This window comes from Centropristis striata, chromosome 13, assembly GCF_030273125.1.
Source record: "Centropristis striata isolate RG_2023a ecotype Rhode Island chromosome 13, C.striata_1.0, whole genome shotgun sequence".
In the NCBI taxonomy this organism is placed as follows: domain Eukaryota; kingdom Metazoa; phylum Chordata; class Actinopteri; order Perciformes; family Serranidae; genus Centropristis; species Centropristis striata.
In genome coordinates, this window is record NC_081529.1 from 28,735,138 (window position 1) to 28,879,316 (window position 144,179).

The 144,179-nt window shown below is 41.4% G+C and overlaps 1 protein-coding gene and 1 long non-coding RNA gene across 3 annotated transcripts; one reads left to right on the forward strand and one right to left on the reverse strand.

Moving 5' to 3' along the window:
- Positions 1-655: 655 nt before the first annotated feature.
- sdk2a (sidekick cell adhesion molecule 2a) lies at positions 656-108,327 on the reverse strand. The gene is made up of 45 exons (XM_059348428.1): positions 108,171-108,327; positions 49,810-49,972; positions 46,106-46,212; positions 45,669-45,816; positions 41,869-42,002; positions 37,828-37,939; positions 37,187-37,377; positions 36,836-36,919; positions 36,507-36,701; positions 35,930-36,046; positions 35,492-35,659; positions 34,935-35,037; positions 32,641-32,817; positions 32,206-32,342; positions 31,373-31,520; positions 30,021-30,161; positions 29,447-29,628; positions 24,874-24,989; positions 23,906-24,101; positions 23,717-23,815; positions 23,416-23,607; positions 22,866-22,987; positions 22,595-22,704; positions 21,664-21,814; positions 20,063-20,300; positions 18,733-18,848; positions 18,397-18,586; positions 17,699-17,797; positions 17,346-17,540; positions 17,051-17,252; positions 16,858-16,961; positions 16,501-16,571; positions 15,786-15,921; positions 15,495-15,551; positions 14,953-15,054; positions 14,158-14,273; positions 13,857-14,043; positions 11,594-11,731; positions 10,763-10,945; positions 10,529-10,654; positions 9,993-10,157; positions 9,765-9,905; positions 7,120-7,264; positions 3,429-3,558; positions 656-1,546 (listed from the first exon to the last, which is right to left on the reverse strand). Exons 1-45 carry the CDS (start codon positions 108,325-108,327, stop codon positions 1,136-1,138), a joined length of 6,702 nt encoding a protein of 2,233 aa, XP_059204411.1. The 3' UTR covers positions 656-1,135.
- A 21,477-nt stretch (positions 108,328-129,804) lies between these two features.
- Positions 129,805-138,282, forward strand: LOC131982664 (uncharacterized). Of its 2 annotated transcripts, none has more exons than XR_009395413.1 (5): positions 129,805-129,895; positions 131,835-131,871; positions 133,901-134,174; positions 134,273-134,345; positions 138,039-138,282. It is a non-coding gene; the product is annotated as an uncharacterized LOC131982664 (long non-coding RNA). The 2 variants fall into 2 exon arrangements; XR_009395414.1 differs by lacking the exon at positions 129,805-129,895 and adding an exon at positions 130,183-130,202.
- Positions 138,283-144,179: the final 5,897 nt, after the last annotated feature.

Consider the following 144,179-nt stretch of genomic DNA (forward strand, 5'->3'; position numbering starts at 1 on the left):
AAGCTGGCCTCTTCTCCAGCCTCGTGAATAAATACATAAGTTTCTTATTTAGATTGTTTCACTGACTGCAAGTTGCACGTTATCTTATTAGTGTTGTCAAGAAAACACATTCTTGAAAAAAAAGTTGAACTTTTAAAAGTTTAATTTTCAGTTTGGTCTCAGTAATCTGTTCAAAGACAGTTATTCTTGCATTTCTCTCATAGCTTTTAATAGCATAAAGTTTGATAAGGTTGTTGTGATATTATAAAATCTTTTGAACCAAGAAGATTTGTGCTTTTGGTCCTCAGTCATATTCTATGATAACATAAAAGCAAACAGATGCACATTAAGAAAGTTGTCTTGTATATTTACTGACATGAGTACCAGCACACAATCAACACATTCCCCAGACTACTATAAAGGTGCCACAATGCTTTAATGTGATTCATAACATTGTCACTAGTGGTGTTCTGAAAATGTTTAGCTTGAAGCTGATTGATATAAATATCTGGTAAACAATATGAGACAAGTACATATAGTAAACACATAATGCAGTTCCAACAATGATTAGGCAGAGTGAGAAAGCCAAAGGCAGCCAAGGGCCACAGTGACCATTAGTGCCTCTCTCCAAAGTCAGAGTCCATTTCTCACTATCACTTTGTCCTTTGTCCAAACATCACATTATTCCATCAGAGTTGGTTTTTTCCATTGTCCAGTCTCAGCAAGCCAAGTGGTCCATACTCTATGGTTCTAAGGTGGTTGTTTTTCCATAAAGCTCTCATAATAAACAATATTACAGTGTTTTTAAAACAAGGTTTTCTTTTTTCAGAACCTCAGGTTCTCCCTTGTTTACATGGTTGTACCTTCAAATAAATTTACTGAAGCAACGCATAAAAACTTTCAAATGATTGTCTTTTCATAAAATACATATCACATGGATTAACCAATCATACGCTCTACACACAATCATACACACGCACTCTTCACAGAGGAGAAAACGCTATTCAAGATGCCTGCAATGCTTAATATTGAGCAACAACTCTGTCAAATAGACAGAAAAAAAAGAGAAAAAGAGCAAAATACAAATAAAACCAACAACAACAAAATCAAAGACTCGTCCTCAGGGTCCTGTTGTTATTGGAAGGAGAGCTGTGTGTCAAACAAAAGAGGAGAAGCCCGCGGTAGGTGCCTGAGCGGCACAGCCCAGGCTGCTGGGGGGCCGGTAGAGGGTGCTGTGCTGGCTGGGGGGTTCGGAGGACAGCAGGGAGGGGGTGGGAGTCCGGCTTCCCTTAGACCTGAACAGAGTGCCCTGGCCCTGGCACTGGGGCTGTGGGGACGGGGCGCTCTGGGGGAGGAGAGGTGGCAAAGGGGGCACGGGTGGAGGGTGCTGTCGTGACTCCTGCTCCACCAGGGGCTCGGGCTGTGAGTAGCCGTACGCTGGTGGACGAGAGACGCCCTTCTGCTGCCGCCGCCAGGAGTTGTAGTAGGTGGGGTCGCTGATGTAGTGGTTGACAAAGGAGTGGGTCTTCTGCCGGCTCTGATCCATCTCATATTCGCTGTCGCTGCCCTGTGAGTTAATCACGGAAAAAGACTGTGAGATTTCCAAAAAGACATATGTATATGATGTTCACTACAGAGCAGTGGCGGTTCTACACAGGGTTGTGTTAAGAAGCCCTTGGCCCCTGCTGTGGCCCCTGTGTCAAATTAATAATAAAATGATCAATTTGTAAAGATGAGAGATGGAACAATTCTTGCCTATTTTTTTGTTCAAACAATATCTCATTGTACACAAAAGGAACCCAGAATGTGTATATTGTATAATAGTTTAATTGTGCAATAAAAGCTTGTGAATATATAAAAAAAGATAATTCTCACTTTACTGCGCTTTCAAAATAAAAAAGTAATTGTGCATAAAAATGAGAAATGTAATTGTCTAACAAAAATAGTTGTTATTGTTGGTAAGTCTCATTGTTTCAATCAATGTATTTGTGTCTTTTTAAATATAATTAAATGATTACGTTAATTTAAAAAAAAAAGCTAAAATAAAGGTTTTGAATGCTTAAATATTATCTTTGCTGTTTTTTAATGTGCCCCTCTGATTAAACACTGGCCCCTGCTTGGCCCCCACAGTAAAACTGGTCTAGAACCGCCACTGCTACAGAGACAGTCCCATGCTCTCACTTTCAAACTCTACAATACTGGGTCATTACACAGCAGGCTATGTATATATACACTCAGACAGGAAACTATTAATACATGTGCAACTCTACGGGACACATAATCACTTCTATTGGGCATCTTTCACACTCAGTAGCTCACCCATAGCTCTGTGGAGCACAGAAGTGATAAGTGTACACAAGTGTGTCCTAGAATTGGACAGAGACAATGTTTACAAGTTTCATTTTGTCGTTACATGAAGCCATCAGTCCTGTAAATTACAATGTTTGCGTGAGTGAGTCCTTTCGCAGCTCCAGCACACTGACTGACTGAACTGGCTGAGAAATGCAAACAGTTAAGAAAAAAAGAGGGGAACTTACACTCACTGAAAGCATTACAAACTTGGCACATTTGTGAGCCTAACAAGTGCCTGCCCATCTACTACTCTGTGGAGACACAGCAGCTTAACAGATGTTGAAGGACCATTTATTTGCACAAGTGGCAGGTAAACAGTGAGAGGCTAGGCGGAGGAAAAAAGGAATAACACCAGTTTGTGTCTCCCACGAGAGCAGTGTTTGTTCAAACCGGGTTGAACAATGTTTTGACTGTGCAGGTACCAGATAAATTAGCCTGGGGGACGCGGCGTAAGTGTGGGAAGACAGATGTTCAGGATCTGCTCCCATCAGCTTCTTTGCCTTTTGTATCCTTCACCACATCTAACCTCCCAGTCCCTTCACTGGACCTCCCGATTCCAACACACACACACTGAGCTGTTCGGATAATCACATGACAAGCAGAGACTCTGCAGCACAGATTAATACAGCATTTCCTGTTTGAGGGAAATTAATTAGTTGTGAAGACGTTTCAAAACACATGAGACATGAGAATTGGCCCCGTGCTTCCTTCCCATGGGAGAAATCAGTATTAAGAGTCAGATCCAGAGATGTCAGCCATGACTAACGGAGGATATTTAATTTTGAGGTTATCCACTTGAGGCAAATGTCTTGCTGACTGTCATTTTTAGAAATTCTGTTTTAGAAGTAAGGCGCCGTAGAGTTTTTGCATCTAGAAAAGCAGTGGATATGGGAGAAAGAAGTTGGTGAATGTGACAAAAGTAAAAGAAAGTGGAATTGGAAAAGTCATTTTTTCACTTTGGAAAGGTTATGACCGTGCCCTGGAGGACGTTGTCACTTTGAGAAATTCAAACAGTTGAATTTTACTTTCTAATTTAAGTTCATTGCCTATTCCAGACGTGGAATGGACATGGGCTGTGAGCCAGGGTCAGTGCTTACCTGAGAATCGGATATCTCAGAGGGTTTCTCGGTCAGACTGCTGCTCTCTGCCGGGATCAGGTCATTGTATTTAGTGCTGACATCCTCATCTGAGTAGTGCAGGCTTCCAGGACTGGGTCTAGGTGGAGACCTGATTGAAAGATTGAAAGAATTATACAGAGAAATATTGTCTGTGAGAGATAGAAAGCAAAATTAAGAGAGAGCTAATGGTTATATAACGAACAGTTTCGTATAATCATCATCTTTTTGAATTTTTAATCATTTTTCTCTGTATGAGACTCAAACAGATTTTCAAGAGCTCTTCTTTCTTTGAGAAGCTGTTTGAACAAACATGAAAAGCCTTGTCATTCCTGTGACTGATACCACTCAGATGACTAATGAAAGGCGGCAAGCTCTCTCCAATAGCTCTAACTACAACTATGTTGTTATGTTGGTGTACATCAGCAAGTCATGTTGCAGTTTATATACAGTTTATGTATTTTCAGATTCATATAAAGCCCTGACAGTAGACAAAGAAGCTACAATTAAAAAAAGCTACACAGTATCTGATAGCCAAATGTGAAATATGGTCACGATCTCCCCTTTCTGTTCATGAGTTATTAAATAACAGCCAGATAACTGTTCTTGCAGAATATTAAAATGGGAAAACAAAGCTGACCTCTGACCTTTTGAATATGAAATGCCATCACTTCATTATTATATCTTATTTGTGCGAGATTCTGTCATAATTAGTGTATGAGTTCTTGAATTATGGCCAAAAAATTGTGAGGTCACAGTGACCTTTGTCTACCATCCTTGAGTCCAAGTTACGTTACATTACATTACATTACATTACATGTCATTTAGCTGACGCTTTTGTCCAAAGCAACTTACAATAAGTGGATATTTGTGCCAAATTGGTAGAACTTCCCTCATGGTTTTCCTAATATATCTAATTTATGAGAATTGGATGAACGTGACCAAAATAAATTAAGTTCACCCTTGAGTCCAGGAGGATTTTTTTGCCAAATGTTAAGAAATACCAACCAGGCTTTCCTGAGACATCGTGTTCATCAGAATAGGACATACATGAGCTTACAGTGACCTTTGAACTTTAATGTCCAAAATAAAATCCCTTCATCCTTGAGTCCAAGTGGACATTTGTGTTTAATATGAAAAAATGTGATACAGATGTTTGACATAAAGTGTTCATGAGAATGGGATAGATCAGAGGTCACTGTAACCTTTGACAAACAAAATCAAATCAGTTCATCCTTGAGTCCAAGTGGACGTTTGTGCTATATATAAATATGAAGAAATGCGAAACAGATGTCTCTGGGATAAAGTGTTCATGAGAATGGGATAGATGAGAGGTCACTGTAACCTTTGACAAACAAAATCAAATCAGTTCATCCTTGAGTCCAAATGGATGTTTGTATCAAAAAGAAGAAATCCCAAGGCGTTCCTGAGATAAGTTCAGGAGAATGGGATGGACAGACAGATGCATTAAAACCAGAAAAATGGGCATGGCTGCCGCTTGCCCGGAGGCATACAAATTAAGAACCGTCACATGCTGCAGAGGCTTCAGTGGAATCCTCTTGCACAGATTCAGAGCAGAGTCATTGATTATGAAAATTAAATTGATAGCTTAGTTCAGACAAACACAGAATGGGTTATTTGTTTTTCTTTGAAGCCACTATCACATGAAGCAGGGAAGAGATTATAATTGGTCTTATTCTCTTGCCATTTCCTTCTTACAAATTGCCTGTTAGGAGCTTTGGCTGGGGGTTGAGTTCTGCATGAGTTCAGCTCACCTCAACCGTCATGTATTGCACAAACAGGATCCTGTATAAAAACATACAAGCATCACCATGAAAGGATTCTTTGTGGTGATTAGAGCTGTATGGCTGTACAAATTCAGCCAGAGATTTAGACCTCCTGCCGAAAAGCTGCGTAACTAAGCGTGGCCCTGAGTTCTTTTATGAGTGCAGGTCAAGTAAAAGACTCCTCGCTTCTTTTATCTCCAGTCATTAAGTTCTTAAAGTGAAACAGAGAGAAACATCTTTGCAGACAATTATTTCTCTTCTTCTGCAGTAATGACTCATGCTGCGTTCAAGGTCTACTGGGATTGAATTGGATGGTCAAAGGCCAAAAACTGGACCACTACCTTCACATCACTGAGCTACATCAGTGGGCTCAGTATAAACTCAGGCTAACGCAGCATTACGAGAAGACGTTGCTTGGTTGGTTTCAGGAAAAGACCAAAAGAATTATATAAACTAGGAATGGCATGAAAGTAAATGTTTAAATGATCTGAAATGGAGAACGTTGTATGCGGGGGCAGAATAGACAGGCATAAAATGCTGTGATGTCAAGTGTAATATTAAGGCATAAAGCAGACAACCTTGACGGCCTCTCAAATAAAAATTAATATGTACTGAGATATATGCAGGAGCTAAATCACTGGAGTGCCAGGAACAGGAAGCTTAGAAAACACAACATGACAACGGCCATGAAAGGGTTGACACAACAAAGAGACAGCTCCTCTGGGTTAAAGGGGATGACGTGAGGGGGCGGACTGTGAAAAAAAAAAAACTACTTAGAATTCAAACAAGGTTGAGTTAGACATAAAAAGGAAGGAGCTATGTGAGCGTAGGGGAGGAGTGATGGATCCTGCTACCGATCACACTCCAAAAAGCTGCCAGTGAGCTTTATTAATTATTTAGGAGTACTGTATTTTTCCCAATGCCTTATCCGTCTAATTCATTACTCTTTCCCTCACCCTTTCAAATATCCCGTAGGGCGCCCTCCCACTCTTCCTCCTCAGTCCACAGATCATTAGCAGAGAGTATGGTACCAGATCTCTTCAAAAGAGATAGAGCAACTCAAGGCCCTTTGATCCCCTTCTTGGCCTCCTTGGTCAAGGAGAAAACAGCAGATTCCCTTACCCTTAATGCACTGCTTCTAGCACATTCCACCATAATGTGCAAAAAACCAACATCTTTTTTTTTTTTTTTTTTTTTACTATGACAGGAAGCAGACTCTGGACTCCCATCCCCCCAACAAAACCATGTGACTCTCCGTCCAGTCACTGATTATGTGTGACCCATGTCAAAATCCCTTTGCTTCTTGTATCAGTGTTTGTGAAATTCCTCTTATCTAATATTTACCTACACATTACCAAATAGCCAGCCTGCCAAAGTCCTGCTGACGGCTAGAAGGACATGTACTCATACCGACGGTGTTGTACTTTACATTGAGACAGCTCTCACAGCACTGCACTCGAGAGAAACTCTGGGCTGGAGGCCAAAAGAAAGTGGCCGGCTCTGACCCATAAGGACTCTTTGTCTAAAGCGGTGATGGACAGACAAAGAGCAATGCAAAAGCTCATGAATGCTAATTAGCTGGTATTGTGCTGGTCCCTTATATAAATTGTTGCTTCACACAAACACTGAATATCAACGAGGTGGAGCGGAAGGAGGCTCGAATCAGCAGCTTGGCTCCTTGAGGCTCGGTTTGTTCTCTCCAGACTGACAGACTATTGTAAGAGGAACGTACACATTATTAATTCTTGTCTGTATCATAAGCAACGCTGAAATGGAAGAGAAAAACGAGACGGAACTGAATGAACAATATGTTTGAGAAGTGGAAAATATGAGAAAATGGATGCATCAGTCAGCTGAGCACAGTGGTTGTTTGTTTAGTGACTGACCGCGTGTAGATGCCGTTCTTGCGACAAAAGGAGTTCTTCACGGAAAGGCGTCTGTTGTTGAGCTCCAGGGCCGGGAAGCGTCCCTCATCCAGACGCACCATCTCTCCGTGGGTCAAGGGCAGGGCCGTGCAGTTGGAGTGGTTGCCTGGACAGGGGGATGAGGACGACACTGTGTGGGTTGTGGAATAAAATAAGTGATATGTGGTCTTCAGTCACATTTAGAATCAACTTCAGCCTTTAGGGTTAGTTGGACATATTGCAACATATCCCAGGTATACAGCTCAAATATTTTCTTTTTTAACCCTTTATCGGGCGAATAACTATATTTGGGAACTTCAGTGGATATCAAAAATGGGTCTCCATCTCTCTCTGTGAGGTCGTAGAACCACATGGATTTCTTCCAGCTAATCAGCAAAGATCAGGCTACGTCACAGACGGTGACACCATGACATCTGACCAATCAGTATGATCATAATATAATAATATAAACTTTATTGACCTTGACCTCCAATGTAAAAAATGAAAAATTTAGACTGCAAACAGTCGTGTTATTCTTCAATGACTTGTACGAGGAGATCTTGACTATGACGGCATATTAGGGCCAAGTACGAATAAAAATAAAAATACAAACTCTGGGGGTTGCAAATTTACTAGATTAAATCGGCAAATCTACGAGAAAAAATGTGGCAGATTTAAGACATTTAAAGTGACAAATCTACGCGAAAAAAGTTGCAGATTTACGAGAAAAAAGTGGGAAAAAAGGAACTTTTTTTCTTGCTGATTCACCACTTTCAATTTTTCTCTCTCAAAATATAACCCCCCTCCACTCCTCTGCTTGTAACATCCTCCAATATTCTCTAGGGTTGAAATTTTCAAGTATTTCAATGAGTGCCCTATTATGGGTTTAAAAGGTGCAATGTGAAAGAAATGTTAATGTTTAAACATTAAAAAAAGAGAGTTGTAGGTCTCTTTGTAGTTTAGACTGTTTGCTTTACATTTTTGAGGACATAAGTTGTGTTTCCATCAACTAATTTCTAGGTGAATTTTTAGGATTTGCAGGACAAAAAGCTTTTGAAAAGACACATAAACGTTTTTACACTTGCTTGAGGTAGATTTTGTCTCTTTTTTAAAAAAAAGTTACTGTGCTAAACAGGAGATGGAAACACTTTTTGCGAATAAGTTCTGACCTAGCGGACATTTAACAGCTGTTTCCGCTCTGCTGGTCAAGACGAGCTAATATGAAAGAATAATTATAAGTTACCCAACTGAATCCAATTTCTGAAGACTTCTCCATTTTCTCTCATGGGTGGCCAACGTTGTCAGATTAGCAACCTCTATTTTGTTGTTGTTTTTTTGTCTCTCGCGAAATCTGTTCTTCTTCTAGTGTTTACTGACAGATAAGCCTACAGCAATACATTACACTGCCATCTTCTGACCAAAGTACATTCATGCAGCTTTGTTTATTCACTCTAAACCAGTTAATGGAAACATCCCTAATTCACAATTTCTTTAATGCAACATTTCATAATTTTGCTTTGAATTTAATAAAAGCACGACTGTTGCAAGGTTTATTGCACGTCTAACTGTTACAGTGTCATTGCTTAAACTAGTAAATCATGAAATCCTTGCACAAGGTCATCACATCCTCCTCAATTTGCATATATTTACAGAACAAGTATAAACGCTGCTTTATGATTACATCAGTAGCCCACCATGTTAGTCATTCAGGCCCTCTGTCCAGTCATGACCTCAAGTAAAACAAACAGACAGATCAGCTTCATGGCTGAAATAATCGGGGAGGGGATGAGAGGGGCTAAGAAGCCGTCTTTATGTCCCCCATACAAACACAGTGGTTGTCTGAGCTGGTCTCGCCGAGCCCTGTTTACTGACCCTGTAACCCTGGCACCATGCTAAATGCTGACTAAGCTAAAAAGTCACTGGTACAAGGCTTAAGGAGGGCTTAACCTGACCCTTCACTCTGCCCCCCTGGCGTCCCTCCTTCCTGTCTCACCACTCTAACATGTGCACCATGCTGCTGGGTGACTGGAACAAAGATTAGCCCTCTCTGTGATAGCTTGCCAACCAGAATGTGAAAAATGAACAATAAGTCTACTAACATTGATTGACTTCCCCTACCTTATGTTTTTCAGTTTGCACGCTGATAAAGAGTTTCTAGTCGCAGCAATGTCACCGAGGATAATTCACAATCATGGAAATCGGCTTCGTGATACAGTGGTGTGGGAGCTGCTAGTGCTGTAGTGATATAATTACTCTCAGTGTGACTAATGACCTGAGCATTAAACCACTGCCAAGCCATTTATCCCAGTATTGATTCTCGCTGCAGTTAAACATGAACAATAATGTTTATTCACCTGCCTATGTCAGCTGTTTCACCAGTAACCTCTACTCTCATCTTTCCCCTGTCAGACAAACAATGTTAAGAAAACCTGGGTAATTTGTCTAATTGTGTGAGCCTTCGCAACCCTATTTTCTAAAATAGACTCTGGATGTGCAATCGTTAAAATGCAATTCTCAGCAGAGCTGTCCAAAAGGAAGACAAATACCAGTCGATGGCTTAAGCTGCAGAAGCAGACAGAGAAACTTAGACGTTAACAGCCAGTTCAGCAGACACTTGTGTTTCCTACCTGAATCTGTTTTCTTGGTGTATTTTTTACTCTGGCCTCGGATAATGAGGATGAAAACAAGGAGGAGGATGAAGATGAGGCCCACCAGGGCGATCACCACCAGGAACCACCACTCCTCGTAGAACGGAGACACTTTCTGGGCTAAACACATAACAAATAATAGGCATAAATGACCCCCCAAAAAACAAGTATTGCTTTTTTCACACATTATTTTTCAGATTAAAGTACCTGATATTGAGGGGGAGGGGGCGCTGGGTGATCCATAGCCATAGTCGTTGACTGCAATTACTCGAAAGTCATAGGTGACCCCCTCTCGCAGCATGCCCAGATTAAGTGCATACGATGTCACTTCTTTAGGAATGTCTTTGATAAGGATATCCCACAATCCTTCATCTAAAGGCAAGATAAGAACATATGTTACTAGGGAACATTAGTTGAGGTAAATTAAATCACAATTTACTAAATGAACACCATGCTGTATTGAATAAAACTTTAAACTAGTGATTAAGACGATAAACTCATTAGGAAACAGTTTACTGAGGTAATAAATTAAGTAAGAAGTAGGGTCATTCTCTTATACACTTCTATAAAATCAGACTTCTTTTTGAGAGCCAGAGTTTGCTGCTTAGTTGTATCAGAAGTGGAGAGTATTTCTTCATCGTTGCAGAGTAAAGAACAGCACTAAAGTCTGCCAAGCACTTCAAACAGTTTCTACTGAAAGCTTGTCAGGTTACAGCTGAGTTATGTGTATGCGTGTGGCTCACCTGACGGTCTGGCCTCGATGACGTATCGTGTTATAGGTGCACGGCCTTGATCACCACTAGTCCAATGCAGTGTAAGTGCAGTGCCATACCGAGAAATAAAGGGTTCTCCGGGAGGGCCTGGGGCTCCTGAGAAGACAAAAATAGTGGAAAGTTTAGCCAAGGAGGCACTCTAAAGGATGATATTATTGGCATGGATATTAGAGAAAAATCAGTAATGTATTTAAAGAGTCCCACCTTCTCCAGGCCCAGTAGTGATGTTGGCTTCCACCTCGGGGCCATAAGTGAGCGTTTTGGCCCGGATACGAAAGTTGTAGGTGACGCCATCAGCCAGGTCTTTGATTTTCATCCACAGTGGAGCGCTGCCCTTCACATCTACTGTCACTATCTTACTGACACCTGGAGTGCGAGGAGAGGAGTCTGTACAGGAAACACTAAGACTCTAGATCCTGCTTTCTACAAGCGACAAGCAAAGCTTTTGCATATGAACAGACACAAAGTCACACAGACAAATTCCCAAAGAGTTAGAAGACTACACAGACGGACTCACAGACTATCAGACACATGCATATCTTTGCATATATAACAGAAAAGGTCTATTATCCAGCAGCCCTCTAGATATCCAGATAGGAAGAGACACCAGGACCCTTTATAATAGACCAATTGATATTCCCTGTCTTAACTGCTCTGTTCGGCTTTGCTCTGGGTCCATTAGCGAATAGCCGAGGGACCACAGCAGCCTCAGCTCTGCATTCCACCTCTGCTCCCAATTACTTGACAATCTGGTCCAGGCAACCACACTTAGCCCACTATTAGCCATGTTTCTTTCAGTGAGAGAGGAAGCTGTGCAAAGTCTCACCAGAGTATTCCAACATATTTTATCAGCCATGCCATATATTACTGCAGGGCCTACACTCACCTGTAACAGATTAGAGCATGAGCTTAAGCAGCGTGAGTTAAAAAAGAATACGGTAACTAGGCAAGAGGTTGTAAATCACAGTCTCAGAAAGCCAGCTGAGGAATGTCAAAACATGGCAGAGTTATTAGGCTCCAGGCAGAGTTTCTCACCATCCACTGGAGTGCAGGGCTCGTAAACCAGGCGGTAGCCTTCAATGATGCCGTTGGCCTGCTTGGGCTCTCCCCAGGACACGTTTACCGAAGTGGTGGTCAACTCACTGAAGTGGATGAAGCAGGGAGCACTGGGCGCTTTCGGTGAAGAGAGGGAGAAAAGAGGAGAGGACAGTTGGATCTCTTTACAGTACAAAGACAATACAATACAGGTGCATCTCAATAAATTTGAATATCATAGAAAAGTTGATTTATGTCAGTAATTCCATTCAAAAAGTGGAAATAAATTGGATTGTCCTTAGTTGTCAGTTATAATCAGCAAAATTAAAATAAATAAACACTTGAAATATATCAGTCTGTGTGGAATGAATGTATACATTATACAAGTTTCACTTTTTGAATGGAATTACTGAAATAAATCAACTTTTTCATGATATTCTAATTATATGACCATATATAATATATAGATCCATTACATACAGACTGAAACATTTCATGTCTTAATTAATTTAATTTCTTCTAATTATAATGACTATGGCTCACATTTAATTAAGACCTAAAATTCAGTTTCTCAAAAAATTTTAATATTACAAAAGACCAATTTTAAAAAGTATGTTTAATATAGAAATGTTGGCCTCTGAAAAGTATGTCCATCTATATGCAATCAATACTTGGTTGAAGCTATTTGACTTGAACTACTGGAAATTGACTTTTCCATCATATTCTGATGTATTGCGATGCACCTGTACACTGCATACTCAGCTGCAGTGGTTATGCTGCCTTGGTGTGCGAGTCATGAAAACATATGTAAATTCTCAGTGCTAAAGTTATGTAATCAATATACAAACTTAGTTATTCTACCTCTTTTAAATACACAATTTTGAAGCAATATCTGAAAACAAAACAGCATTATTGGCTCTACTAGTAGTACTAAAAAATACATTTTTCTTTCATTCTGTATATTTGTATCTTTTATTAAATTTAATTAAAAAAAAAAAAAAACTCACGATTGATTTATAACACTTTACAGCACACAGTTTTAAGTTCAGCAGTATTAATGTCATTCATTCTTGACATTAACAATTTAGTGCATTTTCAACAGCAGGTACTCATTTTCTCCAAGCTCTTAAGTTCTTTACTCAGTTAAACTGTACAACAGAGGAAAGGTATTCATAGTCTACAGCAGGCAATTTGACATGTTCAGAAAACAAAAAGAACTCTAGGAGATTGAAAATAAGAGCAGTTTCATTGTTCATTGTTCTGTGTCAGAGCATGAATAATAAAATGTTTTATGCGTGCACAAACAGGTGATGTGGTGTGCGGGAGATCAAGGAAAAAAAGAGCAAAGAATCCGATGACTGTTTAAGCAAATGCGTCACTAAAAACTAAACTGGAAGCCGACATATGAGTGAAAAATCGTTGTTTGACCTTGAAATGGAGCTGTGAGAATTCTGCCTGCTGACCCAACCCAGATCCAGCTAAGTGTCAGGATTTTGCCACAATTCTGCATAAAATTCACAAAAGCTTGTGTTGGCTGACTTCCCAGTACCCTGTGGTGCAGAGAGCCAAAATTCCTGCCTGTGTTTTTTAAGTTCTCAGCACTTTGCACCCCTCGCCAATGTCACAGCCTTTAAGGGGGCGGAAAAGACAAGAGAAATTTATACTGTAAACCATTTTTGTGCTGAAGCCGCAGAGGAGGGACTCTCGCTAGCTGGTAAACACAGACGTCTTTGTGCAGTTGCGGCCAAAAGCTAATCTACATGTGTCCCCCGCACTCTGTATTCATTGCTCCTCCGCTGTCATTAGGCTTCCGCCCTCGTGGCTTGTCCTGGATGAAGGGTCCAAGAAGAAGCTGATCTCTTCTGCTATATTTCACAGGACCAAACTAAACTCTTTAGTGAAAATGTTTTATTTTGTGGTGAAAAGGAGGAGTGGGTCTTAAAGTTGCAGTACTTCACTATCAGCTTGTGTGACTTAGTGGTAAAGTCCTCATCATCTATTCTTTTTCTGGCACCTTTTGTGACTGAAGAGAAGACTAACCTTGAGATACTACTCCACACAAGCACCAGAGGACCTTTAATAGTGAGAATGAGTATCATTGTGCAGGCGACAGAGGGAGACAGATAGAGGAAGGACAGATGGGTATAAAGAAATACACAACTGTGAAATGCTACCTGGCAGGAGATCTTAAATGCAAAATAAACGCCACTGGTCTTTTGAACATCACTATAATCTCCTCATCCACATCTGGATTCCAACTCACCTGCTTGCTGAGTGCGCCCTCTGGTGGGCAGGGAGCGGGGCCCATCCCCTGCAGCATTGAAGGCTGCCACACTGATCATGTAGGTGGTGTAGCCTGTCAGGTTCTTCAGCTTCACCCCGAGCTCCGGCAGGAACAGAGTACGAAGGCGCTCTGTCTCATTCTGGAGCTGAAACTCCCAGAAATAGATCTATACACAGAATGAATAAAAAAAAAGGTTCAATAAAAATATAAAAATAAAACCGGCATGATGTAAGCTTGGATGATTTGCTGTAACACAGAAGAAAATACACATTATTTATACCTTGTAACCCTGTATATCCCCATTCTGAGCATCCAGAGGTGGCGGGTCCCATGTGACATCCAGCTGTGTGGCAGTTGAAGACTGGACCACCACGGTTTGGGGAGGGGATGTTGGGACTAGAATGGAGCAGAATATAAATTATAATACTACCACTTTTTATATGGTGCATATAGCTTGTTTAAATGTGTAATATGTCATTTTCTGCTTGGAGCAATGCAGTCTTCTCCTCTCCAAAACAAAGCAACCGGGATATATAAACCAGTAAAAACACTAAATAAAGCAGTTGCACCTCAAAAATCAGTGTTTCTCCAATGCTCGTGGGCACATCAGCAGAGGGGCTGCTGTTCCTGCTGCTAACATTTGCTCAGCTTGTTTCACTGATAACTTAAGATCCAGATGTTCCGGAGGTTTTTACAGGGAGCTGAATTATCCACAGAGGTCTCCTCCTCTCAAAACAAATGGACCAGGTGATTTTAAGTAGTAAAATCAGTGTAACATTAAAAATCTGTGTTTCTCCAATGTTGTTTGGCTCCCGTGGCGGGGCTGCTAGCTGAGCCGCTGCTAATGTTTGCTCAGCTTGTTTCTACAAGTTAAGATCCAAAAATTTGAAGACTAAAATGCTTAATATGGTTAAAATATAGAGTTAAAAATGAGCAAAATGTAAAAAGTGTATCATAGAAACAAACTTAAGCACACATTTTTTATTTAATATGGAAATGTTACATTCTGCACTTTAAGAAATCAAGATTAAAAGGTAAGCAGCACACATATTGCACAGAGTGAGAAAAGACATACCCGCCTCTCCAACAAACACTTCCTGTGGAGCACTGCTGGGACCCTCCCCCACAGCGTTATACACACTGAGACGGATCTCGTAGCGTTTGTGTTTACTCAAATCTGCAAGGAGAGAAGCCATAGCAGCATTATAACGGAACAGTTAAGATAAAACGAGCAAAAAAGAAGTTACTCCGCAGAGACGCACAGTCGTAGTGATGCCCGTGGCAAAACAACATCACAAATTGAACAAAAAGACAGAGGGGTGGAATTGTAAGGCGAAGTGATGAAAAGATGGGGTTGTTGTGGGGACACGGGAAAGAATTGTCAGCGATTAAAAAGAAAGAAAACACACTGAAATAATGTCAGGGCAGCTTGGAGAGATTAAAGTCACATACACATCTTAAGAATCGGTGGCGGCCCCTTAGCGGCTGAGTGGGAGGATGGTGCAAAGCGCAGTTGCTGTAAATCATTATACAAATGGCATATTTTCATGTAACAGATGACATGCAAACAGATGGAGGGTGACAGAAAAGAAGCGTTAAGGGAGATATTAGACTTACTATCCAGTTCATATTGGGTGAGCGATGATTCACTCAAGTTCCTGACGCTGTAAGGAGCTGGAGTTTGGATACAGGAGAGGAAGGGTTGGGAAAACAAAGGTAGATCACAGGATAGGGAAGGAGTGGCAATATTAGCTGAGTATACTCAGAAAAAACACAGCACAGGCTTCACTGACAGCATCAAAGCAGCACTTGCATGTAAAAATAGGTACATTTAAGTATCCAGGTAGCACCAATTACTGCATATAACCAAAAATAGTTGATGGGTAAGCAGTGAAAATGTAAACTCACCAGTGAGATCAGCCCAGTTGGCAGAAGGACTGTTAACTGTGCGGACAGTGAAGCTGCGTAGCCGATCATAGTGTAACTCCCGGTACCTGACCCTGAACCCCAGCAGGACTCCGTTTATGTGATCCTCGGAGGGAGGCTATGGAAGAAGAGCGCTGATTAATGCCCGATATTTAACAGACATTCATTCAGTCTTGGCTCCTAGCTATTTAACAGACTTAATAAACTCCATACGAGCCGACCCGCATCCTTAGATCCTCGGGTCCTTCTGACCGCTCCAAAGTCGAAACTAAACAACAAAGGTGACCAAGCTTTCTCCACCAGAGCGCCCCGACTCTGGAACGAGCTGCCCGAGGAGATAAGGCGCGCAGAGTCAGTGACTTCTTTTAAATCACTCCTTAAAACCCACTTTTATAGACTTGCTTTTATGTAATGTTGTCCATCTCACCACTCCTTTTTACTTCTTCACTTTTTACTTTTGTACTCCTTTTGCCTTTTATTTTCTGTGTATCTGAGAATGTTTTGTGATTGTTCCTCCTCTGTCTCTTATTGTTTTTCTTTTAATGTAAGAATTGTTTTTAGCCTTATGGCATCATTGTCGTTGTGATTAACTGCTCTCTGTCGAAGCACTTTGTAAACTGCTGTTTTTAAAAGGTGCTATATATATATAAATAAAGTTATTATTATATTATTACTACAAAGTTATTCAAATGCGTACCTGCCAGCGGACCAGTACAGACGTGGTGGTGTGAGGTGTTACGGACAGAATTGTCGGGGCTTTGTCTGGAGCTGGAGAAGATAAGAGAAAAAAGAGATTTTTGGTGTTAGCGAACCAACTCAGCTGAGCAGAGCGATATATAATTCAAACAGTCTGCTAGGGAACAGCTTGAGAGTAAACACACACACTGTTGACGTAAAGCATTCGCTGTGAAAATCCAAAGTCAAAACACTGATGTATAGGCATGTTCACACAATTATAAAAGTGTTCTAGTTCAACTGAACAGGAAATCAACTGATAATGAGTGTGTACGGCTGCATGTTTTTGTCCAGGTTTAATTAGCTGCAGAAATCTTACCATCCTGTAGTGTAGTGATGGCCTCACTCTCCTGGCTGTATTCACTGTCTCCGATGTCATTAGTGGCTTTCACGCGGAACTGGTATGAAGTAAAAGGCTTTAACCTTTCAAGAGAGAAAAAAAGTACAATGTGTTCATAATGTACAGGATGTTCTGGCCTTGTATTTCCTGACTGAATAATGCTCAAATGTACCTGTCCACTATGTAGGAGTGTGTCTCGTGGCTGACAGACGCAGAGTGCACAGTCCAGTTGCTGTCCGGCAGCTCTCTGTACTGGACTGTGTAGTACCGGACTGGGGACAGGCCGTCGCTGCCCGGTTCCCATGACAACAGCACTCTGCGAGCCTGGACTTCCTCTTGAGGCACTACGGGACGGCTCGTGGGTTGAGGTCGGGCTGAAGGGCACACACACACACACACAAACGGTCACTCTCACACTTAATATTTAGAGGTGAATAATTTAAAAAGTGGCAGTATTTTACATTTACCTCTCTTTTCTGTTGTGACCACTAAAGCCTCGGCGGCTTCACCCCAACCCTTTCGTGTCTGAGCGGTGAGGCGGAACACATAAACCAATTCTGGTTTCAGTCCTGCCGCTGTGTACTGTCGCGCGCTGGGGCTCAACACGTCAACGGTTGCGGCATTGCTATTTGATGAGTTTCTTCTGTATGTGATCTGATAGGCTAGGAGGACAAATAATATCAATATGAAGCCAGGCAGCAAAGAGAACAATCCGGCAGCACTACAGAATAAAACAATAAAGGGAATTGTCTCTTTTTGAATACTTGTCTCATGATAATATCTAAGGTCATAGATGAGAGTCTGGATATTGCAAACTCACCCAGGATAATGCCATTGGGCTGTGCAGGAGGCTGCCAGATGAGCCTGACTGAGGTGGTTCTCACTTCTGGGAAGAGGATGCCGACTGGAGGGCCTGGTACTATCATACATACAATGATCAAATTAATAAATCAGGCACCAGTATTAAATATGACATACATCCATTAATAAAAACTGCATCAAGGAATTATATTATGCATCAAATGCATAGCCATTTTTGCAAAGATTGTGATCAAAACAAGATTAAAAAATATCCTTTATAACAAGTTTCTTCATGCAAAGACCAAAAACAAGTTTTGCATGGTGCAATTACACACAAAGTCAATGCAAAGACACTAATAGATGCAAATTCACACTGGGCAATGTGAATGATGCATGAGGCAATACAAGTGCTGTGGATGTCTATCAGCGCTGAGATTCCTCTGATGTTACTGACGTCCTGATGTTGAATTAGAAATGTAGGAAAAAAATATTGTATCCGTCTTTGAGCACCCAGAGCTCTACGATAGTACGTCATATTTGCACAGAGACCAAAAGAAAACGGAGATTTCTTTGAGAAGTTGGACTACTTGGTAAGTTTAAAAATATGTATTTTTACTTGTTTCAAGCTAACGGTTGTGCTTGCAAACAAACACAAATAATCCTGCAGTGAAACTTCAAAGATAATAATAAGATCAGACAGATAGATAATATATGTACCATCATCCAGGGTCCTCTCTAAAATAGATGGCGAGCTGCTCCTCCCGTCTCCTATACGTGTGAAGGCGAGGACCTGGATCTCATACAGGACGTACTTGCCCAAACCGTTCAGCTGGACACTGTGGGTGGTGTTGCCCTCCACTGCCCAGAAGTTGGGAGCTGTGTCTGAGTCCTTCTCCTTATACACAACCTAAAATACACGAGGAAATAAGTAACGGGTAGATGCATTTTCTTTAGTTTTTTATACTTTAACAGTCATTTAGCGAGGCATTCTATTACATATTACTCTGGAAGAGAACTCATTCTTGGATGAATGCTGTGGTGTTGATTGCTGACCTTGTACCCCAGGATGAGTCCGTTGCGGTCTGGCTCTGGGACCTCCCCCCACCGCACCAGGATGCTGCTGGAGGTGGTGGCAAAAGCTGACACATTGGTGGGGCCACTGGAGGGAACTACAGTAAGAGGTAAAAATAAGATAAGATCAGATAAGACTTGATTTATCCTGCAGTGGGGAAATGTAGTCGTTGCAACAGCTCAAGAATGAAAATAAGTACATACATTACATACACCTTATATACATAAAAACACTTTAATTACACATAAGGTTTTTTGTTCTGTTGTCTTTTGTTTATTTATTTTATATTTCACAGGTATTGCACATTGGAGAAAAATAGATTGTAGCATGTTAGACTGGTTGTTGTATGTAGTAATACTACATTTGTGTGTGTGTGTGTGTGTGTGTGTGTGTGTGTGTGTGTGTGTGTGTGTGTGTGTGGTGTGTGTGTGTGTTTGTGTGTATATACAGTCATGGAAAAAGATATTAGACCAATCTTTTCTTCAATTTCTTGTTCTTTTTATATGAATGAATTTCTAAATTTATTTTGACAAATATAATAACAACAAAAATAGCGAATGAGAGTTTAATTTAAGAGCTCATATCTAGCCATTTTCCATGATAATAACCAACATCATTATCAAGAAAACCATAGAAAATTATTAGATATCAGCTCTTAAATTAAACTCGTATGGGCTATTTTTGTTGTTATCATTATATTTGTCCAAACAAATGTAACTTTAGTTGTACCAGGCATTGAAATGATCAAGAAAGCAAGGACAAACAAGGGTGGTTGAATAATATTTTTTTTCCATGACTGTATATATATATATATGCAGAGGATATAAACAGTATAGTATAAGGGGTATAAAAGAGATATATAAAATAGGAAAATATACAGAAGTTATTCATATATAAGGTATGGTGTACAGAAAATAAGTATAAAGTGTGTCATTTAGTATGATGATATATTCACTTGAGGCTCTTTCACTGATGTTGTGATGGCTGTATTTGTATTTAACTGTTTATGTTAACTGTGTTTAAATGTTGTAACTTGTCACTTTTTATGCTGCTTTCTTGGCCAGGTGTCTCTTGGAAAAGAGATTTTTTTCATCTCAACGAGACTTTCACCCGGTCAATATATATATATATATATATATATTGACCGGGTAAAAAAAAATAAAAAATAAATAAAAAATAAAAAATATATATAATTATACAATTTAATAATATAAGGATTATATAATGATATAAGGATGGGCTTTAGCACCCCAAGCACACCTGCATGTATGTGTTTGGCATACTGTATGTATGCATAAATTTCTTCCTCACCGGACTCCCTGGTCCTGCCGTGAACCGGCTGACTCCAGGGCCCAGAGCCGATCCCATTGATAGCCTGAACTCTGACCTCGTACTCCATCCACTCCTCCAGGTCTTCGATAGTGAACTCTCTCTCCAGCCGGTCCATGATGACATGGGAAAGAACTCCCCCTTTAGTGCCAGCTTTAGAGTACTGGACCCGGTAGCCAACTAGATCTGGATTCCCATTGTACTCCCACTCTGGAAGAGGCTGAGAGGATTTTTTTTGTTTTTATTCCCCCAGTTCAAGCAAGATCAATATAAATGACATCATAACTGAGTGCATAATGAAGCAATAAGCCATGAGAGGCCGTACTTCACAGTGATTTTACAACAGCTAAGAGGCGTTGTCAGGAATGATGAGGAGCAATATGGGGAGAGAAGCTAAACTCGCTCAGCACTTAGCACTGCACTTAGTGGTTTTAATAAATGTAGTGATACTCCATTGTCTTAAAATAATAGCACATTCACTAAATCTGTAAAATCAATAATAATATAACCCTAATATGTAGCAGGTAATATAGCTCTTGAAAGGCATAGGTGCAGGTTTGAGCGATTCATTAATATTGAAATAAACTGTTGAACTAAAGTATGTGTTCAATCACTCTAAAAGTCATTCAGCCAGAATCTAAAACTAGACCATCCTGAGTTCTATGCAATATATCTTCTGGCACATGCACCAGCCTATGTATGTACTGAGCTTATTTCTATTTAAATGCAAGTGTTCTTGAAATAAATGTGGCTTTAAATAAGACTAAAACTTCTATGGTTGGGATGTGGACTGCAAACTTTGACAGTTTAACACACAGATTTTTGAAAAAGTGGCAATCATCGAGCTTTGTCATTCATTTGAAGAGTCATATCACACAGCTGACATCCATCTGCTGTTAAATCCAGGTGACATGCACTCTTTATAATCCTGCTGGAGCTGCAGGAGTATCTCTTCTCTGTCTCTCACTGCCTGGCACTGCTTTGGCACTGGCACAGTGGTGATAATGGACAGATGTAGCAAAGAATGCGTCGGCCAAATGCTGATGCAGGAAGCAGCAACAATCAGAGTGTGTGCAGCTTTCCAAAAGCATTATCAGTGCCATCGCTTGTATTCATCATATCACAGCCCAAAGAGTAAAAGAACAGATCTATCGAAGGAATGAGCAACATTTCATGAACAAAAAAAAAAACATTTTTGAAAAGGTATTCTCACAAGAGCCGTGCTTGTGAGTCAGTTGAGTGGAAGCCAACTACGATAGAGAAAGTCATCATTTAATGTCAAACCTTTCAATATATGAGTTTTTTTGTGATATGAATGGGCAAAATGAAATTGCCTAAATCAGATTTGACAAAGCTTATCTTATCACTGTTATATCCAATTAATACCACATGGGCATTCAGCCAATTCAGTCCCAACATGATTTTCCACCAACGAGGACAAAAGAGAGAAAAAAGGCAGCAATTTCAAATAGCTAATGTGCATGCTAAGACATGCCTGATTCAGTCTCGTCTGATGAGGAACAACCTAGACGTGCACATCTAAATCTAAATATAATCTATTAAAAGTCGTTTTGACAACTTACCACCCAGCGCAGCCACAGGCTGGTCTCACTGGCTGTGCGCAGGGTGACATTGGCGGGGGAGATGTCCGGAGGGGCCTGCAGGGTCTCGATCTTCCTGGAGGGCTGACTGGGAGGACTGGTGCCCACAATGTTTACCTGACGCATCCGGAACCTGGGGCAAAGGAAACCAGCTGATGATGGATAAATCATCTAAAGGTGGGTGTTTAATCAAGATATACTGGTGATATGGGAGAGGATTAGATTATTCAAAATGAGATTAGATTAAATTTAAATGATGCCCAAAAGGAAACTAGGTCATTGTAGCAGCAGAGAAGAGGATCAATTTATGAGTAGAGAGATAAAGAAGATAATTCCAACAAAGTAACATAGTCTGGATAACAGTTAATTGATACATCACGATTAAAGATAACCAGTGACATATTTCTTAGGTAAGATTATTTTTTATGAGAAGGCTGTGCAAGATGGTCTCATTATTCAATATACAGCAGCTGTTTATAGGGCTCCCTATGATATAAAAAAGATTATAATAAAATGCAGTCAACCGTAAAAACTAAATATTGTTTTGGTTATATATTTATATTTATACAATGGGGATGCTAAGTGATAAAATTTCAGCTTTCTCTCTGTATTATAAGTGCCCAAGATGAACAAGCAGGAAAAAATGATGCCTCCATGTTTTGGTTCTGCTTTTGTTCTCTCACAACTTGAAGCTCCATGGCCAAAATTGTACACTTTCTAAATAAATTGGTGATATTTTCTTAATCCACCACATGATTGGACACTTGTTCTGATAAAAAAAAATTCAGAATTTCAGAATTCAGAAAAAATGGAAATTTGGGGAAAAAAATGTATCTGGAATCTGGAAAATTAATACAATGGATTTCATAGGGCCCTATAAAATGTATGTGTGTTTGTGTGTGTGTATGCCCACCTGTAGAAAGTATAGGGGTTCAGGTCTATGACTTCCAGTGATCTTGCATCAGGTTCATTAGCCAGCTGATGAACCGTCACCCACTCTTCATTCTCTCCTATTATGCCAATCTGAAATGCACAGAGGGAATAGGTGATAATATCAGCAGCAGAACAAATTAAACAAACGAACCTGCCTCATAAAACCTGTACACTGTAACCTGTAAGACATCAAAGAAGTTGACGAAAAAAACTGTTCACATTATGTTAAAATAGATACGAAGCATTTTTACCTGTGCTTCAACGTGCCAACGGGAAATGGATGTCTTGCCGTCATAACCTGGTTTGAACTGCAGGTTGACGGAGCGAGGGCCGATGTTGGAGATGGCTAAATTGGTTGGAGGACCGGGTAACTCTGCAAGATAATAAAATAAAGATAGATACATTTCTTTTTTTTTATTATTAAAGTATTTATTTAATTTTTAATTTTTCAACATATAATACAAACACTTACAAACAGCCGAGACAGACACCAAAAACAGACAGAAAAAAATAAAATAATAATAATAATAATAATTTAAAAAAAAACACCCAGGCAGTCAACCCAAAACGAGGACAACAACATATGCTTACTGTGACAAGTCCTTAATGTATCGAATGAAATAATCCCATACTAAATGGAAATTCCCTTTAACATTGTTTTTGTTAAAGAGACAGATACATTTCTGAACATCACTGCTTTTAGAAATAGCAGAGTAGAAATCTGTTGAGTCACAGTAAGTGGATACTTGGCGTCCTTATAAATTCTCAGCTTCCAATAGTTCTGTTCATTTAAACACTTACCTGGCGGCACACCAGAAGAAATGGTGGAGGCGGAGAGCTGGCCCTGGCCCTTAGAGGTCATGGCTGCTACCTGGATGGTGTAAGTGGTGAGGGCAGTGAGCCCTGTCACCTTGTACTCCTGAGTTAGGTTGGGCAAATAATGAGTCACTCGAGTATTGGTCCTGTTGAACTCCTCCCAGGAGATACGATAGCCTGGAAGAAGAGGTGAAATAGTGTTCAATGTAAACACAGCTCAGTGACTCACACATAGAGAGAAGCAGAGAGGACATGTTTACATTAGATAGTTATCTTTAATGGTTACCTGTGAGAAGACCGTTTTTCTCTTGTGGCTCCTTCCAGCTGACTTTTAGTGAGGTGTCCAAGATGTCAGTGAAGCTAAGGTGTCCCACAGCACCAGGGGCTGTAAAAATAATAAAGCAGGCAGTAAACAAACTGAACAGCCTGGGCATGTAATTATCTGCAAATACTGTATAATATCCTGGAAACTTACTGTCCTCATGGGTGCGTAACCGCTGAGGCGGGCTGCGAGGGCCGTCTCCAGGGGTGGTGAAGCACAACACTGATGAGTAATATTCTGTGAACTTTTTCAGCCCAGATATGTAACCAACATGAACACTGTCCTGGAAGTTGGGGCGCACTGTCATCACAGTGACCTCGTTTGGGCGAATGATTTCCCACGCCAACAGCTGGAAATGATGTGAACAGGGACAAGGTGTTAACCCTTTATCGGGCGAAGAATTTATAGAATATAAATATAGAATATTTGGTAACTTCAGTGAATATCAAAATGGGGTCCCCATGTCTCTCTGTTTGGTCGTAGAACCACATGGATTTCTTCCAGCTAATCAGCAAAGATCAGGCTACGTCACAGACAGTGACACCATGACATTTGAGAATATTTCGAGAAAAAAGGTGCAAATTTACTAGATTAAAGTGGCAAATCTACAAGAAAAAAAGTTGCAGATTTAAAAGATTTAAAGTAGCAAATCTGCGCGAAAAAGTCGCAGATTTACGAGAAAAAAGTGGGGGGAAAAAAAATGTTTTTCTCGCAGATTCACCACTTTAAATCTCATAAATCTGCAAATTTTTTTCTCGTAGATTTGCCACTTTAATCTTGTATTTTTTTTTTCTCAAAATATTACCCCCCTCCCCCGGGTCCGTATGTTTTTTTTACACATTCTGGCTGTATGTAATATCCTCAAATATTCTCTAGGGTTGAAATTTGGAATTTGCAAGTATTTCAATGAGTGCCCTATTAAGGGTAAATGTGCACATTTTAAGTACAACATTTCTTCAAAGATCAATAGTAAAAGTTAAATTAATGCAGTTCACATCTCTTTAGTATATGATTTATTGAGAAAATTAGGCTTTCAAAAAACGTGATGAGACTGTGCTGACAGAGTGCTCCTCTGGCTCTGACCACTAGAGTGCACCAGTTGACAGAAAGGGCCAGCTCACCTTATATCCCTGGTTGATTCCATTGATAAACTGAGGGCTCGGGGCACTCCAGGTAAAACGCACCGTGGTGGAGTTGACAGCTTCGGCTTGTACATTTCCTGGTGGCACAGTGGGCACTGATCCAGAGGAAGGAGAAAAACCAGACAGAGGGAGGAAGAGAGAGAGAGAGAGAGAGAGAGAAAGAGAAGGAGGGGGGGAAAGGAGAGAATAGTGATGAGATAGGGAAAGAAAAAAACTTGAAAATGTACAAGAGGCAGTTTCAGAGCTGCCTCGTTTAGAGCGTGAGAATCAGGATGAAGCATTTTTTTTTTTTTTGGCTCATTTGGGGAGGTAAGAACATGCCAATCAAACCGGGTGTGAGAGCGGTTGCCTCAGGCGGCTTCCAGGTGAACCCTGCAGCAGTTTGTTTGAAGTGAGCATGCGATTCTGATGTAACACCGGAAAAACAGTCGGGGAGTCACGCACTAATGAAGCTGATTGGCCAGTATTGGTCCTTATCTCGCCATGCTATGCTCTATTCCCTTTGAATGTATTTAAATGCACATCATGATCTGCTCTTGAGCCTGTAATGGAGTGAGTGACGGAAACATCCAATTAATGAGAGTTGAGCTAAACAACATGGGCGCCTTGTTCACTGTCGCTATTCACTGACAGTGACTTGGATGATGAAATGATTATTTATTTTATGCAGGGGAAGAGGCATGCAAATAAAATAAAAACCTTCCAGGTTTCAAAGATTTGCTAATTAAACACTCGGTTTCTGTGGCTGTCTACAAAATGACGTACATTTGTTTATTTGCAGGCGCATCGCACTCTGATTTGGATCTGCTCATTAATTGATTGATTGATCAAGCATCACTCAAAATATGCAGACTTTTCCAAGGTTTTTCCTGATAAAATGCGTTCCAGGTAGAAACCATCTTTTCTGAAGCATTTGAAGTATTTTTTTTAATCATCCAGCCAAAAGAAACTGACATAAAAAGACACCATCTTTTTACACACACAAACAAGCCCACACACCTCCCCAGCACTCAAAAAAGAAACTAGAGAAAAATAAATGCCTTTATACAGCAAAGTGTGTAGAAATGTAAAGATGAGACAGCGAGACAGACGGGAGAGAGCAAACCTTAGGGAACAATTGTTAAAAGAGACAAATAAAAAGGTGGACCACGCAATTATAATGACAGCTCAGACAGTTTGTGTGTGTTTTAATGGTGTGGGGTTCAGACCTGCTGAGTTCAGGTAAGTATGGAAAATACTTTATGCTTTCCCATCTATTTTTTACTGTATTATTTTACCTCTATGAGGTCTTTTGTGTTGCTCATGACAAAAAGCTCCACAAAGAAATTACCTTAAACTTGAAAGCAGTGTAACAGACTGATATACAGCATTACAAACACCTGTAAAAACTAATGAAGTCAAAATATCTGCTGATTCTCCTTCTCTAATAAATGCGTCTGAGCAGGGAGTGGAACAGAAAAGGAAATGGAAACACACCCAATTTTCTTATGAGTGCTCTTGAAAATATTTAGTGAGTCTGGTGTAGAGGATCTCTGTCCATGGAGTGGATTTAACATGACAGGGATTCAGAGATATGTGAGTATGTTAAGCCTTTTAAAGCTTTATATACAAGTTAAAGGAATTTAAAATAAAACTGGAAGCCAGCGCAGCATATCTAAACCAAGAGCGATATCCTTTTTCTTGTGTTTGTTAAAGTCTAGCAGCAGCAGTTTGAACTTAGTGTAATCTATGAATTGACTTTTTAGGAAAGCCAGTAAAGAGAGCATTATTCAATCGTCTTGTAATGAAAACATGGATTAACCTTCCAACACTGTGATACATTAGCTATAGCTCTATACTCTGGCTATATTTAAGTCTTTGATTTGCTGCCAAAAATAATCTTAGATTTTGCTTGGTGCACTGACAAATGTGACTTTCATCCTCTGAAGATCTTGAATAGACAGGGGAAGCAAGTAACATAAGGTGATGGAACCATTGGGCGAAACGGAAATATGTAGCTGTATGACACCGGGGAAAGTTCACAATGTGTGATCTAATTATACTACTCAGCATGTAGAATGAGAAAAGAAGTCAACCGGAGCGGCTTCCTTTGGCAAACGTCAAAAGGTATGTCATAAGTCTGACGCACGTCATCACCTGGTAATTTGTGTGCAGAATCAATTAAATTTGTGATCAGAGAGGCCAGTCAACATCTCCAGGTGGTCAATATGAATATTGTTCTAGTTTGAAACCAAACCAAATTAGGTGATACAATAAAACTGTAAAAGATGAAAGCGATCTAAGCATAATAACTATAGTAAAAGCTTTACTTGAGTTATAAAAAGGGCTCAGATGAATATATTGGCTCATGTCTTATGCCATTTGTTCAACAGTACAGCAGCACTTATTGGGAAATTAACTACATAAAAATAGACAAAAACAAATAAGCAGTGCTGAAAGGAAAATAGCACTTACACAGCCATGTCTTTTAAATTTCTCTAAAAGCCCTGCTGCTGCAGTCTGTACTAAGTGCTGACTGCTGATTGAGACAGGAGTGAGAAAAAAACCAGCTGTAGTCTTCTCAACAATGTGTGTGAATCACCTTTTCAAGGTTAGCAAAGGCTTTTTTAAAAGCTGTGAAGAAAACATGGCTTTACAACTCTTAAATTGATCATTAAAAACAGATGATTGGATTAACCGTCAGTCACAGGTTTTATGCCGCAGGCTTGACATTAGCAAAGGGACTAACATGATGAGGCTGCAGGTAATAAATGGAATTTGTAGAACTAAATAAAGCCTTTGGTGCTTAGAGTAACTAAGCTGAAAAGTTTGGAATTCATAACAGACTGGCTTGTTTGGAGCGCTGGAAAGCAACTGGGAAAACTTTTTGATCTGAGGTATCACAACAACCCTGTCAGATTAACTCACAAACCCCTTATAACCATTACTAATGTATGTTCCAAAAGTGTATAATATTAATGTTTTAATACAACTGGACCGTCAATATTGAGGCTGGTTTCCTCAGCAATTGAATTGCTACTACCAGTTGGAGCTGAATGTTGTAACTGTTCATCCATTACTTTTACCTAAATATTTCAACCATTTAGATATTACTTCAAGCAGAATATTTTAACTGTTCAACAAGTCAGATGGCTACTTTTAGCTAAAATTTACCATTTCAGCCACTTCTCCACTTCTCAAATACTTCAAGCTTACCACAACTATTCCAACAATGCATTAATACTTTCAACTATTTCAATTGTTTATTATAAGCCAACTGTTTCAACCATTACTTTTAAATATTTAAACAGTTTAGACATTCCTTTTGCTGTCATCTGTCATTGCTTTAAGGTAACTATTTCAATTGTTTAAATAATAATTTTAGCAAATAACCATTCATCCATTACATATTATAAAACTGTTAATCATTAATACATTACTTTCATTTTAACCATTTAGCTAAGTATTTCAAACATCATCTGTGATGTTTAGCTGTTAACTGTTTATCTATTTTTTTAGATAACTATTTCAACCATTTCTACATTACTTTAAATCAATTAGCTGCTTATCCAATACTTGCAGCTAACAATTTCATTTTCAACTATTTATTATTACTTCTAGCTAACTATTTAAAGTGTTCATTAATACTTTAGCACAATAATTTATATAATAATGTTTAACTATTACAACCATTCAGCTAATATGTGTATATATATATATATATATATATATATATATATATATATATAGCGCTGGGATGAGGCCACCAACAGTGACCGACTCCGGTTCAATGTTGGCCAGCAGCACAGTCCAAGGTGCATCTGCGACGGAAAAGACGCACATATAAAAAAACAGCTGCAAGCAATGGCGAATGAACAGTAAATGACCTTGCGATAAAATTCTTGAGAAAAATCCATTTGGCGATTGCACATTTAATATATATATAGATATAGATATATACACACACACACACACACACACACACACACACACACACACACACACACACACAAAAGGATATACAAAGTATAAGGGGTATAAAACAGATATATAATATAGAAAAATATACAGAAGATATTCATATATAAGGTATGGTGTACAGCAAACAAGTATAAAGTGTGCTATTTAGTATGATGAAGTATATATATAATAATATAAGGATGGACTTTAGCACTCCAAGCACGCCTGCATGTATGTGTTTGGCATATGTATGCATAGATTTCCTTCCTCACCAGACTCCCTGGTCCTGCCATGGACCGACTGACTCCAGGGCCCAGAGCCAGAAAAAAAAAAAAATATTTCTACCATTCAATTTTATCTACTTTAACTAGTTTTCACACCCTCTTAATTATAACGTGTAATGTGACTTAAACTATATGTGAATATATGGATAGCCTATATTCTTTTTATCAAATCATAATTTCTGTTGGGTTTTTTTTCCCAGTGAATTAAACTACTCTACAGTCTGTCCACACAGTCTAGCCCATGGTAACAGGAGAAGAACCTCCTGGGATACAGGAACCCCTGGTCGGATTCACTGGTATATAATATAAAGCCTGCGTATTGCTCTCACCCCCTTGCAGTGTCCATTCAGTGACTTTGTGGCTGTACGTGCCCCGGCCTGCTCCATTATAGGCCGCCACCTCGATCTCATAGTTAGTCCAGATGATGAGGTCCTCCAGGAGAAGACTGGTCTGGTCTGGATTGGTAATGTTTTTCATCTGACAATCCACAGGAAGCCCCGACAGACAGTACCTGGCAGCAGAGGGAGTTATCCAGAGACAGAGGGATTGGGGGTGGGGGGGTGGGGGAAACAGACAGACAGAGACCACACAGACAGACATAAATAGAAATACATTAGAACACAAATTCTCCGGAAAAAGAGAGGGAGGACGTGTGCTAATGGAGGAGAAGCCATGCAGAACAGTTTTATAATGGTTACAAAAAGAAAGGTGACAACGTATGAATGGAGGGGAAGGTATTTAATTGGCACCAATTATTCTATTGCAGTGGTGAGCGAGAATGAAGCGAAATGGAGAGGAAGAAAAGACGCTGACATAACAGTTATTATCACATCTGAATGGCATTGGCCCTGACAGGCACCTATCCCTGGGAAGAAATAATGCAGGCTGTCATGGTCTTCTTACCTGATGATGTAGCCCTGGAGTGGCCCATTCTGATGGCTCTCCGGGGGTGGCTGCCATTGGATCATGATAGACTGATTGGTGCGGCCACTTGCAATGACTGTCTGAGGTGGGGCGCTGGGCGGCTCTTCTGGGAGAGTTAGGCTGCAGCGGGGAGGAAAAAAAAGAGGAAAAAGAGAGGTGAAAAGGGAGACAAAGAGTGAAGCCATGCATTAATTATCTTGAATTTCTGCATATTTCTATCCCATTTCATCATAGACATCAAATCATAATAAAGCCGGCTTTTCGTATTTTTTAGAACACCATAAAGGAAAGTTGGGATAAGAGTGGCTGTGTCTTTGTCCAAAACATATTCTCTATAATACTGTCCGCAGAGGGACATCTTGCTATGGTATGACAAGGATCAAAGAGGCCTTGGCGAAAATGGAGCAGCACAATAGAGAGACAGCGAGAGTGAGAGAAAGATATAAAAGAACAAGAAAGAGGGATCCAGGCAGACTTTTCCCTAAAGCCAATTTAAGATGACATCTTGATTTCTTCCCACTGCACCGGAGCACTGCTCTGGAGGAGATGAAGCAGAGTGTTTAGGATCAAAGAGGTGTGCCCGAGAGATGCCTCAGAAAAGCCCTGCACTCTCACTGACGCTCAGCCACCCTCCTGTGGTGCACTCTTGTCTGGGCACATTCACACAGAAACTCAGCTCTGTGAAAAGGTGTGTGGTGCAAAAGGTGTTTGAGGGGTAGTGATGGCTTTTAGTTTGAGGGAGTTCCCTGCTGCAGGTATAAAAGCAGCAAATGGCTTGTGTTGACGTGGACAAGGTCAGACAGTGCTGTGTATAGGTGAATCCTGATGAGCTAAGAATGTGTGTGTTTTTGTGTGTGTGTATGGGCGGGGTGTGTCTATATGATGATGACCGTTTCGTCTTGCTAGTCAAGAGAATTCACTTGAGATTTGAGTCTGTGTGAAGCTCTGCCCCTTTCAAGCTTCGCTGTCTTTTACTATGCAGTACGGCAAAGACAGTTAATAGGAGGGAGAGAGATGAAGCTGGGTCAGCGCACCCATCAAGTCTTCACAAAGCACAATTTCAGCTCATTCACAGTTTTATCTTGAAAAGGCCGATCCCCAAGTTGGCTTGTCTCACGCATTCCCACAGGAGTGAAGCCCAAAAAGTGGACTTATATGAAATAATCATTTTTATTTAACTGCCAAGACGAGGGAGAAGAACAGGTTGTTCCAGAGCTGTGAAAGCCCTCAAAGTGCAACGCTGCTCCCCCAAGCTAGACATTAATTTACACAGGCAAACAGCAACATCTTTAATATTCAATAGATGCAGAACAGCTAAGTGCAGTACCCACCGGTCAGTCTCTTTGCTGAACTGTCCTCTGCCCACGTCGTTGACGGCACACAGGCGGAACTGGTACGAGCGCGCTGGGATGAGGCCACCAACAGTGACCCCGGCAGACTCCGGTTCAATGTTGGCCAGCAGCACAGTCCAAGGTGCATCTGCGACGGAAAAGACGCACATATAAAAAAACAGCTGCGAGCAATAGCGAATGAACAGTAAATGACCTTGTGATAAAATTCTTGAGAAAAATCCATTCGGCGATTGCACATTTAAATTCAATGTTATTCCTGACTATTATTGCACATTGTTTCATTTTCAGTAATAATATTGCAGCTACTGATAAAAAACAAGTCATTTATTTTGTATACACTCTCTCCAAATATCAGATTGAAATTCAATTATCCAAAAACCAGATCCCATCTGCATCCTCGGATTCATTTTCCTCTTAATGAGTTGTCATCTTCTCAGTGAGCCTGAGCTTCTATGAGAAATGGCTGAACGATTTACTCTCTATGGGTGAAAGCATTCCCACTTCTTTGATTTTATCAAGCGAGAGGAAGACGAGAGCATTGGGCATCTTTGCAATTTGGTTCCCCTGATCATTTGCAAGGAAGCATACAGGTGAGGCAATTGAGTTATACTGATTGCAGAGGGTAAGAGAGGATGCAACTGCCAATTTTTGGGACACAATGGAAACGTAATATAATAACAGGGGTAGCAAATTAGTGCTTCCAGGGAGTATAAAGTAACAATATTGCCTTGAAGATGGCTAACAAGAAACAATACATGTTTTTGTTTTGAAGAATATGCTTTGTTAATGGTGAATTACACTGAACCACTCACTGTTTTCAGAGACCTCAAGGATGTAGCGGATCAGAGGGCTGTTGCCATCAAAAGCCTGGGCCCATGTGAGGTTGATGGCCCTTTTCTCTGTGGTACTTAGAACTGCTATTGGGTTTTCTGGAGCATGGGGTAGTTGTCTGTATGTGTGTGTGTGTGTGTGTGTGTGTGTGTGTGAGAGGGACAAAGTGATAAAGAGAAATAGAATCAGACAAGAGAGGCAGCAAATAACAGCATTAAACAGCCAAACCGAGAGCCTTGCATTGTAAATATTAGAGGATTTGATGGATTAGAGAGGAGAGCAGCGATAAACCACAACAGTGGGGAAAACATCCATCCATCATGTCCCGGTCAGACGTAAATAAGAGGCAGGAAAAAAAAAAAAAAAAGTACAGACAGCACGATAAGACAGAGGAGACATAAGGCGAACATGCAGACCTGACTCTGAGGTGGGCACTGCGGGAGTCATTGCCACCCACTGAGGTCACCCTGCAGGTGTATGTTCCGATGTCACCCGACCACGTTTGGGAGATGTGCAGGGTCCCGTCGGGATCCTGCCGCAGGCGGGGGGACGTGCTCACGTCAATCACAGAGCTGCTCTTCTCCCACACGTACCTGGAGGTATGTACATGTAAGAGTAGTACACAAGGGCACACACACTTACACTTTAACACTCTGACTCTCAGACTGTTGTGACAGTAAATCTGTTTGCTTTGCGTCACTTCATACAGCAAAACACAGAAGGCGCTGACACCGATGAAAAGCCTTGTGAGGCTGATGGGAAAGTGATTTGAATCTTAAAACCATCTCTCTCTGTCACACATACAGTACTGAACCTCTCCTCCATGCATTTCTCTACTTGTCATATACCCAACCGCACATATGGCCGCCCCCCCCTCCCCATAAACTCCCATACACACGCATGCACACACCAGGAGCTCCTGTGATTAATTGCGACTGTTCGGGCTTTCTAGCTAATCTCCTCTGTGTTGCGTTTAATTAAAGGCGCTGTCTGAAGTTATTACTCTGTTTACATATTCATCTGTTTACCCCGCAATCTGATCAATGCCGTGGGCCCACAGGTGACAGGCACTCTAATCACTGGGCTCCACAGACATCATTTCGCTCCCTCTGAGACAGATGCATGTGCACACACTCTATCATGATCAAGACTGTCTGAAGAGTGAGGAGCAACGTTGGTCTAATTCCTCAATCAGACTCTAAGAGTTTCAAAATCTTCCCATAGGAGGTCGTATAAGGGTGGATAAACACAACAAGATCTCTCACAGATTTCATAAACTAATTAAGAACAGCATCGACACCCAAGCTTGTTTTCTAGACTTGAGTTGCATTAAGAAATGGAAACAAAAAAGGAGCTGTGTGATGACTCAATTTTGTTTGGTCAATAATGGCCTTTTATGGTTTTTTATTGGCTTTTTGTGTATTTCTGGATAGCAGACCGGTGCTATGGTTAATTGGCCCTTACTAGAACACAGTTCTGTGGCCTCTCTAACACTCCATCAGAAAACATCATAGAATATGGTTCTATTTTAAAATTTCATGTATTTGGAGAGCATGAAACACTCAATTTATGGGTAATAGTGGAACTTTTCACAATAAGAAAAGAGAACGAGAGCAAGAAAAACAGCACACAAGAGAGTAAACATTGAACAGAACAGGATATGGGCTATGTCAGTCCAGGTAAAGTAAAATCAGAGATTCGTAAGAAAACATATTTTACAAGGTATAAAATAATAGCTGAAAACATAAAAAAAGACTGAAAAATATGACTGAATTTTTTGGTTTTTCCCATTTCTGTGTTCAGGATTTTTTTTAGCTTGTCTAAAATATCATAATAAGTTTCTTTACAAACAGTGGCTGATGTTGGTACATTTATTTATAATGTTGATGAACCTAAAAATAAACTGTCTACAGAAGACCTCCGTGCCAAAGACAACGGTTCTTTGTGCCACTTTTGTCAGTCAGAGACCCAACATAAGAGCAGATCTCTGCACTGCAGAACAGCCGAACAGAAACACAAGATTTATTCTCTGTAGTTTGTTTGGCATGAATATTTTGATAGAGACAGAGAGCCAGTGTCACACCAGCTGAAAGTCACCGGAAAAGTTGGATATCAGATATCCGGTTTCAGCGCCTTCAGCGGACACGCCCCCAGCGTTTCAGAGCAGCAGAGCATTTTTTACTATTTTAAAAACATTTTTTTTCTTTTACACATGGCAATTTTTTTTCTTATTCAAATTTGGCTGGGTATTTGATGACACATTTTTCTGTGGTGCAGGAAACTCAGATCACACACACACACACACACACACACACACACAGACAGACACACACACACACACACACACACACACACACACACACACATAAACAATAAGACAGACTACCAGGCAGAAAACCACAGTCCGGTGCTGTAATTGTATGCATCTGTTCAAATAATCTATGATAATCTAACAGACTGTTTTTTTCTAGTGGAAGCAATTGGTCTTTTTTTAAAACACAAAATTTATTCTAAATCAGTTTTTCTGTGTGAAATTATTGATTTCCTAAGTAAACAGCCGTGTAATGGGGGGGTAATGCACAGCGAGTGGGTCATTATTGCAAAATAAACCCTGCTAGGCTGATGCAGGACCCCAACACAAAGCAGAAATCTATGTGATGACAAAAAAGACAGAATTCCAACAGATATTGCGAGTGGATGTCATCATTACCTCACAGTGACACTGGGGTCATGGGTCACACCACAGGTCATTACAGCCTTGGTCCCTTTGATGACACTCTGGTCCTGTGGTGGTTTAGTGATGCGGGTACGTGCTGCAAACACACAGAGAGTTGTTATTCAGGGGCCGTGTTTGAACAGTGGATTGAACAGGGCTTACTGGACTTGGTCTTATCTTTCACTCAATGTCTCTACGAAAGTGAGTGAATCATACCGGATTTCCAGTGGGTGGAGTATTTTGCAAGGTTTTCAGAGACTGATAATGTGAATTTATGCGCAAAAAATGACTACATGCATGAGTCATTTGACTATATATAAAGTAAATCTTGACAGTGACCTCCAGTAAGCAATACTTACGAGTAAATAAGTAATGCATCTAAAAAAAAAAATATGGAAGGGTGTTTCCTTTTATGTCTTTATATTTTCCGCAGGTATAGTCTGGACTTTGCAGTCTTCGCAACATGTACTAGCCAAGGTAGAAAATGAGGACACATGGGGTTTGCAGGCGGTGCAAGCAATACGAATGTAGCCAATTTCTGTTATGCTTACCCCAGACCACTAGGTCAGCTGAAGCTTCATCAATGCCCCTGGAGTTACTGGCCATGCAGGTGTAGGTACCAGCATCGGACAGGTGAGAGGGACTGATTAGCAGGCTTCCCGACTCCAGCAGGGTGAACCTGGGCAGCTGGACCGAGCCACTGGCCAAGACACGTTCACCTGCAGGGAAGGGTGGAAGTGATTGATGGTGTGGGGTGGAGGACAGGGAAAAAAAGCGGGAACAGGGAGAAAGAGAGATTAGGGTATTGGAGAAATGTCAGGGAAAACAAACAGGAGGGAAAGCAAGGCAGCAAACGTGGAGAATATAAGTTTTGTTCAGAGAAAATGCATATTTTGAATCCTATCCAAGGCTCTCGTCTACATTTGACAAGTCCAAATGCGGCATAATGAACCCCCCGCCTCAGAACCTCATGCTGTTAGCCCACGCACCTTTCTGCCAGGTGATGGCTGGCCTTGGGGCTCCTGAGGTCTCACAATGCAAAATGACTGACATGCTGTCAATCACGGCGCTGTCAGAGGGGCCAGCGGTGATGTTGGGAGCGATACCTGGGAGGGGAGGGGTCAGCCACACACACAGAAAACACACGGGCAAACAAAATCAGGTAAGACAGAGGTGATAATGAGAGACATAAACAGCTTTCTCGCTAATAAAGCAGACGCCAGCTGAGAGCTTAATAGACTCGACAAAAGGGGCGGCTGTCAGGTCTCATTCGAAGGGACAGCTCTGAGAAACTGACAAAGGCGCCTCGCCTTCTCCTGCACGTTCTCTGACTCAAAAATAGCCAATAATTGCCAGAGCATCCAAGGTGACAAATCTGTCAATGTGAAGAGATATATAGATAGATGGGTGTAGGAGGCAAGACAGAAAGAGGGAGAAAAGAGGATTAGAGATGAGAACAGAAGAGCGGATTTAAGAATAAAAAAGGGAGGGAACAGAGAGGGGAAGATGAGCAGAATTAAGAAGCAGACGTGCAGATAGCTTTGAAATACTTTGAAGGGGACATACTAGTAACAGCTAGGTAGGTGTTTGTCTGGATCTCTCCTGCGAGATTGCGAGCAAAGCACTGAAACATCCCTGTGTCATCCGGCAGGAGACCGTTGATCTGCAGACTCCCTCCCACCAACACCCTGTACCTGGGGATCTTTACCGGGCTGATGGGCACTGCATCTTTATACCACACTATGTCTGGCTGTGGCGTGCCTGCAGAGGAAGGAGAGGATCATTTTTTTCCCTTGTCACTGTGACCCTTTTGTTCTTTTCATACTGTTTATTTTTCCATACTTTCTCGCTCTTTCACACATGCAACAGCATACAGAAAAACAAACACCGCTGACCTCGTGCCTGACAGGGGATATCCACCACCTTCTCCATCTCTGCACTGATGTGAGTCGGCGGCTCTTTTACAAACAGGGGATATTCTGTTTCAAAGAAGAAAAAGCATAAAACATTGGCACATTAAAGCCTTTAAAAACGACTCACAAATCATCTTTGCTTTTTATCTCGACCCTTCTCTGGTGAACTAGCATTTGCAACACTCTAGATAACAGCATCAACTCAATTACTGACGTGTAAAATGCTTACAAAATGCTCTCTCAACATGAGGGTGAGCACGCTGATGCAATATTCAGATCATTTAGGCTCATCCGCTCTGTGCAAGGTTAAAATGTAAGATGTGGGTTATTTACCTAGAACATGTAGAAAAGCCCCAGCAGTGACAGAGGCGACGCTGCTGCTGCGGAGTGACGCTTCACACTCGTAGTAGCCGCTATCACTGACTGCAGGCAAACTGATGACCAATCTACGTCCGAAATCTCGGATCCCCGTATTGACCACTACTCCATCTTTCCTCCAAGTAATACCCATTTTGACGAGAGGTCTGGTGGAGAAAAAAAGATGAAAAGGGGAAAAAGAGAGCAAGATATAGCAAGCGAAGTTTGGGTTTTTAATACAGATTTATATTCTGTTTCAAGGTTACGGAGCGCTGAGGGAGCTATGGGATACATCTGTCATTCTGATTAAGTCTTTGAATTGGAGATAATAGTCAGAATTCAGGACTGAGATTGCGCGAGATAGGGAGAACAGAGTGAAGCCTTGAATCAAAGGGAAGAATGGAGGAGAGATACAAAATGAGAGACGTACAAAATACTTTTCAATCATGTTCAAACAAAAGGTTTCAAGATTCATTTGAATCACAAAATATCCGATGTGGAGGTGAGAAGAGGTGGATGTGTTTTGATAATGTGCGCGTGCCTGTGTGTGTGTGTGCTTGTATTTGTCTTTTCATGGGTTTCCTTGTGTGTGCGTGTGTGTGTGTGGTTAAATTTACCTTGCATTAGCAACACACTCCATAATAGCCTCGTTTCTTCCCATGGTTACACTGGTGTTCTTGGGTGGGATGATGATAGAGGGGGCGATGGGGTCTGCAGGTCCTCCCACATCTATCAAACACACAGAAACACATAGACGTAGATAGAAAGAAGTGGAAAAATCTATAAAGTATGCAGACCTCACATTAAACCTGCACATCTGCCTGATATAGCCAAGTGAGCATGACTAGATCCTCAGACAGAGACCGACAGTCTGTCACTATCAGCAGCAGGTAGCCAGCATGCTATCACCCAACTATTAACACCCTGTCTTTACTTTAGATCCTTTTTCTAGTGCACACAGCATTTCCTGAGCACGGTGTTAGCCCAGGTGTTAGAAGCCATTATGTAGCATAATTGAGACAAACACAAAAGGCGATTAAATGCAGCACCATCACTCACGGGTTTCACGGAGCCTCCAGCCAACCATCGATTCACTGCCCTCAATCAGTGATCTCTCTCTGAATCTGATCTCATTTTCCCCCACCTCCCCAGAGTACGGGTATGGGCTCGTGGGCTCGTATGTGTTTGAGTGATTGCGCGTTTACTGCGTATTTACGGTGTGTGCACTGTGTGCGTGCGTGTTTGTGTTCGCCCGAGTGTGTCCGTGTGCAGTTGTGAGGGTTTTTTCAGGGCTACCCCAGGTTAATAGGGCTCCTAATCAAGTTTTTATTATCATTATTGTTATTTGGTGCCACCTCATTGTAAATCACACCCTTTCAGGGCCCGTTTCTGTGGGTTCTCAACAGCGTAATGACAAAGCTTCCTCTACAAATACTGCCTGAATGTAGGCGCAGCCCTCCTGATGGGTTATTGCTGTTTGGTTCTGCTCCCCATTTGATTGCTCCGCTTAAGTCTCTAGCTCTTCAGCTGTACAGTTTGAAATTATGATTTCAGTTGCTTTACAATTTTACAAACCAAGTTTAGTACAGGACAGTGAATAGGCCGCTATAAAAAGACAATTCACCATAAGAAATTAAATTCTTTGCTGGGCTTCCATAGCAGAAATTCTTGTCACATGCTGCATAGCTGAGGTTTAAAGGGACGGTTCAGATTTGAATAAGATGAGGTTCCTATCCAGAGTCAGTGTGTTCCCTACAATAGATGGTGGAGGCGTTCTGACTGACATCTACTGAAGGTTATAAACTGACCATGGAAAATATGACCCCACTTTATCAAATACGAACACTTATGATCAATATGATCACTTTAAGTTTTCAAACGAAGATAAAGCACAGCCTTGAGTAAAAAGGTTCACAGTAGACAATGAGATGTTAGGTGCATTTAAAAGCAGTGATTCTGGCACATCCACATATTATAAGAATGACTGTACAGCTTCGAGCACAAGCAGCGAGGCAGGAAACTAAGTACAAAGTCAAAATTAAGCCGCTGCTGACATTTTGCTGGCACATTTAAAGAATACATTTTACATTTCAAAATAAAGACATTTGAGTTAACCTCAAAGCCTACCTAAACGCAGAATGAAAGGATAATTCATTTTGGCGGCACTGAGTGTATAAAACAGTTGAGTGGTGTACCCTGAGCCTAAAATGCATTGCCATGATTTTTGGGTGACAAAAACTCAAGTTGGCTTTTTAAAGTGAGACATCTGGATGAAGTTTGTCCTTTTAAAGAGATTTAATGTGTTTATTCAAAAGATACTATCTGGAGGCAGATGATTAAGCCCTTGATTGATAAGTAAATTGATAAATAAAATTGATTCTGTGGCTGACTGAGAGGTTTAAGAATCCATCTTGAAAGTATCATCTTGAGGGCAATATTGGCATTATCATTAATTAGCATAGTGAATCTATGTAGAACAGCTTGTCAGAAAAGTAAAAAAAAAAAAAAGAAGAAGAAATTAAACAGACTGCAAAGGATTTAACAAAGTCCAAAGGATTTATGAGGAAAAATCTAGATCACTTGGGTTAGAAGTTATTGGCTAAAGTGTAGGATTACAGGCATTTGGATCTATGTAATTTTTGTTTCCTAATTAATGTGTGAGATAATGTGGAAAGTTTGATTGGTGTGGGTCTTACGGTCTCGGAGCTCCTGGTACATAGTGTTGTAGAGGAGAGGAATTAAACAGAGAGAGGAGGAGGAGAAGTGATTGATAGAGAGTGGAGTAGAGCAAGGGATGAAGATGAAGGTCACAGACACTTTATATACTGTAAGTAATACTAATATATATAATATATGCATGATTTATTAACTGTAATTGCTGATGAAGTTTTGCTGACGCTGAAATTTTCCCTGCCGAATATGATGCTGATATTACACTATCTATTTAATGTTTATCAGATGTGTTACATGTTTGTGTTAATATAAAAACTTAACAAGTTTGTTAAATTAACTTAAATTCCATAATATTCAGCCAAGAATGTTGTCTGTGTTTGCCAATGACACAATGAAAACTGGGAATCCATTAGACTAGTCAAATAACTCATTTTATTTTCCAGAGGACATGATTGGTTCCTTGGCAGAGTCTAATTAATGTATTGCAGTTCATAAACTCTCAGTGTTGAGAATACCTCAAGTGTGTAATCTTCTAATTAAATGGGAAAAGTAAACAACGTGGTGACCTGCATAGCAAATTCTTGCTACTAATGTCACCACATTGTTTACATCTGTCTGTGTCCAAAGACAATTGTTCACCCAAGTCAGCTTTAGTGAATTTCACACTCTGAAGAAGAAGACAAAAAGCAAAAATGTGTGCCCACTTTGAGTATTAGCCAGTGTTAGTTTGCTTTTTGCTATAAGACCACGCACTGTCTCATTTGTATGCTCCCTTTGGACCAACACACTCCCTCTGCTGCATATTTTTCTGTCTTTTCTCTGCAGAATAGCTAAAATGAACAAATGCAGCTGTAAAAACCTTATTGACTTTCAGATGCAAAATACGGTTGTGTGATCCGCAAGGTCAGATTCAGTGATATTCAGTGCTATCTGGTCCCCACAGATTGCTGTGTCATGCGTATTGAGCACTGAATTACAAACACTGTATTAACAAAATGATGAGCAGATGCTGGAGCGAAAGAGAGAAGTTGATATTAAAAATGTGCAGCTCCACATGAAGCAGGTTAAAATCCTCGTCTGGGAACAAAAGCTCCATTTGATAAATACTACAAATAACAATGGATCCTGTGATGTCTTTTATCAAAGGTTGTATTATATGTGGTATAAAATATTATCGTTAATATTATCTCCAGAGGTTGGCAGGTCGTGGTATGCAGAAAAAGACTTGGTTTTATCTGGATGAAAGACAGTGGGTGGGAGAAGTGGAGTGTCTTTGTTCAGATGAAAGTCACTGGGAGTAAAGGGAAGCATCAGGTTTGACCAAACACTAATTACGTGACATGTATCCACGCTTGCATGAGCAATGCCAAACTTTATTTGAAGTTGTGAGCATTTACAAGTGAGGCCGACCTTCTAATCTGATGTGTGTTTGTGTGTGTGTGCATTTTTGATCATTCCCCGTTTGCTCGGTGTCATTTTCATAAATCTGCTTTTTGCGAGGAGCGATTAAACTGAAGGTCCACTTTATGGGCCTGTACATCGAGCAAGTCAGAGAGGTGCTGCCGGAGCTCCACCAAACACAAACCTCATGATCGTAATTCACTCCTCGAGCCAGAGGTCAGAGGAGGACTGCAGAACAAGAGGACAACTATTGCAGGTAATGGGTATGATTATGTCTGTTGGAGAGAGAGAAGAAGAAAGGGCAGGAAGGAGTGATATGATGAAGGGCTGCACCAGTAGAGGGCGCTATCTCTGTTTCTATTGTCTTTGGCTGAACCACCTGTTGTGTGCCTGTTGTGTTGAATGAATATGTGAGCTGTATCATAACTTTTTTTTTTTTCAAGCTCCATTTTCATCAGCAACAACCTGTTAATGCAATCTGCTGCTGACACCAACAATCTGCTAGTGAGGTGTGGCGCAGAGTGGGCGAGGAATACTTTTGCTTCAGTGTGTGTGGATGCTCCTGCACCTGCATGTGTACTTACTCTCCACTGTGAGTGTGATGGGCTGACTGGTTTTGTTCTCCCCATTTTTGTCATTGACTGCCTGGGCGTAGTAACGTCCTGCATCTGGGGCCACAGTGGACAGGATGACCAGTGTGTTGTCCAGGGTGATGGCACTATAATGAAATATTCACACACACACACACACACACACACACACACACACACTGGTTAGTTTGACATACTTTTAAAGGGGAACTTCACCCATTTTTTTAATTCTAAATTACTAAAACAATTCAAAAATATAAGAAAAAATGAACAACTCTCCAAATTTCAAAAGCTAGATAGCTAAATTGTAATGTGTTATTTCATCTAACTATAAAGCAGATAATATACATGTGAGTATGTCCTTCATATATCTTGAGAAACATTAATTCAATCAACTCCACAGTTGGCGGGTGTATTGCTAAGGACCAAAGGGTATGCAGTTTCAAATTTGATGCAATTTGGCCAGACATTGGTGCTATAACAGTGAACTCTACATTTTGTTCTGTAACGTTTGGACTGTCAGTTTCAGAAACATTTATTTTCGTGGATTTTGTGGGTCCAGACAAATCTATCCAAAATAATCAAACTGATTAATCTATGTAGATTGTAAACAAATCTACACAAATTTGGAGCACTTGTGATCCAATTGTATCCAGAAAATCTCTGGATCAAGCCAAAAGCTTGTTTGCTTATTTTTTCTTTAGATTTTTGATGTTCCATACAGTTCTGCTGTAACTGGCCCTCAGAGACAAATCTTCTAACCGCTTTGTGCTGTTGCAACCTCCTTTTATGGACATGTGAAGCCATGATGTGACAATGACAATTTTGGTGCCATCTGACCAATGGATGGTGCTGTAGCAGCATCTTCTAACTTCAAAGGAAGTAATCTCTGTCTGTCTGTCTGTGTCTGTATGACTGTTCATCCAATCGACTTCCCAGTCAGCGGATGTATTGCTGAGGACCCAAGGGAGTGCATTGTTGAGGGTAAATTTGATCGAATGAGCAGTTCAGACTGCTGCGAGCAGCCATGGGCTACCATGGTTCTAAACAATGCTGCAAGGAGCACTGGCTAAGCAAAGAATCTTTAAACGTTTTATAGTTTTTTTGGGGGCCAAACAATTGTCCTGACAATGCTGCAAGCAGCAATACCAGGAGCCAAGCAGTCAGCCTGTTTAGAACGGCCACGAGCTCCAAACGGCCACAGATTACTTTTCAGCTATAAAGTCTGGAGCTTCTCTGTAGACAATGAATTGGGGAAGATGTTATAGATGACACTAAGAGGCCCCATGTGAATGTATATGGGTACATTTTCTGTTTCAGAGCTCAGAACAGTACACTAGAATAAAGCTCATTTGGGTAGAAAAAAGAAAACAGACAGACATTCTGTGGATTCACAAAGATCAGTATCCCATTCATTGTCTATGGAGCAGCTCCAAACTGCATATTGATGACATCAAAACGAGTTATTGCTCTGGTTTCTGGCTTTGAAAGAGAGAAGCTAATTTTCACAAATATTGATTCAACTGTTTTGTTCTGTGTAAATAACATACTGCAAATCTTAATTTAGGTAATGTTCCCTTTTAAGGATACTGCAAAACCTTACAGTCATTCCCACGATGTTCACTTAACCTTAAATATAACCTAATAACAGCCCAATCAGCTGTAGGTAGCGTTGAATGTAGTCGAATCAAATTGGGGTCACAAATTTGGCTTCCAATTAATCAGACATCCCCAGTCATCTCGTATGCGTTACAAAATTTGTCCCCAAACACATGCCAAACTTCTCACACGCACACACATTAACAAGCACACAGACACACTCATATCATTAAACTAGCGAGTAGTTGTTTCTCACAGTCAATAAATCCTGAGGGTAAACTGACACACAAATACATACACACACTTCCTCATAAATTATGTCTGAAAAGAAGCACACAAAAACAATTTTTATGAGCACTTCCATCTAGGAGGTACTGCAGTGTCTTAAATGAACAGTTCAGAATGTCTCTCGTTATTATATACTATCTGCAGCACTTAATACAAAGAAATTGTCATTTCAATCGCTGTATGAACCCACGGGGTTAAGATAAGTGAAGCTGGTCTTGTGATATACTTAATAAATACAGAAAAATTAATTGGTCCTACAACAGCTTTGAGCAGCTGATGAACTTAGATGTCGACATATTTGAAGTATATTTCTAAGATGTAAGCCAATCTTTGTGCAGCCTGCCCCAGTGGAAAAGGATGAATAACACATAAAGTCCCTAATTTAGCAATAAATACAACTATATCCCTTTAAATACTGTACACTCAAAATGATGTTTGATTTGGAATTGTGTTAGCTTGAATGAGCTGTGTCTTTTGGGCTTTAGATGGATTTTGGTTAGTCCCACATTATTTGCATTTACAGTAATTATGCTGTGCTGTGCAGAATGCAAGAAAATTTATGGGTAATTGGAAAAACTACACATTAGCAATGGGTGTGAGACATACCTAGCTATTCTTTTAAATCATTGCTGTGACTCGAGAATGTCTGAATGTTGGTTAGGCTGATGGGCTCAAATGTTTGAGAGGGGCCCATTAAATGAGAGCTGACGTTAAGCACACGGCCAGATTAGACTCTTCGTATCTGCCAGCATCTGCCCGATCGGTGCAGGATAAACAGACACACTCCTGGACAATTAGGAGCTGCGGCTCTCACCGAGTCAACAGACACTTACACAAACACACAACCACCAACATACACACACGGCTGTGAATATCAATGTGGCCTGACACAAAGCGAGCAAACAAGCGGTAAATGCAGAGTGTCCTGTCAGTGGCTCTCATTGTCACAGAGCAAAGCTTTACCGCCTCACTTTTGATAAGAGTCAGCTGCATAGAAACCAGCTCTGGAATGGGGCAAAACATTAATGGAAGGGGTTGAGATTTTTCTTACAATTTGCCTCTGTGCTAAGGCTGCATTTTTGTTTTTTTTACTCTGCAAGCAGGCACACTCACCAATCTGTTATTGAAGTGAGAGCATGCAACTCAGGGTAAAAGTCTTCATGTCAGCTTTGACATGGTAGAGAATGCAGCTGAATAATACATGAGGAGGTGGTTTCTGAGGAGTTGTGGACTGCCTACCTCTATTTGTCTGGATGGCAAAATTAATCTCAGGTGATTACCTTCACAGCAGCTCTTCAGGAAAATTGCATATCTGAACAGGGATGAATCTGAAAAGCTACCGCACACACACGCACTCAAGCTCAGAGCATAGGCCATAAAGATATATAGTCACCCGCAGAACTCCCACGGTGCACATTCAGCCTAACACAGATTCTTACCACTAGCACATATGCACACATGCACCCTCCCACACACAAATCTACCCAAGGGTGAGAGCTGTCAGTCAAATGTATCATCAATTGAGGCCTTTTGTCCAATTTTGTCTAATTGGTTCCCCTGCTGCCTGCTCTATCTCTACCCTTCAATCATTCCGCCTGCAAAGTCAATAGGGGCGATATAATAACCCGCTTTATCATTGAGAGGTGATTCAATGATGAACACAAGGCCCGCGCTAACATTCGTTCATCAACTACTCTGCTCAACTTCGCTCGTGGTGTGTGTGTGGGGGGGACTGGAGAAAATCTGTGAGCAGTATTGAACTTCTCAGAGTTCTCTGAAGTGAGAGATATTCTGCTTCAGCAACTCAGCACTCGCCAGAAACTCATACGAGTGTTCAGACACACGCAGGAACACACACACACAGGAATCACACACACTGAAGCCAAACAAACCCCAGGTAGACTTACATGCGGCTGCTGGAGGGAATCTTGCGTCCATCTCTGAACCAGGTGATCTGTGGCTTGGGGAAGCTGTGTATCCGCGGTGCATGGACGAGAGCACCCTCACCCTGGGATACTGTTTGAGACCTTTCACCCTCCACAAAACCACCCATATCTAGCAGGCATAAGAGAGAAGAATATAAGAAGGGGAGACAAAGAGAGTGGGCAAAAAAAAGAAAATTAATACTAGAGGGTTAATTCTTAGGGAAATAGGGAAATTCTTGGAAATGCATGCCGGCAAGTGAAAAAGAAGAATTGTCATTATTACCACATTATGTACCTTTTTCAAATGCTAAGCTCCTTTACTCAGAGTGACTCATCCACATACTGTGGCTGACAAGCCTTTTCACAAAAACAGCGTCCTCCCCTTACTGTCAGATGTATGGAAAGAAACCCGCACTTACAGGCAACCTGAACTTCAGTGCTGCACTGCATTATAGCACCCACTCGATTTCTCACAATGCAGCGGTAGTGGCCAGCATGCTGTCGGTCCAGCGAGGGGATCAGGTACCTAATGGGCACACAGAACACAAAGTGCCATTAGTCATCATCAGCATGACAGACAGCGACATTTGTCATCTTGGCGCTTTTATCCCCCACACTCAAGATGCTACATTAATCGAGATGTTCCATTGAGCCCCTGAAACACGGCTTAAATGGCATTCCACTTAGCCATGAAACAAAGATGTTCAGATTAAGAAATATAACAGAGCAACCTTGAAGTGTGATTTAGTGCTGATGTACAGATGGCCAATGGATGGGAAACTAAAGAAATGTGAAGAATGTAATCTTAAGTAGGGATGGGACATGATTTTTGAACAGTCATGAATTTATAGTACAGTAAAGCGGCCACCCACTGACCGGAAGGTCGGTGGTTCGGTCCTTAATAAGGGTGTTTCTACTACAGTCCAATACCCGGAATAAGGCGGGTCTCACTCGCCGAAATGCCCCTAATTTGAATATGAGCTGTCCTGAGCGGTCTTTTGACGGGACTTTTTTGGTCTTGTCGAAGAGCAGGGCGGTTTTTCTCCCCTGAAAAAATCCTGGTTGCTGATTGGATGGAACGCTAAGCAGGATGTGACCTAGTACTCGACGCCACAACAACACGCGCCATTTGTAAAAGCCGGCGAAGCAGTGTTGCCAACTGAGCAACTTTGTTGCTATATTTAGCGACTTTTCAGACCCCCTTGACGACTATTTTTTTTTAAAAAGCGACAGGCGACAAATCCAGCCACTTTTTCTGGTGTTATTGGGGACTTTTGAAGATTCGTTCTTACTCTTCTTAACGAGCAGTGGGGGCCAGCGGCTCTTCTTAATGAGCCACCGGCCTCCCAGCTGCAGTCACAGAGCCGGACGGGATGTAAACCCCTTAGTATCCAGGCTTCAAATTGCTAATAGGCTAACAGTTAGCTCTGTAGCAGTACAGTATAGTAGCACTTAGCGATCTCTGTTTGTTTACAAGCACCGGACACTCTGTGCACAGTTAGCGATGCCGGTTAATTCACGATCACAATGTTTATGATCAGCGATGACGTTGTCCATAATAAGCCATGCTGCTTTGTTTATGGTCAGCAGTGGACGTTGTGCACAGTCTGGGACGGCGGCCACAGTTGTGCCCCCCGTGTTTAATCTGTCGCGTATGTTATCACGAATCATGGTCGAAACTATCGCTAAGCCATTACGGGACGATCTCGTAAATCCCTCTAGGGGCTAATTTGTAATGGAGACACGCAGAGTGAGCGGACTTTTGAGAGGGTGTGGCCGGAGACTTTCCCGGCGGCCACTCTTCCCCCTAAAGAAAACACGGATCATGGCAGCCTACATGATAAAGTATCCCTGAGCAAGATACTGAACCCCAAATTGCTCCTGATGCTGCATTCATCAGTCTGTGACTGAATTTCCAAAGGTGGCAGGTGGCACCGTTGTAGGATAGCCTCGGCCACCAGTATGAATGTGTGTGTGAATGGGTGAATGAGCGTAGTGTGTAGTGTAAAGCACTTTGGATAAAAGCACTATATAAGTAAATATGTGACTCCATTTACCATTTAGAATAGTTTTCTTGTTTGCAGGAGGGCAATACAGTGCTGTGAGAATGGGGAGGTGCTGCTGAGATGTCTTTCTTGAACCCTACAGCCAAACATACTTGTACGAGCTGCTATACAGTCAGAAACGGAGCCTCTGATTGATTGGTTGACGGATGCAACCCAAGGCAAAAGTAAAGATGGAAGAATGTTAGCTTAAGTAGGTATGAGCATGATTTTCGAATAGTCATGAATTATAGAAAACTGTTGGGTTTTTTTGTCTGCAGAAGTGCAAGATGTTACTAAAATGTGTTTTGTGAGCCTTATACCCAAACTTGTCTGAGCTGCTCAACAGTCAGAAACAGTCTCTGGTTAATCAATAAGTCAGGAACACAGCCTCTGATTGATTGGTTGACGCACTCAATCCAAAGTTAAACTAAAGAAGGAAAAATGTGATCTTAAGTAGGAATGTTTAACATAACAGTATAGCAGGACAATGCAGACACACTTTCCAACAGGCAGCCCAGTCCTAATATGTTAATCACAGGACTAGGAGATCTGGCACGGTGAGCACATCTGGTAGGCTACCTACACCAGCTGCCAAATCTGATCTGTGCATGTGCTGGTTCCAAAAAAACCAAGATGGGGACAGCCAAAATGTCAAACGGGAGGGCTCCATGAACTTCTTTTATACAATCTATTCTTAAGGCCAGCTGTGGACCAAACAACAAAGAGAATTTCTGACAAGCAGGACTCACAAAGCTCCATTGTTATCCTGTATTTCGAGTCAGTTGAATCAAATAATATGAGCACCTCTCACCTGTTAGACCTGCACAGCCATAACTCCTTCTCTCCCGTGATGTGCATTCATGTTAAATGGTGTGTGTGAAATGCTAGGTAGATAACCCCAGAGCTGAGTCTATTTTAATTGGTTTGCTACAGGCAGTTAGGAGTGTGAAGTCCGCCCCTGCCATGTTCCCCCTGCGCTGCAATTCTGGATAGGGGTTGGGGGTGGGTGGGTGAGGGGGGGTCTGATTAAATGGATTCCAGTTCTCCTCTTTGATCAGGGCTGGTGAAGAATAACAAGCAGAGGGCTGGCCTGCAAAGCAGACCCAGAGACTAAGCCACGTGAGAGCACAGCCAAATACTGAGGAAAGAAGAGGGAAGAAGAAGAAGAAGACGAGTGGGAGAAGCGGGGAGAGGGGATGTGGAGAGGGAGTCAGACATACAGGATGGGAAAGTGAGTGCGTGTGTGTGTGTGTGTGTGTGTGTGTGTGTGTGTGTGTGTGTGTGTGTGGGGTGGTGTCTGGGGGTAGACAGTGATAGCAATCAGACAATGCCACCTGAGAGAGTATGTCCATGTCTAGGGGACTAGACAGACAGTGAGTAGAGTGAAGAAAACCAGGGCTAGAATTAGATAGAAACTGACTTTCACAGTGGACTCCAACTGTGGCTTGTGAACACACATGCAGGCACACTGGCACACAAGCCATACAGTGCATGGACAAATGGGCACCCCCGCATGCACACTGAGATGCCTTGTTAGGACAGGCTAAAGCTTTCTGCTGCCACACTCGGCACTGTTAGTAGAAAATTCTTCAGCGATGTGTTTAGAAGCTGAAGTATGTGTAATAAAAAAGTCCCCAGAACAACTCCGCGGTCAGTGAATCAGCATCTTACTGCTGACGGAGCAAAGTAGCCCACCCACACTGCACAATCTGATGAAAAATATGCATTGTAAGATTTAGTTGCGGCAATGATAGTTTCATAGCAAACAGCAAAATAGAAAAGAACAGTTATCTGCTCGCACCATCTCTGTGTGTGTTGAATACAGTGTGAGATACAAATCGGAATAAATCTGACAATCCCCTGAGCACAATATGTTATGTCTCAGGGGAGACATGCAGCCAAATCAGTCCTGAATAAATCCATAGAAATGAGTCTCGAATATGAATAAAAATGAGCTATGAGCTATTAGTTACAATTAAATGCCGCTAAAATGTCCTCATGTAGTAAGCTAATTATAGTTGATGAATGAAAAAAATGATAATAGAATCAGCTCAGGCAGGCAAGGTTGTGTTCCTCACCTGTATTCCAAGGAGAAACGTGTGAGTTCGCTGCCATTGTAGATCCATTTAAATTCCAGCGGCCAGCTGCCCTCTGCCATGCAGGTGAGGACCAGGCGGTTCCCCTCCAGGTGAACCTGGGTCTGAGGGGGCTCCATCTTAAAATAAGGTGGGACATCATCTACTGGAAAAAGAAGGAGAAGAAAAGAAGAGGAAAAAGTTCAGTGTTGAGAGGGTTACTTATCAGGTGGATTTCACAACAGATTACTGAATACACTGCCCTATAAAATTCCATTAGATTACTCCAATGAAGTAACATACACTAAATCTTGGTCTCATATCCCAATGCTAAAACACATTATCAAATCAAACTTTATTTATATAGCACTTTTCATACATAAAAATGCAACACAAAGTGCTTTACAAAAAATAAGAATAAAAACAATAAAAATGACAAAACCCACCCCTCCCTCCCCCACATACACACATTACAGATAGTGTTGTTTCTGCTGTTGTCATGCGACACACACACACACACACACACACTTTTGTACCTACCAAAAAAAAATATGTTCATGTGTAATTCGTGACTCATATGTATTTACAGTAACTTCAAACTAGAAAGGCACCAGCATAGTGCAGATCTCCATCAAGGACATTTCCAAAAGGAAAACATTATTTGTGTATCTGCACCGATTCAATTCTGCTTCAAAAATAAAAATGGTCTCCTCTGTTGCACACGCACCCTTTTAGGACTTATCAATTTGGAAAAACGATTAAATTGTGATTATTTCAACTAATATTGCAATTGCAATATGATTCACGCTATTGGAGAGAATTAGTATTTTTGCATCATTATTCTCAATTTAATTGAAAAAATAAAAGATCATGGTGTGATTTGTTTTGTGAGGATCTGTACCAAAGATCCCCCCCCCCCCCCCCCCCCCCCCAAGTCTTCGAATATAATTTTTAGTTCGGAACATCTTCCTGCACCACAATACTTCATTCAAAATGGGATTCTGACATATTTTGCCTTTAAAGCATGCGAAAAGGAACGATCATTTTGTGTTGAGTTTAGCAGTGCCTGAGGACAAAAGTGAGTGTTTCCACGAGCGCCAGACTGCTGTTAGAAAATCACTCATTTTACTGCAGCAGGGTCTGACAATCTGCCTCGTTAGACCTGGTTCTGGTTCTTCCATGCCTCCCTTCACTCCTGCAGCCCAAATAGAACAGTGAGGGCCTCTAGCAGCACGTTCTCGTTGCTGCCTCCCAGGAAGTGTATGGAGCAGCTGGCCGGGGGAAGAGGCCACTGCTGCCGGCCGCACAGCACTCCCGTCGGAGCTGATGGTCTTGTTGGCATATGTAGGTCATATAGAGGCGTTTGGATTAAAATTGGACTGTTTCGTAACCAGTTGCTTTAACAAATATTGCACTTTCTTCAAGTTGGATAATGCACTAGTCCATATCGCAATTTCAATAAAAATTCAAACTCAAATGCAAACTGAAAACACTGATGAACGAAATAAAGTAATACCTTCACATGATCTATTTTTAAAGGCAGTGGTTAAAGTGGTTAAATAGTTAAATTCAGAATACCACCGAATTAAACTATAATGGAATACAGTTATCATTTCTCATATTTTGTATTTTAAATATGTCTTCTATTACTCCCAAAGTCAGAGAGTCATATGAAGAGACACAGGGAAAGTCAGGGGAAGAAAGAAAGTGAGGCAGTCAGAGGGGGTGGCTGATAAAAAAAGGCAGTGATTCGGTGATTCAGTAACCCGTGTGAGCAGACACACAACACAATTTCAGCAATTCACAGGAAATGAGGACTCAGAACAAGCTATTTCCATTTTTCTTCTGCACTGATTGGGAACTTGAAGGTCAACGGGAAAGCCTGCCAAAAAGCACATGAAATAAGTTGTTACTGCAAAAGCAGCTTACTCTTTTATTTCAAACTGAAATGCGCTGGCAAAGAGGTAGAAGAGCAATTTGTGCAGCAGAGAAAGTGTAAATGAACTCTTCCCATACCTCTAGATCAGTAAAAGAAGATGGGGCAAGAGACGGGGAGGGAGAGGGAGATGGAGTGAGGAGGGAAGGGGGAATAGACAGAAAGCAGATGGAGAAAAATACAGCAGAGATTGTACACAAAAAAAAATGAAGCGAGTAGGAGGAAGAGAGAGTGCGAAACTAGGAAGCCATAGGGGGTGGGGGTGGTAGGGGCTGCTTTAGAAAACACAAAGTTTCCCAGCCTTAAACCCCTTTCTCTGACAGGATGAGTTATGCTCTGTGCCTCCCTTCATTTATCTTTATAGTTCCCTAATGCAGCCAGATTATACAGGCCCCATCCGCAACACTGCACACAGCCAGTGCAGCCACAGAAAGCCTTTAAGGTGATACGCAAGGTCCAGGGCTGAGCTTGGAGACAAAGTGCTTTCATTTGAGCTGATGAAAAAGGCATGATCAGACCTATTGATCTGTCTGCCTCGCCAGCCACGGGCGACACTGAGCCGATTGTGCCAGTGTTTGTGGCGAGCTAATTAAAGTCTGTATTAATAGTTGCAGTAAGCCGCCAAGGCCTGGAGCACGCCTGGTTCTAGGTCTACCACACTGGCTGACTCACTCTCATGGCAGATTGCTGGAGCCTCTTTCTCTTTACACATCTACACGGAGGTTCACGGCCAAGATTTATGGTAGCGAATGCAGGGGATGGTGTGGTGGAACTGGGTGAATGTGAGGGCAGCCTCTCCGAGCGCAGGAAGGGGATACAGAAAATTGAACGTGATTGAAACTGTAAATAAAAGAATGACTGTGCACCTGTGTGTTTCACACAGGCAGCCATGCGCACGCTGTAACGCAGATAACAGGACACACACATACACACCGGCACACACAATACCCCTGTGAAAGCTGCAGCTTACTCCCCTTTCTATTACCCTCAAAGACACCACTCATAAAAGGAGGAAAACAAACAACAGCCACCTCGACGCAGCTTTCTGTTTCCAAAACCAGTCCTTACATTTTCCCCATTTGGTAACAGCAATACTCCACTACCTGGCTAATCTGTCCTTTCTACCATCCTTGCTTTAACTTCTCCAAAACAAACACGGTCAAATCGAACAGGCCCTTGAAACTGATCCCTGTCTGAGCCCAAATGTAGGAGCCATCCCTATTTTTTTACCCTCGCACTAGCTGCTGGAGTGGTGGCTTTGCTGTAATCCCATCCACTAGTAAATGCATTCGTACTAGACAGACACACACACACACACACACACACACACACACACACACACAATCCCAAAACATTAATTTATGCTTGAACAAATGCACACAGGCATCACCTAACCACTTCCAGCTGGTTCAGGGTAGCTGGTGGCTACATGCACTTAGCAATGCGGCTCCATCAACAAGCCACCATTAGAGACCTTCACATGGCAAACCCAGACTCACACACTGATCGTCTGAGGCAAGGAATATGCGTAATACCAAGTTACTGATGTGAAATTGTGGAGCGGGGAAATTGATGCACAGTAATCACCGCTGTGTTTTCCTATTTTAGTGCTATTCATGTGTTCACTTTCGTCTTTGCCTTAAATGCCCCATTCAGTTGAGCTCTCATCATAATGCAGGTAATGACAAGATGGAACCCTGAGCACAGACATGCAGCAGGCCTCACCAACTATTAAGACGAGACACTTTGTGGTGGTTTAACCTTTTTTTGTTGTTTTTGATTTGCATTTATGTGTAATCATTATGCATCTTTTTGTGGTTTTGTGCCACCTTTGTGTCATTTTGTGTGTGGTAGAACAGAATCTTGTTATTTTTGGGTCATTTTTCTATGTCTTTGTAGCTTCTTTGTTTTTTGTGATCTCTTGTGTTGTTTTTGGTTGTTTGTGTCACTTTATAGATATTGTGGATTATTTTTTGGTCATTTTGCATTTCTTTTTATTGATTTTGTAAAATATTTTTGGTCACGTCTTTGTCATTTTGTGTTTTTGGTAGCCGTTTTGATTTTTAAAAATAGTTTTTAGGTAATTTTGCGTTTCTTTTACTGCTTTTGTACATTTTTGTCATTTTGTATTTCTTTGTGTTCTTTTTGTGTGTTTTTTTGGTAATTTTGTGTCTCTTTGTCGTCATTTAATGAAATTTCTTGTCTTTTTTTAGAAAGGTACGTGTCTTTTTTGGTTGTTTTTCGCTATTGGTTGCATTTCTTTATGGTCGGTATGAGTTTCTTTAAGTGGAATTTTTCTGGTGGAGGCCTGGTAGGCCTTTTCAGTAATCCATCCTTGGGTCTGATTATGAATTTTTGAACAGTGGCCATCGGTGGCACTGCCAAAAGTATGTATTTTCAGGAACAAAGCCAGAGAGAGAGAGAGAGAGAGAAAAGTCACTGTTTAAGTGCAGAATTGAAAAGACAGGAACAGATTGCTCCCCATGTAACACATAACTAAAGTGATCTTCTTTTTGAGACTCTGCGAGAACTTAAATGACCGCTGACCGCTAACAGTTCTCACTGCTCCAGGAAGATAGGACCAATTCCTCTGCACACTGGGCTCGGGGATCTAATGAGTTTCCGACAGAGAACCTCTTGTCTGACCCTCATTCTCCTCTTCCTCTTCATCATTGTGCTTTTGATCTTTGCAGTGAACCACTGAGGTCAAATAGCACTGTCTGTGCCTGTGGTGGACACTGCATGTGTTTTAAGTGGGATTTTTCTATTTCTTCTGTTGTCTGTTTGTGTGTGTGTGTGTGTGTGTGTGTGTGTGTGTGTATCAGCCACTGCATATACATACTGGAAACATGTGTCCGTCTTTTTCCTTTTTTATTCATCCTTTATCCTTTATCCTTTATCTGTTACGTGTGCATGGGAACATCTGTGTCTATTTTGTGCTCATGTAGATGTGAACATGCAGTCATACAAAGCTCTGTTAATATATAAGTGTGTACAGTAGAGATGGCTCACTGGACATGACTATGCTGCTAATGTGCCAGGTGGATGTGTTTGCCTTCACTGTGGTATCATCATTGCTGAGTTGATCCATAATTCGTCTCAGGTGTCATCTGATTTTATAGCACTGTGACTTCACGGAACAGAGGTGTGCTGTACATGACAAATATATAGCCTTCTGGGACCCAGAAGAAAAAATGTTTAATATTTTTTTTCCATTTAGTTTAAATAATAGAGATGCAAGGAAGATGTAACAATATTTTTTTTCTCATGCCATATTACAATATCCAAAATTGATGTGATATTTAGTCACAATATCACAAGCCTCAGTGTCACGCGCCCCCCAAAGAGGACAAATATGAATTCCCAGGTCTCAGAAGGGTAGTAAATGTTTATAGACACAAACACTGAAATGTACAAATAGAGGATTATAGAATCAACTTAATAATAGGAGGATATTAGTCCATTACCAGCTGCTCTGTGTCAAGGTAAAGCACCATCGTTCCTGGAAGCGACAGGGGTGAAGGGATGGACAAAAGGAAGAGCATTAGCCATGAAAAACTGTCGCCTCCTCTATTCCAGTGATGGACGGAGGCACGGCGACGGCTATGGCAGGTGCATGGCAGTGCCTGCTGCAGGCTTCCAATCCAGATGGAAAGCTGGAGGGCAGTCCTTCTGGACCAGGCATTCCTGCAGCACTATGAGCGCAGATAAAAGCCAACCGAAACGGGTCGGCAGATCTAGGAAAGACCAGAAACTGGCTTGGGAGGACCAGGAGGGCTTTAATGCGGCTGCTGTGCAGAGCAGCTGCCCCCGACAGTCAAGCTGTGCCGCCACAGCCCATTCACCAATGATATGAAAACACCTTATTCTAACCTGACAGCTGAGGTTGAATGGTGGCATTGCTCCAGCCGGGTCCCCTGCTGCATACACAGAATTTTAATGGCTGTGAGACAAAGACCACAGGCACTGGGGCAGCTTTATAAACCAAGGCCCATTGTGCTCCCCATTGCGCCATGCTGGCATGCAATCACACAGGCGGTGTTCACATTCAGCTTTTGTCTTGTGTTCTTTCTCTTGCTTATTTTGCGCCTCACCTCCTTACCTCTGCTCCACTCCAGCAGCAGGGAGCTCTTTCTGCCCTCTGTTTAATCCTCAGGCACCTGTGTTTGAGCCTATGTAACCACATCCTAGCTGGCACTCGGCACAACTGTATCACTGAGATGCAGCGATAAAGTGGAACCCCTGCATGTTAAAACATTTGGAGGGCTACTGTCTTGTTATTTCCCCACTCCCTCCACCTTGCAATCTCTTTCTCTTCACCTCTCGTTCTCTTCCCAGACACACATACATATGCACATAACTTCCCTGCTCCATCGACCACCTCCAGTCCACCTCATGGTGCATCATGTCATCCAGGAAAATTTAGAGCCGTCATTTAGCCTCTCCAATTGGACTTTAACATGCGAGATGGGTCATGGTTAGCCTCTCTGATGGGGGTTATGCAACAGTCATGGCAGTGACCTTGGCCTAGTAATGGGTTGGTGAAAGGGTGTGGGTTGTGTGGTTGGTGGAGGGGGGGTTAAAAGCATCTTAAATGCTGATGAAACATCTCCCTTACAGATACACACATGCACAAAAAGCACCCGACGCACACACTTTGGTGATTTGTTGCTTTACAAGTCCAGATGAGTATGTTTGGGCTGGGACATGTAGCTCTTTTAACAAACACATAAACACATAAACACACAAACACTCACACAAATAATCACACCTTACCCACCCCCTCCCCCCCATCCTGAAGGTCAGACTGATCTGTCACTCTGTCACCAGCTGCTGTCACCGTGACAACAGGCACCCCACCGATTTACACTCCATCACTTAGGTGAGTCAGAAAACAGGCGGACACGGAGGGAGGGATTAAGAAAGAGAGCGAACAAGAAAAGACAGAGTGGAGGAAGAGAGAGTGACGGCGAAACAGATGGTGAGAGAAATGCAGGGCCTTAATGATAAAGGAGAGAGATGGAGAAGTGATGTAGAGGCAGGGTGAGGTGAGGGACTGAGAGGGGGAAGAAATGAAAAGAGAGAGGAGGGTGTCCTCCAATGTTAGGCAGCAAGGTGAAGCGACCCATTACAGCTGAAGCCAAACAAGCCGGCCAGGCCTGAAAGACAGGGAGGGGAGATGGAGAGCCTCCATCTAACCCTACATTCATTTAGAGAAATGGCCCATGGATCAGCATCTGCATGCTGCATGTGAGTGCCAGTCCATCATAGCTTGATTCTCCCAACCCCCTTTTCGAATTTATAGCCCCTAGAAAATGTTTGTTCACCATTCAGTGGGTCTACACACAACCTAAGATCTCCTTTGTTTCATTGTTGTGGCAATATAGGTTTCATGGCCCAAGTGGCATGCTTTTAAGAGCTCATGCAGTCATGCTCACTGCTCAGAGGAAAGAGGTGAAGTAGGAGTATGGATTTTCAAGTTAAGCTGTCTCCAATGTTTTTCTTTTTGATGATGCGCCTGCTTTGATGTTGCAGAAAAAGTCCTCGGGTCGCCGCAGATGAAATAGCGCCTGCATCCCAGCTGTGTTTAGCAGATCGCCACGGGTTAATTGATGTGTAATTGATGTGATTAATTGAGGTGTAATGTACCGCGGTGACGTGTCTGGGATCCCACTTGCTGCGGGGCTCATGTGTGTGCGTGTGTGTCTAGGTGTGTCTATCTGATGCTACAGCATCACAATTAGAGGCACCAGCATCCAGCCAACAAATGGAGATTTAATTAGGAGCGAAGACGGAGCGGGAGGCCAGTCAATGGGCAGCAGATTGAATTATCTGGACACACACTCCAGCGGGCAGCACAGACAAATTCGCAGTCACACATACTCTCACACACACACACACACACACTTTCTGTTTGGAATTCTTCCCTGTTTGCCTCGCTGCTCCTCCGAGTGCCTCCCTCTACCTCTCTGCTATGCTCTGACTGTCTCAAACTATCTTTTTCTTTTTGATTCCCTCTTTTTTTCCCCCTCTTTCCATCTTAAGTCTTTTCCTTGCCACAATATCAGTTTCCTGCCTGTGTGTTGTGGCAGTTTCTCTTTCTTGGTGGCCTTGATCTCTCCCAATACAGTAGTTTTCATACTCTCTCTCTCCCTGCCCTCTCATCAGTTGTCATCTCTCACACTTTCTCTCCACGTCCCTTCATTCCGAGCTCCCCGTTGATCTCCATCTTTCCCTCGTCTATCTGCATCCTCCATCTTCCTTCCATCCTCTCGCCCCCTGCTCTCTCCATCTCTTTAGCACTTTTCTGAGTCACTAGCAGTATATTGTATAGCGTACCGAGGGACGTGTCTGTGATATCCAGGAGCCTAATTAGCAAGTCCAGCTCCTGGCAGAGAACACGGCACGCAGAGGAGCACAGGCACAAGGCCCGGCGTCAATTAATGAGACCTCACACACCCACAGCCACCATTACACGCCCTCTGCAGCATCAAGTCTCTAGTCAGCTCAGCCTTGTCCGATGAACAGTGGGGAAACCACAAACGAACAACTGTAGCTGTATGTAGGAAAGTTATGTCTTTAATCACCAGGGGGATGGTTCTAGCTTTGTAAAAAGACAAAGCAGGGATTCTTGTCTGACTTTGTGGCACTCAAATAAGATTTATGTCTTGTAGCAGCGAGCTGTGAACATATTCTAGGAGCCAACAGATCAATGTATCAACTTAGGAATGTAAGCCAGACACTGTGGCAATTTCTTTCTTTCTAAGGACAAGATATATGAAATTGTTTTTTCTTAAAGAAGTGAGGTTTTGGAGAGCTCTTGTGGGTAGAACACAATGGGATGTGATCCAGACTTCCCACCCGTCGTAGTGCGTATGTGACTGACATCACAGTATTATTTCCCAGGTGAGGCAGACGGCTTCTACGATTTGGAAGAAGTAAGGTTTTTGTGCGCCAGATCACACACACATCTCACTCCGACTTTCCTCTTTTGTCTTTCCACTAGGGAGAAGGAGATGGTAGCGGGTGGGGGAGAAAATAGGTACAAATTTTCACTTGATCTTTGTGAGAGCTAATTGACATTGTTTGAAAAAAAAAAAAAAACAACAAAACAAGAGAAAGCAACACAAAACAGATAAACGACAGTAAGTGGAAGAAATAGCAAATAAAAAAAAACAACGAGAGCTGCATCGGGAATAGGAGGCGGGCAGCTTTTCTCAAGGCATGAGAAGGTTGGAAATAGGCCTAAGTGAATTTAGAAAGTAGGGCAAAGACTAATGGAGGAAAATAAACAAACGCGCTGAAATGTGAATTCCACAGGGCCCCGGGTCATTAGAGTTAATACTGCGCGCTATGCCATCTGCCGCGATTGTTTACACTAGCCTGGATAATTAGATCCTAATTAGTAGTTGGTATGGTGGGGGAAACATTATTTCACACGCATTGAGGTGGAGATGATCAGATGCACCTGCAACGCTGTGCTGTGCTGCCTGTCCATCCTGGGACGTCTGTGGGCAGCTCCATGAAGATATATCAGACAGGTCTCGATTTAATTGCTTGATGCACCACACAGGATCTGGATCTTTTCCCTCCCACCATTAACATATAGATAGAGTTGTAGTTTTTTGAAGGAGGGAGTCATCTTTGCTCTTGACATTATGCAACCCTGTCTACTCCTTGTTCTCCTTTATCCCTCATACTGTATGTGTGTGTGTGCCTATGCATGAAAAACATATGTGAAAAGGTTCACCCTGTGCGTTTGCGCCTGTGTGTCTTTAAGATACAGACACCAGAATATTATCAGGCAAAATGCATGGACTCAAACTGCCATGTCCCATCCGTGCTTTTCTCCCCAGCCGATCCCTTTGAATCTCTGAATTGGAGAGATACCACTGGCATGCTAATAGTGTTTTGCTAGGTGCGAGGTATCAGGGCGCCTGCCATTGTAATATATGCGTGTGGAATGGCTGGTGATTGTGATTCTTATCAGTGTGGCAGAGTGCATGGGCGCCGCCAAGCAGTGAGTGGCAGGGGCTGGCAGTAAATGCTAATGGCAGAGAGCAGCTGACAGAGAAAAGAATTATTATCTTCCTTCATTACATTTACACGGCCTGCCTGTCTGTCTCACTTCCTTTCTCTGAGCCCAGACATGAACAGCAATCACTGTTGGCAATGCTTTATTTACATGTTTTGCAGAAGATAAACACCTTCTTTTTCTGTCAATGCATCATTCACACAGGGACCGGGATCTCAGGAGTTTCTCAGATTTACAATACGTCACACAGATTACTTGTGACATCAGGTCTGAAGGGGGAAAGAGCTGGAGATGAGTAGAGCTTAAAAGTGTGTGGATTTTCTTTTGTTTCATGCCTCAGCTCTCACTTTGGAGGGAGGTTGCCATTTTTAGTAATCCTATATTTTAAATAATTTACATATTATGGAGTTATACGTCTGCTAAGTATTGAAACTGTGCCATATAAGAATAAAAATGGCATTATTATTTGTAGTGGCAAACCTAGATCTTAATTCTAAAGCCACTCGATTTATTAGCAGTTGGCTGGTACAGCTGGCTATTACTGTTTTGTGTTCCTTAACTACTCACAAACCACCGGAGTGAGGTCGTAGTTTCATTGTTTTATTTCTCGTTGCTGAATCCAGGTATTTCCATTAATACACACATCATTCCAAGCTTCTCTTTTTTTACTTTTTGTTTACAACGGTCCGCGACATCTGGAAGTAACGGTAACATCTGAAAGTGGCGGTCAAAAAAACTTTTTTCCCTGTACCTCTTAGCACTCTGCTAATCCACGTTTTTACCTTTTAGTAAGTCCATCAGAATAATGCAATGCGCATGAGCAGCGCCTACTTCAGGTGCTGTGGTAAATTTGACAGCTATGCAATAAACACAACCAAAACCAATATAAAACACGCTGTAATCTACAATAAAAATCTCAACTTTCTTCAACATAATATTGGCTCCTACATTATTTGTAACATATCAAAGTGTGTGTTTTACATGCTTTGCAGTAGGCCAATGATTTCCAGCTCAAAAATGCCAGAATACTTCACCTCCTATGACTTGTTTTCTGTTCAAGTTCATCTGTATTTTGTGAGCTAAATCAATTTGCACATTAGTCGAACTCTTTTGCCCCACAGTCAAAGAACTTAACCCTCTGAAGCCGTTTCAGGGCGTTTTTTGCTCTTTTTTTTACATTTTTCTCACTGTGGCTTGAATTTAACTGCAACATATAAAATATCTTTTGTGCAGTATGAAACATTTATAATGACATAAATGACCTGAATCCTAAAAAAATAAAAAACACAAACATTTAAAATAATAATAGTAATAAAATAGAATTTAAATATACAACACTTTTCCAAGTGCCCAAAAGTGTCATGAAAATTGGAAGGAAAATGGGTTTCCACATGCTATACATATTGACCCATTTGCATTTTTATAACCTCTACTTGCAACCTTTCCTCTTCTGTCCTCTCCTCTCTGCTCTGTGTGAACAGCCTGCAGTTCTGTCTGATTTTGTCTAAGCAAAATCAATCTTGGCTTCACTGTCTTGCTGAGGCTCACAGAGTTTAATGTTTTCAACAGGATCTAGTTCCAAACGATTTACTTTTGGTGACGTTTTAAATGAGAAGTAGAGTGAAGTGATTTTGACAGAAATATCACAATTTTAAGCTTTGGTTTGGCTACTTTTTCTAACTGAAACTTTTGAGACCAATGATCTGTTTAAGGACTGTCATAAAATTCTGATTGGGAATATAATGACTGTTTTACAGTTTCTTTCTTTGATAAACTGGGTATTTTTGGGGAGGTTTCAGAGGTTAATTTGCATTGCTATTGTCTCTTGGCGAGGTTTTCTTTTTTTTTTCTCCTCCCCTCTCCTCATGTTATGTTGTATTTCTTTTCTTTCATCCTGTTTCCCTGTCCTGTAACCCCTTTGTCATATTGTATGTATGTTATGTATATGTTCGGACGGGTTGATGGCTAATTTCGTTGTCCTAGTACTTGTTACTCTGTGCAATGACAATAAAGGCAATTCTGATCTGATTCTGATCTTAAACAGATGCCTGTGCATGCAAAGAAATGCACCAATGCACATGCAGAATCTCAACACACACATAAATATCAGGTTCTGCTCCTGACTGTGAAAAAGTCAGGAGCAGAACCTGAAAAAAAAAAAATCACTAATGCAACAATAAAAAAAAGATTTATCTTTGGCTAAATGTTTTGCTGTTTTCTGTCCCTATTTTTTTATTGTATTTGAAAAGTAGTTGCCACTGAAAGCAACCAAAGGCCAAGAGTTGGTTGCCATTTTCTCAAAATGCAACAGTGCCTGTCGAGGCCTTATCTTTTCTAATTTTGGTGGAGGACTGGGGTTGATGTGTAGCAGAATCCTCACCTTTGTGAGCCGGCCAGCCTGTGGGAGCACAGAGTCCCTGCTCCTAATTGAGACCTCTGGAGTGTGAGAGCTGACAGAATGGAGCTTGTCACATCACTGCCTCTCTCCACCACATTACAGAGGCCCTCTGACCACTATTTTCTCCCATCATCCATGCTAGAGCACCAAGTCCTGCTCTGTGATGGTGTGAGAGCCCCCAAAATCACTTCCTTCAGATGGAACCTCAAAGCTGCCATACTCCAATCCAACATCCCACCAGGCCACATCCCTGACCTCGGAGGCATCTGACTTTTCTTTGCCGGTTCCTGTCTGTGAAGTGCACACGCCCCCCCGAGCATGGGGAAAGACAGAGGATGAACACGGCTCTGTGGCATTGTGTGAAGACAGGCAGCCAGCACTATGCCAGCAGGCAGAAAGCAGATCTGAACGCCCTGACATTATGCTAATGGGAGTGCTTGGCTGGTTCTTACATGACTTCACACCACATTGCTCATCTCAATTATCAGATACAGTAACGGTCGCTGAGTGAGAAGCATGCAACTTGAACAAAGCAGGAAAAAATTGCAGTCGGAGACACTAATTGTTGTGCTCTCTCCACATGATCCTTTAGGAGCAACACAACTTGTTAAAATCGGGTGCGCTTAATAACATCCTATGTGAATACTTAGAAATTATGCATGCACGAGAATGAAATTAATGAATAATGATGAGACTCTTATTCTGACAGTCCACAACAGAACATAAAAGATATGTATATACCTCTTGATTATGTACAATTTAGGATAACAAATTGGAAGATCTGTCGACTATAGGGCTGTTATACATACATACAATCAAACACTCAGCGTACTTAATCATCCCTCTCCTTCTAAAGTGGCTGTCATCTGTTCTGCTAATGATAAATGTAACAAGCTCACATTTCCACTTGTAAAGATTATGTCATGTCGATCTCAAAATTGCAAGCTGTCTTACAAGAAAACCAAACCATACCCCTTGATAGTTATCATAACACTGGCACAAACTACACCTTGGAGCTGTGTGCCAACAATGCTATCTAATATATGAGGCTGCTGATGTTTTTCTAATTATATTCGTAAGCTTGCACTCATTGCTTCCAGTGTTGCTGCAGTAATGTTGGCAGAGTTGTTTGGTAAAGATTAAGAGCCTTTCCTAAAATCTACGCAGCCACATCCTGGACTGAAACCTTCAACTTTCTGCACCCCAACGCGTCCGTTTGATATGCACGAGAAGCACGGAGAGCTGGAAAGAAGTTTTGAATTTGTGAAAGTAAAAACCAAGGTTAGCTCTATTTTTTGACATGGTCTTATACATATGCAAAAGCTCGTTATTAAAAAAAAAAAAAAAAAGGGAATTACAACCACAGCAATTTTAGTCTTCACACAATGTCACATATATCCTGGAGGTTATCGTTAGAAATTACATAAATTTAAATAGGAACACCATCTTCCATCAGGTTAATGTATTCAGAGAGCTTTTTTTTTTTTATCCCGCTGTGTTCTTGAAATGTTCCCATCACTGCTCTTAACACACTAGTGTGAGAAAAAAAAAAAATCATATTCTCTGAACTTTCTCCGGCTCGAAGGACCTACAAAGCGGAGGCATTGACTGTTGTTGGCTGCAATCACACATTGAAATATGCGAACGATCAAGCAGATATGGCAGAGCGCGTTACTGGCGCCCATGCAACGGGATGAGTGATTTGAAGGCTTAATGCGGCCCTCCACACCACATAGAGTTATAGCCTGTGATTTGCATCATAAACGTCTGCTAAATTTCCACTTTTGGAAACGAATATCACTAAATGACAACCTGACAGGGAGCCAGATGGGGGAGGTGGGAGTGACACTTTTCTTTCACGTTTTTATTTTTCACCCATGATGGGACCTAATTCCATATTACTACATCTATAAGCCGTGCATAAATATCACATCAAATAGCGCTTCTTTTTTTTTTTCAAACCTCATAATCCCTGGATAATCTTCATCTACAATGTGAGCAGCACTAAATTGGAGGGAAGATTCACAAATGAACATATTTACATCAGTCCCATTAGTGAGACACTGAGGAGATAGTGCTCAGAGATCTGCCGCTGCTTTGAAATGCCTGTAGGCACTTAAGAATTTTATTAGAAGCACTTTAACGCACACCATGCCATGGTAAGTAATATGCTTTAATACACATATAATGCAGTGGATTACAACTCAGGGTATTAATAAATCATCTGTTTTATTTATTACTTCTCTTTTACCATAGCGAGTAAATGACATGTTTAATCTCTGTCTTGGATTGGGGGGCTTTTGTGTGTCTGTCTGTGTGTGTGTGTGTGTGTGTGTGTGTGTAAAATGTAAGTACCTGACCTTTACATGCAGTAAATGTGAGACTGTCCTCCCCAAAAATGCCTCTGTGTTGTTAAAATTATCCGTATGGACATTTGCAGCAAAATTATGCAGAACACAAACACTACCAAGACCGGAAAAAGTCCAATTTGGACACCTCAATTTCTGCACTTGCATTCCATTTGTTTGACTTTTTTAACTATCTTTCAGAACAGCTTGACATGCACTGTTTGTCTGTAACTTGGCAGAAAGTTTTTTTGGCTAAACTTTACCAAAATGTGACAGTTTTACAACGTTAACAACATGTTGAAAATCATTAAGCTGAGGTTTGAGGACATGTTGATCTCCTGCCAGCGGTAGTGGTGCTAATTTTAAACACGCTCCTGTGGGTCGTATATGGAGGCAAGAGCAAACGATCAATGCGGTCTTACGCTCTGGAGGACTTGTACAGTAGGTGTTAACTTGTGTCTCCACATGTGAGTGTGCATATATAATTATTCATGAGGATACATGCTTGTTAATGTATGTGTGTGTCTCTCTCTAGTTGATACGCGTATATTTGAATTCTTCATCAGATTAAAGAGACGTGCATGTACTCCACAGTCCCTTAATGACAGACAGATCAAAGCCCATCATGTTCCTGGCTGTGTTGAGGGGGATCATTAACGATGGGTCAACGGGGCATCATTAGCCAGCATGCTACCCCTGCAGCATGTTTACTCTTCCCTGAGCCTTGTTGAAAATGTGCGTGCACCTGTGCATGTGTGTGGGTGCACATGCTGTACGCGATCATCAAATGCATCCGTATTGCTCTCTGATCTCTGCACAGTGTGTGGGAGGAACACAGGTCTCTCCTGTGGCCCATTTCCCCACAGACAAATGCCGCTCCAGCGGTGAGAGCTAGCCTCATCTATTGTACCTCCTGCCTCCATCAACTCACTTTCCATCTATTACGACCCAACAGGCTGATCTTCATGGCTGAAGCTCATTGTAAAACCCTAGCCTTGCTGATTCAATAGGCTCTGGAGGGTTCTGACAATGACCAATTCACTCATGACTATTATTCATCACAAAACCTTTCCAGCTCTCCAATAAAATCCACCACCCACCTTTCCTACTCCGTTTGGTATGCTGTAACAATCCATCACTTCCAAATGCTGTGTTGCCCCTATTGCACGTACCATACACACAAACACATACACACACATCACTTTTCTCTTACAACTCCACTGAACAAACTCTTTCTCACCTCAGAAATTGCTATTTTGGTGCAGGGCTATTCCTTCTCTCAGCAGTTTCACATAAATTCTTTCTTTCTTTACAAACATTCCCTCCTGGCTGCCTTCTACCATCCACCCTTCACAACCACAAACTGCTCTTTTCCACTGCCAACACTCTCTCTCTCTTTCCCTCTCTCTCTCTCTCTCACCTTCAGACGCCACCCATCCACTGCCTCCATGCCTGACTGCTTTGACAGGCCCGAGATCCAAGCGGGGGGGATTTGATCCCTCCGTGGAGTGGAGCTCTGGCAGTGGGGTCCACTCTCCAACCGCCGGACGCAGAGCCCTGAGCCACCGATTAAAAAGTCATGAAGGCTTTTAGGGGCATGCAGGGCTGCATTTTCCCACTCCTCTGTGGATTGGCTGCCTGAAAATAGTCTTTGTGTTCCTGAGACAACAGTAGAATATGCAGGAGGGGTGGGGGGGTTTGAAGAGATGCGGGTTAACAGAGCAGCAGTGCGTGGGCCACCTCACACTCCCCGGTGCTCTTAAGCAGCACTCTCCCAGCCCTTCGCTACCTCAGATTAGATGAAACACCCACAGTCTATATAAACTATACATCATTGGCCCCTATATGAACATTGTGTCCAGCCTTTATGAGTGTGACACTACAGCTCTTTTAAAGTTGTGGCCGCCTCCCTTCCTTTCCATCATGCTGAAATCAGTTTGGATCAGATCCAAGGTCGGGATCTTTACACCTTACAACAAATCACATCGCTGTCATTCTTTGTGTTTGAATGGATGGATTACTGAACGGTCTACTGGATACAGGCCCAGGGACCCAAAGTATCAGGGGGTCCCTGGACTTCAACTGCAAGATGTGAAGTGAGTCAGACCGACCATAAAGAGACACAAAACAAAACAAGACAAATAAGAGAGGAAAGGATTACAAAGAGACATAAAAATCAGCAAATAGACACACAAAACAACTACGAGGTGACACAAAATGACCACAAAAGACACAGAATGACCACAAGAAGACAGAAATCGAGCAAAAAAGGCACAAAGAGATACACAATTACTACAAACAGAAATAACTACAGAGACGCAAAACAACCAATTAAAGACAAAAATGACCACAAAGACACAAAAAATTATCCAAAAAAACAAGACGCATAATGACTATAAAAGACACCAAAGGGCCAAAAAGACACTCGAAACAACTATAAAAAGACACAAAGTGACCACAAGAAGACATAAATTAATCAGGAAAGACAGTGTCAAAAATGACAAAAAAGGCACAAAGAGAAACACAATTACTAGAAAGAGACACAAATTAACTACAGAGACACTAATCAACCAATTAAAGACAAAAATCACTATAAAGGAAACCAAAGGACCAAAAGACACTCGAAACAACTACAAAGAGTCACAAAATGACCAAAAGAGACACAAAATGATCACAAAGACACTTAAAAATCACAGAAAAAGACACACGAGATAGCTGTAAAGACAAACCAAATTGCCAAAATGGCTATAAAGAAACTAAAAAGCATGAAAACACACCTACATAATGATGACAACAACAGCAAAAAAAGAGTCTGGATGTCTTACTCCTGTGTAGGAGAGGCGGTTGGGCTTTTTGCATGTCCGTGTCAAGGGGCCCATTGTCTCATAATCCACACATGTGTGTGTGTGTGTGTGTGTGTGTGTGTGTGTGTGTGTGTGGCTTTATACAGAGAAACATCTGGCAGCGAAGAGAGTATTGATGCCTTCTTTGAAGATGAATAAATGGACTAATGAGAATGGCTGTGAGCTAGTATATCATCCACCTGAATTGCCTGCTTTCAAAAAGTGCCACACAAATCAAGTAGGTGACCATTTGCTTCATAATGGCTGCAAGGACAGGTCGTATACAACAATACATGTGTGAAACAAGACCTTAATGTGCTGTGAAAAAAGGACTGGCCTCCCTCATTGGTTTACTCTTAGCAACAGCAACCATCCATACCATTGTCACAAATAGCAGCCAGCCACTAATGGAATCAATAAAGCCTTGCAAATATTTACAGGACAAGAGAGCCTCAAGGCAATCAATTCCAATCTATAGGACGATGGAAGGTTCTACTGTGGCTGTGTTTCAGGTTAGAAAAATCAATAAAGTCAGCTTTGGAAGGAGAAGGGAAAAAATAAATAACAATCTTATTGCAGCAGCAGCCCTCAGTCTTTCACTCATTCCTTCTCCTTCCTTCCATCATCCTGACCCTTGTTTTGGTTCCTCCTTTTTTCCCCCCTGAAGTCGTCCAAGTTTGACATCGCTGGCTGCGCCTCCCAGCAGGTATTGGCAACCGCAGGGAGTGCATCCAGCAAGGTAGTGGGAGACAGCTTTTGAAGAAGGCAGAAGCTAGTGGATGTGACAGGCTGTTGAAAGCCTGGGAGATAACAGCATCTGCTTCTGGAAAGTCTTAACAGGTAGAAAGGTAAAGTAAGGGGGGAAAATGGAGGGGTGAGAGGGCCAGGGAAATTCTCTGGATAATAGGATATAAAAACAATGTTGCTCAGCTCCTGCATACATTCGCCGGCAACAAGAACGGCAGGCTGAGTGACGGAAAGTGAAGCGTGGCAGCAGTGCAGAGAATAAGAAGTAGGGTATATTAAAAACAGATTGCTTCCATTTCTCTCTGGGGGCAGATTTTTTTTATGCACAAGGTTGTAATCCCTAGTTTATGTTCTGTAGTAACTAGCTCGATAAAATACATCAACCCAGCACATAAAAAGTGAATAAAACGGAGTATATAAAAGTGTGTCAGGGCGGCAAGAAGCTATAGAAGTCAAGACCGCCCAGAGTGATCGCTGATTTATTGATGCATTGATGCCTGCTAGTGCATTGACGAGTTCAGCAACTTCTGATAAATAGGCGATAATGTCAGGCTTTCCTCTTGTAGGCAAGCAGTTACCGGGCCTCACGCAGCTCCCCGGTCTGCAGCCTAATGAGCAGGTAGTTGGAGGGAGAGGATGAATGGAGCAGAAAGAGTCTCTCTCTCTCTCTCTCTGAAGCCACTTGCTGTGTTTTCGTTCTCTCATGCACAGCGCTCCTAGAGAGAACGATCAGACGGAGCTACAGCTTCTGCCAGCGGCTATCAGTGTCTCTTTAACAACTCCACCTTCCCTCTGTGGGAACATACATAGGGGACAGAAACTGTGTGTCTGTGTGTGTGTGTGTGTGTGTGTTAAATAGCCACACAAACCCTCTGGTGGCCAGCTTTAGCATAAAGATACCACAATAAACAGCTTGAAGGCTATACAAACAGTGGTTTCACAAGGGCGTACAACAAGTGCACGGTTAATAGCGGAGCCACATGACACCATACATACAGCACTGCATTCCACCGCCCCAGGGCTCGGAAATCTAAGTACCTGGTCGACGGCTTCATCACCTAAAGTGCCAGCCTCGATGTGTGTGCATACCAGTACAGATAAATCAGACAGATATGTTCATAAATCAACTGTTCCACCATGGTTTATGTTTTGCAATGCATACATCATGTGGATATGAATACAGCATCGTCCACACACTGAAAAACGACTGTATCCTGATCTGATAGATATTTCACAGCATGACTCAATTAATTGAATTTTTTTTTTCAACTGAGTTGTGAGCGAAATCCATAAAATAGATCAAACTGAAAATGCACCGGACAGAACGTGTGTGTATGCGAGAGCCTGTGTGTGTGTATGAAAGAGAGAGAGAGAAAAGAAGGGATAGACAGAGAGAGAGAGAAAGAGAGAGACTGACCGCACAAACTTGAGGGCCCACTTGGCAAAGCATATGTGGTTCTGACTGCCAACTTGCGAAAAATGTCAATTACTCTCCCTACATCTAAAACTTTTATGAAGGCTTCTGGGCTGTATCAAAGCCTTCCACCTCACCAGCTCCCTCGAAAATATTTTCTCTCTGTGAAAATCAGCTTTAATTATTGAGAGCGTGGCTTCAAGTTTATTAGTGTTTTTCAGTACTTCCTTCAAATAGCTGTCCAAGGCGCCGTTGTGCATATCAAAAATGATCTTATTGATTCTAACCTGCTTTCCTTGTTGCAAACCGGCAGACTGTCAAAAAATCTCAGATCTGTTGCCGTCAGTGCAGGGCTTGTGATGCATTACAAAGACAACTGTTTGCAGACACAGAGGAAACATGTAATAGCAGCAAACACAGATATCACTCTGGAAGGAAATGAGAAACAAACAGAGAAACAAGAGATGGAGGCCCTAGGGATGTACCCGAATCCAAATCTGCTAGTCAAAAAAGCATATTGCAATGGAAATAGATTTATTCAGCTACTAACCATTATTCAGTGGGAAAAAAACATGTTGGACATGTCTATGCATCACAGTAGGATTTATATCATTGTGAATGGACACAACAGACAGAAAACCATTCTGTCTGCAACATAGGACTTCAATATTACAATTAGTTCTTTCATTTGCCACACATTAGTGAAAAGCGATCTTTGTCTATAGTCGTCCCAGTCATTGCTGAACTGAGTGCTGTGGCGCTCTCCGAGGTACCTTGAAGCGCTGCGTGAGTGTGTGTGTGTGTATGAGAGAAAGAAAGAGAGACTGAGGGGAAGAAAATGTAGACTATTGCATACAAAGATTCTGTCAACTGTTAAGTTACTTGCTGCTTTGTCAAGGCTTGGGACTAGAGGTGTACAGAGACATCAGGATCTGCAGTCCATCTGTCTCTGTATTTGTATTCAGACAGAAGACTGGAAGTGGATGTGGTTCATTGGGCATATGTTGTATTTTCTAGCCTAATGATCATTGGCAAAGGATGTTGGTGACTAAACCATTATATTGATTTAATATGGGCATATATAAATTATGAAATACATCCTCATACTGTTACTTTTAACATAGTTGCTGAGGCCCAGATATGTCAATCATTGAAAGACACTTCATGTGGATAAAAACATGTTTTCATCATGTTTTTTCTGCTTTTACCGAGTAACATATTATGATATTTGGATTTGGGTGCATCTCTACTTTATACCGACATGTTGTTGGCCAACACACGCATCTTAAGTTCTTAGCTATCACACATAGAAACTCTCACATTGGTGAGGAGGCATCATGCACAGGAGTAGCAAGATAATAGTCCAGCTAGATTTCTTTCCAAACACGACAATCTATATGTTAAAACGAAGCTAAGAACCTCCTTTTCAGGTATAGTCTATGGGTGAATTTCCCATTTAAAAACTGTACTTAAAAATATATGAATAAATGCAAACGCAGCATCAATTGAATTTAAAATTATTCCCGTTAACTGAAAGGACATTTTTCTATAAATCTTTATCAAAAATAGTTTTTATTTCCAATGAAAAACGTACTCTTTCGGTTTATAAAACTTTTTCAGTTTCTGATGGATGTCTGTCCCAGTTCGGCTGTGAAGTTCAGACTGTTCATAAAAAATGATTTAAGATAAAAATACAAAGAAAGAAAGAGAGAATGTGACAATGTGAAATATCTTACATTATTTATATTGTGTCTGAATTCAGAAAGAGATAGGTGATGTTTCTAAGCTGAACAGCTACAGATCCAGGTAGAAACACACAGATAATGACATGTCTGTGCTCTTGTACGTATACGGTGATGGTGCTTATGGTGGGAGGTCTTGCTAGTTGACCATACAGTGAATCAGACCTCTTGGCCCTATCATGAACTGACCCAGCCTCAGACTTCACGGTAGAGGATTGTATAGATTTCCCAGCAGTGCTGCAGACAGACAGAGAAACAGGCAGCCCTGATCTTTCTACCTCCATAAGCAACACTGTTTTAATCCCTTCTGGATCAAAGGAGGCAGTAAGCTTTGCCTCCCTTTCATTAGGGAGGGATAGAAGACAGCAAGGAAACCCTCCCTGTTCTTCGGGACTGAACGGCCAGGTTTGATCAATCAATAGCAGTCCACTAGCTCTGGCCTAAGTGCTCCTGCTGTAATCACTCTCCTCTGAAAAATGGAGGATGATGTGGTGGGACCAGAAACACACCCGCACAAACTTTCATCAAAACAGACTTTGGTCTGGGAATGAGTCAAATTATACTGTGCTTTGTTATGTTCTGTTCCAGCAGAAAATCTGCTGCCTGACAAGCACTGCCTCAGTACTTAAGTCCCATCGCTCAAAACATGAAAGTCTGAATGCTGGTGAAAGGACAGAATAGGGATCAGCCAGGCTGACGGAGTGGCTAAGTACAACTGGGCTGCTGTCTGACTTTACCATTGTTGTTCACTGGTGGAACGTAATCTTCTTAATCACAAGCTAAACCTGCAGAACAATTGACCCATTTTCATATGCGGCATCTTATCTCTCAATGCGTGCCCATATCTCATTTAGAAGTGTTAGAAATCCCTCTTCAATCTAGGTGATCTGTTCTCACCAACCTGCCTCCACATTTTCTAATCCACTCTGATCTAATCCAATGCATATCAGCCAGAGAACGCCCTGTTAATACATACTGAATACAGGGGTTGTGCTGTGCTACGTGTGTTGAACACTTGGGATTCATCACACGCGTTATACTCACTCTGTTATATATTTTGAAAGTGATTCCTATTTATTATACCAATCCTTTTCTTGTTTACTCCAGGATTCTTTTTCTACATGGCCAAAATTATTGTACGCATGAGTGCCTCTTCTCTCAACAGGTTAACTACATCCCAGCAGTGTAAAGCAGCCTGGACAGGTTGTTAGTCGATCGAAAGATACTTTTCTTTTTTGTTTTTCTCTTCACAGTTCTGATGTCCAACCGAAGCAAAAGTAAATACATGGATACAAATTGTCTTTGGCATTTTAATTTGTAAAAAAAAAAAAAAAAAGCTTTAATTCAGACTGAAAATCAAGGCCAATAATCAAATATGCTCAAAATACCCCTGGCCCAAAATATTCATAAAAAATATATTTAAAAAAAGTTTGCTACCATGCACTACCTTCTGAAAAAAATATTGGTTAATGAGTCATGAATAAGCTTAAAAAAATAAAAAGACAATCTTATTACTACTAAAGGCATTTTGACAGGTAAAATCAATGTGAAAAAACTCTACTGTCTCTATTTGATCACTTTCAAATTGATAAAAAAGCAGAAAACGAAAATGCATTATGAGTGTTAGATGGGCTATATCACTGTCTATTGCAATGTCTTGTGAAAATGATATTTATGAATTGATAGTCATCATTGAATGTTGCATTTTATTCATGTCTAATTTATGCCATTACGCACAATGAAACAAGAAAAGATAAAAAGACGAAAAAGGTAATGCAATTCAATACACGATTGAGTTTTGAAGGACCCCCCCCAGGCAGATTTGTTCCTCCCAAATGTTGAAGGCCTTGCTGAAAGCAATCACAGTTCTTGGCGTCATAATCACAGATATAAGCTCACATTTAAAATTGGATTACCAGGTCCAACCCCTTATAAGAAAAGTCAAGATGGACTTATTTGTGCAGCGCTTAATCACATTAGTCTCAAAGAGCCACACACCCACATTTTAAAACAACTAATGACTGGTTGCCTTTCAGTGTAGAATGAAATCACTCATGAGTTTGGCAGGTTCTTACCGGAGGGTGTTTGACATATATTCTGCACACACTGTGCAAGGAATGAAAGCACGTCTTATGATTTTATAATGCGGGTGAAAACGAGATGCTCAACACTGACCAGCTTTATGGCTTTTGAAGACAGCTATGGTTGTGTGCTGCCCATGGCATCATTACTGTGCATATATACCAGTGCAAATGAGATGTGCTGGTGTATTTTAAACATGAGGACAGAGTCAGTGTTAAATGCAAAACAAAAATCTCCTACCCATATTCGCTGAAGTAAATTGCGTTCGGTCGTTATAGATACTATTATCACAGATGGGGAAAAGTTTACGGAAGGGATTTCAAAAGTATCATCACAGTTCTTTAGTAAATATAGTCAACTTTTAGCTTTGAACTCCTCAGGTAATCAGTTTAAAAACATTTCTATTGACTTTTCTTCTTGTTCTCATTTTGGGTTCAACTCAAAAGAGTTTTTGACAAGTGGAGTGATTAATTTGTATTTCTAATGCTGAAAGTGATTGATTGGTGATTTCTCCGTCAAAATATTTCAGAGTTAACACACATACAAGTCACTTATGCATGTACAGGCCACGTTTATATAATCGGTGTTTATGTGTGTGCATGTGTTTATCAGTCTGACAGTCTACCTACACAGCAGAAGAAGGGTGTTACTGAAGGATTACCATCGCAGTGGCAGACTGTCTGCAGCTCAAAAATCAGTCTTTTTTCCTTGACTGGATGCCAGTCAACCTCCCTCTTTTTTCCCACCTCTCCAATCTCCCTCCCTTCCTCTTTCTCTCTGTGTTTGTGTGTGTGCTCCCCCTCTCAATGAAATGAGAAGGGATGGGCTCTTGTCAGCATGAGCAACGGTGGCATTATTGTCAGCGTGAGCTGTCTATCGTTGCAGTGTGTCGGGCCGGACCCCTCCTGTCGGGCTGTCACTGTGGTGCGGGGATGTGATGAGAAAACTTCGGCGGATTTGTCGAGGGGGAAATAAAGCATGGCACCCGACTGATCTGACACCCTTATCTTCATGGTATCAGTCCCCTCACACATAGACAAGTCAGCCAACTGGATCAAATATAAGTAACACACAAAAAATCAATATAAAGTACATCAGAGGCTGCCCATCAGCTAGTCCATATGAAATTAATATGACATAAGCAGGGGAGTATCAGAGTGAGAGGAAAGCCTCCATCAAGAGCTCTGACCTCCAAGAAACAGCTTTACTGAAGTTAAACAGGAAACTGGACAGTGCCAGAATGAACATATCTCCTTTTTCTCTCTCTGTGTCTCTCTCCTGCTCGCTTTCACACACTCTGCCAAGTTTAGAAATCTGAAATCATCCCTGCCAGAGAAAAAGTGATATCTGGAAGCCATACACTTATCTGAAAAAAAAGGTGGTGTAAAGCACAAAATTGCACATCCCTTTTTACGATTTCTTTAAAAAGATGTCGGCTTAAAATTGTCTATGTCTTCTCTGGAGCATACATGGGTGGCCTCCACATGAAGCCAGCTAGTGAATACAAGCTTTTGGGTTTTTTTTTCACTCACTCCCAGGGTGTCTGAGCTCTACTCAGGGAGTAAGTGTGGTGCAGACTGAAGCGAAGCCACCAGCTGCTGACCTTTACTAGCATCACACAGCAGCAGGGAGTGCCTCGCTTTAAGTGACTCACATCTTGAAAAAAACTAATCAAAATGTCTCTAATGGCTTACCACCTGTGAGGAGCTATGTGTGTGTTTGTCTGTTTACTGATGTGTGTATTTATGTACTGGGTATGTATGTGTGGATGTATATGTATATGTGTGTGTGTCTGTGTGTGTGTGTGTGTGTGTGTGTGTGTGTCTGTGTGTGGTGTATATATTGCTAATATAATGTTGAATTATCATTACAAGTCAAAAAGGAATGAAAATGAGCTCTTTGACCCACTACAAAGTGGATGTGGACTCTACTGCCAAGGCCCTCGAAGTGGGTGTGAGTCAGTAGACTTTAATAAATCAAATCCGAGTTTCATGCTCATCCTTTAATTTGTAGTAACCACACAACCATTCCAACCGCTGCTGCATTTTAACACCAAAACCACATCTTAAAGAAGTTACAGAGGTCCGATGAGGTCGTGATCTGGCCAGCATTGACTGGCAAATTCCTCTCTTAGATAGAAAATACATCTTAAGGCAGATGTTATTCAAGCTTTTCTTTCATTATGGGATGCCAATATTTATGGACATAACCATTGACCTTGAACTGCCTGGAAGAATTTGAATTGAGTTAAAGTTTTGATGTTTTTAAAAGACAAATCTGCAGTATGGTACTTTGTAGTGGTGTCAACAATAATCGATTCAGCGATAAATCGCAATGCGGGGCATGCACGATTCAGCATCGATGCGGCAAAGTGCCATAATCGATTATGTGCGCATCAACACATGGCTAATTTGAATATTCTAATGAGCCATGTGTTGATGCGCAGCACAGGTAAGCTAGCGGGACAAGCTGTTTTGATATGTTGTGACTGAAGTATGTGGTAGTATTTGACAGAACTTAACATTTACGTTTTTATAGAAAGTACTATTGATAGGTAATTACCATTGTATTAGCCTATTTAAAGTCGACTCCTTAACGTTACATTTTTGCGTCATGAAAACTAGCAATAGCTAGCTAGGTGGGATATCGCTAACGTCTTCCCTACCTCAGGGACAAGGGGTTTAGCTGACATTTAGCTGATGTAAATTTCACCTCAGCAGGTTCCTTTTTTATGGCAGGAGGAGGCATTTCTCTCTTTACTCTTAGGTGAACTCAGGCAGGAGATTCATTTTGCCATCTTTTCAAAATATATGCATTGGCGTCTTTTCAAAACAGGTTCATTTGTCATTTTCCAAAAAGGTCCTTTCTAATATATTTAATATATTGTGCATTAATGTTTCTTGGTGAATGAGAATGTTAAGGTATTAATCTGAAAGGTATTTAATGACATTTATGTCAAAGATACAGGAGAGTGATGATACACACATAGCAGCCAATAAAATCTATTGTTATTAGGCCTATCTGACTGCTTGTATTGCCTCATGACTGACGAAAAATGTCCCTTGTTGTGTGCAGTATAATTGTGATGCATCGCAATGCATCGTAGAATCGAATTGAATCGAATCGTTACCTAGTGAATCGTAATCGAATCGAATTGTTAGGGCAGTGCCAATGCACACCCCTAGTACTTTGGTCTCCCCCCTCTGGCAGTGAGAGTAATTACACAAACACTGGCGATGTTTGTAGATGAGGGAAAGCTACAACAGTGGTGATCCGTATTTGTTGTCGCCGTCAAAATCTTTTTTTACTTGAATTCTCCCTCTGACAAGTTTCTTTTTCATCTGGAAGATCCACTCTTAAATACTTTAAATTCATAGGAAAATGTTTACTGAGGTAAGTGAGAAGTAAGGTCATTTTCTCATTAACTTTCATGCAATCTGGCTTCTTTTTAAATCCAATGGAGTCGCCCACTGCTGGCCATTAGAAAGAATGCAGGTTTAAGGCACTTGGTCACGATGGTCCCCCACCACCTTACTGCCACCTTTTGCTCTGGCTGGTGAAAATAAGGCATCAGTATGTTACTCCAGACACCAGACACAACAAGTCCATTGCACTGGGAAACAAAGTGATGTTTCCCTTGCGGCGATAGACTTAATCAGCATTGTGTGAATTAATTTGGCAAGTGCTAGAATGTAAAAGACGTTCATGTATATGTAAAAGTACCACACTCCAGCCTTAACTGATAAATATTTATTGTTTTTCTACAGTCACTGTTCTTACATTTGTTAGTTGTGTTTTTACTTTGCAGAGATTTCTCCTTCAAGGTGTATTTAGGCTTGAGGCCAAAGCACTGCGAGAGAAGAAAGTGCAATTACATCAAATAAATCCCCTTTCTCACAAGCTAACCCACTTCTGAGAACTATCTTGCCCTTTTCCCCAGCAAAGGATTCCAACCCACCTCGTGACTCTTTCTGCAAACTTCAAAATCCCCCATAATCAGCACTGCTCTTTGGCGGTCTCTGTCCGCAGCGCTACTAAGGCCGTCCTGATAAAGCTATGCCTCACATAAGAAAGTTAGGGTAACATTTTAAAAGTATCCACCCATCAATTAGATCAATACTGAGCATCTCGGACTCCTTCCTCTGTGTGAGAGGAAATGTAGCAATGGCGGGAAGAAAACGGGAGAAATAAAGAAAGAAAGCAGAGAGGGGAGGAGAGGAGAGGAGCAGGGGGTGTGTGAATATTGAGCAAAAAGATCTCACTATGTGACAAAACCAAACCCCAAGCAAGGGAAGGAGTTGGACGAGGGATGGAGAAGGCGGAGGAAGGAAGCGGGGCGAAATGGGTGAGGGAGGTGGGAGGGAGTGGCTTGGCTGCTATTATAGCTCCCGGAGAGTAGGAACTCAATCAGCGGCCAGGCGAGAGGCCCATTGTGCTGGGGTGTAATGGGAACTGTGAGATTTTATTAAGAGAGAGCAATTGCATGTGCTCCTCATCAGGGTTTCCATTGTGGCACTGGTGGTCACAATGACGTCTGGGGAAGATAGAAACAAGGTATTTACTGTCTCACATGCGGAAGAATAGACAGCTCCCAGAAATAGGGTTCCACTTTGACGTTAGGGGCTCTGTTGCCTATAATTGTCATGGCATCCTCTTGTTCGATCAGTTTCCTTCCCCATTCCTCTCAGTCTATTATTCCATCAGTTCTTTGCCTTTCTTACTAGCTCTTTTCTCTCTCTATTTCTCTGGCTATTTCATTTCTTTGCTCTTTCATTTTTCTATCACTTTCCAGACTCCCTCTGTCTGTCATTATGGTGGAACTACACTAGCAGAAAGTCAACCATGGCAAGTTTTTTTGCAGTGATTGCATGCATTGCAAGCCCGTATGCTGGCTATTTAGAGAAGACAAGTAGAGGGAGTGGAGAGAAAGGTGTGGGAGGACAGCACTGTGAGAAGGTGTGTCAGCTTGACTTGATGGATCCAGCCTTGTCTGCTTGATGCTGTCAGAGTTTGCTTCTCAAGCACACGGGCCATAAATACGGCAGGGAAGTGTGCATTCATTTCCCCTTCGGTCAGTACAGATAACTATAGGTAAAGGCCATGTTGTTGATTGCTCTGTGTTTGCGTATAGCTTCATGGGAGGAAAAGAATAGATTTTCTGTCTGTATAGGTTAAATTACAATTCCCTCACTGCTGAGATTCGAGAGGCTCCCATTAACTATGTAGCCGACATCACTGCAGAAAAATGCTCATCTTGTGTTCTCTTAGAAGGCTAAACTGCTTGTTTGAGCATTGTGTTTGGATAACTAGAGTTTCTAAATGGCTTGAGTAGTAAATTCGTCAGTCAGGGCTGTCAAAATATAGTGATTGCCACTAGACTGTTATCATGGTCAAAATAATTGACAATATCTATAGAAAAAAAAACATTTAGAGGCATTGGAATATTTACACTAATATGTATTTTTTAAAATATTGTTGTCATCATCAATACCAGCATATCTAATTATCTATATCTAATGTCATAGACTGTATAAATAATGGACGTAGTGACCATGACATCACCCATTGGTTTGTGGACTGCCCGTTTAAGACATTGAGTTCAGCGTTACACTCGTTGCCATCTTGCGTCGCCATCTTGTTTTTCGGAAATGGGGAGCATACCATATTTTGGACTGTAGAGGAGCGAAAGGCCTCTGACGACACTGATTACACACCTCTCTACACTGTCATCCTGACTGAGAGAAGCCGCTGCTAATTCATGTTAGCATTAACGGTAGCATTAATTTGGATGTTCATTTTGGCGAACAAAAAACAAAAACAAAATGTATGTTACTTACCTAAGAAAGATAAACAGCGACTCCTTGGAGTGTCTGTTAGGAAAACCATGCTGAACAAGACATTTTTATTAAACAAAACGTTCAAATAAACTGTCATTAAGTGAAAATAAAGTGAAAGGGGCAAAGTTATGAGACCAAACTGGTAAATGTCCTTTTTTCTTTTTCTTTAACTTTATTGACACAGCTTCATGGATATGCATTGCTTTTCTTGTCACACCATGTTAGCCACCTGTCAATCAAAGGTAGCCACGCCCAAAATCATATGATTCTTTATCTATTATTTTCTTCTACATGGGGCCATTATTTACACTATTAACATCATATTGTCTTGAAGAAGATTTTTTACCAGCTATTGAGACCATAGTGTTGTCCTAAAAAAATTCTGAGGTAAAAAATAAAGCAAGTGAAGTTTTCTCATTTTGTATTGAAATGAATGGACCAAAATGCTTTTGCAGCCACCGTCAGCGCCCCCTGCTGGAATTTTTGGTAGAATGCAGCTTAAGGCACTTCCTGGTTTGCCTCCCTGCTCAGACCCGGAGGTCTGAGCAGCCTGATCAATGTACAAAATTCAGGTATCTTACAAAAACTGAAATGAAACTAATGTTTGCCTGGAAGATATAAAAGCATCTATAATGTGAGATATGTCCAACTTGAGCAACAAAATACATTGTGTAACCACCCTCCAGAACAACACTAAAGCATTACAGATGTTCAGTGCATGTAAAGACAAATCTTTATCAACAAACCTTCACTTGAAAGAGAACTGACATCCCTGAATCATAATCGTCACTGACCGTATCAGTAGCTTTTATCATGAAGGATGATGACATACTGAAGCTCATTTCAACAGGGGCTGTGATTTCTCAGGGAAAAAGTTAAACTACATAGTCCTTGACGACAAATCTTTGTAGTGAACTGAACAAAGAAACAACTGTGTGAGTCCTCTAAATCTTGCTTTTAATAACATATTTTTAGTCGGCTGTTTCCTCTTGATTCAGGAACAAGTGTCAGTGTCCAGGAAAATAACTGCACTCAGTCGAAAATACTGTGATGTGACTTAATTATAGAAATCCATGAATCAAAACAAGTTGAATTGTAGATTGCTGCAATTATCCAATCCATCTGGTAAATGTATTCTCGCACTGGAGGAAAAAGCTGATTCTAACATTACTTGTGAAAATGGACTTTGCAGGCAGGCACGTCATCTGACTGTGAGATGATTTTCTATTGAATTATGAGTCCCTATCATCACTCTCTGTCCTGATCTGGCTCTGTCCTAATGAATCCAAACCTACTCCTCTCTGGTCCCAGCCACTACTGCCTCTCCATCACGGCCAATCTGATAAAGGGATGAGAGAGGATATCATGTGTTCCTCACACAAATCCTGCCTGTAATCCGTACATTGTTGTTGTTCTACTTCTCTCACTGTAATCTCCTTGCAAGTCCATTCTGTCCCCCCCAATCCACCAAATATAGCAAATCAAACATCTCGGTCAGCCACAGTTTGGGGGAGACAAAGAAACAGACTGAAACAACTTTAGGAAGTGCTTAGTTATCTGTGAGCGATAGTACTGGTATGTGGTGTAATACTGCTACACATGCTGCTGGCCATCTGATAATGAGGCAGGGCAGAAGCGGGTGGGGGTTAAGGATTACATCCCCCAACAGGGATGGGGACCAGCACAGGCCATATGTGGCCTGGTCCCTCATAATCCCATTTGACCACAACACACTTAAAGTGGAAGACATCTGAAGAGTAGAGGGCAGATTGAGGGATAGAAAGAAGTGTTTGAAATAACCGGATGACGTGGTGTTAAGGACAAATGTTGCCTCGATCAACATTTTAATCCTCTACCTTAAGTCCATCAACGGGTAACAGTGAACAAAGCCCTGCCAAATGTTGTTTTTTTCCATTTTTATCTACCCACCCCCCATCTCCCCCAGAGCTGACTTGATTCTACCAGTGCTACAGTATGTCCACCAGTGTGTTTATTTCACTGTATAACACGCTCCATCTGCTCAGTTCTGGGAATGTAAAGTGATTGCTGTCGCACATAATTTCTCTGATGCGACTGGATATTTGTCGCGTGTACGCCTCCAGGACGAACCACCCCAAGCGTAGGTAAAGTTGCGTGCACACATACACACAGGTAACGGTTTGTCCCAAAATACACAAACACACTCAAAAACCTGTACTCCATCTTCAACTGGCCTTTATTTTTATCCAGATTCTGACAGTTCCAATCATGAATGGCATCGAAGCCCATTAGCGTCAATAATACGCTTTGACAAAGGGAACAAAAACTTGCAAATGGATGCAGACACGGTGAGAGGCACAGTGGATTAGACTAACCCTGAAATAGGCGCAGTGCAGCTCAGCTGACATAAACTATAAACCTGTAGACATGAAACAAAAGCATTGTTTTTGAAGTCTAAAAATACCGCTATGTATAAGCACGGTTCACATCTGACATGAAATGCAATAGCTACACAGACACTTTTGTTTAGATTGGATGCTTGCCCGTGATTAACAAGGGAAGAGCCAGGTGTTGTTGAGCCTCAGGGTCAGTTTGTGGCTCTGCTGGCTGGTTGATAGTGGCAAAGCTCCACTGAACACTGTAAACTTGACTGTATGCCATAGGATTCAATTTACAAGCTGTTGGTTTAAGCTGGCACGCTGAACCACCCTGTTGTTTGCACCAGGACACTCTGTCTGTTTTGGAGGCTTTTTGTCCCGCAGTTAACGAGCACTCTGATGAGAGAGAAACTGTAATGGCCGATCACGGCTGTGATAATGGTAGACTCTTTTGTGTACTCTTCACAATTGTAGCAAACCTGTCCTCACCGAGAGGAAGGAAAACAAATGAGGAAAAAATAAACTCTCAGTTTGCAATCCTGCAAAGCCGGGTGCTTTTATGTGATGTGCTGACTGAGGGCTCAGTGCTCTCCGGCTGTGGATCTGGATCCCAGTCAGGGGGATCACGCATGCCCAACATCCCACCAAGCCTCTCTCATCCACTTCCTCCTCCCTCACACGCATTTAGTCACATACAAAGGTGTTCTTAGAGGTACACCAGGGCATTATTCTGTATTCCTGCTGTATTCTATGATTTTAGGGGTTATTCAAATTCATAAACAATGCTGCAGGCATTCCTGTGTATTTCAGAAAATACCGACTGAATATATTAAATGAATAGTCTGACTTGAGTTTCTAATTTTGAAGCAAAATAGCTTCAAAAGCACCATATGGTAAGCAAGCGGCTGAGAAAACAGGTTACAGATAAGTACTTCAGAGTGTGTTTCAGCAATGAACACAAGTAACTATTAAGGATTTTAATAAAGTTGTGTTGCACTTGTAATAAAACACAATTCAATATCTGTTTTACATATGATGCATTAAGGCTTCAGAGGGCTGCACCAAGAGCAGCGGTTTCATCCTGATCACTCAGAGAGCAAAACAAACAATGCATACACCTGCTCAGCAATTCCAGAGAAAAGAGAGAGAGCACAAAATCACAGAACAAACACAGAAATTCATAAACACGCGGTGCACGCAATCAATCCGAAATCCATTTCACGAAAAGATCAAACCTCTCAGAGATAAAGTGTTTGAAGAGGACCAGACAGATTTTTTTCCCTCAATCACGTCGTGGTTTACAGGTGTCTGGGTTGAAGAACCACTGCTTTCTGACAGGACTTAGATGACAGCGTCAGTTAGCGGTGCACACCATTGAGAGTTCAATACAATTAATCTCTAGACTAGAGGCCCTTCAGCTGCAGCTACAGTGTCAGGCTGGTGATGAGGTCGTGCTGAGTGACCAGCCTCTGTCTTCAGCTGATTAGTCAAGAGAGTTTACAAAAGCCCCTGCAACTGCGGGCGGCCATTTGTCAGGCGCCCTGTAATTAATCCATTTCCATGGGAGCCTGTTGGGAGTCTGTGGGGATCACCGAGGAGGCCCTTGAAAGCCAATCATTACACACACAAAAACTGAACTGTGTGACACACACAAGACAAAGACACAGAGACCTGTTTTGAGTGACACCGAGGTATCTGATGTGTTCCTGGCCCTTTTACCTCTCAGTGAGAGGGTTGATTAGAGAAAGGCCATAGATCAGAGCCTGAAGCAGACGCCACGGTGGGAGAGAGAGGTAGAAAGGAAATAAAGAGGACAAAAAAAATGATTGTTCTCTAAGTGGACTCATTTATCCAGTCTCTTTAAGGTCAACACTTGTCTTTTTGCCATGACAGGCAATATTTGAGCGTTGTAAATGGTTGACATTTCCAGGAGGATGTCTTGAAGACGCCTCACACAGCTCAGCAATGATGGGAAAGGTAATTCACATACAGTAACTACGGGAGAGGAAGGAGCCCATTCAGTGGAGAGACAGCTCAAGAGCTGACTGTTATTTGACCCTTAGAATTGAGGTGAAGCCGTGCTATGCTAATAGCCGCATTCCCCGTTGATATCATTCCGCATGTCACAAGAGGCGATTTATGCTCAGTAACGGAGAAAATGTTTCTTCAGTCACACAGGTGTTTGACACCACGGCTGAGAGCACAATGTTATCTCCAGCGCGACCAGAAAAAACAGATGTCCAGTCTCTCCCTTTAGTGCAGCATCCCGCTCCCACCGGTCATGCACAAAGTCACCCAGTCACCCACGCATTAAAGAGAGGCAGCTGCCAGAGCATTAGTGTCCAAAAATTCAGTCGAGAGACAGACATAAACAAGCATGACAGTTGGTTTTGGGGATGCGAGGAACGCTGATTGACAGTGCTCTGTCGGCCGGATTAGAGACGTTCATTTCGTCCTGAACTCAATTATATTTTACAAAGGCTGACATCCCCAGTTAATTGCAGCCTTTCCACATGAGGGAATTATTTGCAGTTCTCAATTCCCTGGCCATGTGTACTCTGTTCCGCATGTACAGGCTTCATCTAATATGTGGAAATATTGCAAATTAGATCAGTAAAAAAAGAAAAAGGAAAAAAAATCTAGTAAAAGAAAAAAAAACTTAGCGAAGTGTCGAGAGGCAGAAAGGAGCGAAATACTGGTACAACTTCAAGAGAGAAGCGTCTGGGTGAGTAGTCTGCCTCGGTCTCTCAAGTGTGTCTGGATCTTAGCTCAGAGACAGCTTAGTTCCGAGACAGATCCAGAGTGACAGCATTGTGATGATTGACACGGTGATGAAGAGGAGAAGAGGAGAGGAAGAGAGGAGAAAAAGGTTGTGCAGCGCCACTGGCTCCACCGTAATGAAAATGTGAGTCTTGCCCATGGAAGGATGTGACAGGAATCCCAGGCCGGGCTTGTGCTGAGGAGGTAATGTCAGGGAGGTAATGTCAAGGAAGCCCACAGGCCCCATGTACAGGAATGTCTGCGTACGTGTGCAATAAGTGCCTACACACTGTGAGTGTGTGCGTACATGTATGTGTTTCTGTGTGGCTGCAGGGTCGGTCTGGGAATGAAATGAAAGACTCTGTATAGCCTGGATTACCTAGCCATTTCTAATTCACCCCGACTCCTCTCTCTAGACATCCCATGGTTGACATGTGTCACAGCACACAGTCAGATTACCAGGCCTCTAATCCACCTCTAAGGCTGACTCGGTGGGTGAGAGGGATGCGGATGATCTGCCACACCACAAATAATCCCAGCACCTTGCATTTTCACGGTGAGAGGGGAGGGGGCACATGTTGTTGCTCTCCTTCCTGTCGCTGCATGTTGGAGGTGCCACGCAGCCTTGGATTAGGTTTATTCCACTGGCTGACATGTGGAAAGACAGCTGTCAGCAAGATGTGCTAAACCAAAGCGCTGTGCAGTCCCGTTTCTCTCTGCTACCCTTGGGCTGTCCCTGAACGGCGGGCAGCTAATCCCGTATCATTGTTTCGCGGTTTTGTTTGTTACAATGGGTATCCGTGACATCACTGGTGTTGACATCGGCTCACCAGCAAACAACACCAGTGTTTATCTTTGTCTGTGAGATACCGGGTGAAAAACAGTCCCAGATGGGAACAGACCGCTGCCAATGAGATACCAGAGCAAATAGGTAGACAGGAAATATTTACTGATAATAATCTCATCAAACAGATGAATGGATGTTCTCTTTTCTCAATAATAAACATCTTCTCTGTTGTGTTAGATCAGTATGGATACTATGTGATATAACATATTCTGCAGCTGCCCTGGTAAATGCAGCGTGATAAACTTGCATGAAAAAACTGCTTAAATGTACACATAGACCAAAGGGAATGATTCACAAAGTGCTACAGATAAAAACAATGATTCATTATACATTTGATGCTGGTGCTATGCTGTGTGCTATGACTCATTCGCTGAGTGTGCCTGGGTTTTGTTGCTCCTTTCAGGGACACTTGACACTGATCTCTCGTGACCCTACTGAGCAGCGGGTCCTAATAAGACTGTGATTTTTCAGTTATCCATAGGGCTTTTACAGAACTGACTTCAGCAAATAAAGGAGAATTATTTCCTCTATCAAGTCTTTCAATGGATAGTTCAGATTTTATGGTGTCCTGTGAGGTACTTATTCACAGTCTCTGTATTACCTATAGTGGATGCTGGTTGGCCAGCCTCCAGTTTGGAGAAGCAGGCTAAATACGGCTAAGGATCGGGGTAGCAGCCAAACATATCATAGCCAATTTAAGTGAGCGCTCTATTTGGAACATTTTCATCACTTTACCTTGCCATCAGACTACCACGTTTAAATTTATGTAGGCGGAACTGGAGCCTTTCTATGCTTGTTTTGTTTTTGTTTTCTTATGGTTTTTTTTACCTGGCAGAATACGATTTGAGATCATTTTTGTAAATCCAAACATAAGTGGTAACCCAGCAATTCTCGGGTTCTGCAAGGTTAAATTATTGTTTTTGTCAATGGAATCTGGTGGCTTTGATGAGAACAAAGAACTACTTCAGTTTCACCAGTGTAAACAAGGCTGTCTGACTGCAAGGTGATGCAGATTTTAGGTGAGCCTTTTTAAGGTGGCTATAATATGTTTTGTTGCTTCCCCTGTCCTTTGCAGTACTTCACTTCAGTTCCATGTCTGTACACCCGCTTCTGCTGCTTCTCCCAACCGGGGCCACGCTGATTTCCAGGTAAATAAGTGACAGCTAGAAATAAAAGGTGCAACCCAGGCTGATTCTAGGTAATGCACTACTTATGTACACAAGTACCTTATGCAACCACAATAAATCTACTTTAAGACTTGTTTTTCATTTTCTCTCCTTATTGTGTTGAAGTGGATTAGTCTGTTCAGGCAGCCTTGTGGTTAAAAGTTTATTATAAGACCTTGGTGAGAAAAACATCTTCCTCCTACAACTTGATAGGTGTCAAAAGGAGAGCTGGACAGCAGGGCAGTAGAACAGGTCAATTCTGCAACAAGCATAGTGACTCCCTGCTGCTGCAAGGCACTTCACTGATTAAGACAGGCCAATCATTCTTAGTGTCAATGTCAGGTCTACTAAGGACATACAGTGCAGCTTCTCTCTCACCTTCGAGGAGGAGAGTAGCTGGCCAGAGTGGCAGAGGGCCAGTGCCGGTTCAACCAACCCCCCATTAGCAGGAGTGAACCAGTGAAACCCAACCTCAGGAGACCCCTGACTCACTACACAGCAAAAACTGGCTGCTTATTAAGCTGGAGCAGCTTCAGGTTAGTGTAGAGTGCTGTTGCCGTAATGATGTAAACAATTCATACTCCGCGAGACAGAATTATTTTGCAAGTCATTGTTCTGTCATTGTTTTGAGTGTGGGTGTTGCTCTCCATCTGGGAGATAGAGAAGTCATTAACTGAGCACAGCCAGTTTCCAATCACTGTAAAAGTAATGGTGAAATTGCTGGAAATTACATAAAACTGGTGTCTATAAAATCCATGCAGTAGCACTCATAACATCCCTCTCCAGATGTTGGTTAAGGTCAGAGAAGCTCATACGGTTGCCAGATATTGAACACTGTTCGCAGTGGGGGCAAAAAAAGCCTTCTTGATAACCCCTTACAGTACAGTGTGGCCTCGGTGGTTATCACAATACATGAATGATGTGGAGACAATCATCATGATGGAGTGGCTGGGCTTGGCGTGTAGGGAATATGTAATGTATTCTCTATGTGTCCAGGCCGAGCTGTTCAAACACTATCTTTATGGCTGGATGTGTCCCGGGGGACAGCACTGCAGAGGTTAGACACAGAGACACAGATTGAAGACTGGCCACCTCTCCGCTACAGGGCCTGGCCACCAACCTCACAGAATTTTTAATGGCACACTAAAATGCTGCGTAAAGACTAAATTGCTGCCCTCAATGGGCAACAGATGATGGAATTAAAGAGATTTAGAGCTGTGGGGGGAAATGGGCTGCGCATGTTTGATGTGGGCCTGGGAACGAGGGAAGAGAGGAAAGAGGGCAGCAGAGCAAACCAAGGCAGCATCTGGCCCTTGTAGGGACAACACAGCTCTCTGGGAAGTCTCTACGGAGCGAGAAAGGGGCTGACTGATAGCTCTTTCTAACACCCACTATGTGCACAGACTGGCACTCAGCTACTAGTAACACCTGCTGCACCCATATGGCACTACAATATCACCCATCACCTAAACAAAACTAGAACATGTGAGGCGCATAAAAAAGTTCCCACTGTGAAATTGCGAGGCCACCACACAAAAACACTCATCCCAACCCTACCCCTACTCCTGGTAACCATAGCAACCCTCTCACCTGTCGTCTCCTCGAGAAGAATAGGCAGACAGCCAGGTCAGAGTGACACATTTTCTCTAACTCACAAACACACAGGATGGTTTTTTATGTGCTACGCAGTCCCCCATACTATCTCATATTCCCACCAGACACATGCTCCATACACATAGGATTTATCATCTGCCTTTCTCCTCCTCCCTCTATTCTCTGCTTTGCTCTCTCCTCTCAGTTTGTCTCTCATTCACCAACACACACACACGCACAATAACACATTTATAGCTTCACTACTCTGGCCACAGGAAGCTGGCAAAATGCCTTCTGCCGCCCACCAAAATGGCAACAGTTATCCTGACCTGGCATATTCTGAGCCCAAGTGAAAACGTGGCCCAGTATAAAGGGCCGGTGGGCTGCAGCCGCCTCTCTATTCACTAGAGACAAAACCTGGATCTGTGGCATGATCTGGCTGGCTGGACTTATGAATAGAGGCAGCAATCCTGCAACAGCAGTCCCTGTTAACCCTTATACTATGAGGCTCTGCCTGCCATATACAACATAGATGGAGAGGGATATGCTGCCGTGTACTACTAGAGAGGCGGTAGACGGAAATACTAAAATACTGGCACTGATGATGACAGCTCTGTGTTGCGTGTGTGCTCACGATAGCGCACACAAAGAGACTGGGGATTCCAGACACACGGCTGCAATATAGAGGGCGACAAGCAGTCAGTGAAAACTCAAGCAAAAATTTACTAACCGCAGCCTCATCCCTCACTACTCTCCCACACAAACTTCTGCTTTTATCTCATCCCAAGTGTGGAGGGAAGTTAAAAATAATTCAGAGAAGAAAGGGGGGCTAGCAGACTGACACATTCAAACAAGCTCTGGTGTAAGGGATGAAGCTAAAGCACAGAGGCTGCTGATAAGTTAGGATGGGACAGGCTTTATCCTGGGTGATAAGAGGGGGGATGGGTCTCACTACCTTGGCTCTCATTTTCCCGCCGCTTTCATCTCGATGCACACCGCAGACCCAGTGACTCACCCAGCGAGCAAAACACAACCAAAACCAATAGCCGGCAGATAGTATCTCTTACGCTAACAAGCTTTTCACTGGGGGATACCATCAGCTCCCTGGTTTTCTCATATAGCTAATTAGGGATGGACTGAGAAGCAGACCTGCAGCAATCTATCCACACTGTTTTTATCCTTCTTCCTCTCACTCTCTTTCAAATCTGCTGCTTTCTTCCATCATTCCTTCTGTCGTTCTCTCTCACTCCAACACACACTCAGAAACACACCTTTGTCTCGATTCAATCCACACTCCATTCACTTTATGCGTCTATCTACCTCTACATCTTCCAATCCACTACCACGGTGTCCAGCCCAGGGCCACTACTGCCTCTTAATCCCATTAGACCAAACACAATCAATTATCCAGCCAGCCATAAGGATCTGAGAGCATTAAAAGGTTAGCTCAGGAGATTTAAAGCCATTGATGTCTATGACAGGAATGCACTCCTCGTCCACCCTCCTTTGCCTTGCTTAGCAGAGCGTTAGTGTCTGTGTATGTGTGTCAGCGCGTGTTCATCAACATGACACCCCGGCACCAACTCTAGCCACCATGCGTTGCTGGCGGATCTTTAATCATGTCCCTGCAAGTCCCGGCAAATTACTGCCTTGTGATGGTAATCGATAAAACGATAAACGCAGCCAGGGAGTGCAGCTGCTGGAGCGGAGAAATACCGCTGTGGCCACTGGTTGAGTTTTTTTTTTCTTCTTCTCATAATCTGATCCCCTCTTGCCAAGAGTAAAGGGGAAAAAAAAGTAGGAAGAAAGACTCTCTTCTACGTGGGGGAGAGAACAATGCACCCTCATACACCGGCAGCGAGAGGTGAATGAGCTGTGGAGGCACAGGTGCAGGTCAATCAATGTTATAAGGCAGATAGACTGATATAATCATATTGTAATCTGGACACTCACCCCCTCCCTCCCTCTCCCTCCTAGCCCTGCCGGTCCATAAACTCCATGCCCCTCTGCCGCTCCATTCATCGCTTGATCTAATTCTCTCACTCCCTCCCCTTTATCTTTCCCATACACTCCTCTCCTCCACCCTCTCTTCACTGACTTGTTCCTTCTCAGGCGAGAAAATTAAATATGATCATTCCTCTTCAAAGGCACCACTATTAGCCACATAATGAATATTCAGTTAATGTAGCAGAGAGACGAGACTGTGTGAGTAACAGAAATAAGTGACAGCTAGAAATGAAAGGTGCAACTCTCAAAACTGATTTCCAACAGCCTTACAGCACAAAAAGCAAATGAATGTGCACTGGCATATCATTTTCAATATACTTCATAGCCAAATAACACACAACATTAATTATTACAAATACCTTATTACCATGAATGAGCAGCCCTGTGACATTTAACGATGCGATTGTAGATCTACCTCATCAGAGTCCAATACATCATTTATGGCTCATTAATATTTCCAGTGATGAATCATTGATTATAGGCCTATTATGAAATACTTCCTCAAATCTCATGTCCCTGATGCGACCTCCGCTGGAAAATCATTTGGCTAAGGCTTGAAAGGCGCTGGAGCACTTGTGGCTCTAACTTTAACTCCACTCCTAAGGACTTGTCAGTCTGCGTTCCAGATGCAGCTGCCAAGCACCTTCTCCACTGGGATTCAAATGTGTTTCCTCATGCAGACACGATAGCCACTTTCCAATTTCAACTTCATCTTAAACCACCAATTTCAGCTGCCGTGCCGGTGATTGAAATATGAAACCCTGCATATATACAGGCCATTACAGCGAATACAAGGCCCCAGCTGCTGTCTGTCTGCACAGGGAAGTAAGAGAAGAAGAAACAACAGGGATCAGCTAGAGTCAGAACACATTTCTATTTATTTATTATTCAATAACGTTGAATTGGCCCCTGACCCCCCGCGGCAACTCAAGCCAAACTACCCTCAGAAGAAAATGGCAGCCTTGCTGAATCAGGAAGAAATCAAACAGAATCCCTGGGGCTCAGTGGTATGAGAGTTCGAATCTGACAGAATTTGATGAGTCTCGCCTTTGAGTAAATCCTTTTTGCCGTTTTTGATTCATGCGAACATAAGTCAAAAGCACAGACATTCACTTTCTAGGGCAGCACCATGAACAGACATGCCAACATAGAAATAACAAGTAAATAAATGAGTCATCCCATTAAGCGCACTCTTTATGAGCATCCTAGAAAGTGATGAGCATTTTTCTGAGCTTGCTCTTGCATCTGCTCGCTCTCTCTCCTTCTGTCTCCAACCTCACAAACCGACATGTTTTTTCAGGGGCAACATGTAGTGCTTTTATCTGTCTTTTTATGCCTCTCCAATTTTCAACAGAACGGTTTGATGGGTAGGTACTTCTAACCTAATTTCAGCTGGAGAGAAAAGATTATAAAGTAACAGTTGTTCAAGTGCAAAATAAATGAATTGAGTAGCATCGTGCATAGCACAGACACCAGAAAATAGTGGGGGAATGAGAGTGGTGGGGGGCAAATGCTGCTAACACACTGTTGTCTGCAGCTTTCAAGGTTGTTTCAGCTGTTAATTAGTTCAGTTTGATGGCTTGCATCCATGGGTGCAGTCTAACCCAGTTAAGTCAGATGCTCAATGAGTTTTCTCTGGGCCTTAAATACTGAGCGGCTTGCTCTACAGGAACCTGGCTCAAGGTTAGCACCATGGTGTCAGTCATGCCCAATGTCCGGCGCTCACAGTCTGCCATCCTCCTCAAGTGGCTGCCAGAGAACACTCACCAAGGTTACGTCTGTCAGAGCCAATGAGTATCCCACTTATCTCAATCAAAGTCCTTCACAAATCTTTGAGGAATTGGTCCTGCCTGTGCTTCAAACTCGGGAAAAATAAGGACATTAACTTTCGGGGGAAAATGGAAGGGAAACAGTCACGCTGCTGCACCTAAACTGAACAGCTTGACAAATAACATCTTGGATTATTAAGCCGCAACCAATCAAATAAACATCCTCAATTAATCAATTAAAATTGTCGCCCACCGAGGGAAACAGATGAACACATTTGCATATTCTTGTTTGCCATAACTCTCTTCTGTGTTAAAGAAAGAACACACTCAGTGATGCTAAATTTCTCTGATGGCCGTGGGGTGGGATGACTGTGGGGTTTTTTTTTAGGTCAGGGCTTTTGATGTTGATAAATAGAAAAATGAAATACATCTTTAGAGAACAAGTGTGTGTGATGGCCTGCACATGCAATGTACTACTCACTTTTTTTTTCCCGTCAAGAAGAAGAAAAGTTCTATTCTTAAATGTATAATATGTAATGCCGTGCCCCCTGGGGTCTCTCAATCAAAACAACAAGAAAAGACGAAGCCATGTCGTCATTGCAGTTTCTCCCGGTTAGGATTCCTTCAGTGTTCATTCAGAGAGCTGCCGAGTTATCTGCAGAGTTCTCCTCCTCTCTAAAACAAATGGACCAGATAATTAAACCCGTAACAACACTGAATAAAGCAGTTTCATGTTAAAAATCTGTGTTTCTCCAATTCTGTTTGACACGTTAGCGGAGGCGTTGCTAGCCAACCTGCGGCTATTGTTTGCTTATCATGTTCTCTGATAACTTAAGATCCAGATCCAGATGAGGAGGTTTTTACAGGGAACCAAATTATCAACAGAGTTCTCCTCCTCTCCAAAACAAACTGCCCTGGTGATTTAAACCAGTAAAAACACTGAATAAAGCAGTTTCATGTTGAAAATCTGGGTTTCCCCAATGCTGTTTGGCAGGTTGGCACAGGCGCTGCTAGCCAAGCTGCTGTTAATGTTTGCTTATCATAGCCTCTGGCAACTTAAGATGCAGATGAGGAGGTTTTTAGCAGGAGCCGAATTATCCACAGAGGTCTCCTCCTCCCCAGAACAAACTGACCTGGGGATTTAAACGAGTAAAAATACTAAATGAAGCAGTTTCATGTTAAAAACCTGTGTTTCTCCAATGTTGTTCAGCACGCTAGTGGAGAGGCTGGAGCTTAGCTTCCGCTAATGTTTGCTCAACTTGTTTTTCTGATAACTTAAGCTCCAGATGCTCAAAGACTAAAATCCTTTATCTGGCTAAAACATATAGTTAAAATGACCAAGATCTATGGCTTAAACTGGATTAGATGTAAATTTATGACAAACACAGCACTGATGCATGTGCAAAGGGGACCATTAAAATTCTTCTCTGGGTTTGAACATTGTTGGACACATTTGGGATAATGTATGTTCACAATAAGTCTAATTGTTTTTTGATATGTCGATGAGGAAAGGCTACATGTTAGACTTTTAATATTTTTGCCACTGATTTCCACTAGCAAAAGCATTCCTCCTTGTATAATGCGTACAGTATTGCCTCTCAGTTAACATTTCTTTGTTATTAATGGCAATGTAAGGTAATGACAGTTTTTAAATGCCAAACCGCAAACAGAGAGATAAATTGACATATCTTCATGTCCCTAAAGTGAGTCTGAAAGTAATGAATTGTGCAGTAATGACAATAAATTACTGCACTTTCTTTCCACAGGAAACAGTCTATAAATCGGTTGACAGGCGATGTAAATGTGTTGTTTGTGCGGCATAAATCACCAGCTAACAATATGACACCTGTGGAATTTCAAAAGTAAGAGAAATCCTCTTTCAAGTCACCCACCTGCTCAATATTTCACGCATTATAATAAATGATCTGTTCACTCTGGCATCATGCACAAATGGAGCAATTAGCTATGATGGATACCGTAGTAATTATTATTTCAGGGATGTAACAGTGAGGTAGATGCAGGCTTTGATATATCAGATTGTTTATGTCCAGAGAGTAAGTAGTACCACGAGATGACAAGATTGTTATTCTTAAATGCTGGAGCCTTTTTGAATGTCATCATGCTAGGGCATTCGTTTGTGTGATTCAGTGTGTGTGTGTGCGGGTTGTTTGTCTGATCCCTCCATCTCCAGGGGCAGCGGTTCCCTCTCTCATCAACCATGCCTAGCCAATGTGACTGTCACTCCCAATCTGCACTGAGAGGGGAGCCCGTGCCTATTTTTATAAATGTATTCATATTCATTAGCCCTGAGTGTCATTCATAGCAGCAGTTCTTTAATGCGGCGCGTAACTATCAGAGGCTGGAGGAGCCAGCCTCCTCTCATCCCACAAATTAATAACACAGGCAATCACTGCAAAGGTGCCTACTGTCAAACAACAATGGTTCCTGATTTCCATCAACTGCGCGCACATCCTCATTTCCACATGACACACAAAAAACACTCTTCAGTGGTCTCCCCTTGGGGAATCTAAAAAAAATGCCATTGTACCAACCTTTGAAATACGAAATCATTAATTTAAGTGAGAATTAATTACAACCCCTTTTTTTCCCATGACCCACCGCAATATTCTGCCTCATAACATCTTGGTGGCAGCCGGTTAATTGTGCAGAATAACTGGTGTGAACGCCGGCTGCTAATGAGAGCAATTAGGCATCAGACTCGCACGAGATTTCACTTCACCCGCTCACTCAAAGAGAGCACACTTTGCCTTGATTGGCTTGTATGTGTCACATAAAGCACATGATGAACCAATTTCACACAGTGAACCAGATCACAAAAGTCAAGTCTTTCCCTATGACTGATATCCGGCAAATACTAAAACCAACATACAAATAAATATGTTTTTTATATAATCATTAAGACCCATCATGTGTGACTGATTCTCTCTATTCTGTACATCCACTTCCTCATGCACCATTTTGGGCACCGTGCCTTCTAAAGTAATGGAAGTGGGCTGCTTCTCACAGCCTTGCCATGTTTTTTTCATGGCCATTGTTTCTGCTCCACCCCACTTTAAATCAAGAGCACAATGCATCCCTCCCCAGCCACGCTACCCCACCGTACTTCACTCTGGACAACATTAATAAAACAAGCTTTCAATGATGCAAAGTGCAACGCCACATTGGGCTCTGAGCAGTGGTGTGATTAAAGCTTTTAAACACCGCCACCCTTTGAGTTTGCATATGTCAGCTCTGCAGTCTGTTTGTAACAAGGCTGGTAGGGTACATGCTCTTTCTGTCCTTTACCTTGTCTCTTTTTCTCTTCTTTACTATTCCTCACTAATGCAGCGAGGGCAAGAAAAGTGCTGGGTCCACTTTAACATATATAGCAACAACAAAAGCTTCAACAATAAAATGAGAGTGGCTCCACAGAGGAAGACAAAAGTAGCTGTTGTGCAACAATGATTGCGTCTATTGTCCAGACCTAACAGCTGTACTTCTTCCTCTTCCATCTTTGCATACCGTACAAACCCAGTCAACCCACTTATTCCACTCTGGTCATGCTTTTTTTTGCACTTTTGCAGCTTTTCTCTTTGTACACAGTGACAATCAAGCGGCAACCTCTTGGTTCAGAAAGGGCATCTCACCTACATTCTTTCTAATGGCCAGAAGGGGGGGACTCCACAGAAAGGGGTCAGAAAGTATATATACATAACAAAATGAGCCTACTTCTCACTTGATTTAATACCTCAAAAATATTATTATAATGAGCTTGGTCTTGAATGTCTTAATACATCATCATGTCCATTTTGTAAATGATGGTCCCAATTAGAATAAATTGGACAATAATAGGTATACTTTAGGGCATAGTGAACTATTTTTATATGCATTTTGGTTGCCCAAAAAATGTTCAACGGTGAGTTGCAATAAAATAAACTTTTGAGTTGGCTGTTTATTTCTGAATGACGGATGGAACTAGAAACTAAATTGCCACTACTGACTGAAAAAAGATGGAGATGACCAAAATGTCCAACTCAAGGCTTCAAACTTGAATTCCTCAAACCAATGTGTGGCAGCATTGTGGCTATGTCCACTTTTTTAATCACAATATTCTCTGTGGAGCATTTGAAAGACACTTGCGGATCAAGCATAACTCAAATAACACAATTTTGATTGGTAATTTCTCCTCAAAATTCCTTCTCTATAATCTAATGACGGCGACCCCTTGAGTGATTACAGAAGTGGAAATAAAGCTTTTTAATTGAATTTCATGAAATTAAACATCGGCCAGAGCAACTTCATTAAACTGATATAATCCCACTGACTCTCCCATTTCTGCTGTCCCCAAAGGCAGAGAACATGTCCAGCATTGCTAAAAATAAGATATGTGCTCAAACATTCCCTTTCACAGAACAAGGAAATTACTCTTTGAAAGCCCCCCACTTGCAAATGAAAATAGCTTGACCAGCAATTTGTGAATGCTTTGTGGACAATGACACAGAAATTTACCCTGCGGCTTTTGCAACAGCAACACAAGTCGGAGCAGCTGCAGCCATCATATAGAATCTGCTCACAAACCAAAAAAAACACTGCTTTTGTTTCTGCCTTAATGGTCTCGCTTTAGTCAGGCATCACAAATCAGTTTTGAACCATCATATGTACGTCACATGTGATGTAGATCTGATTTGGCTTTACTCTCTTGGGTAAAGCTCTGTGTCAGCCTAGAGTGCGTTCACATGTCCGCTGCATCTCCAGTGTGGAGACAGGAGGCCAGCATTGTCAGAAGTCTATCCAGTGCAGTACAGTGCATGCCCCCAACAGGGGACGCTTGGGCTCGTTTGTTTAGGTACGTCTCTCTGGCTGTGAGACAAGACGAGACAGTGACCGAGGCATTTGGGACATGCCAGTCCCCTGCAGAATTAAACAGGCTGCGTCTCAAGCCCCAGTGACAGGAAATCTCACTCAGATCACAAAAGGCAGCACTGATTGCGTCTGACATGTGCATCCTCTTCCCTCAGATGCAATATCTTTGTTTTGTCTGGATTACTTGTGTAGGCATTTGTATTTTTGTGTACCCTATGTTTGTGTATATGTGTGAGTGTGTTAGAGCGGGGGTGCTTTTCTCCACTCGGTTTCTTCTTAAATTGAAACTGTGACCTTTTTCTACATATTGCCCGTCTGTGAGAGTATGTAAGAGCTAAACAGTGTGTAAAAAGACTGATTCCAAATTAAACAATTAGACTCAGGGGGGGATAACCAGAGATGGGTTGAGTCTAACAGGCTGAGCACACCACTGAAATGCAGGGGTGAATGTATAAAAAGGCTGGCAGTGAGGGGAAGTGGAAGGGTTACTGTTTGGGCTCAAACTGGGCACACTAATCCCTTTGATCCCCCCATTTTACTGTCAGCTGTTTCCTAGCTACCGTCGGATCTGCACAGAATTTAGGATTTGTGCTACTGTACACCACAGCAATCTCTACCCCACTGATGCAGCGCTCTCCTTTCTTTCCTCCATCAATACCCCCACCCCTCCACCCCGCCCACCCCCCACCTATTGCCTCCTCACTATGTCCATAGCAATATTCATTTCTCTCCCTGTTCCCCCTTCTCCATCACATCACTGCGGTTGGCAGTGACTGCGACATGGCATGGAGACAGGTTAAATTGGAAAGTATTTTGCAACAGAGGACCATCAGAGCGTGACGCCTCACACTGAAAAAGCTGATTCTGATTTTGTCTATTCACGAGAGACACACCGCGGCTATGCCCCACTTTCATTAGTTGTGCCGAAAACAACATTCAAATACTGGTTTGGTCTTTTGAGAAAGCTCCATTTAGCGATAATGAAACAATCCGCGCACATGTTTGCAGATGCATGTGTTGGAGGAAGAAAATGTGTTTGTGTATTAGTGTACATGCACACTTCCGCTGTGTGCATCTGCTAACAGGCATTAAAGCAATAAAGGCAGTTTTATTGGATTCCTCTTTCGAGCTGCCTTTCAAATTAAAATAAATATCTGTATCTGCACAGGATCTCTTTGGTCCTTGTCTGTAATGCTTGCTTTCAGAGGTGCAATGCCCAACAGACTTCCGTGCTTAACCTCTGAGGAGCTCTCCCAAACTGATCCTAAATCATTCCAGGCGGAAACACATGACTGACTCGATTTGCGTATTGGCAGATTCATGCTTCATTGTCAAACACTGGCTCTCTGTGGCCCTGCAGCAATTAATCCTGTAAGCATGTAGAGGAAGAGTGAATACAACAACTTTTTCAATTTGCTGATTTCAATAGGAGCTGCTGTGCTGTATTGATTTCAGTATGTACAGCACACCTACATAATTTGTATCATTCAAGCAGTCAAGCTCTCAAAACCATGCCTAGATTGCTGGAGCCTTTGTTCATTCTGTATGTTTCAATCGTTTTTTCTTTACTACATAAATGAAAATGTAATGATCCGTGTCATCATTGGAAGAGAAAATTGTACTCAAATATGTCATCACTTATTGTGCACCTAGACAATGTAGGATAAATATCCTCATTTATATGATGGACAAAAATCCTCATGTTGAAGTTTGTTTTTTAGGTCTTTAAATATCCGTCTACATGCAATGTGCCTTCGGAGAAGAAGGCAAGCTTCCAAACAGTGTTGGACAAAGGCTTTGTCTGGGCTTTGACTGGTGGTTGAATCCCACCATATGGTTTCAGTCTCGCACCTGAAGCGCTTTCATGACTTGTGCTGAGAGGCCAAAGAAAGGGAATCCAGATGTGACATGAGCCATAGAGCAACCCTCCTGCAGAAGTGCTGTCAGCTCCCATCACCATCACACTTCTTAACTGACACTCTACTGATGTTCGAGGCAAGGACGGCGATCAAAGATACGTGTACATTAAAGTGCTGCCATACTACAATGACAACCAGCTCTACTCTGTGCCATGCATACCAGACGGGAATTCCTTATCAGCGTACACAAAAGCGCCGCTGGATGAGATTGCAGGTAGGAATTTCTTAAGATTTATCTCTCTTGATGCCTTTGCTTGTTCGGCGCTTTAACATCCACACTGACATCCCCTGGTATCTCTGTTGCAAACCATTTGTTTACAGTTGAAGGTGGAGTACTGTCAAAATGTGACAGGAGAGGGGTGGGCCTGATGTTGAGCTTCCTGAGGTAGAGGGAGAAGTCGGGCGTTTGGTAGCAAAACTGATAACAAACATGATATGGAGTCCCACGTGGCCAAGAAAAAGGACAATGGGGAGTGAGAGTCAGCTCTGGTCCTAATCAATACTGAGCACACGGCATTGAGATGCAGCTTGAGGCATTTCGCCAGGCCCCCTAGCGGGACTGGCAGGCCTGCTGCCAAGCTCAGCCTGAGCAGCGAACTCAGGCCTGCAGATGGAGAGCGCAGAGGCTCTATGTTTCCAGACGAGACCCTGCCCGTGCGTGGTCAGGAAGTATGCCATGAGCTGAAATAGTTTCTCCGCTCACCCAGCCCTACCGGTCACGTGTACCAGCTCACCCCTGACCCCACTTTCATGCACGAGACACTCTACATATATTAAAAAATGCTTTCTTCAAACAGCACGGTAAAAGTTGGCAGTATCAGCAGGAAGATGCAGCTTTGATGGTTCAACGGCGAAAAATAACTGGTAGCAAAAATGAAATATTCTCTTCCTTTTTTTATCCAGTTCAATATGTTCCTTTTCCATGTTTCTGTGTAGAGTTCTGCAGGAATGAGTTCTAGACAGATAGAACCAAATAGTCAATTTTATTATTTATTTTTTTACATTCCAATTCTAATATCTGAATACTATTAAGAATTCAAAGTCCATTGCTCTTTGAAAGGGTGAACCTGCATTATTGATTATTACCATGGTATAATTTCACATAACATGGTCTTAAAATGATAATTACATAATTCATCAAAATCATTTCTTAAAAGATTATTGGCCCCAGGGGTGTGTTCAGAAAGTTGAAAGCTGAAATCTGATTGATCCCCCCCATTATCCAAATCTATCATTGATTATCTGCCTGGTCAGAGGCGGGACCTTGAGCTATTTATTTGAATTGTGTTGATACTCTATACTGTGACTATATTTTTGCATGTGTATTGCATTTTTTTGTATGCACAATTTATCTTAAATTGTCATTTTAAACCAGGCGACAACCTCCGGGTCTGAGCAGTGAGGCAAACCAGGAGGTGCCTTAAGTTGCATTCTACTGAAAATTCCAGCAGTATTTTTGTCCATCCGTTTCAATACAAAATGAGATAACTTCTCAGTTGATTTATTACCTCAGACATTTTTTGGGGGGACAACACTATGGTCTCAATCACTAGTAAAATATCTTCTTCAAGACAGTTTGATGTAAATAGTGTAAAAAATGGCTCCACTTAGAAGAAATAGAAGATAAAGAATCGTATGATTTGGAGCGTGGCTCTTTGATTGACAGGTGGCTAATAAGGCCGTCATCAGGAGAGAAGCAGAACAATACGTATCCACGGCAACATGTCAATAAAGTTATATAAAAGGACATTTAGTGGTTTGGTCTCATAACTTTGACCCTTTCACACTGTATTTTCACTTAATAACAGTCTATTTAAACGTTTTGTTTATTAAAAAGGTCAGTAACATACATTTTGTTTTTGTTTTTTGCCAAAACTAACATCCCAGTTAATGCTACAGTTAATGCTAACAAGAATTAGCATCGCCTTCGTTCTGTCAGGTTGCCGGTGTAGAGAGGCGTGTAGTCAGTGTCGTCAGATCACAAGATGGACTCGATGCCTCAAACGGGTAGTCCACAAACCCAATGGTGACGTCACGGTCAGTACGTCCATTATTTATACAGTCTATGTTTTAAACACCCGAATGTAAGAAAGTGCAAGATGCTGTAATGTTAGTAATTAAAGTATATGAGAGACAGAAATGGTAAGTTCATGTTATTCCAACGATCCACCCCTACATAAATCAGTGTCTTACCTGGGCCACCCAGCCAAAAAAGTTTGGGCCCACAACATGCAACAAAAGTAGTTATCTAAGAGGTCTACTTGTATATAAACTGAAACAGTAACATTGACGTGTCTATGAAATACAGGAAGGGAACTCTCTGCTGGTGGTCGGGCAACATAACAGTGTTTTGACTGGCTTGGTTTAATGTCAGCAGACGAACAGAGCCGGAGATCAAGATGTGAATTCATTCCTGTGAATGTACAAAGAAAAATGGATTGGCACCACCAGTTGTTTTTTTTTTCTAAGGAGAGAGGGACAAAACATAGGCCCCCTACCCCCACTACAGTTTCTCTACCATTTTTCTTTTCCTTTGCCTCCTTTGCCATTTTATTCACAACACAAGAATACACTCACCAGTCCCCAGGAGGGGCAAGCTGAATGAGAGCAGAGATTCAGTGTGCACATTATGCTGTAAAAAGCATTGTTTCTCACCAGTTTTCCTTGAGTTGCCTTTGTGTTGTTTAAATGTTTACATGGAACAGCTCGGGGCTTCAAGACAGATGTATGGTCCAAGAATACTGCCTCAGTACAATCCCTCTTTTCCCTGGATGGAAGTAATGACACCATTTTGAGGGCTTTTCAAATTGCTTCTCAGAATGATGCTTTGATGAAGCAGCATGCACAACATCTTTGCTCCCTTGTCAAAATGATATTAGACAAATTAAATGAATAGCACCACTTTGAATCCTCTTCCCTATCCAAGGTCGTTTCCTTTCGGTTTCTGTCCCAGCTCGGGGGCCTGTTCTGAGACATTTCTTTTTGTTCTTGATAGTTGAAGAGGAGCCTCCTGGTCCTGTGTCAGATTGATTAGACTTTTAGCCAGGAGAATTAATATGAGAAGAATTTGTCTTTTCCCCCTTGCAGCGCTTCTCCCCTCAGTCTCATCAGTAAACAAGGAGACACGGAAACAAAACCACTCTCAGCTATGTGATTAAAATTGGCCCCAAAAGAAGGACTTGCCTCCACAGCCACTGCTGCTATTACTGAAACATCTAATTTAAGAAGCCTATACCTTTCCTGAACTGTATTTTTCACCCAGTAGGACAAAGAAGAGCTCTCTGCATATCATGATGTTGTGCGGAGGAGATTTTTCACACCTGAGCTGTTTTACTAGCTTGAAACAATTCAGGTGCATTTTGTCGGATAGTTTGTTTGGTTTTTGCTGGTGTGAATGCTCAAATGAACTCTGGTCCACTAAAAAATGGGCGTGTCGGTTTGCGTCCAAATGGACCAGAGTTCGGGTGAGAAGGCAGTCCAAACCAAAGGGAGGAAGCAACCAAAACACAGCACATTCTGGGTGGAATTTGGGCGTAAATTTAAAAATCAACACCAGGCAAGGTAGTAGCAGGTTTGAGAAATGTCTCATGGAGAAACGTGGCCTAACGATGAAGTAGTCAATCTAAATATGGTCAGACCATCACATAACAGCATGCTGCTACACACAAAAACAACAAAGTCTAAATGGTGGCTAATTGGATTTAATCAGACAGCGGATCAATGCCACGAGTGAAAAAAACTCTGCCAACATTTCATTAAAGTCTGTCACTTGCTTCTAAAAAGTGTCTCTTTATCTCCTATATTCTGTACAATAGATGAAGGACTACGTCAAGGAGCTTGATGTGCTTCATAAATAATTTAAATGTGAAAGCCACCTTACCCAACATTTAACTTTTTTTATTCTCCGGCCTATGGTAAAAAAATAAATAAAAAAACACAAATTGGTTACTGTGTGCTTTCTTCAGCCAACACAAACTCACATCATAGTGATAGTACTTAACACTAGCACAGCAGAACTAAACTGCAGCGTAGTAACTAATCTTTTGAGCCAGCTAACGTAATATGGCAGTGTGACAGACCCATGGTGGGAGATAGTACTCTTTGCCCCATGCAAATAGCCATTACCATAGCTCTTTGGGCAAATGGCAATTACTGGGCAAAGGGTGAATGCCAAAACCCTGCGGTACAAGTTAATTTGATTACATTTCCATTATGAACTATAAACACAGTTTTGCTGCTCGACTGAGCCAATTAAAGGCCTCCTGAAGCTAAAAAGCGTTGACAGCGCAGCGGCCCCATTGTTCTTCAACAATACAGTAGATCATAATCATTTGTCATTCTTAAACAGGTTTCAGGCAATTGTATTTTCTTTCTTTTCTAAAAAAAAACTACCATTATTTTTTGGAAAAGGGTATCAGGCCTTTTCATTAATTTATTTTAATTTATTTCAAATGTTGCTGCCAGTGAGCACAGATTTTTTTTTCTAATTCAGCTGTGATATGTTCCATCTTGGTGAATAAAGCATCCTGTGGCAACATGAATAAACATGTGTAGACAGCGTTTGGCAGCAGCAGAAAAAGCAGCCAAGCAGCCAGACATGGGATGCAGGCGGGCGCTGAAGACACACAAGAAGGCTGATTTGGAAGCCAGGCTGCCACCACGTTTCACCTGAGGCTGTGCAAGCCACTAGCTGGTCGTTCTGGGCGCGAGCCATGTTGCGAAGAAAACAAGCATTTAGTCCAAATTTCAGCAGACATCTGTTAGCTCTCTGGATAAGTAAACATGTTTAATTAACTACATTGCACCAAACAGGGAGATACATATGTCATAAATATGCAGTGTGTGTAATTATGGTATGTGGGCAGAAAAGCACTCCCACTCCTACGTCACTGTGCACCATATGGCACTTGTAAAGTGTTTAAGTCTAGCCAAAGCGATGATACATTTTAGTAACATAATTCTCCAAATCCATGATTCAATTATACTTTGGATGGAGTCAAAATCCAATTCAGTTTTCAATTTTAACTTTTTTTTCAGCACCGAAGGCTATGTCATTGTCAGACTATCGAGTTAATTCATCATTAATCATGAATTTTATGCCCTGACAGCTGGAGCAAGACCAATATATATTATTATCATTGATATATCATGTTACATGGGGAAGACTGGTGTCAGTTGGCACATTTCACACTCTCTGCCATGTTTCTCTGGCATTATTCATGTTGGAACGAGCAGAAAATAAAAGGTCAAGGTCTCAGGTATACATAATAACATATGTTTTAATGTACACAACTGTTTCATGTTGTGGGGCCAACCAGCCAACATCAGAGGATAGCCGAATCACATGACTTGGACTCGAGTCAGAACTGAGTCACAAATTTGATCGACTGAGACTTGCCTTCATAAAATCAAAAAGACTTGCATATCGACTTGGACTTTAACACCCAAGAGTTTTACTTTACTTGGATTTGAGCCTTTTGACTTTAAAATACATGATGCCTTCCCTCCATGTCTTGCTTTATGCAGTGAAAATGCAAGGACTCGTAACTCAAGAGTTTAGGACTTAGGACTTGAGTGTAAAGACTTGAGAAAGAGCAAAATAAAGGCTTGAATTCAGTCCTGAAAAAAATGAAATTTAATATTGAATTGAATTGTGACCCAACCTGTTACCATTTAGACCTGCGGAGCATGCAAATTTAAAATTCAATATTTCAACAGGATATCGTGTTGGGTAGTTGCCAGAAAAACGCTGCAAAGTTGGACTATTTTTTGATTTGGCATGGTGATTTTCAAAGCGTTCATGTGACCTCTGACATCATGAAAATAGGCTCTCTGGGTTCCCACAACTCCTCTTTACATACATGTCTACTTTATGCAAATTAAGGCAAAACCACATAGTTTTTCTCATGCATTAAAATGTGCTGTGTCCGGCTACAGTATTTGAATATTTGTCCATACTGAGGTCCCTAAACAGACTTTGAATTACATAAACTATCGGCTCACTGGAAAGCTGACACTCTTGTGTATTCAATGAGCAAATTTTTCTTCATGTGCAATGATGTTAGTCATCAGTAGTAGCCAGCTCATTGCAGTGAGGGCATTTCTTTTTTCTCGACCTCACTGTATAAAACAAGCTGCTGTGACCTCTAGGATAATCACAGCCTCATGAAACTTTACAACCACAAACTAAAGACCGAGAGCATTCAGAGGATGTGCAGCTTTTCGAGGTTTATTGACCATCAGGGGGTTTTTCGGCAGTTTGAAGAACAGAAGTGCTCTGCATCCAATCGCTGAAAATACAGAAATCTCCAAAATGACCAAAGTTTTTGAACCCAAATCACAGCATGGATTTTTCCTCTGTTGTTCCAAAGATCTTGGTGTATTGATGTAATATTCTGGAAGAGTTTTTGATCATTTTTATCCATTTTCGATATGAAAAACTTGCATAATTCAGCACCAAATTACCACAACTTATGAAACATAGTTGAATATGAAACTTCAAAAGGAGAATATTAATGTTCTGAGCCCTTATTTACCCTAACAGGTTAAATTAATTCATAAGTGTATAAATGAAGTCATGTTTATTCTAGATTTTCTGACCAGAACAACTTGACACACAGTGCTGAGCTGCATCTCAAATGAGTCTTCAGGTTCACAGCTTTCAGATGATGTCCACTACTTTAATGTGTTATTTATTGTTGACCTGCTATCTCCCCATAAACATCCACTGTCCACAACCCCCAATTCTCAAAAAAAGGAGTCTGAATGGTAAGAGGTTAATATTGAATAGTGGATTTGGAGAATCGTGACATTCTTATTTTGTATCATGTATGAAATCAGACGCCTGCAGCCAATGTGGCATCAATGTATGTAGGTCTACCTTTGTGGAGGAACATGCAGAACAGATTAGGCTTTCTATTATTTGTGATGGAGTGATGTACGTGTGGGCGCAGACGATCGGGTTTGTCATCAGTCTTTGTTGGAACTAGGAGATGCCTTTTGATTATATTAAAACTGTATTATATTTCTCTTGATGGAGTTGTGTAATCGTGTACACATTGATTTTTCTATCTTTCAGTGGATGTGTGTGCATGCGTGTGTGTATTGGTGTGTCACTGATGTAGATGAATTATGATCTGGTGCCCGCATTAGAGCAGGGAGTTTTAATCACACAAGGATTCAGAGTGTTTTAAACAAATGCTTTTTTTGTAAGCATGGTGGATTATCATAAGATTTAAAGATTTGGAAATGCCTGACAGCTGTCAAGCTGCATAATAACGTACGTCCAGAAAATTATAGCAGCTGCCGGTTGGCAGGATGTCAATGCTGCTATCTAGATTAAAGCTCAATAGACAGGAACATACACTAAGAGCCAGCAAGCGCGCTCTCTCTCTCGCTCTCTCTCTCTCTCACACACACACACACACACACACACATACACACACACAACGAGAGGCACATAGAAACACACTCACAAGACACACGGGTAGATTTCAGCAGTCGAGGAGTACAGAGAACGCTTGGAGGAGAAGAAAGACAAAACCTCACATCTATTTACTTGCTATTTCAATGAGGGGTCTAAATGTGTCCTAAAATGGCATGCTGAGAGCAGCCTGTGGCAGGAAAAAGATTCCCCCGTGGATTCTATCAGGTATCCTCTTGTGCACCGGTGCAGCCAGGAGTATTAAACACAGCAGGAGTCACAGTAGGAACCTGTTGAAAAACAAGTACATGCCACCTCCGGTTCCCCCGAGGTCTCCTGTGCCTGTATGTCGCCTAATTTATGACTTCCTCAGAGGTCCTCCCTTCTCAGGGAACGACTACACCCTCTCTAACTATATGCACAGGCACAGCCGCACTGCCAGTCATTTGCAAACATGCATGCCCCATGAGGATGAGATCGGCGTCCTACTTCAGAAGAACAAGACCTCTCTGGCATATGAGAGGACCCCCTGTAAAGACTGCAACTGCGTCTTCACTAGAGAACCTAAAGCAGCGATTGTGCGCCATAGAGGAGGTCCTTCTCAATTGAACGAGCAGGCAGACAGAGGAGTGAATCTCTCACCAATGCTAATGCGCAGCCGGGAACGTTCAAGGGGCCTGAATACCAACTGCAGGATGAGAAAGAGGTCTGTTTGGGGAGGAAAGGTAAAACCCTGTGAAGTAGCCTTGAAGCGCTCAACAGATCCTCACAGACTCCAGGCATGTTAGCTCGAGAAAAGGATGGTAATAACAGCTAGAGGAACTGTGCCCTGCATAATAAGAGACGCCTGAGACTCTTTTCAGATAAGGCTTGGAGCACTTTAGAGCAATGCGACCTGTTCAAAGACAAACAAGCAAAGGGATTATGCTGCTTTTAGCACTTTGGTGCACTGAGCATTGTGATTATAAGATGGGAGTGCACAGAGAAGCTCATATGAGTCAACTTCCGATACTTTTTTTTAACTCCATAGGGACCTATTGAAGTAAATGCATCCAGTATTTGTATGTCAAACATGTGCCTTGCTTTTGTGTTTCTGCATTACCCTCTGTAATGAAAACCGTGACCCTGTGGTTGGATGTTGAAGCATTAGGTTAAACACAACTTAATGTGAATTTACAGAGCAGCAAGACAGCTGATGAAATGCATGACCCAGTGAGCCCTCTCAATGTCCTTCATCAACTTACCTTTAGTTGTGACAACTGGCAGTTAATGCTTTTACAATGCTGAAATATGGAAGGAGGAAGGAGTGTCTCTTACTCACTTTTCCTCTACCATCTAATGTATGTCTCATTACCTTCTCACTGGTCAAGAAGCACATGTCACCCACTGACAGATGGCAAGTGACAAGTCATACCAATTTCACAGTAATTGTATGATTAGTGTAGATGATGTTCACGCCTTAGCCACATAGTTCTGTGCAGGACAGGAATGAGTCCTGCATGTTGTGATTTATTCATTCTGCTCTATTACTTTCACACGGCCTCCAAGCAAGAGTGCAAAAATGGACATTAGGCTAATGTAACACAGCCCTAAAATAATGGCCTTGCTTCATTGTTCCATAGTCATATTCATACAAGTTAATGACTGGCTCTGCTACACTAATAAGGTGGCCTGTAGGCAGGAGGGACTACAAGCAGTGAAACTATTTGTTTTGAGGTTCCTGAGCCACAGCCACTGATCCTTTATAGATATATCACTGGAGAAAATGTTAAACTAATGACATGACGGTGGAAATGTGACATCTGGTAGATTCAAAGTCAGAGATACAGAATATGTTTAAGGAGTATTATACTGATTGTCAGTGAATGCATTTTAAACTGCTCACAATGACAAATCACACAGGCTCATTTGCTTCTGAATATCAGTGTCCAGTTGTGCAGCATGCTGCTGTGCTCCTTGAGATTTCTGAGCATGCAAGTGGCCTTGTGGTTACAATGAAGAATGAAACCGACCGAGTTTACACGTTGTTGTTTGAGAAAAAGACTTTAATTTACCGATTTCATCTCATTCATTGTGCGTCAGGCATTGTGCTATAAGTTTGGCTATGACTAGATCCATTAAAGCAAACATTTATGATTTTTGGAGCAGTTTTTCGCTCGCCTTAATATTTCCCCCCTTATCTTATTAGTCACTCTCCTGCCACAGACTTTCTTGTGCGCTCCTGTGCCCGTTTCCAACAACAGTAGCTCCACTAAAAAATATTCTCAGTGCATCTTACCTTGAGCCCGAGCGCTGAGGATACAAGTCGCCGACAGCAGAATCCAACAGGAGACCCACACCTGTCCGACCTGTCCGGTCCGTCCAGCTGTAACCATGGTCCGCGGCGCCACCGTCGAGCCACCGGTGCGCCTTCCCCGTCTCCACGCTGGGGACATGTTGCACGGTTGCCACACACTCCCGAGAAGAGTCCTGGCTGCTGCTACTGCTGCTGCTGGTCCTGTGCGTCAGACTTGCTCCTCACTGCTGGTGATGAGGGTGAGTGACTGGGGAGGGGGGGATCGTGGAGAGAGCTCACTCCCGTCAGAGAGCACCAGGCATGCAGACAGGCACGCGGTAGTATGAAAAGCCTGTGGACAAGTCCCGCATGAGCAAGGCGGAGTCAGTCCAATTGAATTTGCTCGGCTGTCAAGTGTGCGAGACGGAATATTGACATCATCTTCTTACTGCTCCAAATAACCTCTAAATGTATCACAGAGAAAAATAAAAATAAGAAATGAGATGGTGGCAGTCTGTAAGTTCATGTGATGTCCGGGTGACAGCTTTTGCTCCAACCGAAAGTGCATCTGCCAGTCCTTTAAAATGAAAAAAAGATCAGCTAATTGTGTTCTCTAAATGCCTTCCCATTGCAGCTGTCCTTGAGCAAGGCAGCAACGCCAGCTGCTCCATTTCCATACCCAGTGAGCAGCAGTGGGCTGCTGTAGCTCCCAGATGTGTGTGTGTGTGTGTGCAGTTTCAAAGTGTATACACTCAGTCCACCTCTCTACAGAGGTTAAAAATATTTCCTTGTGCTGAAAAACGACCTCTATTGTGCTATTGTGTCACTATGTGCGCACTGACTATACATTCAGGCATTTTTGTGTGAGTGAATTGACCATCACATAGACCAGAGCAGTGCGCACAACCTCAGCCAAACAATGCCAGGACAAGTGCTCTGTACGCTATTGCCACCACGCGGCAGGAAGTGGTAGGAGACATGTATTTGGACAGCTGTGATTGATTGTTGACACATTGAAAGTGAAAGCATGGGTTTCAAAACTACCTGATGACAACTAAATCTCTCCAAATAGCCGTTTTTGGATGTTTCTACTGCAGAGGATAAAGCATTAACTGGGTCATAGACTTAAAGTAAACGGTTTCAGCCTCGTTCTGTAAATCTATTTGTTCTGCATTGGCCTCAGTTAACCCTGGCTCTGTGTGTGGTGTGGTTTGATAGCAAAGCCAGCCATTACACAGACAAATAGCATCGGAAATAGCACCTGGACAATTTAATGTGATTGCGAAATTAGTCTGAGATCAAGCAGCATGGCAGACTGTTATCTATGAATGCTCACCCCCATCAGAATGCTTCCTCCTATCCATCACCAAACAAAGGATAAAAGGCGAGTTTGAGCACACAGAAATGGCGGGCACTTCTAAGAAAAAAAATAGAGGAGGGTACATATGGGCTGTGATATCAGCTTTGTTGTCCTTGCTCCTTTTGAGCTCACTGGGGGGAAAAAAGGCATGCGGGGAAAGGTAAGCTTAAAAGAGCTGTCACAATATTTCAGCCTAGAAAACATACCCGTATGTGTGCCATTAGACTTTGTGAGTAATATCGACTAACAGGGAACATCCGAGCCACCATGAGCTGGGTGAAGCATGCTGCTGCTTTTCAAAGAGCCTGGTTAAAGTGTAAACAGAGGTGGTACTCTCTAACTGTGAGATGCTGCCTCATCTCAGCCCCTTTTATGCTGCGATAGGCTCACAGTGAATCCGTTCCCCTGTCCTCTGCTCTACAACTTCGCTTTATCCCTATGTCTTACAAAGTCTCATTGCAACCAGGAGCTCATTTGGTGTCATCCATTGCTGCTCCCTCCCTTTATTTCCTCTCCCCTCACCCTCGCCGCCACCCCATGCACCAATCCCCTCCTGATAATGATGTGCTGATTATGAGGCTCTTAGGCCAGCAGATTGCTCTCCAGTCTCATTCGCATGCAGTGGAAAATTGCTGCTGTCTTGGAGCCCCCACCCCGCTGTGCGTATCAGGCAGGTTGACATTAGCAAGCTGCTGGGGAACAGTGCTCAGGCACCAGGGCAGGTGCTCTGTCTCCGTCTCTATAACTGTTCTGCAGGAGAGCAAACAGAGGCTGCCTGATGCTACAAACCACGCTGCGGGGGGCACCACAGGCTGGTGTCAAACAATATGGTACTGTGTCACTGACATTTATACATATGTGAAGAGTACTTTTAGTTGCCATGTGAGATCCGGTGTGTCACGTTGTTACACAGAGTCTAAAAAAAGAAAAACACAAATTTACTCATTCACTAACATCTGCTCCATTATTTGACGTCAAGACAGATTTTTTAAAGGAAATTTGTTATAATTTGTTTAATGAAAGCCCCTTGTCTACATATCACGAGTAAACTGAATGACAAACAAAAATGTTCACATAAAAAAAAAAAATCAAGTAATTTTTCAAAAGGTATAATAGGAGTCCTTGGTGGACTAAATGGTTAGACATTGACAGAACATATTGCTTCTGTGACATTGGTGAACAAACAAAAAAGGATGAATTCTAAGAGGATGTGTTAAAGAGAAATGTTTGATTTCATATTTTTTTTTTTTACCTTGGACAAGTATTTTAGCCCAAACTAATCCCCCATCTTACCAAGCTATTTGTTCCTGTTGTCTCATAAAAAGCACAAAACATGTTTCAGGAATTATCATAATTTTTTTTGACAATCTCTAAGGCTGAGAATTATATCAGAATTATAATCAGAATCAGAATTGGCTTTATTGGCCAAGTATGTGTGCAACATACAAAGAGTATGACTCCGGTTTTACAATGCCCTCAGGCACTTGAATAGAAAAAAAACAACAACTATTTAACACAGTGGATGATTGGTCCGGTGTGTTTATGCTGAGCTTCTGAGATAAGGTGATAAAATGAGACCTAGTGTGTCACAGTGTTAATTTACTCATCTAGCAGCATCACAATTGCTCCATTAGTGGACATAAAGACGGAGGTCTTTCATTTCCAAAGTGAAATGCATCATAATGTGTTGAATCAAAGAGCTTCATCTCGTTTTTGCAACTAAACTAAATGATAACTAAAAGTGTTGATAGAAAATAAAAATCAAGAAATGGCATTTTTGGAAAGGCACTACTGGAGTCCTTGATGAACTAAATGAAGAGGCATTCACAGGCCACATTGCTTCAGAGACACTGACTAGTGAACAAAAAAGAATGTGTATTGTTTAACGTATTCAGAAACAATTCTCTGCACACCTGAATGTGTGACAGGCTCATCAGAACAAATCTCTCTCTCTCTGTTGCAATGTTACTGTTCATATATGTGAAGGGTCACAGGAACATTGTATTAAATACTTCAACAGTATATGACAAGTGCTCATACAAATAATTCTTTAAAATAGAAATCTTCAACTTCACTTTGTAACCTTGGACAAACTGTTTTAAAGCTCACAAGTCCCATTCTTAACAGGTCACCTTTTTTTTTATTGTGTCGTAAAAAGAAAGTCCGTGATTTCAAGAAGTTTTCTTCAATCGAGTGTAATTTTGTTGAGTTAGAATGTCTTGTTGAGACAGATGGTCTTTACAATGTGACATTCACTTAAATGGTCCTAATAGAAGTCGTGAAGCTCAATCTTCTCTTAAAAGGCGGTACTCATCTGTAATTATTTGAGTCATCAGATTATTTTGTTTTCCTTTGAACATCAGGAGCTTTAGATGTTCTAACTAAAAACATAATGGACATAGTCACTGGATTTTGAAACTTTGAGCTGGTTGGAAAGAATAGGGCCTTAAAAAGATGACGTCAGGTTCTAATTGTCACCAGTCACCCCTCATGCCAAACACAGGTTTTTTTCAGAATTGATCCTTAGCTACTGCCCCCAGGATTAGCATTTAACGTCAGCATCTTCACTTTTGGCTGTTGATGTTTTTGCAACCAGTGCTGAATGGATCAGGATCCTGAGGGATGCTGGGTTTTCAGCTAACACTAACGCTAGCTAGCTTGGTTTGCAAGGGATATCCAGAATTCTTGTAAATCAACCAAATACTAAACAAGACACTGTAAGAGGGGCAAAGTTTTAAGACAAAACAATCATAGATGTGGTAACAGCCTGTCAATCACAATGTAGACATGCCTTTAATCATACCTTGCTTTCGTATATTGTACTCTAAATGGGACAAAATAAACATGTTATGTTTAAAGAGACTGAAACTAGCAATTGAGACCATAAACACATAAGGAAAATGTTAACTGAGGTAATAAATCCAGTGAAAAGTAGGGTAATTTTCTCATAGACCAGCAGTGTTGGTCAAATTACTTAGAAATAGTAATAAGTTACTGATTACGTATTACTTCTCCAAGAAAGTAATCCAGTTACTTTACTGATTACTTATTTTCAAAAGTAATCAGTTACTTTAATTCATTTTCTTAGTTACTTTTCAAAAACATGATGCACAACCTGAACATGCTATAAAGCAATAGACCTTTCAGCCTAATTCTATTCTTTCTGCATATTCAATCATATAAAATGGAATTAAATAAAAAAAGTCTCTTTTTCAAAACTTGTTTTTATTAGTTCCAATCGTTTAACTTTATGCACATTGCATCCAACTAAAATTAAATTAAATACAAATCTCTGATTTGAAGGAAATTGTTCAACATTTAAATCTATTTTCTGCACATTCCTGCATATTTTAATCAAATAAAGCAGATATTTCTTTTGTTAACTTATATTTCCTGACGCCCTTAAGTCTATTCTCACCTGTTTAGCAGGAAAGGGCCCGTCAGAGGTTTGCCCGGTTGAATTGGATGTGATAGCCACATCGGTCATGTCAGTGGGGGGATCAAGGGTATCTCAATGAGTTTCACATTCCTGTGCCGGCTTGCTAGCTGCTTGCTCTGATTTGAGGTTGAATATTTTGCTGTAGATAAAAGTTTTCTTCCCATGCAGAGTGTACATGCTACGCTTATGTTTTTGTCACTTTGAGTCAAACTCAAAGTAACATCGGTACTTCCAGGCATTAAACGCTGCATTGTCCACTCCATCTCTTGTTGACACACGTGTTAGTTACCACTGACGTCGCACCTCTCATACCTGATTGTCATGAGACACTCTCACAAACAATATTGTGGTTTACTAACGCAGTAACGCAACCTGCTTGCGGGAAAGTAACAGTAATCTGATTACCGTTTTTGCAATTGTAATCCCTTATTTTACTCGTTACTTAAAAAAAGTAATCGGATTACAGTAATGTGTTTCTTCTCACCGGTTACTGCCCATCACTGTAGACCAATATACAATTGGACTTATTTATGCAACCAGCGGAGTCGCCCCCTGCTCGTCATTAGAAAGAATGCAGGTTTAAGGCCGATTCTGCATTGGCTTCTCATTTCAGTCCCAGAGGTAGCTGCATGGATTAAACTGGTGTTTGTCAGGGACTAGGCAGCCGCTCGGCAGGTTATTGTAGTTTACCATCAGAGGGACTGTGTCAATAATGTCTCTCATGTAGCATCACAGCAAAATAAATACTTGTGTTGGTCTGGGAGATGGGAAATGCACCATGGCCTTTCAAAAGCTGTTCTCTTTCCATCAACTCGCCTGATTTGAAATGGCTTGATTGAAATGAGCTTCATTTGAGATTGGCCCTGTGCTGCCTCACTTATGTATGCAGACTTGATAGTGTAGAGGCAAACAAAGTGGCCGTGAAATACCAGTCTCTGCCTATCACATCTGTGGGTACAAACAGTAAAGTCACTCTGGTCTATCTGTTTTAAAGAGGGAAACAGGCCAGCTATTTGCCTCAGCTTTGTTCTTCATTTTCTGTGTTCCTACGCTGCACCCATTTGTCACACATGTTGCTAGTGTTGATTTTCCAATTTGGATGTGCTTTCGTCAAAAAAATGTGCCAACACACACACTCACACATGCAGCACATACACTGCACAGTGTTGCTGCATATGTCTTGACACCTCATCTATAGTATCTCACAGAGAAAATCAGATTTCTCTGCAGTAACAGATCATCTCGCAGCTCTTTCCTTGAGACGGTGGTAAACTCCAATCGCAAATTGAAACATGAAAAATACAACCAAGCTTCTGCTACGAGATGCATAGCTGTGTCTCAGCAAAAACATCAGAGGATAATATCCAGTTCTACGTCGCCTCCTTAGATCTGTTTTCTCCCCAAAACAAAATCTAATTTGCATGTCTTTGTGCAGCTTCTGGCTTTCACCATACAGACTTTAGTAAGTAAATTATTTTAAACAGTAGTATATTAACTCTACAGCATACCAAATACCTGTAGTCAAGTTATGTGTTGTTAAAAAACAATCCTATAGGTCCCACAGTATAAATAATGTCAGACCGTTATATGGTTATTACCCAAAGGACGACTCACTTACCAATATTGCCTTGAATCACTGGCATAATTGGTCTCCTCCAGACTCACTTTGATGTAAATAACATTAGCAATTTTCCAGTCATTTTGCATTGATCCTCCACTGCAGAATTCTGCCCCAAGAAGCGTCTGGAAATTGAATGTCTTAAACTGGAGATGTGAAGGGTGCATTTCATTGAAGTTGTCAGAGAAACTGCACTACCTGAAGATGCAACGTTATTGGGATTGATTCTGTGCTTCGCCACGGGCAATCGCTGTCCACCATACACTGACAGAAATACTATACATACACAGGCATACACACATTACATTTGATGGCCAATGCACAGTCAAACAGTGACATTATGACTTCACATTATGCTGTAAACTGCCACTCCAGGGCCAAATCTCTATCAGACTATTTGCTTTCAAAACAATTCTTACATAAATCCACCTTTCTACTTGTCAATCTGACATTTTGTTTAGTGATTTGCTGTGTCCTGTTTTATGTCCGGAGCTATTCCTCCTTCACCCCCTGCGACCTTCACCGCACTGATTTGGCAATTTATTGTTTCTACTTCCTCTCCAAGTCCTTGTTTAGAATGAGTAGCTTGCAAGAGAAAGTGCTGCTGGTAGAAATTGTGTTTTTGTTTCTCTGTCCTTTCTCTCACTTAGTTGGCTCCGTCTGAGCAGCTGATAGTGTGACAGCTGCAGCACTCCACAGCATAGAAAGAACTCACTTTCATTACATATGGTCATTTTGGAGTTGTTAAAAAAAAACAAAAAAACAGTTTGCAGCACGACACAGATAGCGAAACAATCAATGTTCACCACATTGTGCTGCAGAGTTATGAGTTTTCTTGCAAAATAAATCAGCTAATCAATAATTATGACTGCTTGTTTTGAGTTGCATATGAAAAGAAGTTCATAAATCACAAGACAGTTTGGAGGACTGCAAACAAAAGCGAGCTAAAAATGTGAACGTGAGGAAGAATCATTAGAGAGCATATTCCTGGTAATTTTTAGATCACCGGCTGATAAAGGTCATCTTTGTCATCTTCATATTCAGCTGTTGGAAGGTAATTAAAGCAGCTATTTACATGCAGAGCAAAATAATTTTCCCCACTAGTTCTCAACTCTGCCTTTTGGCTGATCGCATCATACTGCTAAATCCTTGAGCCCATAAACCCTGCCATGGTATATCATGGCATTATAAAATACCCTGGGCACAGTAAAGATTAGGTGGGATGAATGGAGATATAGAAGCCAGAGGTCTCTTACGATTTCACACTGGTTTTAGCATGTGAAATTCTCCCCTGTAGCCATCGCTCTGCCATAAGTCTCCTGTGTGTACGATGCTGTTGCAGCAGAGAAGAATCCATATCTTGGCTTTAATAACATTATGTTAAGGGTCTCTGTGGACTTGGTGCCTTTTTCCAGGTGTTCATTACAGCCTGGCATTGCTGCAGTTTGTCCGTAAGCAATGCAGGAGGCAGGGTAACAACAGCCCCTGGAGTTTAACAAAGTGTGAAGATTTGGAAACCTAATGATTTCCAAAAACCAACACCGGCATATTCACAGCAAGCACGGGCAGAATTTTAAAACACAAACAGCATGTTTGACCCAGCTGTGTCGATCCCACAGAGATTAAACTATTGTCTGCTTGGTCTGCATACATTAGCTGCATTACCAGCTCTGTGAATTATGGGGCAGAATGTTTGTAATCAGATCAATGGGTTTGAATTATCGCACTGTACAGATGGCATTATACCATATTACTTGGCTAAACTTAAGCCAATTGAATTGCCCAAGTAGCTTAGTAGTGACAGAGTGATTTATGTAGTTTTCAGGTTTGGCCTGTAGTGTAATGTAAATGAATGTGGTAGGCTGGAGAGCTCCCATGTGGGTCGGGCATTGTTTGGGCTGTCTAGAAAGCACAAGACAAGGTGTATACAGAAAATTAGCATGCAGTCCCAATGCTCTGCACCCTCTCCTTCCTACTGTCAACACAATCACAGTGTAAATTAGATGGCTATAAAATAAGAAATGACTCATCCTTTTCAAACTGCATGGCAAGTCGGAGCATATGTCATTATGTTAAGTTGCATCAACTCCACAGTGTCAGTTAGAGGAATTTGCACTCAGTGTGACTGACATCGATCACTATTTAGACATTAAGAAAAGGATAATGTAGCATACGGCTTTGACATACTAACAATTGGTTAGGCTGAGTAATGGCAGCGATGATTCTCACAGATGTCTTGCAACAGCATTTGCAGACTGTCATTAAGAAATTATTCCCAATAGAGAGAGATTAAAACGTTAGCAACATGATCCTGTCCTGTAAATGAGGCTTGAAAGACTGCTCCTTTCCTCTTTCCTAATGTAATTGGCCGCAGGAGATTAGATGACCCGTTAACAGTTTATTGAAAGTATTTGTAAGATTTGCCATAAAATGACATATTGATTTTCATAAAGCAACAATAAAGTGGGCTGTAAAGTACATCCAACCATAACCCAGTTATAACAGCATCAACGCCGACGAGATTTGATGGAGCTGTTCAGGCCAAGGGTTTATATTCTTGATGTAAATTTTTTATTCTCAGTATGCAGCCCACATCCTCCACAGTTTAACACCTGAGCGTTAAAGCCACACAAGGTTAACAAAGCAAGACATAATTTTCATTAGAGGAGCCACTTGAGCTAATCATAGAGAGCCTCTGTGAAGTGATTATATCAAAAACATAATTAGTGTCCTTGTGACGTCAGGACATCGTGTTTGAAATGGGACAGCTGCAGTAACTTCAGCAGACATACTACTTATGATGGAGGTCATTTTTGTCATTAGGTGTATGGAGCCAAACATTTTATCCTGCCAGTAAATATGGCTGCTCCGTAAATTTGATACAGTGCCAACAGGCAATCATGTCCTTTAAGTCCATTAAACATTTACCACTAAGCAGGCCTGTGGTTGTCTTTCTTTCGGCAGATTGAATAGACGAGCACATTTCAGGTTAACATTTATATTTTTCCCCCCTCAGGCAGTAAGAGAGGAGAGTTAGATATTATCACCTATTGATGCATCAGCCCCCATCAGTCCATACAGTTGGCCTCCAAACCTCCAGGAAGAACGCCTGCGGGCTTCCAACAGCCTCAATAACCCACATTTGAGTCCTTATCTATTCCCAAAGTCTTTGTGTTTCAGTTTGGGGTTTACTACTGCCAAGGGATCGTAGTCAAACACATCAGTACAGCTTTATCCTTATCATTTCTGTTTGCCTTTGATATATTTTATGCACACACACTACAACAAACTGAAAACTGCATCACACCTTTAGCTGATGTTATCCCTGAGTAATTATGCTAAGATAAAGTAATGATTAATTTGAAGTGCATTTATATAAGACTATCAACACAAAAGGATGAAGACACGGTTGAATAACTAGAGTCATGCGGAGAATTTATGCAGTCTGATTGACGTTTGCTGGATAAATTCTGATCCTGACCTGCACTCCTGCCCTAGCAGGTCTTTATTGACTTACCTCTGTTGTTCCTGACTCAATAGTGGTAGCCTCATGAGACCTGGAGTGGCTCAGCAAAAAACCTCTGAAAATTATTTCTACTCCTTCTTATTCAGGGTAATAATTTAATGTCATCTCGTAAATCTGTCTGGAAAACATGAATGCTCTGCATACAGAAAATAGGATCACCCAGGGGCAGTTCAAAAAAAGAGAGCTCAAAGTTCTGATTAAAATGAAAAAAAGTTCACATTCATTGTTCACCATAATGTCTATTTCAGGACACTAATTGGATGCTTACACAAGCTGCTTCAAATTCATTGTCAAAGTAGATTACCTTCACTTTTTTTTTTCCACAGGCATGCATAATTTTTTTAATTCCTATTGGAATGTGCACTGATTTGTTCATAAAAATATTGACATGAGCTGGCATCAGGGGTACCAGTAACTGTGTTGTCTGAATTCCCATATGGGCTTTCCATGCCAAGAGGTGTCAAAGACAGTTCCTGTAAAACACAGTAATAGTTAAACACACAAGGCACTTGTTTTTTAGTTGCAAATTAAACAGTTCAGTTAAAAAACATGAACATGTCCAATTAACATCTCTATTAGTGCATTCATACCAAACACTTCCAAGGGAGCTCCTTGTCAAATAAGATAACACTTTCGGATAGAAATTCTATAATCTCAGTGTGGGAGATTTGACCTAGAGTCAGCAGGCCGTGAGATAATCCGTGTCTTGTGACTGAACACTCTCCGTCCTGGTTTCCCCGGTCATATCACACCAACAGGCACATTAGCACACACACTGTACCGCAGCAAAGAAGGATGATCTTTCTTGCTTTCTTTCTGATCTTCCATCTTGAGAGAGCATGTGTCAGGAGGAGCTGAACAGTGACGATGAAGACGCTCTCCTGGCTCCCAGCCCGTTCAACCCCAACAACCCGCCCTGGCTGCAACAACTCTCAGGCGGTTAAGAATCGTGGAATAATGCCAGAGTGCCTACTCCTGGGGCTCTTTCTATCCAGCCAAGACGAGTGTGACTTGTGTTGGCAGGGACTGTCCCCAACCAAGAGTAGCCTCCAATGTTTTGGTGCTCACAGATGGCTAACAGGATATACTGATGAAGTCAGTAGGAAGAGTGCAGACCAGCAGCAGACTAATAGAACTTGAACACCAATGTCCTGAGTCAGATTTGGACTCAGTTTGGATGTGGATGTGTGCCGCGAGGCCAAGCACCCACTGTCCTCTGTGGGTCTATGTGTCACCTCACAACCATTCACCCCAAGTGGATGTGACTGCTAATACACCAAGGCCAAAAAGCCCTTTCTGTGCTTTTTGTCACCTCTGTCTGATCTTCATCCCATCCCAGCATGCTTTCTAAGTCCAGGTGAGAAGGGCTGCTTCTCACTGTGGTGCTGCCCATCCAGAGCATTCATGTTCTGTCTATTATTTCCTCCTACAAGTTTTCTTCAAGTGTTGCACAAGGGGACCATAAAGCAGCACCATAAACTTGGGTTGTGTAAGATTCTACTAGGGGTCAATTTGTCAAACATCTGCTGTTTTTGAGAAGATTTTAGTTACCACCTCTTCTGCTGCCTGCAGAGAGTGAGGTGACTCACTCTTCTGTCCATTTGCATCACCGGTTTTCAGAACCAAATCGATTCACTGTGCATGTTTTTTAAAGCAGGCTGTCCTTATTTGCAGTTCACAGCTATCCCTACAAAAAGTAATGCACTGAAATTTGTAGTTATAGCATGCAATTTTGTCTGGTGACATAGTATAAAACTTGCAGAGGTGCCTCGAGGGAAGGGTGGTGAATGGCTTAAAGAAATGCAGGACTTTCACCCAGGAAACTGGTGTTTGTGTCCCTTTGGAAACGTCCTTATGTAGATATGTCATGTATCAAGAAGTAAAAAAAAAAAAAGCATAGTAGTTCTCTATCACATTCGTTTTAAACAGCCACTGTTAAATACTAATTCTGAATACAAATAAGCTGTATCCAATACACTGAGAAATACAGTGAGCTTTCCCCTTTTATTCTTTCATTTATTATCCTTAACCGCTTATCCGGGTCGCTGGGGGTTGGAGCCGATCCCAGCTGACATTGGGCGAGAGGAGGGGTACACCCTGGACAGGTCTCCAGACTATCACAAGGCTGACACATAGAGACAGACAATCACGCTCTCATTCACACCCACGGGCAATTTAGAGTCACCAATTTAACCTAAGTGCATGTTTTTGGACTGTGGGAGGAAGCCGGAGTACCCAGTGAGAACCCACGCTGACACGGGGAGAACATGCAAACTCCACACAGAAGAGCCGCAGGCCGGAGTCGAACCGGCAAGAGTGCTAATCACGACACCGCAAGCCCTTTTCCCTTTCATTTATACTAGTGCAGTGCCCGAAGGAAGTATGTATTCGTATAGTGGGAGATGCAACATGAGAAGTGAATAAAGCTAAATCTCCACTCAGCATGCTAATCGCAAATAACAGAATTTGCACATTACATGCAGACCTCTACAATGTCTGCGACTCCATAAAACACTTACTATTAATAAGGTACGCACACCATCCACACATACACATTGAACATTGATATTCGCTGGAAACTATTCGAATATTATTGGAAAATCAAACCTTGTAGCGCACTTTAAAACTCCTAAAGATAGGTAGGCTAAATAGACTTACAGATGAGATGAGTCATGCTTGGAAGAGTGAATTGTGTTACTGACCAGGTGTAGGCCTATCACACAATGGGGCGGAGCCCCCCAAAAAGGCATCCAATCGTAAATAATGATGATATTTTGAAAAATGAATTAAAGAATCTTCAAAATCGGGGATGCACACTTTCGTGCCATGCGCAAGCCACATACAAAATCTTAGGTCATTCTGACTAACGGTCAGCGAGATATGCCCTAGACACACATCCTCACACACACACACACACACACACACACTTCTTGCTTTTATAGATAGATATAAAGTTGTGTGCTGTAGCTTTAATATACAAATTCCTACGAGTGCTAGCAAGCATTGGTTAAATTTTGTTTACTGACTTGTGAATCAGAAAACCCAGTAAAGCTGTATTGCTTCAAGATCCTTCTGTGGCTTTCAGTTGTATCACTTTTTTTCCTCAAGCAAAGACCCACTGACAAGCTTTACAGTGCTGTCTTTTGCTTTCTGCACAAACAACTTTTTTTCTTTGCCCTGTTGTGTAGCCAAAGTCTTACTTGATGTATTCTCCACCTATCATAACTATCACTGCTGCTACAACACTGAGAGCTGAACACTGATGTGTGGTGTACCAGCAGTTCCTGGGAGTCAACTTACAGGCTGCTGCCTTTTACCTGCTGAAAGAATGGGACCGTGTTATCAACAGCAGTGTGACAGTGGAGAGTTGAGAGAATACTGAACCGGGGATTCAAAACCTGCATTTTATACCACTCAGACAGAACTAGGTTTTATAACTTCAACTTCATCTTCCTTTAGGTGCAGGGTGGTTTTTCCCCCTTGGCTTTTGGATCTTTACCTCATGTCAATTCTCAGTGGGATCTATATCATTAACCCTCTTACATTATACATTATTATTGGTGAGGGCGCCAAGACTCAGGAGGTAGAACAGTTATCTAGTAATCCCAAGGTTCCTGGTTTCGATCCCCAGCTCTTCCAGAGAGTCGAAGTGTCCTTGAGCGAGATACATTCGGAGTAAGTATGAATGTGTGTATCAATGGGTGAATGTTCACATTTATTGCAAGAACGCTTTGAGTGGTCGCAACACAACTGCGCTTCATAAATGTAGTCCATATAGCATGTTTTTCAGTATCAAACATAATGTTCAACATTAATGTTGCATTAACCTGTATCTCTATTGAGCAAATCTAAAAGTAAAAATATCTGCTAAAACTTTTCAAAAACCGAAAAGAATCGGACTCACTCTTTACTCTAATAAGTGAATAGACTGCTGTGATCCTCTTCATCCATGTTCACTACAAATTACCTTTCCCAATCACATGCCTTTGTTTTTCATCCTGGACCTGCTCAAGTCTCATTCATTTCTCAGTCCCTCTCCACCTCTCTGTTGTTCTAATTTCCTGTTTCCCCCGTCTCCAATTTTCTTTCACATTCTCTATTTCAAATGTCAAGTAGCAGCTGCCAGTGCCATGCCTTTGCCGGTCTACGCTCATAAATCTGGGCTAATTGTCCACCTCTCTTCCATGGTGTATAAATCTTTTCACTCACAAGAGCACTGGTGCTTTTGATGAATGTGCTGTTTCAAGAAAGCGTTGGATGCCAAGCGAGCTCCATTGGTGCACGTATAGTTCACACAAAGGCAGACAGTAAGGTGTTAAAGCTAGCAATAGATAGCATGTCTTTAATTATATTTAATACCTATTAATACATTTACTGTAGTAAGAAACAAAGAAGCCTTTACCCTGACTGCTGTCTGACCTGCTTTATTTTGAAAAATAAAAATACCTCGAATATCATATTAAATAGCTAGTTTCAAGTAATTGACTCAATAAAAGAAGAAAAGAAAGCAATGCTTTGAAGATTAAATTGTTCAGTGAAATATTTAGAGTTTCATTTAAAGTAATGAGCAGATGTTGAGGCTTGACTAAGCGTGACACTAGATCGTCTCATTGTCATAACAACGCATGAGTCAGGGCTGGTTTGAGACTAGTTGGTGTGTGTTTGCATGAGTGGATGTTTTGTTTAATGAGTGAAAATCAGCATTTTGTACAGCCACTAGCTAACAGTGGCTATTTTGTGCTTCATTAATACCAGCTGCTTGAATAGGTTCAGTTGATCTCCATGTCATCACACATTACCAAGTCAATCGTGCAGCTTGACTACTCGCTGGGAAACCAATCATAATCGATCTCCTCGCCTCACCGTAGGCAAGAAAGAGACAGAAACCCCCCGCCAGCTTGTCAAGTGCCAGAAACACTTCTTCAAAAAGACATCTTGATGACACTGTCCCTTGGCACACTCTGGGCATTTGTCCATCACTTTGAACAGTAAATGAAAGTACGACAGATGACATCAGTCATTATGAAAAGCCTGTCATGGCACCTTTCCATCGCAGCTCAGTATCAACTCCACCTGATACTTCACAGGTGACGATGGGAAATCTGTAGTCAGTCTCCAGCTGGCAAACAAAGGGAAAGTTGTTGCCTGAGCTTAGCTGATAAATGAAAAATTAATAGAGTGTGCGCTTAAAAAAAGATGCATCATTGTCTTAAACATTTGAAGTGGAAACACTCCCTGGTCTCTAAATTATCTTATCAACAACTGCAAGATGAGTTCTGAAAAGCACATTTTGCAGCACGGACACCTGCAGAGTCTTCTTAGAAGAATCTTAAAAAATAATGTTTGTATTTTTGCAGTGTGATATTTTAATTAAAAACCATCACATCATTATTAATCTGAATGTGTTAACTGAGTCTGCAAGGAGAACAATGTGACAGCAATGAAAGATCCGACTCGACGGTATAAATTGATGACCTCTGGACACAGGTACCTATGTGGACGCGCAGGGATAGTCTAAATCAAGATAGCCAAACAGAATGGGCCATTTCATTTTTTCATGTCAGTGGTGCAGGAGTTGCAACTGGCCCACAGGTCCTCCGCAGCTCCAGATGGCCGGTCCGTCCTTGAGTGGCACGAGCATAAAAGTGAAAGAAGCAGCCCTGTGGAAAGGTTGCTCGATCAAATCTCCAGACAGGCTGGAGGTCTACGTGGCAAAGAGCTCTCCTCAAACAACTACTTCTAAAAAAGGTAACATTTAGTAAGACACTAAACCCTCAGCTGGTCTGATGTAGCTGCTCAGTTGTTAAAAAATGCCAGAGAGGCTCATCTGTGTGAAGGTGAACAGTGTTTAATGTTGTGTTGATGCTCAGACAGGGATAATAGTCTACAGCATGCTAACAGTTCTGTGGAGCTTTTTTGGTGTAATCCATGTTCACCATGGAATCAAAAAAGTCAAATTTGGAAACCATGGAACCAATTATGCCTATGTAAAATTTTGAGCCAATCCGTCAAGTAGAGAAACTTGGAGAAAACTTGCTGGTGGCCCTAGATTAAAAGTAAGGGGATATGGATCCCATGGATATCTGTACAAAATTGAATGGCAGTAGCACCCCATTACAGTAGTTCGGAATAAATTTACACAAGTTCTTTTTCCGATACCAAGGCTCCTCCCTGCTAACATCTTTTTCTCCTCTTCCCCTCTTTTTTCTATCCTCTGTCACCCCTGAATGTGACATGCTACCTGCCAATTAGATCTTGCTTCCCATCCAGTCGATAGGAGTGATGTAGAGATGCGGGGTGCTGAAGCAGAGCCCTTGGGCGATGGCTGGGGTAAAATATGAGTGCCTTGCCAATCCTGATGAAATGCTGGAGTCGCCTGTTACGCAGTGTGCCTTCCCTGCCGTCATATATCACCCAGCAGTGCCATATCTCCTCCGACAGGTTCGGTAAATCTCTCACTGTTTTTACTGTTTAAACTGTTACTCATTGCTTATCTTGAGTCATTCTTCCAGGGCAGGTTGTGGGAGAACATTGTGGACATCATGTCTGGTGCTGAAGTGATGAAACTATAATTACAACTATCCAACATGTGATTTCACATGATACCTCAAATATTGTGGTACTTTGATATTTTGCATGGACATACTTTGCCAATACATGGGCACAAGGTATCGATATTTATCATATGAATTTTTAATATTGCAAATACAAATTAAACTTTTTGGTACAACAATAATAAAATCAATTGCTTTTTCAGTAGGAATAGGTTAATATACAATTTATTAGCCTACAGTTTAGTTAGTTTGTCAAAACCACTAGTAGCTTGTGGAGAAGTTCGCTATAGCATAACGTTAGGATTTTACTTCTGTCGGCTGCATTAACGCTTCTGTTATATTTGAATAATTATAAGAAGGCAGATCATGGCCAATGTGTTCTTCTCCACTGTAGCTTTTGTCTTTCCCACAGACAGACCTGAGACAGCACAGTTTGGTTTGTGTTCCCATAGAAACCAAAGCATGTTAAGGCTATATTATTTATCACTAAAACTTGATTAAAAATAAATACACACTGTGACCATGAAACTCTTTAACCAGAATACTAGCCGAGGCTTTTAAATGTTGTTGTCTTCTGCTATTAAATGTTAACCGTTATCTGGCATGGAGCATCAGCATCCCCTTCACCACCGGTGGTGCCCGGATAGAAACATTTCCAATAAACGCTGCCACACGCTCCTCTGACTCGGACATCATTCTTACTAAATGTTAAGAAGTGAATAATATCTCTCTTACTTTAAAACATTGTTTACCTCCTTCAACCAAAAGGTTGGGAAAACTTTTAAGTCTGTGCTCCAAATGTAAAATATTCACCAAACTTGTTTTGAATATATAACTATAAGTATTTTTGTTTTATAAACCTCCATTGCTGCATATTCCTGTAATGTGTCTATTTCGCTCCTGTTGTTATTTGTAATGGTGCACTTTGCTAATAAAGCTGACTTTAGCGGGAAAAAAATCCTCTTTTTGGCCGTATTGTGCCCTTTGTTGTCGTAAACTCTTGAGGCGAGCCATCTAAATCAGGTATATATTAGGGCGTGGTATTTAAATGGCGCTTGTTTCGAGCCGCCACATTTATCAACAGCCGATCATTCTTACGCCGTGATTGGCGAGATACAATTGTTTGATAAATCCCACGTGAACCCTCTCATAAGACAATAATATATACGCTCAGATCTGCGCTCGTTTGATAAATGAGGACCAGTGTGAATCACAATCTTCGAATAAGACTTGTCCTGTCCACATCATTGGTAACTGGCCAATAGAACTCGGGTGCGTGTACGTCTATTTTCTGGAAGGGGCAGGCTCAACCCAAAAAGAATGAAAATTGGAGTTATTACAGAAATCGGGGCTCATTCTGACTGGGATCCTGCGAGAGCTGTGTCAGTCTGAGTCCAGCGCTGCATAACTTTACCTGTGACCTAAATAAAGGCCTGCATTGAAACCAGTCTTTTTTTCTCCAGTTGTGTTTAATCTTGGGCTTCCAATCAATGAACCTAAAACCTTTCAAACATAATCAAAGTGGTGTTCATTTGTGAAGATTATCCTGTTGAACAAAACGCGTAAGCATCAGAAACGTGTGTTTATCGCAGAGCTTGTTTTCTGTGATGAAATCCAAAATCCAATGCAAAGATCCCATGGGCCATACAAGACCTGTCTAGATTGTACCCCGTCTCTCACCCAATGTCAGCCTGGACCCAAGTTCAGATAAGTCATTAATGATAATAAATGAATCTTTTATACGATTTCATTATCATTTAACAGTTACTTTACGTTAAAATGTCCCAGCTGCTGAAAGGCTGCATAACTTTTTGTACAAGTTGCATTGTTTAAATAGCCGTATATACGTTTGCATTCAAAGTTGGATCATGCAGACCAGGGATGGGCAACTTAAATTCTGGAGGGGGCCACAATTTTTTATCGACACTAACAAAGGGGCACATATAGGACTGTGCACTATCACCGGATATGATGAAACTGCAATTTTAAATATGTTGTGCAGTAACTTAACATATTGCATGCTCAAATGCATGTATAACACTATAAATAGGAATACAAAAGGTTTGAAGCAAATAAAAAACAACCACTTACTGTGATTTCTTTTTTTTAAGTGCAAGAACAGCAGACCAACATTAATTGCAAGAAGTAATTTTGTGCATTTTTACACTGTACTTTTAAGATTTCATGCTCAAATGCATGTAGTTGCACTGAGGGCCACTTCAAGTAAGGTTGCGGGCCGTATGCGGCCACTGGGCCTCCAGTTGCCCATCCCTGATATAGACTATAATACAGTTCAGTATGTCAGGAACATGCAATATGTTAAACACGTTTTAATGCAGTCTGTCTGCTTGAAAACTCCTTTTTCCCATGCTGCAGTAATAAAATATTGAAGTGAGATGAACAGACTGAAAACTTTATCTTGACGGTGATTGGGATTGGGGACACAATAAGCGGTTGAATAAAGGAAATAAATTACAGATAGAACAGATATTATTCAAAAGGAAAAGCACACCCCTTAGAATGTCTATTAGTCCAAGCGAACGCTGAACAAGATATTTTGATGTGAACAAAATATTACAGTTAACTCTGATGAACTGAAAACACAATGTGAACGGGTCAAAGTTCTAGGAAACCACACAGTGCACTGTGGTAACAACACAAGCCATGCTCCACACACTTCTGCTCAAAGAAAAACAAAATGTTATCGATTTCCCTACTTAATTCAAACTAGTCTCCCCCTCACTTGTGTACTACAGACACAGTTTGTCCATACAAGTCAATTATATTTGTTTGTGTGTCAGTAGGAGTGTGTATGTATAAGCTGGTGTCTGCAAGAAAAGAAGGTATCAGCAGCAGTAATCTAATTATCCTGACACTAAGTGAAGGGCACACAGGGATTAGGGAGGTTAAGTACTGCCTTCCATTAGTGGTCTGACACTTATCACCCCTATCAATTCATTATCTATAATTATACCCGATATCAGCTGAAAAGACTAACAAATTCTGCTGGAGTGCAAGAACCCAAAACTGTGCTGTATATACTTTCAGTGTGTTGACTGTAAGATGCTTGAATCCCTGAAATAGACTCATTTTCACACTCAACAACAGGATGCACTGCAGCAGGGGAAGCTGGGGATTAAGCTGAATTGTCACTCGGGTTTGTATCGGTGCACGATCCGGGTATGAGAGTCAGAGTGAGTGGGAGGTGAAAAAAAAAATGGAAGTCGCCCTCAGGTGCAGAGGGGTCTACTTAGCACATGAATAATGTAATGCAAAAGCTGGTGATTTACTCTACAGTAAACACAAGGTTTTGACAGAATGTCTTGAGATGGCAACTGTTTGTAGGTCATTGTGTGCTGTGACACCTACTTACTTTGCTTGCATGCTTGTGTGCACGTTGGCGTCTGGATGCAGCTGTCTGAGTACATGCCATCAAATGTATGTTTAAGTGTGAACCCTGTGTGAGGTGCTGGCTGAGCTCATCACAGGTGAGGGCCGTGTGTGGGCTGCTGTCACCTGTCCTCCATCACTCCTCCTCCCCCTGCCTGTCCCCGAATCTCACGGCTGTTTCATGTCATTCATTAATAGATGCCCCAGGGCCAACAATAGCTCACTACCGCCTTTTATTACTGTCACTTCACTCTCAGAGCCGTCAAGGTCAAATCCGCTTCACTGTCGTTCACCTGTCACACTCAGTGTGCTGACATTTGTGTTATGGGGAGCAGGAAAGAACGCATGTGTGTCTAAAGAAGAGGAAGAGGAGGGAAGAGAGAAAGAGACAGAATGACAAAGAGAAAAAGGAAGGGAAATAATAAAATGTCAGGAGAGTTGCCATGTGAACAGATGTAGTCTGTTCTCTGTCCTTGATTAACCGTGATGAGTATGGCTCCTGTGAGAATACAATATGTAAGTAAAAATATAAAGGCAATCTGTTTCCTGGGGAGGAGTTTTAATCACAGGATCATTGGGTTTTTGGAAAGAAGTGATCAGTTTCTGAGACAGTTGAAGACCTAATTAAATTAAATCTTGCATCTGCCACAAACTGAAGGTATTTAACTTGAATACTATTTCCTTTAGGATCCATTATGCATAAAGAAAGTACACTGTAAAAAGTGGGATTGGGGTTAAACAATATTTAATAAAGAACTATTAGTAACCTATACATCTATCTATAAAAGCAAGAAGCGTCTGTGTGTGTGTGTATGTGTGTGTGTGTGTGTGTGTGTGTGTGTGTGTGTGTGTGTGTGTGTGTGTGTCTAGGGCATATCTCGCTGCCTGTTAGTCAGACTGACCTAAGATTTCATATGTGGCGTCCGCATGGCACGAAGGTGTGCATCCACGATTTCGAAGATTTTTGAATTAATTTTTCAAAATATCATTATTTACGTAGGACGTGTTGCGGCATTGCACTGTTTCTGATCGGACGCCTTTTAGGGGAGCTCCGCCCCATTGTGTGATAGGCCTACACCTGGTCAGTAACACAATTCGCTCTGGATTTCCACAACTGACTCATCTCATCTGTAAGTCTATTTAGCCTACCTATCTTTCGGAGTTTTAATGTGCGCTACAAGGTTCGATTTTCCAATAATATTCTCATAGTTTCCAGCCAATATCAATGTTCAATGTGTATGTGCTGGATGGTGTGAGTACCTTATGAAAAGTAAGTGTTTTATGGAGTTGCAGACGTTCTGTTATTCACATCCATCTGTTTGTGCTGCATGTAAACTTATTCCCTCCTATATCTGTGTCTGTATGTCTAACCATGTTGAATGATTATGTTTCTTTTTCTTAAAATAACTATTTCTGTGTCTCTTTATATCTCAGTGTACATCCATGTATTACCCAATATACACTTTGTATATTAACACTACGCAAGAGTATTCACACACAACCTCATTTGGCCAGAATTGAAAAATCTACTTAATCTCCCACTATACGAATACATAGTTAATAATGACAAAAAATAGGTGTCATTTGAAATTCAAATTGAGCTGATTCAATACATTTAAATTATTTATTAATCACATTTTACACAGTTTTGATTGAATAAAATATGCTGTGAGTAGAATTTAATTATATTTTATAAGGAATGTGAAAGATGCAGAAAACTGACAGATTTTACTGATTGGGAGGTCTTTGGTTCACCTTCCACTTCCGCCCAATGCATACCACATACCACATACCAGTCACCGCACCTCGACGGGGAAGGGCAAACCTCCACCCGCCTAAAGGTAAGACATGTTTTTTAGTTATTGTTGGGAAACAAACAATTTGTAAATAAGTTGACGTATGTTAACCCTTGTTTTGTGTTACAGCTACGTAGGCCTATCAAACATGCCAGCTTTACTGTCAAAATTAAACTATAACCTTTTTAGTAAAAGCATGACATGGATTGAAAATGCAGTGTTGTTGTCTGTGTTTACAGCTTCCCCTTTTGTTTTGCATATAACTTTCCCGACCTACCACCCCTCCCCCATCTTAATACCGCAGAGTGCAAAGGGTAGACAAACGTGTTTCTTTTTTTTTTTTTTAACTCAGGTAAGTAAAATCACAATTTTCTTATTTCTCGGTCGGAGTAACTTTACGGTACAGCTGCGTATTTAAAATGCTGCCTTTAGGTCAGTAAATTAACAGTAGAGTGCGGTTAATGAGCTGCCAGAGAGAAATCTTACGTTAGTCCTTTACATATTTAAAACTGTACGCTGGCATGTCATGCTCACTATGTATCTAAATGCTACGATATATCCACCTTTTCCTCATAATATAGTTAATATATAAGCCAAAAGGCCAACGGTGTGTATCTAGGGGCCAGTGTAAATCTCAATTATGTGCCAGACATGAAAAGAGAGGCCAAACTGACACGGGAGAAAATCGACCACAGAAGCTAAAACCACAAATGTTTTTGGTTTGAAAAAAGTTTGCGTTGCTTTGCCCAGGAGCTGATTTTATTAGCTGAACGGAACCTTAGTCATTGGGGGCGCCATAAAGCGGTGCACAAGCATGACGCCGTTGTCATGACACCAGTTGTTGTGTTTTTTGTGTAAACAACGTGGGTAACGTTATTAATATCTTTGCTCATAACTAACGAGAGCTGTGGTCGCTGGAATGGGACAGCTACAGAGTTTTCCAAACAGACGAATACTCAGTCAAATTAAGCCATATACTTTATTTATTTTTTATTTTCGATTCTAATAAAATAGTTTTGATTTACAAGTTGCGATTCGCTACAGCGTCTACAGTTTACACCCGTCATCTCCGCTTCAAAACAATACTTGTATCAGTCCTGCTCCCTTGTGTGTGTGTGTATGTGTGTGTGTGAGAGAGAGATTCACAAAGTATAAGAACAGTATTGTAGCGTAACTGTATCCCTAATCGGACACTGTTCGGCTAAGATTCTATCAAAATGTGAAATTAACTACTAATATAAATTAATTAAATTGTGTGAAACTAAAGTCTAACTTCTTATCTTTCGAACCGTATATTGTTTTAACCGTGTACATTAGCCTCGGGTTTACCAGAGTCGGCTAAAGAACGCTAACGCCGGTGAATTAGCCGTGCGCTAACTCTATCCCAAATAAACACTTGGGTCTCCTCGCTGTAAAACAATGAGGACCGTGAGTTTTTACCAAATAACCAAATAAATATCACCGTTGTCAACACACCCGGACCTTACTTCTGTCCTTCTCAATAAAATACAGTAGAGTAAAAATACAGATGCACTTTTAACCCATAAGAACCCAGACCCATTTATGCTTTAGAGAAAATTTTAATATTACCCCTAAATGTCAAAGATCTGTGATGTGACATGTCACATTGGGTGTTTATGGTATTTATTTTTATGATATTTCTTATTTTGATATAAATAAACTTGACACCTTTTCTGCTTAAAGAAACACACATTTGCCTTTTTCTCTGCATCTCCACAACATATATTAAAATTGTGACATTAATAGTGGTGTTCAACAACAAATTCTTTATCAGATTTGCTTTTACAGTCTCTACTCTTTTACATCACTTACATGGTCCATGCATATTTTTATTGTACATTATTTTGATCAGTTTTGCTTCAGAATTTTGTGATGGCAATTAAGTTAATAGTTAATTTGTGGTTGAAACTGTTAAATGTGAAACTATCCAATTTAGTTAGAGCTAATATGAATTTCTTTCCAGGTACATGAAGGATCCATGACTGAAATTGATCAGACAGGTATGTATCACATGCACTAGTAAATATGCTCTGATACCACATTTCACATACATTACATGTTGTGTAAAGGATTGTACACTGTTTTCTATGAACTACTAGATTTGTTTGATAGCAGATTGTGGGAATGTTAAAAGCCTGTAGGTAGGTCCAACCAGAATTTTGAAATGAAAGCAGCAGAAAATATATGGTGTTAGTGTGGTATTAGCACTTTTATTTAAGTAAGGAATGTAAATGCCTTTTCCACCACTTATTTTGAGGCTATTCCTGGTTGCTAAGTGTCTCTTTGAGTAACTTTTGTAGGAAAAGGCTAGGGCAGGCCCTGACACTTTCAGCCTGTGCACAGTAGGCCTGTTCTGTAATCCATCCAAGCCCATAGTTCATAGTGCTGTTGGTGCGTATGAAGTGTGCTTGTTCTGCCATCTTAAAATGTACACAAACCAAACTTAGATGGTGTAGCGAAGAAATCCGTAAGGAAGTTTATCCGAAATGGCATATTAATATTTAACCTTGTATAATGTGCCTTAATAAATAAAAGAAACATTGTAGCCAAGGTCATATGCTGCTTGAGGGAACAAGATTTATTGAACCAATATATGCTATATTATTATATGCTGAACTTTAAATGGTTCATCAATTACTCAGAAATCCTGCAAAACATTTGGCACACGGCACTAAGCCTATTACCCTATTGCTTATAGATTGTAACTTAATTATGTTACATAAAACAAATAGGAAGTAATGCAATTATAATGTTGTGTACACTGCAAGGAAAGAGCCTGGCACTCAGTCCTATAAACACCTTAGTCATTTTGACTTTAACAGATTCCAAACAAGAAGTCCAACAGCAGCGACTGTCAAAGGCATACTTGAGGTGTGTCTTTCTACCTCAGTCTCTTTTTATTTTTATGCCATTTTGAGTCCGTATGAACTCTCACACTCGCTACAAGCACTACAGCTGAGCGCACGGGTGACATCAGGTCAGATAAGCACATGAGGGTTCAATTCTTCGAAATAAGTCAGCCTAGGCAGCTGATGTTCCTCTTATTTCAGTCAGAACACTACTGAATAAGTTGCCCAGGACAGCTTCCAAGAAAAGTTGTTTGGGGCTTCACGCATGAATGTGATTGTTAAAATGATGATCATGTGTGATCAGTGTGACTTTGAAGTATCTGTTTGTATGCTCCAGGAAATTAAGGATTTGTCACCAAACATCAGTGTGCAGAGTAAATGCTTTCTCATTTTTATCTCTAAGTCTTTATTTCACGCGTTAAATGAGGATCATTATAATAAATCTTCACATTGTTTTCTCTTTAAAACCTGTTTTTGAGTAAAGACGAAAAGCAATTTACTGTTCCAAATAGTTTCAAACATCTGGCACACTATTAGTTTCTTAAGTCTGCTCAGAAACTTGGGTTGTTAGCAATGTTGTCGTAATTAAATCACTGTTTCTTCATTCATACGGCAGTGCTCATTATCCTTGCTTACCACCATCTCTTTTTTGAAGGCCTCGTGACAAGTAGGTCTGTCTCTGCTGAATTTCATGCTCAAACCAGAGAAAAAATGCCTCTTTGGTGTTATGAGCAATTTGGGTTGCATTTAACAGAGAATAACTCTGTTGGTAGTGACGTTTGAGGTTGTCATGCTTTTTTTTTGAAGGGTAGAAATGTTGTTCAAGCTGACTTCATCCCTTGTCTCATGAATGTGGGGGATGAACGAGCAGACTAGAGTAAGGCCCCAGGGGGGAAAAGTATGACATCAAGCATTATATCTAGGCTAAAAGTTGGTCAAACTGCTCACAGAGAACATCAGCAAATACTGCAGGAACTTTGGACTTAACTGGAGCTCGCAGGAAACTTGTACAATGTTCAGGACAGGCTGACAGTCAATTATCAGCATCTTTTTTCTCCACAGAGTTCCTTTTGTATATATATTCTCAATTCCAATTCCGGACTTGAAAAGGAGACCATTTTTCCAGACAGTGATTTCCTGCAATATCTCGTCTCCCCGTGTCTGTGTGTGTTTTTAACAGGCAGACCCATGGGGTTACAGTCTTGCAAGCCTTGCAACTCCTGCCTGCAAAGTAAGGAGGAATGCAGAGCGGCTGGTGGCTGCTCGTGTGTGTGTGACGACTGGAGATATTGCTCTGAACACTGCTGTGACATCTGCTGCCAGATGTGTGTGGACGTGTGCTCTGGCTTGTGTTCAGGAGACTGCAGCTACACCTTCTGTACCCTCTTCCTCAGCCTGGCACAGAACTGTGTCTCATATTTTACCACCCAACAAACTGAAACATCAGGCACAACGTAAGTCTGCTATTAATAATGTCACTATAATAATGATTATCTTTGCATTTACTTCAACTAACATAAATCTAACCTGAATGTTTTTATCTGTTTTACAGATACACAACGGCATGCCTAATGAACACAGACTTGTGACCAAACTGAAAGTGTGAACTGATTTAAAAATACCAGGTAAATTAATTTTAGTCACACAGAATGTTTTGTTCGCTTCAGACTCTTGACATATGCTCTGGGATTTTAATGCAACTGGGTCCTTTATTTCATAAAAGACAAAATTAATGCCAATTTTAGCTGCACTGTAACTAAATGAGAAGATTTTTCATTTAAGCCATTTAATCCACACTGACCTCTAAAGTTCCTGCCAAGCGTACTATGGAATAGATCCAGCCATTTGTATTGTTCGCTGCCGAGTGTATTTCAGTGATAGTACAAGTGCATTTCAGTGGTAAAGAGCTCTTTGATCCCAAGACATTTTGACAGTAACATAAGTCTCAATGCATTCAACTAGAAAACAATATTCCCCCTCTAGCTTAAGGGTCAAAACAGGCCTGTGTATTAAGTTATCCCGCATTGACCTGTCAGTGGTAAATGTATTTTAAACCTCTCTATCACATTGCCAAGCTGAGGTTTTTGTGCAAAATTGATTTTGCTGTGCTCGTTCCCTTTTTTTTTAGTTCACAAGAAACAGTATATCAGTTTGAGCATAAAACACATTGTCTTTGGCCAGGTTCAATTGAATATATGTCAAAAAAAGCTTTGCAAGTCATCGTATTCTGTTTTATTTATGTTTTAAACCATGTCCCAACTATTTTGTAATCTGGCTTTTAGGTTTGAAGAGACATTGTGCAACTCAATGTGGTAGTTCTGGATCTGCATAACTCCCTACTAATCCAGAAATGGGCAAATAGCTAGACAATAGGTGAGCTGAGTTTGGCCAAACGAAGCCCAGTTACTGAAACATAATGGGCACGCATAGCTTTAAGCCTTGGTGTAATTTAAATGGGTCAGTTTTATAAAAATGAATTCCTGTACAATTGTCGTTAGCATCAAACTTAACAAATGAGACCAGACTGTTTTTTGTACCAGGCTGTATTTCTGCTGTAAAGTTAGGCATTTTAACAAAGGGGTCTATGAGGATTTACTCGCTTTTGGAGCCAGCCTCAAGTGGCCATTGAAGGAACTGCAGTTTTTCGGCAGATCCACATTGGCTAACTTTTTATGCACTTAGATTTCCTTGATGAGGAAATGGGGGAAACTGCAATGGATGGGAGATAAATACTTGTTTGGAAAATGTGGAAAAGCCTCCATTGCAGTAAAAGGGAGAAAAGTACACTGTGATGAAGAGATGTAAGGATATGAAAATTTCATATCACAGTGATTGTGACCAATATTATCAATATTTTCACATATTGTTAAATGTGTTCAAAATATTCAAAAAGTAATGAACACACACACTGAAATCTTTTAACCAAGTTTTATTTGAAAAAAAAAACAAAAAAACTTTTCTTTCCATTCACTGCTTAAGACTAGATCTAGTCTTACAGATTCAAGAACTGGTTCAGAAAGAAAACTCACTGTTTTATGTACCTTAAGTAGAAATCAAATGTGCATATGAAAGCAACACTACCATTTTATGGCCACCTTGTGGCAATAAAAAAACATATTAAACAAAGTTATGTGGATGTATGCAACCCCTTTCATAGTGCAGTCTGGTGTTGTGGAACGAAGTGGGAGGAGACGATAGTGACGTGCGACAGAGCAGCAGCGGTGCTGTACAGTAGCACAGTGCTAATGGGCTGCACACTTAGCTCTGTAGAAGTACAGTATGTGTTCACTTAGTGACCTCCATTTGTTTACAACAAGCACCGCAGTTAACGATGCCGGTTTGTTAACAATCAGCGGCAGACACCATGTGTACAGTTAGCGTGCTTGTTTGTTTACAATAGGTGGCGGATGCTGTCCACAGTTAGCAACGGCGGCCGCAGCTCTTGTGCAGCTGTAGAACAGTGAGGAAATGAAACGGTGTGTCTGTCTCTGACACAGTAGTACTAACCGTCTGGAATTTACCGCGGTTTATCGTCATACCTTGAGTCAGTGATAGAATGTATTTGTCATGATTTGTATATTCATCTAACATACACAGCAGCTGGTATGCTTTATGATTACAGGACTTTTTAGAGACAATCATACCGGGACGTTTGATTAACTGGGGAAAAGTACTAGGACAAGAGATGAAGTTAGCAGTATGTAGGTTAAACTGTTTTGAGTTACCAAATGTAAGTAGTTTAGAGATGTAGGAGGAGCATTGTGGGAGAAGACATCATTCTGAGTGCAGTAAGTGTATTTTGGGAGCACGAGAGACAATCATGAAATTGAGCTGCCAGTTTGGAGGGGGAAAGGTCTTGACCAGAACCATTAGAGAAGCAGAATGAACGCCTCTCAAGATTTCTGAAAGTGATGGTCTGGGGATTGTTTGTGTTAATTGAACAATTTTCCAAGTGAGAAGGAATGGCATCGTGGTCTGAGATGGGGATGCAGAGGCCAGCGGGACAGAGTGGGAAGGAGTGGATGCGAAGCAGGGGGGCAGACAGATCGAGGGTGTGACCCTTTATTGTGGCAGTTTCTATTTGGAAAGTAGACATGACATGAGATGTTAAGTGAATAAGCTTTAGAAAAATCAAAAGCCAGCTGCTCTTAGAGTGTGCATGAGTGCTGAAGCCAACAAGCAGCAAAATGTTCTTCTGTTGGTGTATTAATAGGAGCAATGCACATTGATTTATGTTCAAGACGGGCCGACCTTAAAGCATGTAATGAATAAATCCAGTCATACAGTACATGTAAAACAAGACATACATTTAACTGAATTAATGTAACAATAAAACAAAGACTACAGTGGACAAAACAAGCAATTATAGTGGCAGTATAAACAAATATCTGCATAGACAGGTCATTGAGAAACTATGAGCATAGTTTGGAGAGATAATTTAGTTGAGAAAGCAGACTGGAGCCTGGAGGTAATTAAATGAGAACAGATTAGAAGAACTGAGGGTAGAGTTGGTTTGTACGATGATGCTCAAAAAGGTTGATGCAATGGACGTGAGTCAAACCACACTTTCCCAAATGTGCGATGACAAATTTACAAGTAAAGTTGTTTTGTAAAGTATTGTGAGTTTTTGTCTAGTATATACGCAATTAAACAAGTTTAACTAGCCTCCATCATTGCAACTATCATTGTAAAGCCTCAAGTTTGACATTTTTTTAAATCCAGAAGTGACCACGTTGAAACGAGATGCTGGTTAGCAGCCCAGCGGGGATCAGGTATCTCATAGCAAATACCAAAAGCTACTTCTTCTTCTTTTAGACAGTTGTAATCAATGCACCCGCTAGATGACCTACAGATCACTGACTTTACAACACTAATAGACAATAGGTGGATACATAAAGGTCGTTAGGAAACGTACAATTTATTGCTATGGTGTTGGATTTAATTAGGCTTTTTAGGTGTACCTAATAACTTGGTAACTCAACATAATAACTGGTGTCATGAATCTAAATCACTTATAAATCTATGCTCTGCCATGCGGAATGTATATTCATTATTCAAGCATTATGCATGACTTCACTGCATTCATAGGGTCATGTTGTACTAACAAACAACACAATGGTTGTTTTCTACTTGCAAAAACACTTGAATTTCAACTTGCACACAAAACCAGAAGCAGCATGAAATTCCATAGAGCTAGTTTGACCCACAACATAACCTGCAGACAACAGCATGGTCCAGTGAAATCTTGATATCTCTCCTTTACATCAGATTGATTGACAAGCGAGTATTGAAGCGAGTTTGACTGCTTCCTTCCACAGCGGCTGTGGAGCCGAGCTATCTGCTGCTGTCTAATGAGGACGGAGATAAGAAGCGCACACACTTTGACAACGGGTGTGAAAAGACCTGTCTGCAGAGCGGCAGTGTGTATGAATGCATGTGGATTTGTCAGTTCAAAGTTTATGAAATTTTTTGTGTGTAAAGACAAATGTATGATTGTTAATAGGCTATTGTGGAATGGAATATGTGACGAATAAAGTTTGAGCATGACATGCTGACGGACTGCTATCACTAGTAGTGTTTGTATGTTTTCTATTTTCAGAACAATTGCCCTTAAAATAAGCTCAAGCTTATCGCCGCTATCATGGCTGAACAACAGCTCTGCGAACAAAACAAGTATTCCTGGGTCGCACCTGTGTGACGGCAGAGATGGTACCCTACTTAACACTTCTTGCCACCTCTCCACTTCCATGCTGCACCTCATTTCGTGTGGATGGATTTATTTCTCCTGTATCCGGATGTTTGGTCACAAAAAAGGGCCGCTGCTCTCCCCATGTTCTCCAGTACAGCACTCTTTGAGAGACAAACAAGATTCCCTGACATCAACCAAGCTAAAGTGTTGCATTTTTCACATCTGGGAGATTAAACTGAAGTGTAGAAATGGCCTTATCCCCGCATGCAAGCAATACTTTAAAGCACTTGTTAGATGTCTGCAAGATTGTTTTGCACTTTGAGGCAAACAAAAATATAATTTGCTTGCACACAGTGTACAATCTGATATCTCTTTGTGAGATAAGGGCGCCTGAGGACATAAGGTGCTATTTGCTTCCACTGAATTAGACCTTTTTATTATCCTCCATGAAATTGCAAGTTTATGGAAATTTTAATGATCGAGTGAGCCATGTCCCCACATCAAAAGGTGCTTAGAATGAGGTCTTACAAGGAAAATCTGACAACACGGAGAGTATGATGGGCTGCATTGTGTCCCTGACTGTACCCGTCTCTGCTTCTATTTTTTTTTCTTCCCAGTCCCCGTGGACACTGCAGTGCATTCAGTCCAACTCAAATTCACATCCCTCTCCAACACAGAGGATACGCCACATGGCCTAGTTTACTCCTTCAAGTGACCTTATCCTCCCAAAGGTTTGCAGGTCTATATTTATACCTGCAGTAAATCCTGTAAGTCCAAAACAATTTGTTTACACTTCACTCACCTTGATTGAGTGGCTGAGAGTGGTTTCATTGTATAGATTTTGCTACTTATTTGCTTGAAATATCTAGAGTAGAGTATCGAATGTGTGCAGTCTTTATTTAATATCAAAGTCCAGTAGGAGCTCTGATGTGAATTGAAATACTGTCTAAAATTTTGCTCATTGAGATCAGTAAAACTGAGGTTTTTAACTGCTGCAGAAAATCTGTCATCTTTGCCTCAGAGAAGAGTCGTTTCTATTTAGAGCCCAATAATGCCAAGAGCCCGGAGCCTATTGTTTTTGTGGAGATTAGTAGTATTATTATGCACAATGCTGCACAATCACATTTTTAAGGGGCTTGGGATGCTCAAAAAATCCGGTAGGTTCGTGCATGCATCAGAACAAGATATTCACAAAATTTGGCACACTATTTTTTCATTGGTTTTCTTTAGTTCGGCCCAATTGTAAAACAGCCATTTTTTTATTTTGTATGTTTTTTGTGTATTTTCTGCAAAGCTTTTCAAACTCCTCCTGAAAGGTTAATATGATTAGTTTTTGTTTGGTAAAATATTACAACTCATGTGACACTAAACTTCATAGGAACAGTTGATACCTCCAAAAATAATGACCTAGGTCATGTGTTAACATGCCTTTTGACATATTACAGGTATATATATGTAGTAAACTTTTAAAACTCCTCTTACAGGATTCAACCACAGACTGTATATAAATAATGGACATAGTCACTGTGACGTCACGTCATCATTGGTTTGTGGACTGCCCGTTGGAAGCATCGAGTCCAGCCTTACACTAGTCGCCATCTTGCGTCGCCATCATATTTCTGATACGGGGAGCAGACCATATTTGGACTGTGGAGGAGAGAGGGGGATCTGACGACACTGACTACAGCCTCTCTACACCTCAACCTGACTGAGAGAAGTGACTGCTAGTTCATATTTACTGGAGCATTAACTGTCAGTTTTGGCTAGGAAAAAACAAAAACAAAATCTATCTTACTTACCTCAGAAAAATGAACAGTGACTCCTTGGAGTGTCTGTTAGTCCAACCAAACACTGAACAAGACATTTTCACTGAACAAAATGTTCAAATAAAGTATATATAAAATAATAATAAATAAATCATTAAGTGAAAATACAGTAAAAGGGTCAAAGTTATGAGATCAAACCGCTAAACGTCCTTTTTTATATGTATATAACTTTATTGACAAATTGCCGTGGATACGCATTTTTCTGCTTCGCTCTTGATGACGACTCGTCTTGTTGGTGACCTGTCAATCAAATGCTGCCACGCCCCAAATCAAACGATTCTTTATCTTCTATTTTCTTCTAAATGGGGCAATAACATCAAATTGTCTTGAAGAAGATTTTTTACCAGCGATTGAGACCATGGTGTTGTCCTAAAAACATTTCTGAGGTAATAAATCAAGTGAGAAGTTTTCTAATTTTGAACTGAATTTAATGGACAGAAATGTTTTTGCAGCCAAACTTGGCACCCCCTGCTGGAATTTTCGGTAGAATGCAGCTTAAGGCACTTCCTGGTTTGCCTCCCTGCTCAGACCTGGAGGTTGCCGCCTTGATTCAACAGATCCATTTCAAATTTGCTGAGCACAATTTCAAGACCTCTATGATTCAACTTGCGGTGCTTTTGTGTTTTTGTGAAACAACAATGCCACAGCGAGGCTGGCCATTTGCAAGTTTTTCCGGAACACAGAAAGCTGTCTAAACTTTACTTACATTTTCCAGTACGCCTCAAATTTTACATGCTAGTTAAGAATCCAGGCCTGATGACATCTACATGGTCATAGTCACAGTTCAAAGGTAGGTTGCCACCAACAGAAAGTCAGCCTTACGTGACAAAGATCACCCGATTTACTTGAAATTTACATTTTGTGGTCTAAACATGATATACAGCAAACTGACGTATACAGTGTGTGTTCTCCAGTGCAACATAGTGGATAAGGTTTATGCAAAATGTCATTTCAAGCATCTGCACTCCTTTTGTTTTATTTTGTTAGTACTAGGTAAGACATTTTGTATCATCTTTTACAAATCAGTGACATGGTATCTAAATATCTTGTCTCCTGGGTTTTTCTTGAGAGATGTGTTCATTTACAACCAACACAATGTACGCACGCACCATGGGAACAGTAATAGAAAGTCAGGGTGAGGCCCCAAATGACTGAGAGTCTACCTCAAAAATGTGTGGTTGGAAGAACAAAATTTAAGATCTTGTGAGGATTTTCCCCCATCCTTTGCTGTCTTTCTTATCTCTTTGTGGCTGAGTGCATTTCTCTCACCTTGCTCACTCTCTGTGTTCTCCTCTCATGAATGTCTCCTGGTTAGGTGTGGAGAAAGGCATTGTGTGCTGCTGTCAGTCAACTAGATTACAGCTCTGGAGGATCCTTATTGCTCACCCTCCAAAAATAAGTAGATGCCTCCCAACTTTGCCGGCCAGAAATATCTTAAGATGTCTGTTTTCCCATTTTGGGAGGTTGTGATACAAAAAACTTAACATGAGACACAGAATCGGAAGGCTAAATCGGAATTTGATTCAACAAAGCTGCTATCAACAAATCATTGCACACTTTGTAACCCTGTAGATGCAAAGATCTAAAAAAAAAAAAAAAAAAGCTGTGTTATTCAGACCTTTAATCCCTTTTCATTGTATTTGTTTTGCAGCCATCTATGTTTTCGACATCAGTTCTCTGTTCACCTGTCAACATTCCCGCAGAGCTGTCAGCTTAGTTAGCCAGGGCTTTGTGAGGTTTTATAGGGTTTTGATGGCTAAGAGACGCCTATTACTGCTCGCAGACGCTTTTGCTCCATCATTAGCTCTATGGATGCACAATGCTTGCTGCATGGAAAGTGATCTCAACGGACCAGAGCTTATTGTACCTCATCTGTCCAAATCAAACCTGCCGACCATCACAAAGCTCAGTCTGAAAAAAAAAAACGTTAAGCCCCCTGAAGTGCCTTCATCTTTTCACACCTAAAATTGTTTGGATCTTTTAAAAGTCTGGACTTTTGAGCATTATAAATTCTTTGAGCACAGCTTCACCTGGTACACGTTATCTATTATGATATGAAGCAAGTAGTGGCTTTAAAAGTAAAAAAAGGGCAATGGTGTGTGTCCAATCTCGGCCGTGAGAGAGTGGAGGTGGGTTGGAGCATGGTCCGTCTTTTTCTGCCCTCCTGCTGCGTGTCAGGTTTTGAGATTCTGCCGATGTGCAGGTGAGACCTGCTGAAGATGGGCACGGGGAGCTAGGACGGCTGCGGTTTGGGGAGGTGGGGGGCAATTAGTTTTTTTGGTTGGAATTGGATTTTATTTTTGTCCACTCTGAGACCTCCATCTTATCCTGCAACCCAGTCCTCCCACTCAATTTCCATCTCACCGTGCGAAAATTGGAGTGATATAAAGATGTGAGCCAGAGATGGAGAAGACAGGCTGGGCTGGTAAAAAAGGAGGGCAGGGGAATGGCGAAAGATGCAGACGGCGAGATATAGGGGAGAGAGCGAGATGGAGGGCGGACAAGGTGGCAGCGCACAGATTTCAGCATTTCCAGTGCACAGCAGCAAATGTCTTGAACAGATTTCTTATGATAGCTTTTACTCATGTGGAGGAACAAACTATGTAGCTATCACACTCCAGTAAATTATTTACTTTCTGCAAAATAATGTAGAAGAAACCAGCAGTTTATAAAAATGATATACAGGCTATTTGAGAAAAAATATATTATAATCAGTAATATAGCTTCCAAATCATGTATCTAATATTTCTTTGGCCACTTGGTATTCAAGATGTGGGTGAAATGAGACAGAGCCAGCCCTGCCCACTCTCCTCTCAGGTGGAAAGATGGAGACACTCATACATAAGTATAAATAGTGACACAGACATTGCTCATCTAGGATGCATTACACGTTGGGATTTGATAACAGGGCGGTCAAACAAAATCTCCGTACTTCAAATGCATTCCAAATCCCTCTTTCTTTTGTAGACTCTACAATGGAAAGTATTTAACAGATTCACCGCCATGCATAAAAAGAGGAGAAAATCATTAGCTAAAAGTAAAGAGAGAAATCAATGAATAGAAAAAGGCCTTAATAGCGATAGCGCGACGGGATGTGTTCAGTGCCTTTGCATTCATAATGTATAGGTCGACAGCCCATTAGACAGCGTTAAAAGGAAATCAGATTCTGGCCTCACTCCAAAGACATTAGGCAATGGGGTCAGGCTGAAGACAAACTGGTAATTGACCAATAGATTCAGGTAAATTGCAGGTAAATTGTTGCTCCCTGGAAGAAACAACAATTTTGTTAATTGCATTTTTGCTTTTGGATTGCAGGTGTATAATAGCAATGACAGAGCTGCAATCCCACAGTCCCATTACTTCCACTCCTGTAGACGCGTGTCCTCCCAGCACAAATGCAAACATCACACTGATGCAGAATTAGTATGTGCATTCTGGGGATGTTGTCAAGTCCAGAGGCTAGAACGATGTAAATAAAAACACAGATATGGGTATGCATATGATTTGTAGTTATACGTTCTGCATGAATGAAGGGTCAGAGTTTGTTCAGCTCAACAAAAACTGAAATCCACTGAATACCTACAGACCCCCAGGAGCTACCTGTCAGTCACACTAATGGACACTAACAACAGTAAGGTCAGTGCTTTTTTAGGTATGTTTTTGTGTCAGTGTGAGTTTCACAGTCGTGTCTGCTACTACTACTCCTGTTATGTATGAATTGCTAAACAGGCTTGACCCTGATGTGGGCCAGCTTCCTGCAAATTATTTGTTGTTCAAGTGTCAGTGATCAAGTGCAAATTAATCTGTTAATGCAGGCGCACGGTTCAGTCATATTATGCCTCGTTCACCAGCTGTCGTTAAGAAATGTATTCTTGCAGTCACACAGTTTTCACAAAGATTCTGACATTTACCAAAGTTTTCTTATTTGGGATTTGTTGGGTAAG

Coding starts and splice junctions, on each gene's coding strand:
- sdk2a (XM_059348428.1), bottom strand. CDS start 108,327: ATGTCCCCAGCGTGGAGACGGGGAAGGCGCACCGGTGGCTCGACGGTG. Junction 30,162..31,372: donor TTCAGCAAAGAGACTGACCG/GTGGGTACTGCA, acceptor TCCCCGCTGCAG/CCTAACTCTCCCAGAAGAGC. Junction 24,990..29,446: donor TGAATGGACACTGCAAGGGG/GTGAGAGCAATA, acceptor CCTCTGGATCAG/TGCCCACTGTGCCACCAGGA.